The sequence below is a fragment of the Lissotriton vulgaris genome, chromosome 4_1 (assembly GCF_964263255.1).
Source record: "Lissotriton vulgaris chromosome 4_1, aLisVul1.2, whole genome shotgun sequence".
In the NCBI taxonomy this organism is placed as follows: Eukaryota; Metazoa; Chordata; class Amphibia; order Caudata; family Salamandridae; genus Lissotriton; species Lissotriton vulgaris.
In genome coordinates, this window is record NC_141691.1 from 1,575,735,884 (window position 1) to 1,575,880,062 (window position 144,179).

A 144,179-nucleotide genomic window follows, 5' to 3' on the forward strand; every position below is an offset into this window, starting at 1 on the left:
CGCAGGGCTTTACAACGTGATGCATCTCCCATATTCGTCACGTTGTTAATATACGCCGCACCTAAGCGCCTCTTTTGTGCTGCCGCTGCATCACAAAAGTCACACAACAATGGAGCAAAAGAGGCGCAAAGGGGTTCTGATTCAGCCCCTACAGACTCAAGTCTAGTCCTTCCTTTGCACACATGGCGATAAGAAGAAATAGTGGTGGTGGATTGATAGTCTGAGTATTTTAATGACTGGTTAATGTAGTAGGAAACTTTAGTGTTGTCGCTGATCTGCAATCACGATGGACTTTGTCACTTCGGGTGCTGCGGACTGCTGCCTGCCAATCCTAGGCAAACCTTTTTAGTACTTTGTTTAGTGAGTTACATAAGAAGTTTCCAATTCGACGGTCCGCCAATCAAGCAATACTAATAACATAGTAGACCACATGAGATTGGTCAATAATATATCCCGTGGAATAGTTGTCTATTTGCAATTTCGCCAAAATATTTTGTTAGTTATTTTGAAATGTTTGATTTGGTTGACAAATATCATCCATGTTTTCTGTTTTTCTTTCTTTCATGTTGTACATCAGCTCCCCCAAGGGGCAAGAGGAGGACACAGGAGGAGGAGGAAGGTGCTGTTCAGGATGCAGGCCAGGATTGGGCAGGCGAGGGCTCCTTTGCTGGCCCCAGTAAGTTTTAATTTTAATATAGAGTACTTATTTTTTCCGAGCGTTCCTCATTCGATTTTTTCTAAATCGTCTTTGATCTTCTTGTAGACTGGATCTAAATTCTTATCCTGTCTCAACTATGACTCCGTGTGGCATTACTAGATTATTCTTATTAGTCTGTCTGTGTAGCTAACTAAGATTGCACATTTGGCAATTCCATTGGACTCCCATTCTATTCAGCAATAGCTCTATGCACTCAGTGCAGTCCTCTGGGATTGTCCATAATGTCTTTTCAAGTCTTCTAAATGTTTATGCTTTGACAATTGCCAACATTAAAAAGGTGAATGACCACCAAGAAAGAATAAGAAACTACTTTACTTTTGGTTTGGATAGGAGGACAATCCATTCTACTACTGCTGCAGGGACAAATCTGCACAAACATAACTATGGACACTAAATAATGCATTGCTTAGCTTATCAATTATAATAGGTGCTGTTAGACTTTCCACATACCTCAGTGATAACAGACTTTGTAGTTGAACCCCCAATCTCCTTACTGACTAGATAGTGTGGCAGAGTCATTTAGCTCCCCATGTCACCGATGATTGATCCCCAATGATGTCAGAGGCACGGACTCATGCTTGCAAAAATTGCAAAACCTTTAGCTCATCCACTCTAGTCTGGAGGACCAAAAACCACAGAGTCTATTTAAGTTTAAAAGCTTTATTAAAAGTAAACACATTTATTAAAATCAAGTTTGTCATAAAAGTAAACATTCAACTGAAAATGGAAAAGTGCTTAGTGCTGACGATTAATTGGACACATTTCTTGTGGTCGAGCCGAGCTCTCACCTGGTTTGAACTTGATCCTGCTCGTGTTCTTAGAAGTCAAGCTTCTGTCTGTTAGGAGAAAAAGTGGTGCGTGTTAAAAATAAAAAGCAAGCATTCATCAGTTGTGCCAAAAAGTGCAGCAAGACAACAGCCTTCCCTGGAAAAAGGGAAATTTTTACTTTAGAGTAGACAGTCACAAATTATTAAATTGTATACTGTTTTTTTCACATTTCTTTCTTCCTCCTAGACCAAATATTATATAGTAGTGAGTGGTGTATTCTAACATTATTAAATGTACTTTGTAGGTGGAACATCTGGAGGCGGGGCCAGCGCGGAGGTGGTGGCGGCATTGGACGATGACAACTCTGGGGAGGAGGCGGTGGAAGTGCCGGACAATTCTGTGAGGGATAACACGGTGGTGGCGGGCAGAGGTAAGCTATAGATTCCTTACTTATTGAGATTGAAGACTGCAGAGTGTGCTTTCCGCACGGGTGTATTATAAATAAACCAGGTAGTAGCCTCCTCTAAATGTACTTCGACTTAGCTGTGAAGTTTTTGGCGAGAAGAATCCCAATCAGATCTGAGATGAACTTGATGGATGGGATGAACGAAAAGCGAAAGAAGGGTGTAAGTAAGTGTGGAAGGACGAGAAATGTAATGATGACTGGCAAAGAAGAATGATATGTGTTTGCTTGGTCCCCGAGGTGGCTGGGAAGGAAAGAATATGGTATGGTGCTTGGCTGGGTGAATGATGAAGCAAGGGTCGGTGGAAGGAGAACAGCCTGGGTGGGTGAAACAGAAACTGTATGTGTGCATATACTTTGAATGGATGGATGCCTGGATCATTCATGGTACTATCTGACTCTTAGATAGCATATGTGTATCTAGAGAGAGTAGACGGTCACTGGATGAACTCTTTGAAGAGCCTGTAACACCACACCCGCACGTCCGTTCCAGTGTAGGAAAGGCAAGGAAAAGAAGTTGTAATTTTGTCCAAATACTACCATGAATAGTAGCAGTAGTTTGTATTGCAACTGCAAGCACAGCATATATCCGGTTATTACGGTGGACACTCCCTACCTCTCTTAATAACTTTAGTTTAGTAGTAGTACGTCATTCATGTGTGGGTGTATCACTGTTCACTCAATAATAAGCAAAGCACCTAAAGTCATCCCATATGTCATCAAATACATCCCATGGAATTGATAGATAATCAGATTATTTAGCTTCTTCATTTTCCTTTTCTAATACTCATTTGCACTGTAGGGTGAAAGCTAAATTAATTAAGCAGTAGCCCTTTTAACAGAGTATTCTCAGTGGCACCCGTAATAGAAAAGTAAGAGCTTCACCCCCTGCATGTACTGGACCGGTACAGTAACGCAAGTCTGTCTCACTCACCATGGTGTGCGTCTGTTTTTCTCGGGTGCAAGTTCACTGCGCTGGCATTATGCCGGCTTGCATAAGATAACGTACCAATCTTCCAAAACAAGAGAGAAGAAGAAGAATAAGACTGGTGTACTGTCATAGTCGACTGTAATGGAAGTCCTTAGTGCTCGTAGAATTTGTTCCTTAAACTCCCACTAATGTTAGAGCAAGGATGAAGAAGTCGGAGGTTACATAGATACTGTCCTCAATAGTTATGTACTGTGCTTTCAATTTGCTACTTGTACTGTGACTCAACTTTCTGCTCAATCATTTTGTGTTAATCTTAAGGAGCATTGGTTACAGACTATGGGGCATAATATCAAGGGGGTTTATCTCCGCTTTTTTGGCTTTAAAAGCCAAGAAAGCAGAGATAACCTTATCTCCCTATTACCTAGCTGTCGCTAACACCAGTTAGCGACAGCTAGTAGGAGATAGGGACCATCTTAGGCCCCACTTTGCATGTCAGTGATATTTATCACCAATGACATGCAAAGTGGGCGTGCCAAGATGTTAGTGACTGAAAACAGTCGCTAACATCGCTATCTCCTATTACCAACATTTGGAGATATTCGCGCTAAGCGCGAATATCTCCAAAAGCTAACACCTGCCCTGAGCAGTTCTTAGCCATGTTATCCAATGGGAGGTGGATAACATGGCTAAGAGCATTAGCTCGGTAATGCATGAATATCGCTGACTTTTCAGCGATATTCATGCTTTGCGGGGATTTTTATCGCATTTGCGATAAACTTGGTAATACCAAGGTTTATTTGCGGTAAAAATCGCCGCAGCTCAGCGGTAAATTTTTGTCTCTAACCAAGCAATAGCGATAATTATCCCTATTGCTTGGTAATATGCCCCTATGTCTTTCTTTCTTCATATAGTTGCTCCTTCCAAATCCAAGAGACCATCAAGGAGGAGGGAGCTGGCTCGAATGGCCCGGCAACGGAGGCTGGATGCCACTGTCGCTGAATATCGGTGGCTGGTGGCCCTGAAGGAGGAGGAGACGCAGTCTGGTACTACAACAACATCCACTGGGACAGCTGCATCCTCCTCCGTGCGGGCTGCCAGCCAGCGCAGTGCTCCAGTGGTACGGAGTCGGGCTACCAAAGCCAAACGCCACCGCCGAGCAGCAAAGACAGCAGCTGCCCCCCACAGGATTTGCAAGGCACGCCGGCGCCGCTTATGCCTCAGACTGTCCTACCTGGAGCAGGAGGTCCTAAGCTATAAGAACTTGGTGGAGGGCCTCCGCTTCGAACATGCCACCCTCCGCAAGGAGCATGATGCCCTGGCTGCTAAAGTCAACAGCACCCTGCCGTAGTGTCCCTTGCCCCTTTTTTAGAGACTTTTGGGGGTTGGGAATTGGGAGTTGGGTTTTTTGGGTACTTTTGAAGGACAATCGTTGGGGTTAGGGAGGGTCTTGCGGGAGATTATTTGTTTAGGGCTATAAAAATATACTTTTTGAAACTTTATCTGACCATACCTGTTTTTTACTGCTTTTGAGTCTGGTGGGTGGGGGTTTAACAGTAAGTTTGTTTTCCTGAACAGTCCCAGGACTTTAGTAGTACTACCGTCAATCTCTCGTCTCTCCTAATACTCCATTATACTACCTCCAACCAAACGCTTATCTTACCTGTAATTTGTGTTTGAAAGTAGGGCTAGGCCCAGGGCTGGCTCCACGGGAAATGGCGATTAAGGTTGGCAATCCAGGGCGGATGAAATTTCCTCCTCATTGCGGTGGTACTAGTGGTGTGACACAGTGGCAGTTGCATGGCTATGGAAAAAAGAAAATGAAACCTGGTTTGTCCTTACTGTAGCATTACAACGGTACTATAGAGAATATAGCAGGTGACAGTACACTAGACTAGAACAGTGCCACAATGTAGCCTAACAAATGGTAAAGTATTGATAGTATAACTTGTACTTGTGTAGGATTTCTTTGACATTGGCTACTACTACAAGAAATAATACTGAAGCTGAGTAAGTCTAGAATATATCCTCGGATTCCTTCACCAGCCTGTTGCTATGACCTTATCCTCCCCAGCAAGTGTGTGGAATTATTGATGTCATTTAGTCACACATCAAGCAAAACCACACAGCCCGGGGGAAGAGGGTTAGGGTTTGTAAAATGGATGGGAATGGGGGTTTCTTTTTGGGTAGGTTTTGTTGAGAGAAAAAAAAAAGCACAGCATAGACAAACAATAATTGAACATAAAGACATTTTTGGGTACAAAGCTAACCATAAATCTTTTACGTGACATAAAGGAAGTGCATGCACTACTGAATGCATTGTTACTGAAAAGTAAGTAGTACTTTCGACAACCGTGAATGACAGAATGTGACAGTACAGGGCTACATTAAATTAGGTTTAAAAAATAGCCGAAGTAAAACCTATAGAATGGCTGTAGGGATCAATTTAGAAGCAGAGAGAGATCCAAGAAATGCAGTCACACTCATAGAAGAAAAGAATGGATACTGTGTCTGTCTGTATGTTGTTGTAGTTGTACTCCTGTTGAATTTGGTAAGTAAGTTGCATGCAGCAAACAACTCCTCTTATTAGCGGCACTCCTCCATTCCAGCTGATGCTTCGTCCATCAATGTTGGTGACCAGAAGACACCCTGTCCACTGCCTGCCTGGCGGATGCTGAATTGCGGCTCGCTAATGTGAAGCCTGACTCCATCCTTTTTTCCCCATTGCACAGACTGAAACCCGGCCTGTAATTATTGAACGAAAAACAGCACTGATAAATGAATATAAGTTATGTACGCTGTGTAGTGCAAAAAGTCACACTTTGATTTTCCTAATAGACAGTACAACATTTTTGAAAGTGCGTACTCTGTCTGAGTCACCTTTTGAAGGATAAATAAGTATGGGCAAATTAATTTAGCGGATCTTTCCCCTCAAGCTAGGTGTACTGTAAACTGTGTTTTAGAACAAAATTAGACCTTCTCAGCAGTGCTCCCACCCAGACCCTAACTAAAGCCAGTTGCAAAAATGTAGAAGACCCCCAATCAGATCTCAAAAAACGAGGCCTAGCAGAAAACTGGTGACAAAACGTACTTCGAAAGTAAAAGTAGGCCCAAATACCCCCTTACCCACCGTGGATTGTATTCAAACCACTTGCAAGCAAGCAAAAGTATCCATAGCCAGCATTGCTCCAAGACTCGAAAACTCCCCCACCCAAACACATGCAATAGAAATACTGCTAACCCTAATGAGCCCTAAGTTAAGAATAGTGGCAGAGGCTTTCTTTAACTATGCCAAATCCCACCTTTCCCACCATGGATTTTCTTCAAATGACTTGCAACCAAAATTACACATTCTCACGAGTGCTCTAAGACCCCAGAACTCAGTTGCCAAAATGTAGAACACCCCAAAACACATGCAATCCTGCTGCTAGGGCTAACCCTAACGAACCCTAAGTTACAAAAAGTGCCAAAAGGCTTTTCCTTAAGGATTTTGTCCCAACCACTTCTATCCGGTATTAGACCTTCCCAGGAATGCCCCAAGACCCGCCAACCCACCCGCCAAAAAGCACAACACCCCCAAACAGCCCAAAAGGAAAATCTCATACTTACAATACTTCTCGGCCTTCGGTCCAAACGCGCTGTGCAGCTAGGCCATAACTCCCGTTTTCCAGCACGGATTTCCTGAAAAGCAAATGCAATCAAGATTAGACTGTCCCAGCAGTGCTCCCAGACCCCAAAACTCACCCACAAACACCCGGAACCCCCCCAAAGAGCACCTCAAAGGCAAGCAAGTCAGCAAAAACACAAAGAAATTTCCGCCTCCGATTTGGTCCAAACCACTTTTATACGGTATTAGAGCTTCCCAGCAATGGCCCCAGAGCCGTCAACCCAAGAGAAAACGAGTAGAAGACCCCCAAACAGCCAAAAAGCAAAAGTACAAAAATTGGGACTTAAGTCATTTTTTTGCCAATTTCCCAAATCACTCCGCGCGCGCTCTGCAGCTAGGCCCTAACTACCCTCTGCCACCATGGATTTGCTTCACACCTCTTGCAAACTAAAGTATCCATAGCCAGCAGTGCTCCCAGACCCCGAAACCCACCCACAAACACCAGGAAGCCCCCCAAACAGGCCCCCGAAAACGCTACATTGAGCAAAATGTCAAAAATAGCAAAAAAACATTCAGATTGGATTTTGTCCCAACCACTTCTGTCCGGTATTAGACCTTCCCAGGAATGTCCCAAGACCCGCTAACCCACCCGCCAAAAAGCACAACACCCCCAAACAGCCCAAAAGGAAAATCTCATACTTACAATATTTCTCGGCCTTCGGTCCAAACGCGCTGTGCAGCTAGGCCATAACTCCCGTTTTCCAGCACGGATTTCCTGAAAAGCAAATGCAATCAAGATTAGACTGTCCCAGCAGTGCTCCCAGACCCCAAAACTCACCCACAAACACCCGGAACCCCCCAAAGAGCACCTCAAAGGCAAGCAAGTCAGCAAAAACACACAAAAATTCTGCCTCCGATTTGGTCCAAACCACTTTTATCCGGTATTGGAGCTTCCCAGCAATGGCCCCAGAGCCGCCAACTCACCCGCAAAGAAGTAGAACACCCCCACAAGTGCTGAGTCTTTCTTCATTGGGCGTAATCCAGCCCTCTGCTTTGATGGAAATAGGAGTCTGAAGGAGGAGGATAGAGGAGCATGTTCTTCTGAACTTGTGAACCTGAGGAATGCAGACTGCGACACCTTCAAATCACTAAGCAAACAAGTGAAGACAGTTCTGCTGATGGGCTTGTTTTTTGATTAGGTGATTAAAGTTTGAATTATATTAACTGTGCACAACAAAGAAAGACAGACACACAGGAATAAAAGTGAATAAGGACGAAAAAGAAAGTTATTGATTCATTGTCTCATTTTCAGGGCTCTGTGTCAGGGTCCAGGAATAAGAATAAGGCTTCGTCATCATACTCTGCGAATTCAGGCAGGGTGAGCTCAGTGTCACCTGACAGAGAAGAAATTCCCTCATCTACGTTGCTGTCCACCTCGTCTTCATCCGGCGTGCTTTCTCGTACTCTGTAATCTGGTGGTATGAGGTGCTGATTCATCTTGATCATTGTTAACCTCTCCACATTTTTGGGCGAGAGGCGGCTCCGTTTGGGAGTTACAATGCCACCAGCAGCACTGAAAACACGTTCAGAAGACACGCTTGCGAGTGGGCAAGACAAGTAGTTTAAAGCCAGGTTGGAGAGCTGGGGCCACAATTCTTTTTTCCCATGCCAATACGCCAATGGTTCAGCATTAACATAGACCTCTGTTGAGTCATTCAGATAGTCCTGCACCATCGACTCAAGGTCCTCCAAGGTTCCTCCACTTTGCTTAGCTTTTGCTGTGACCTTTTGAGAACCAAACCCAAGCCGATTTAGCCAATCCTCTTCAGCATCCAATGTTACTGTTGTGTCTGGTGCAGATGATCCGGTTGCCGGTGTCTTTAACGGCTGAGAGGTCACTTGTGCAACAGCCACAGGTGCAGAAGTGGATTGTTTTGACTGGGGATGGCCTGCTGATGCTGATGCTGATGTACTGCCTTTTCCATCAATTTTCTGCCGTTCTCTTTCAAACCTCTTGGCTGACAAGGCTAGCCAACGTTTGTACTTTGTAACATCTTCATCAGTAAAAGGAAAGAATGCTCGGCCTGCCAGCGCCCTTTTGTAGCGTGGATCCAGAATAGTTGCACAAATGTAATGCTGGTCTGAGTGGATCATTTTAAGACGTTCATCACCTTGTAGGCGCTCTAATAATTTCTCCGCCAAAACAAAATTTTCTTCATCTTTTTGAAACACAGAAGACACCTCCTTCAGTTGGTGCTCCAGCATGTACAACAATGGGATAGCTTTTCCCAAATTACAGTCCTCCTTGCTGACTGCACGCGTGAAGACCTCAAAAGGACGAAGCATGCGTGTCAGGCTTTTAACTATGTCCCATTGCGCCGCACCCTTCCTCAGGTCCTTCTGAGCTGTACCCTGTTTTAAGAAATAGTGATCGAGTACCGTATACTGCTCATACAGACGCTCAAGCATGTAGAAGGTTGAGTTCCAAAGTGTTGCCACCTCCTGGATGAGTGCTTTCACTGGCATTCGACGTTCATGTAGCTGGCTCATCAGATGCTTCCGGGCCTTAAAAGAATGTCTGAAATGGTTGCACATTTTTCAGCAGGTGTCCACTACCTCGTACGCTGGACTGTCTTTATCACTCAAGAATTTTTTGACAACCAGGTTTATACAGTGTGCCAAACACGGCACTCTGAAATACTGACCCAGCTCCAAGGCCTTAACTACATTGGCGCCATTTTCCGTGGAAACATAACCAATCTGGCGTTTTTTTGGGGACAGCCAGTCAAGGACCTTTGTGTTAAACTCATCCAAAATGTTTTGTGCTGTGTGACGTTTCTCCAAACCAAACATGGCTAGTGTTGCATGTTTCCGAGCAGCTTTAAAAACTTGGTCCGGGTCAACACCTGCGTTTAGCTTTGCTTTAACTCCTGAAAAAGAGACCCAGTGTGCAGTGATGCACATGTAATCAGTGCCTGCGCCACTGGTCCACATGTCTGTTGTCAGATGTATAGTGTGAACAGCACTCTTCTGCAAAGCTGCCCCAATCACCTTCCCATGGGGCACAGGGTCAGAGCTGATTTGCATAAAGCCATTATCTGACCCAGGGTGGTGTGGAGTGCAAAAAACGATGGATTTAGGCCCAGATCCTTGTACTGGGGTGAATGTAAGACATTGATCTACATTCTGTCCATCAAATTGTTTTTTGTAATTTTCTCCCTGAGTGTACTGGGGTAGCTCAGACGTGGGTCCCAGAGCCTCCACACCACTGGAGTCAAGCTAGCCGGGCTGATGAGAGGTGTTACCTCGAAACCGGTCCGGTCCTCGGATGCTTGATTCCGGTCTGGGAAAGATATGGCTGTTGTAGTTCGGACTGGACTGTTCCCATGGGGCACAGGGTCAGAGCTGATTTGCATAAAGCCATTATCTGACCCAGGGTGGTGTGGAGTGCAAAAAACGATGGATTTAGGCCCAGATCCTTGTACTGGGGTGAATGTAAGACATTGATCTACATTCTGTCCATCAAATTGTTTTTTGTAATTTTCTCCCTGAGTGTACTGGGGTAGCTCAGACGTGGGTCCCAGAGCCTCCACACCACTGGAGTCAAGCTAGCCGGGCTGATGAGAGGTGTTACCTCGAAACCGGTCCGGTCCTCGGATGCTTGATTCCGGTCTGGGAAAGATATGGCTGTTGTAGTTCGGACTGGACTGTTCCCATGGGGCACAGGGTCAGAGCTGATTTGCATAAAGCCATTATCTGACCCAGGGTGGTGTGGAGTGCAAAAAACGATGGATTTAGGCCCAGATCCTTGTACTGGGGTGAATGTAAGACATTGATCTACATTCTGTCCATCAAATTGTTTTTTGTAATTTTCTCCCTGAGTGTACTGGGGTAGCTCAGACGTGGGTCCCAGAGCCTCCGCACCACTGGAGTCAAGCTAGCCGGGCTGATGAGAGGTGTTACCTCGAAACCGGTCCGGTCCTCGGATGCTTGATTCCGGTCTGGGAAAGATATGGCTGTTGTAGTTCGGACTGGACTGTTCCCATGGGGCACAGGGTCAGAGCTGATTTGCATAAAGCCATTATCTGACCCAGGGTGGTGTGGAGTGCAAAAAACGATGGATTTAGGCCCAGATCCTTGTACTGGGGTGAATGTAAGACATTGATCTACATTCTGTCCATCAAATTGTTTTTTGTAATTTTCTCCCTGAGTGTACTGGGGTAGCTCAGACGTGGGTCCCAGAGCCTCCACACCACTGGAGTCAAGCTAGCCGGGCTGATGAGAGGTGTTACCTCGAAACCGGTCCGGTCCTCGGATGCTTGATTCCGGTCTGGGAAAGATATGGCTGTTGTAGTTCGGACTGGACTGTTCCCATGGGGCACAGGGTCAGAGCTGATTTGCATAAAGCCATTATCTGACCCAGGGTGGTGTGGAGTGCAAAAAACGATGGATTTAGGCCCAGATCCTTGTACTGGGGTGAATGTAAGACATTGATCTACATTCTGTCCATCAAATTGTTTTTTGTAATTTTCTCCCAATCACCTCCAGCACATCTTCATGTAGTGCTGGAACCGCAACTCTGGCAAAATAGAACCGGCTAGGAACCTTCCATTTAGGGCAGAGCGCTGCCACTAATTCTAGAAAACCAACACCTTCTACAAAAGAAAAAGGGAGAAGGTCCAGAGCTAGCATTTTAGCCAGCTTAGTGTTATACAGATGCGTCAGTGGGTGGTTGTGTTCATATTGCGCTTCTGTAAACAACATCTTTTTAATGTTGCCCTGGACCAAGAATTTACGGGATGATGATGATGATGATATCTTCGACCCAGTTACGCTCGCTGATGAACTTTTTTGCATTGGTGTCTCACTCTCTCCCACACTCTTAGTGTGGCTCACATGGGGTGTGCTGCTGACAGGGGTACTGGGTGTAAGTGAAGTGTTATACACGTCTTCTTCCTCCTCGGCATCATCAGATGAAACAGCATTACGTGCAATTCGGGCTTCCTTGATCGCCTGTAGGTGCGCAAACCATTTGACAGCGTGCTTTCTTTCAGGATGACCTCTCTGGCCTCTGGTACCATAGTTGGAACCAAACTTACCACGACTAACTGCCAACTTACAAATGCTACAAATGGCAAAGTTTTCCTTTTTTGGGCAAACACTAAAGAAGTCCCAAACTGCGGACTTGAAATATCTTTGGGGGCCGGAGGAGGCGGCGATACTGGTGGTGGTGGTCCTGCTGCTAATGCCAGATGAAGTGGAGGATGTGGATTGCCGAACTTCAGTACGTTTTGCACTTTCACCACCACTAATTGAGGTCGAGGTGGATGGAGGTCCCTTCTGGCGACTAAGAAATACGGAAGCGGTAGGTGTTGGTGTACTAGTTAACTCCAATGATTGTGGTGTTTCTTCCATTGCCTCCTCGTCGACAACATCATCACGCTCAGCAGCTTCTCGGGCTAGGGTCAAAATGTATTTTTGCTGCATGCCCGCTGGGGCTGCAGTGACCTTTATGATGACTGCGTCGTCGTCGTGAGAGTCTTCATCAGCAGGAGTATCCGCCACTTCTTGTTGAGCCTCATCACACTCCATAACTATGAGTCTTTCGACGACCTTCCTTTTACGCTTAAGTACCTTTGTCAGATCATGGTGTGCCTCACTCTCAGACGGCCGTGGTGGTTCCCAATTTTCATCCAGTTCATCAGATGGAGGTGGGCTTGAAGAAGATGTAGACACCCCCCTTGATCTTTTCCTTGCTAGGGATGTGGAAGACAATGAATGATCATCAGGAGGAGTGGCTTTCTCAAATGATACCTCGGCTTGATTGTCGATTTCCTGATGTGCCCCTACTTCGGGAGGAACAACTATTGTGGGCACTTGTGACCCTCCAAGCACCTCTGCTTGCGCATCTCCTTGCGCTGCCTCTCCTTCCACATGTACTTGGGCTTGTAATTGCACATGTGGTTGTTGTTGCGGCTGTGGTTGTTCAACACTTGTCAGATGAGTTACAACAACCTGTGTTGATTCAGGGACATTGCTGCTACTTTCTTGCGATGAGCCAACATCACTGGTCGATGGTGATTGAAGAAGTACACTGACTGCCTCTGCAGCACTCAAGGGCTAGGACTTAAGTTGGCGTGGTGGTGGTGGTGGCAGCACTGAGCCCAATGGAGCGGGGGTGCTGCTCCCAGCTTGGTCCCCAGCAGATCCCGCTGCTGCTGCAGGCGTACTTTTTTTTTTACTCCCAAAAAACGCGGCGGCCGGCACACCAGCCTCCTTGGTAACTTGCTTCTTCTGCTCCTTACTGGCAACTTTCTTGCTAGAGGAGTTACGGGGAACTTTTTTTTGGGGCCATCTTCTTCAGAGCAGGTCAGAACAGCAGGCCGCAGTTGCACGAGTTGCAGAGTTGTCTGTGGCCAGACGTGACGTCGCATGACGTTATGCTGCACACACACCGCTGCAGGACTTCTTCCTGGCACTGGTGGTTCTCTTGAGTCTTGTGTACCTAAAAGCAATGGAAGACAGAGGAACATCAGTTCAGTTATACACCCCCAAAAAATCGAAAAAACACAGAAAAATCAGCACAATCCCATGCCCTCTATGATGTTTAAATTCAAGACACCCCACAGAAAGACTAGGCCCTTGCAACACTCACTACCCCTGGTGAAAAGGCCACAACAACAGGCCAAAAAAACGAAAATCACAGAAAAATCAGCACAATCCCAAACCATCCAGGCCCTCCATGATGTTTAAATTCAAGACACCCCACAGAAAGACTAGGCCCATGCAACACTCACTACCCCTGGGCATAAAGGTTGAAAACCAGGCAAAATGGTTGCAGGCCTAACAACACTGCCTGCATTCAAAATGGCCACTTGCCTCCCAGGACATGGCCTGCCTGTACCAGCACTCAAAATGGCCCCCACCCACATGGCCTGTCCTCATGAACACCCCAAAAAATCGAAAAACACAGAAAAATCCGCACAATCCCAAACTATCCAGGCCCTCCATGATGTTTAAATTCAAGACACCCCACAGAAAGACTAGGCCCATGCAACACTCACTACCCCTGGTGAAAAGGCCACAACAACAGGCCAAAAAAAAAAATCACAGAAAAATCAGCACAATCCCAAGCCATCCAGCCCCTCCATGATGTTTAAATTCAAGACACCCCACGGAAAGACTAGGCCCATGCAACACTCACTACCCCTGGTGAAAAGGCCACAACAACAAGCCAAAAAAATGAAAATCACAGAAAAATCAGCACAATCCCAAACCATCCAGGCCCTCCATGATGTTTAAATTCAAGACACCCCACAGAAAGACTAGGCCCATGCAACACTACTACCCCTGGGCATAAAGGTTGAAAACTAGGCAAAATGGTTGCAGGCCTAACAACACTGCCTGCATTCAAAATGGCCACTTGCCTCCCAGCACATGGCCTGCCTGTACCAGCACTCAAAATGGCCCCCACCCACATGGCCTGTCCCCATGAACACCCCAAAAAATCGAAAAACACAGAAAAATCAGCACAATCCCAAACCATCCAGGCCCTCCATGATGTTTAAATTCAAGACACCCCACAGAAAGACTAGGCCCATGCAACACTCACTACCCCTGGTGAAAAGGCCACAACAACAGGCCAAAAAAACAAAAATCACAGATAAATCAGCACAATCCCAAGCCATCCAGGCCCCTCCATGATGTTTAAATTCAAGACAACCGACAGAAAGACTAGGCCCATGCAACACTCACTACCCCTGGTGAAAGGCCACAACAACAGGCCAAAAAAACGAAAATCAGCACAATCCCAAACCATCCAGGCCCTCCATGATGTTCAAATTCAAGACACCCCACAGAAAGACTAGGCCCATGCAACACTCACTACCCCTGGGCAAAAAGGTTGAAAACTAGGCAAAATGGTTGCAGGCCTAACAACACTGCCTGCATTCAAAATGGCCATTTGCCTCCCAGCACATGGCCTGCCTGTACCAGCACTCAAAATGGCCCCCACCCACATGGCCTGTCCCCATGAACACCCCAAAAAATCGAAAAACATAGAAAAATCAGCACAATCCCAAACCATCCAGGCCCTCCATGATGTTCAAATTCAAGACACCCCACAGAAAGACTAGGCCCATGCAACACTCACTACCCCTGGGCAAAAAGGTTGAAAACTAGGCAAAATGGTTGCAGGCCTAACAACACTGCCTGCATTCAAAATGGCCATTTGCCTCCCAGCACATGGCCTGCCTGTACCAGCACTCAAAATGGCCCCCACCCACATGGCCTGTCCCCATGAACACCCCAAAAAATCGAAAAACATAGAAAAATCAGCACAATCCCAAACCATCCAGGCCCTCCATGATGTTTAAATTCAAGACACCCCACAGAAAGACTAGGCCCATGCAACACTCACTACCCCTTGTGAAAAGGCCACAACAACAGGCCAAAAAAACGAAAATCACAGAAAAATCAGCACAATCCCAAGCCATCCAGCCCTTCCATGATGTTTAAATTCAAGACAACCCACAGACAGACTAGGCCCATGCAACACTCACTACCCCTTGTGAAAAGGCCACAACAACAGGCCAAAAAAACGAAAATCAACACAATCCCAAACCATCCAGGCCCTCCATGATGTTTACATTCAAGACACCCCACAGAAAGACTAGGCCCATGCAACACTCACTACCTCTGGGCATAAAGGTTGAAAACTAGGCAAAATGGTTGCAGGCCTAACAACACTGTCTGCATTCAAAATGGCCACTTGCCTCCCAGCACATGTCCTGCCTGTACCAGCACTCAAAATGGCCCCCACCCACATGGCCTGTCCCCATGAACACCCCAAAAAAATCGAAAAACACAGAAAAATCAGCACAATCCCAAACCATCCAGGCCCTCCATGATGTTTAAATTCAAGACACCCCACAGAAAAACTAGGCCCATGCAACACTCACTACCCCTGGTGAAAAGGCCACAACAACAGGCCAAAAAAACGAAAATCACAGAAAAATCAGCACAATCACAAACCATCCAGGCCCTCCATGATGTTTACATTCAAGACACCCCACAGAAAGACTAGGCCCATGCAACACTCACTACCCCTGGTGAAAAGGCCACAACAACAGGCCAAAAAAACAAAAATCACAGAAAAATCAGCACAATCCCAAACCATCCAGGCTCTCCATGATGTTTAAATTCAAGACACCCCACAGAAAGACTAGGCCCATGCAACACTCACTACCCCTGGTGAAAAGGCCACAACAACAGGCCAAAAAAACGAAAATCACAGAAAAACCAGCACAATCCCAAGCCATCCAGCCCCTCCATGATGTTTAAATTCAAAACACCCCACAGAAAGACTCGGTGCACCCACCACCGAGTACTCCTGGGCAAAAGGCCCCAAAACAGCCCAAAATTCGAAAATTCCAAAATTGTAGTTGCAGCAACTGTAATGCCCCAAACAAACTTACTTGTGAAATTTCTAATCCAAAAGTGATCCAAAGAAAGTCAAAAAAGCCTAAAATCCAAATATCCAGCAGCATCCACAAAAAGTAATCCTTCCAGCTCCAGATCCAAATGAAAAGTGACCAGGAGATGGAAAAAGCACTGGGAGGAGCCTGCTGGACAGGAACAGGAAGTTGAAGACTGTGGGGCACTTGCTTCCTCCCACCCCCCCTCCCCAAAATGGACTCCTCGCAAAAAAAGTGCAGGTAAATGTCAACCTGAGGAGTTATTCAGATAAAAATCATAATTTCCAGAAGGTTTATGCTGCTTGCTGGTGGATTTCTTGTGCAGAATTGCAAATTTTGTATTTTCGAGAGTGCGAGATTGTTGCTGCTCGCCGCATCTATAAGCTCGCAATTGCGATACGTGATCACGGCGTACTCGCGTTGACAAACTCTCGCTGTGCAAGTTGGCAAGCTGCGATGACGTGATCGCGCTCGCCAAATTCCCGCGGGATCCCGCAGCAAGATCCAAAATGGCGCAGCACTTGCAAAATATCGAGAAAAACAACTTGGCAAACGGTGAATGACGGTAAGTAAACGTTGCGCGCCGCAAAATTGTATCAACAAGAAAAAAAAATTCGCTGCGTGCGAATTTGCGGATTTTCGGTAAATACGCGAGCGTTCGCGGATTGCGAATTTACCGAAAATCCGCAAAATCCGCGAGCGTAATGGATTTTCCGCCCATGCTTATTACTAAGTTAGCTTCAACAGGAAGCACTAATAGATAAAATAAAGCAGGTGCTCGAGCACCTGTTTTATTTTATCTATTAGTGCTTCCTGATGAAGCTAATTTAGTAACTATTTTAGGATGGCGCTGGCAGCTTGCCGGTGCCATCCTAAAATAGTTACAGGATGATGGGCACTGGCAGGCAGCTCACTCAAGGGACCCCTGCGCTCTTCGATGTGATGGCAAAGTTAATCAGCCCCCCCAAAAATGTGAGTTATGTCGAGCCTGGGTAGGTGTGCGTTCTCCCCATATCTATCGTCGAAAATTAGCTTTGATGCTTGTTGGAGGCCTTTGCATTATTGACTTTCACAAGCTCAATCCCTGTGCAGTTCCTGTGACCACGAGCTTCTCTGATCCGTGCCTGTCCTTTTATGCACACAAAAGGCATGGAACTCGCATATAAGCCTCGCCCGTTTGGCCCTGCCCCTCACACTAGCGATGTGCACCGTTTTCCCGCCCGGCCTTTACCCACACAATCCGCAAAATCCGCAAATCCGCAAAAATTCGTGGATTTTGCGGATCGCGAATTCGCAAATTCGCAAATTCGTGAATTGCGAATTTGTAAAATTCATCCATGCTTATTCATTGGCACTGTAGGGTGAAAGTTAAATTAATTAAGCAGTAGCCCTTGTAACAGAGTATTCTCAGTGCCACCCGTAATAGAAAAGTAAGAGTATCACCACCTGCATGTACTGGACTGGTACAGTAACGCAAGTCTGTCTCACTCATTATGGCGGGTGTCTTTTTTCCTCGGGTGCAAGTTGACTGCGCTGGCATTATGCCGGCTTGCAGAAGTTAACGTACCAATTTTGCTAAACAAGAGAGAAGAAGAAGAATAAGACTGGTGTACTGTCATAGTCGACTCTAATGGAGTGAGTCCATAGTGCTCGTAGAATTGATTCTTAAACTCCCACTAATGTTAGAGCAAGGGTGAAGAAGTTGTAGGTTAGATAGATACTGGCCACAATAGTTATACGCTGCACTTGCAAGTTGCTAGTTCTACTGTGACACAACTTTCTGCTGAATCATTTTTTGTTAATCTTAAAGAGCATTGGTTACAGACTATGTCTTTCTTTCTTCATATAGATGCTCCTTCCAAACCAACCCGGAAGGAGCTGGCTAGACGGGCCCGGCAACGGAGGCTGGAGACCACTGTCGCTGAATATCGCTGGCTGGTGGCCCAGGAGGAGGGGGACACGCAGTCTACCACAACATCTACCGGGACAGCTGCATCCTCCTCCGCGCTCCCTGGGCCACCCACACGGCGCAGGTCTCCAGCGGTACGGAGCCGGGGTACCGCAGCCACCCGCCACTGCCGAGCAAAGAAATCAGCTTCCCCCCACAGCAGGTGCAAGAAACGCATGCACCGCCTTTCCCTGAGAGTTTCCTACCTCGAGCAGGAGCTGCTCAACCCGAAAAGCCTGCTTGAGACCCTCCGCAATGAGCATTCTGACCTGGCCCGGAAATTCAACAGCAGCAGCCAGCAGTAGGAGGAGACTGTCCCTTGCCCCTTTTTTAAAGACTTCTGGGGGGTGGGAATTGGGAGTTGGGTTTTTTCACTTTTTTGGACTTTTCACGGACATTCGTTGGGGTTAGGGAGTGGGGGTGGGTTGGGTCTTGTGGGAGATTATTTTTGTCAGGGATATAAATATACTTTAAACTTTATCTTAGCATACGTGTTTTTTTTACTGCTTTTGAGGCTGGTGGGTGGGGGTTTAACAGTAACATTTGTTTTGGTGACACTTAAGTGGCATCTTGATTCTAGTTGTGTAATTAATTGCCCAAATGTTTTCAAAACTAAGTGCCTCTCACAGAGTAAGTGAATTCAATAGTCCTAGGACTTTACTAGTACTAGCGTCAGTCTCTCGTTTCTCCTAATACTCCATTATACTTCCTCCCACCAAACGGTTATCTTACCTGTAATTTGTGTTTGGAAATAGGGCTAGGCACAGGGCTGGCTGCACGTCAAATGGCGATATGGCAATCCTGGGCGGATGAAATTTCATCATTGCGTTGGTACTAGTGGTGTTACACAGTGGCATTTGCAGCATCTGAAAAAAAAGAAAATGAAACCTTGTTTGTCCTTACCGTAGCATTAGAACGGTACAATAGAGAATATAGCAGGTGACAGTACACTAGAACAGTGCCACAATGTAGCTCAACAAATGGTAAAGTATTGAAAGTATAACTAGTACTTGCGCTGAATTTCTTTGACATTGGCTACTACTACAAGAAATAGTACTGAAGGTGAAGGACACAGCAGCGTAATAATTTGCCACTTCTAGGAGGAGGATGTTCTTGGTGACCTATCAAGTTGATGGCGGCATGGCACACATGGAAATCTGCTTTCATTTGCCAATAGTGACTGAGTATGAAGCTGAGTAAGTATAGAATATATCCTCGGATTCCTTCACCAGCCTGTTGCTATGATCTTATCCTCCCCAGCAAGTGTGTGGAATTATTGCTGTCATTTAGTCACACATCAATCAAAATCACACAGCCTGGGGGAAGAGGGTTAGGGTTTGTAAAATGGATGGGAATGGGGGATTTTGGGAAAGTTTTTTTGAGAGAAGAAAAAAAAAGCACAGCATGGACAAACAATAATTGAAGATAAAGAAATCTTTGGGCACAAAGCTAACCATAAATCTTTTAAGTGACATAAAGGAAGTGCATGCACTACTGCAGGCATTGTTACTGAAAAGTAAGTAGTACTTTCAACAACCGTGAATGACAGAATGCGACAGTACAGGGCTGCAGCGTTTTCACTTGCCTATCTCTGCACTCAGAGAAACACTTCTTACATTAATTTAGGTTTAAAAAATAGCCGGAGTAAAACCTATAGAATGGCTGTAGGGATCAATTTAGTAGCAGAGAGAGATCCAAGAAATGCAGAGTCACTCTCATAGAAGTTCACAGCATGAACATTACTTAAAAAATAATTAGAAAAGAATGATTAATGTATCTGTATGTTGTTGTAGTTGTCCTGTTGAATTTGGTAAGTAAGTTGCACACATCAAACCATTCCTCTTATTAGCGGCACTCCTCCATTCCAGCTGACGCTTCGTCCATCAATGTTGGTGACCAGAAGACACCCTGTCCACTGCCTGCCTGGCGGATGCTGAATTGCGGCTCACTAATGTGAAGCCTGACTTCATCCTTTTTTTCCCATTGCACAGACTGAAACCCGGCCTGTAATTATTGATGGAAAAACAGGAAGTGATATTAGAACACCACTGACGAATAGATATAAGGTGTACGCTGTGTAGTGCAAAAAGTCACACTTTGAGTTTCCTAATAGACAGTACAATATTTTTGAAAGTGCGTACTCTGTCTGAGTCTCCTTTTGAAGGATAAATAAGTATGGGCAAATTAATTTAGCGGATCTTTCCCCTCAAGCTAGGTGTACTGTAAACTGTGTTTTAGAATAAAATTATACCTTCCCAGCAGAGCTCCCACCCAGACCCTTACTAAAGCCAGTCGCAAAAATGTAGAAGACCCCCAATCAGATCTAAAAAAACGAGGCCTAGTAGAAAACTGGTGACAAAACGTACTTTGAAAGTAAAAGTAGGCCCAAATCCCCCCTTACCCACCGTGGATTGTATTCAAACCACTTGCAAGCAAGCAAAAGTATCCATACCCAGCATCGCTCCAAGACTCACAAACCCCCCCCACAAACAGCCCCCCACCCAAACACATGCAATACAAATACTGCTAACCCTAACAAGCCCTAAGTTAAGAATAGTGGCAAATGCTTTCTTTAACTATGCCAAATCCCCCCTTTCCCACCATGGGTTTTCTTCAAATCACTTGCAACCAAAATTACACATTCCCACGAGTGCTCTAAGACCCCAGAACTCAGTTGCAAAAATATAAAACACCCCGAAACACATGCAATCCTGCTGCTAGGGCTAACCCTAACGAACCCTAAGTTACAAAAAGTGCCAAAAGGCTTTTCCGCATGGATTTTCTCCAAACCAGTTTTATCCAGTATTAAACCTTCCCAGCAATGCCCCAAGACCCGCCAACTCACCCGCAAAGAAGTAGAACACCCCCACAAGTGCAGAGTCTTTCTTCATTGGGCGTAATCCAGCCCTCTGCTTTGAGGGAAATAGGAGTCTGGAGGAGGAGGATAGAGGAGCATGTTCTTGTGAACTTGTGAACCTGAGGAATGCAGACTGCAGCACCTTCAAATCAATAAGCAAATAAGTGAAGACAGTTCTGCTGATGGGCTTGTTTTTGTGATTAGGTGATTAAAGTTTTAATTATATTAACTGTGCAAAACAAAGATAGACAGACACACAGGAATAAAAGTGAATAAGGACGAAAAAGAAAGTTATTGATTCATTGGCTCATTTTCAGGGCTCGGTGTCAGGGAACAAGAGTTCGTCCTCATACTCTGCGAATTCAGGCAGGAGTAGGTCAGTGTCACCTAACAGAGAAGAAATTCCCTCCCCTAAGTTGCTGTCCTCCTCGTCTTCTTCCGGCGTGTATTCTCGTACTTTGTAATCTGGTGGTATGAGGTGCTGATTCATCTTGATCATTGTTAATCTCTCCCAATTTTTGGGCGAGAGGCGGGTCCGTTTGCAGGTTACAATGCCACCAGCAGCACTGAAAACACGGTCAGAAGACACGCTTGCGAGTGGGCAAGACAAGTAGTTTATAGCCAGGTTGGAGATCTGTGTCCACAATTCTTTTTTCCCATGCCAATACGCCAATGGGTCAGCATTAACATAGACCTCTGTTGAGTCATTCAGATAGTCCTGCACCATCGACTGAAGGTTCTCCAAGGTTCCTCCACTTTGCTTACTTTTTGCTGGGACCTTTTGAGAACCAAACCCAAGCTGAGTTAGCCAATCCTCTTCTTCACCCAATGTTACTGTTGTGTCTGGTGCAGATGATCCGGTTGCCGGTGTCTTTAACGGCTGAGATGTCACTTCTGCCAAAGCCACAGGTGCAGAAGTGGATTCTTTTGACTGGGGATGGCCTGCTGATGCTGATATACTGCCTTTTCCTTCAATTTTCTGCCGTTCTGTTTCAAACCTCATGGCTGACAAGGCTAGCCAACGTTTGTACTTTGTAACATCTTCATCACCAAAAGGAAAGAATGCACTGCCTGCAAGCGCCTTTTTGTAGCGTGGATCTAGAATAGTAGCACAAATGTAATGCTGTTCTGAGTGTATCATTTTAAGACGTTCATCGCCAAGTAGGCGCTCTAATAATTTCTCTGCCAAAACAAAAGCGTCTTTCTTTTCTTTATCTTTTTGAAACATAGAAGACACCGCCTTCAGTTGGTGCTCCAGTATGTGCAACAATGGAATAGCTTTTCCCAAAACACAGTCCTCCTTGCTGACCGCACGCGTGAAGACCTCAAAAGGACGAAGCATGTCTGTCAGGCTTTTAACTAGCTTCCATTGCACCGCATCTAGCCTCAGGTCCTTCTGAGCTGTACCCAGTGTTAAGAAATACTGATCGAGTACCGTAAACTGCTCATGCAGACGCTCAAGCATGTAGAAGGTTGAATTCCAACGTGTTGGCACCTCCTGGATGAGTGCTTTCACTGGCATTCGACGTTCATGTAGCAGGCCCATCAGATGCTTCCGGGCCTTAAAAGAATGGCTGAAATGGTTGCACATTCCACGCCAGGTGGCCACTAACTCGCACGCTGGACTGTCTTCTTCACTCAAGAATTTTTTAACAACCAGGTTTATACAGTGCGCCAAACACGGCACTCTGAAATACTGACCCAGCTCCAAGGCCTTAACTACATTGGCGCCATTTTCCGTGGAAACATAACCAATCTGGCGTTTTTTTGGGGACAGCCAGTCAAGGACCTTTGTGTTAAACTCATCCAAAATGTTTTGTGCTGTGTGACGTTTCTCCAAACCAAACATGGCTAGTGTTGCATGTTTCCGAGCAGCTTTAAAAACATGGTCCGGGTCAACACCTGCTTTTAGCTTTACTTTAACCCCTGAAAAAGAGACCCAGTGTGCAGTGATGCACATGTAATCAGCGCCTGCGGCACTGGTCCACATGTCTGTTGTCAGATGTATAGTGTGAACAGCACTCTTCTGCAAAGCTGCCCCAATCACCTCCAGCACATGGTCTCAGCACCAGGATACCCTTTCCGGTGACAGCTGCGCTTAACAAGCATTAAATACATTACATTACATGTAGTGCTGGAACCGCAACTCTGGCAAAATAGAACCGGCTAGGAACCTTCCATTTAGGGCAGAGCGCTGCCACTAATTCTAGAAAACCAACCCCTTCTACAAAAGAAAAAGGGAGAAGGTCCAGAGCTAGCATTTTAGCCAGCTTAGTGTTATACAGATGCGCCAGTGGGTGGTTGCGTTCATATGGCGCTTCTGAAAGCAACATGGTTCTAATGTTGGCCTGGACCATTTTACGGGATGATGATGATGACTTCTTCGACCCAGTTACGCTCGCTGATGAACTTTTTCGCATTGGTGTCTCACTCTCTCCCACACTCTTAGTGTGGCTCACAGGGGGTGTGCTGACAGGGGTACTGGGTGTAAGTGAAGTAGTGTTTGATGCTTCTTCCTCCTCGTCATCATCAGATGAAACATCAACGTTTTCTTGACTTGCAATTCGGGCTTCCTTGATCTCCTTTAGGTGCGCAAACCATTGGACAGCGTGCTGTCTCTTAAGATGACCTCTCTGGTCTCCGGTACCATAGTTGGTACCAAACTTACCACGACTAACTGCAAGCTTACAAATGCTACAAATGGCTATGTTTTCCCTTTTTAGGCAAACACTAAAGAAGTCCCAAACTGCGGACTTGAAATGTCTGTGGGGGCCGGAGGAGGCGATTCTGGTGGTGGTCATGCTGCTAATGCCAGATGAAGTGGAGGATGAGTATTGCCGAACTTCACTACGTTGTGCACTTTCACCACCACTAATTGAGGTCGAGGTGGATGGAGGTCCCTTCTTGCGAGGAAGAAATATGGAAGCGGTAGGTGGTGGTGTACTAGTTAACTCCAATGATTGTGGTGCTCCCATTGCCTCCTCGTCGACAACATCATCACGCTCAGCAGCTTTTCGGGCTAGGGTCAAAATGTCTGTTTGCTGCATGCCCGCTGAGGCTGGAGTTACGTCTATGATGACTGCGTCTTCGTCGTGAGAGTCTTCATCAGCAGGAGTATACGCCACTTCTTGTTTAGAGTCATCATCACACTCCATAACTATGAGAGTTTTGACGACCTTCCTTTTACGCTTAGCTACCTTTGTCAGATCATGGTGTGCCTCACTCTCAGACGGCTGTAGTGGTTCCCAATTGTCATCCATATCATCAGAAGGAAGGGGGCTTGAAGAAGATGTAGACACCACCCTTGATCTTTTCCTTGCTAGGGATGTGGAAGACGATGAATGATCATCAGGAGGAGTGGCTTCCTCAAATGATACCTTGGCTTGATTGTCGATTTCCTGATGTGCCCCTACTTCGGGAGGAACAACTATTGGGGGCACTTGCGCCTCTCCATGCACCTCTGCTTGCGCATCTCCTTGCGCTGCCTCTCCTTCCACATGTACTTCGGCTTGTACTTGCACATGTGGTTGTTGTTGCGGCTGTGGTTGTTCAACACTCGTCAGATGAGTTACAACAGCCTGTGTTGATTGAGGGACATTGCTGCTACTTTCTTGCGATGAGCCAACATCACTGGTCGATGGTGATTGAACAACTAGACTAAGTACCTCTGCAGCACTCAAGGGCTTGGACTTAAGTTGGCGTGGTGGTGGTGGCACTGAGCCCAATGGAGCGGGGGTGCTGCTCCCAGCTTGGTCCCCAGCAGATCCCGCTGCTGCTGCAGGCGTACTTTTTTTTTATTCCCAAAAAATGTGGCGGGCGGCACACCAGTCTCCTTGGTAACTTGCTTCTTCTGCTCCTTACTGGCAACTTTCTTGCTAGAGGAGCTACAGGAAACTTTTTTTGGGGCCATCTTCTTCAGAGGTCAGAACAGCAGGCCGCGGTTGCACGAGTTGCAGAGTTGTCTGTGGCCAGACGTGACGTCGCGTGACGTTATGCTGCACACACACACCGCTGCAGGACGTCTTCCTGGCAATGGTGGTTCTCCTGAGTCTTGTGCACCTAAAAGCAATGGAAGACAGAGGAACATAGGTTCAGTTATACACCCCAAAAACTCGAAAACCACATACAAATCAGCACAATCCCATGCCATCCAAGCCCTCAATGATGTTTAAATTCAAGACACCCCACAGAAAGACTAGGCCCATGCACCACTCACTACCCCTGGGCATAATGGATGAAAGCGAGGCAAAAAGGGTGCAGGCCTGAGAACACTGCCTGCATTCAAAATGGTCCCTTGCCTCCCAGCACATGGCCAGGGCCTGCCTGTACCAGCACTCAAAATGGCCCCCACCCACATGGCCAGTCCCCATGAACACCCCAAAAGATCGAAAACACAGAAAAATCAGCACAATCCCCTGCCAACCATGCCCTCAATCATGTTCAAATTCAAGACACCCCACACAAAGACTAGGCCCATGCACCCCTGAGTACCCCTGGGCATAATGGATGAAAGCATGGCAGACTGGGTGCAGGCCTATGGCAAAACAAAGCGCACTGCCTGGCTTCAAAATGGCCCCTAGACCCCCGCCACATGGGCAGGCCCGGCCTGCACCAGTCTTCAAAATGGCCACCACCCACATGGACAGGCCCATGAACACCCCAAAAAATCGAAAAAGCACACAAAAATCAACACAATCCCATGCCATCCATGCCCTCAATATGTTTAAATTCAAGACACCCCTCAGAAAGACTAGGCCCATGCACCACTCACTAGCCCTGGTCAAAAGGCTCCAACAACAGCCCAAAAATCGAAAAAAAACACAAAAATCACCACAATCCCATGCCATACATGCCCTCAATGATGTTTAAATTCAAGACACCCCACAGAAATACTGGGCCAATGCACCACTCACTAGCCCTGGTCAAAAGGCCCCAACAACAGCCCAAATATCGAAAAAAACACAAAAATCACCACAATCCCATGCCATACATGCCCTCAATGATGTTTAAATTCAAGACACCCCACAGAAAGACTAGGCCCATGCACCCCTGAGTACCCCTGGGCATAATGGATGAAAGCATGGCAGACTGAATGCAGGCCTATGGCAAAACAAAGCACACTGCCTGGCTTCAAAATGGCCCCTAGACGCCCACCACATGGACAGGCCCGGCCTGCACCAGTCCTCAAAATGGCCCCCACCCACATGGACAGGCCCATGAACACCCCAAAAATTAGAAAAAACACCCAAAAATCATCACAATCCCATGCCATCCATGCCCTCAATCATGTTCAAATTCAAGACACCCCGCAGAAAGACTAGGCCCATGCACCCCTGAGTACCCCTGGGCATAATTGATGAAAGCATGGCAGACTGGGTGCAGGCCTATGGCACAACAAAGCACACTGCCTGGCTTCAAAATGGCCCCTAGACCCCCACCACATGGACAGGCCCAGCCTGCACCAGTCCTCAAAATGGCCCCCACCCACATGGACAGGCCCATGAACACCCCAAAAAATCGAAAAAACACACAAAAATCACCACAATCTCATGCCATCCATGCCCTCAATGATGTTTAAATTTAAGACACCCCACAGAAAGACTAGATCCATGCACCACTCACTACCCCTGGGCAAAAGGCCCCAACAACAGCCCAAAAATCGAAAATTCCAAAACTGTAATGCCCCAAACAAACTTACTTGTGAAATTTCTAATCCAAAAGTGATCCAAAGAAAGTCAAAATGGCCTCAAATCCAAATATCCAGCAGCATCCACAAAAAGTAATCCTTGCAGGTCAAGATCCGAATGAAAGTGACCATCACATGAAGAAAGCACTGGGAGGAGCCGGCTGGACAGGAACAGGAAGTTGGAGACTGTGGGGCACTTCCTTCCTCCCCCCCCCAAAATGGACTCCTTGCAAAAAAAAGTGCAGGCAAATGTCAACCTGAGGAGTTATTCTGATAAAAATCATCATTTTCAGAAGGTTTATGCTGCTTGCTGGTGGATTTCTTGTGCAGAATTGCAAATTCTGTATTTCGCGAGTGCGAGATTGTTGCAGCCTGCCGCATCTACGTGTTCGCAATTGCGAACTCTCGCGATGCGTGCTGTGCAAGGTGGTAAGCCGTGATTACGTAATCCCGCAGCAAGATCCAAAATGGCGCAGCACTCGCAAAATATCGAGAAAAACAACTCAGCAAATGCTGAATGACTGTAAGTGAACACCGCGCGCCGCAATATTGTATCACCAAGCAAAAAAATCCGCCGCGTGCGAATTTGCGGATTTTCGGCAAATTCGCGAGAGTTTGCTATTGCGAATTTACCGAAAATCTGCAAAATCCGCGAACGGAACGGATTTTACGCCCATGCTTAATGATGTTCCATCCAAATCAGAGGAAAATATGTCAAATACAGGGATAGTTGGAAAATATACTGTCAAGCATATGTCCAGCACAGTGGGTGGAACCACTGGTTCTTAAAGATAGCCCAAAACAGGCCAAGGTATCTTGGGGCATATTATCAAGAAACAGCGATAAAATTATCGCCTCTTTAGTGGCAGAAAAGTGCTGCTAAAGTGGTGATAATGGGCTTGATAATATGCCCTTGTGAATTCCCAAAGAAGCCCATGTTCTGGTGTGAACATGGGCTTCTATGGGAATTCTCAAGGGCATATTATCAAGCCCATTATCGCCACTTTTCCTGCCGCTAAAGCGGCGATAATTTTATCGCCGTTTCTTGATAATATGCCCCTAGGACCCTTACTGAGTCAGAGTCTAATTTGTTTTTCAAATGGAAATTACAATCTTCCAATACTGGGAAGTTAGAATTTAGAAGAAGGGAAGATCTGGGGAGGAGGAGCAGAAATACCCCCATTCACAGGAAGAGAAGTGCTAAGACAAGGATAACTCACCCCTTGAGCATTGACAATGGTAACAGAATTGACACAAGACCTTTGTGAAAGGCAAATATTGCATGGGTACATTTATACTCACTTAGTGATGTCTTGAACAAGTTGTAATTTTACCAGATATATCATCAAATTGTACCATAGAACTCTTAGGAGTGAGTGAATGGTCTTTCACAGTGCTACTGTCAAAGATTGTTCTTCTTCTCGGTAGGAACTGCGTACTTATCTTGTTGGATTACTTTTGGGCACATATGCTGGACCTGTATAAAAGCCCATAGTCCCCCCTTTTTGGTTAAGCTGTAAAAGATTGTCATGTTAGAGAAGGAAGACATGCATAGCATTCACCCTCAGACAGTGGCAGAGGTGAGTTGGAAAAATTATATACTTGAGACACTCATGAAGATGACATTATACTGTATAGCAGCATTTATATAGTGCTTTGTACACCGGTTGAGTCAATAGAATTATTTCCTAATGGATATGGTTGGAAACGTGTGGGTTGTAATTTGTCCTATGTGGAGGTATTAGGTAATGTGTATGAGGTTACAACCAGTGCCTCGAACATAACATTGCAGACTGACAGCTATGTCTAAGCATTGTATTCTGTAGAGCCGAGAGAATTTACTATCAGGTGTGTATGTGGGCTCCCCTAATAATCTTCTGTCTGCATCACATATTTATGTTGATTGAAAGAGCCCAGCATTAGATGCTCTCTGGAATTCCGACATTTTTCAATTCTTTTTGTTTAGGGAATTGAGGTCCAGTGCTTACCCATTGGAGAAGAGAAGGAGGTTCCGCAAGTCTGCAATTCTATGAAGGGAGTGGATCAAATGAGGTACCTATCTAGAACACTGAGGTCTTGCATGATGAGATGTGTGAAAATTAATCTGAAGGAACATAGGTCCAAAACCACGGATGTGCAAAACACATTACTTTGAAAGTCATACTTCTAGTACCTGCTAGCCAGTGTAAGGAGTATAGGAGTGAGAAAATGTGAGTCCAATTGGGAGGAGTAAAGTAAAGTAAAGTAAGAATAGAGCTGCTCAGAGGCATAGACTCTTGGCGTAGAGGGCTCAATGGCAATTGTTCTTTTTGAGCAAACCTGGAACAATGTACTTCATTAGGAAATGTGATTTACATGTGAAATAAGGAAGAGATTGGTGTCCATAACTAGCCTTAGCCTCACTTCGGTTAATTGGCTTTCGTGGTAGGCCTACTTGTTGTGACCTCTTGCTGAAGGATGATGTTAGAGCCATTTTGCTGCATTTGATTATTTTGGCTTTTTAAGTATTTAGCTAGAATTGGTTCAATAGCATTGAGTGTTTGAACACTGTGTGTGTGTGTATATATATAAAAAAAATACTCATGTGTGGGTGGGCTTGACCCCCCAAATGCCCCGGGACCACCACCTCTCCGGGGGACTAATATTCTAATTTGGGGGTCCGTTATGGACCCCGAGCCCTGGGGACCACCACCCCCTGGCACTGTGTATTGGTTACGCGACCCCCCCTCATGGAGCCAGTGATGTCCCTGGGGACCGCCACCCACCAGGGCCGGCTCCTGAAGTGTCCCGGGGTGCCCACCCCCCGGGACACTGCTGTTTGCAATGACAAACGCAGCTCCCTGGTGCATACTGGAGGTACCTGGTGGGCTAGTTGGCCCCACGGACTCTCAGGATTGAAGAGGAATTATTTCCCCAACTTACAACGCGCCACAGGGCGTGTTTACACACATTTCACCTCAGGCCCTGCCCTTCCTTCACCACTGTGCTAATGTGCCCCCTGGTGAGTTGTAAGTTGGGGAATTAATTCCACTTGAATACTGAGGGCCCACCAGGTACCTCCAGTATGCGCCAGGGAGCTGCATTGCAGAGAGGTGTTCAGAGGCCATGCCCCTTTTTACACCTCTCTGCAACACAGCTCCGTGGTGCTTAATGGACATACCAATACAAAAAGGACTGTCAATGGTCTGTAAAACTAAAGGGGGCAAACAAAACTGTGACAGACTCTGTGTCTACCTGTAAAGTGTGTACAACAAAAAGGAAATGAATCCCATCAGCACACCCATATGGCAGAGCTTCATCATTTGGGATAGAACCAAAGATGGTCCAGTTAAGGAACCACACACCTGTTGGAATTATGTGCTTCTCTAAACCCAAGGAACCACCAGTGATGGATCGTACCAAAAGTCAAATCAGTTTGAAATGGTGTGGGATGTTAAATTGCAGTGAGAAAAAATGTGTGCAAAAAGAATCAAAAAGGGAGATGTAAAATTGGCTACCATGATGTAAGGAAAGTTTTATTAGGGAAAATCATGGTGTCAAAATTAAAATGAGTGTGAGACAGTTTGAAATAATAACTGTCTATTAAGGATGGTGTTTGGTCAACATGTTTCAGCCATTGTAGGAAAGTTAAGCCTACCCGGCTTTTGTCAGGACCTCTTGAACACTACTGCAATTAAGCTTGACCTAAGCTTTAGTGAAAAAAGCAAAAGTGAACACAAATTAATGGTACAAAACATCCTACCGTACATTGGATTTTCCAGACGGGGGATGTCTGTTTCATAAAGTATTTAGGATTTTTTCTTAAAAAGGAAGATACACAACAAGGGACAACAAATAGGTAGAACACAGACACACATTTTTATTGTTTTTGCGACATATGTTTTTTTATGCCAATAGGCCATTCTCCAAAACGATAGAAATATGTTTTTTTATTTATTTTTACTCACCCAAAAATGCTTGGGAGAAAGCCTCACCTCTTCCTGGCCACTGCTCAAGGTTGGAGGCCCGCTATAATTCGTGAAATAAAATAGTGGGTGTCTGGTTAGATCACATCCATACTAATGATTCACTGACACAAAGTGCTAAAAACCTAGGCATTGTTTCTGAGTACATGCCAGACAGCAACTGCAAGGGCTGCTGTGAGAATGAGACACAGTTAGTAACAGATCTCTGATTCTAACAGTATATCAATGTAAGAGCAGTGAAAAAAAGCTCTTCAAGGCTGGCTGATAGTGAACCTAGTTCATTTAGTAACAATAATAAATAAGGAGCACATCAAACTCCGCTTTGTAATAATAATCCAACAGACTGTATGCTGATATCCAGAGCGCTCTCCTAAGAAATGAAAATAGAGAAACGCTTCGCTGTGTAAAGCTGGAAGATGAGCGCTCTCCTAAGTATGAAGTAGAAAACCGCTTCGCTTTAGAGAGCTGCATGAGCTTGGCTGGCGTCGCTTCCTCACCTGTCCGTCAGTACCCCTGGACTGATCCTGAGCCGAGGGGGAGGTACCGACTGGATCAGGGAGGAAGTTAATATGTGTTACATGAGCCAATGAGGATGCGCCATAGCTGTAGGACCAGAGTGGAAACTGCAGTATCAGCCAATGGAATCGTTTTTACTAAAACAGGAAATGGAAACTGCATTATCAGGCAATGGAATTGTTTTTACTTGACTGGAACAGGGAGAAAGTTAACATGTGTTACATGGGCCAATGAGGATGCTCCATAGCTGTAGGACCAGAGTGGAAACTGCAGTATCAGCCAAGGAAATCATTTTTACTAGAAAAGGAAGTGGCTACTTCTCAAAGGAAGTACGCCACGGCACTTGGACCAGCCCACAGACAGGGTAGCTGTAGGACTGTAGTGGAAACTGCAGTATTAGCCAATTATAAAATATTTATGAGTAGTTTTGTAGGAATACCTGCACACACTGAAAGGGGTCACCAATGGTGGTGGGTACAAACCCAAGTCCTTTATTAAGAATCAAGAGAAAAACCAAATTACACAAGCACCCTCTTCAAAGTCCATTTATCTACGAACATAACTGTAGGATAGTGGTATTATTTCCAAGGTTATTACACCAACATCTCTGAGGAGAAACACTACCGCCAATTTCTTTGTATAAATTCCTTTATTAAGAACTTGTTCCTCAAGGTCACTGAGGGTACGAGAGCTAATATTCACTATGAGACTCTGTAGTGTAGTTCCTATTTTCCCAATAGGCCCTGCGCATTGGAATAACATAAACAGTAGTATCGACGTAGAAGTGCGGATCTTCCAGGCCTCCACTGACTATGCTAAACTTAATTGGGTTTGTTACCAACTAGCTCAGAGGTCACTGGAAACTTTCTTGACTGAATAGGAAGTGATCAGCTTCCCTGGCACAGTCAAGAAGGGATTCAGTTTTCCAACAACCGTGCAACATGACAACTTTGCTCCTCAGATAAGAGTCAATCTCTAGGGTCGTGTGAAACAATAGACAGTTATTTTACTCAGTCAGTGGTTGTGCAGTTTACTTTCACAATATGTAGAGAATAGAGAGACTGGCGTTTTCAATAAAAGGTAACATTTATTGAACAGTCTTTCTTCTCGTACAAGAGAAATGAATTGCCACAATTGCAAGACTTGTTATTATAAAAAGTACGTACAGTAAGATAAGTATTGCGAAATAATGCTGTAAAAGCATTGATATGGTTTCTTAGCCATACAATGATTTAAAAGGAATAAAACATATATACATTCATATATACATTAGGCTAAAATACTCAACTGGTGCTTCTAACTACGCCTACCCCAGTGTACCTGACCTAAGCCTAATACTTGGGAGGGGAGTAAGTAAGTAGCTTTAGTTTAAGTTGGTTTTGCCAAGGTTTGCTTCAAGAATTCTCTCTAAGGGTTTAGTCAACACCATACCTCTGGAATAGAATGATGGAGGTCTGGTATCTCCTTCAGGGGGTCGATATCCCAGTCACCCGCAAGGGTAGACTAGAAACGCCGGAGCTGGATTTCTCTGCAGGAGAAAGACAGCGGCTCTTCTCAGCGCGTCGAGGAGGAGGAGGGGCAGCGTCCGCGGGCAGCTTGCATCTGCTGGGCTCTTTGCAGGGGACAGCTGTTCAGCTCCTAAGTTCACCACACCATCGTTCGCTAGTTAGCAGTGATAGCAGTAGCGATAGCAGCTATGGTATCATCAGCATGACAGCTTCTTCAGCAGCAGCGAGATAGCTGGCAGCATCAGCGAAACAGCAACGAGACAGCAGCGTTTGCTTAAGGCAACGTTGGTAATATTTATACCTGAAAGGTGCCTTGTTTGACGTGAGTTTTTGGACATAAGACGTCAATAAAGATGTCACTAGGAAGTGATCGTCTATCAGTGCTCATTAGAGTTCTATTACTAATCAAAACACAGCAAGCGGGGATTTCCAGGTTTGCTGAGTTTTTATCTTGTTGAAGAACTCGGAGTGTTAATCTAGGAATCTCAGATAGTAACTTCTGCTATGTCATTGCACTAATTGGTTGCAAAGGAAGTGGCAGAGAAAGCTATTCTGAAATGTGGCTCTGTTCGTGTGAGGCCAGAGACGAGTTCTTGAACATTGCACTTGAACGGTTATGCCAATATAGGGAATAAATGGATTTATAGCCGAATAGGGGCATAAGGTCACAGTATCGATCAGGGTCCTAGATTAGAACGCTACAACTCTCCCTTCTGTGCTGGGTCATGCTTGTTGTTGTTGTTGTTGCTGCAGGTAGCCCTTCCTGCTTCGGGTGTTGGGAAAAGATGGTTCATCTTCCCAATGAACCTGGGGCTGGCCTCTCCTTCTGCCTCTGCTCCGTCCACGGCCCTGTCCTGAACCAGCCTGGTCAATAAACCATTGCGGTGGAGGCTGAAAATTGGGCATTGGTTGCGGTAATTGTGGCTGATGATATCCCCAAGCAGCCAGAGGCCACCAGGGACCTTGTTGGTAAAATTACCTCCTTGTCTCGCCCCACTACGATTGGGCCTATTGAAATGACCTCTTCCCTGGACATACCTGGTGGGCTAGTTGGACCCAAGGGACCCTCAGGATTTAAGGGGACTTTAACCCCCAACTTAAAACAGCCACAGGGTGTTTTTGCACACATGTCACCGCAGGCCCCCCCTTCACCAGTGTGCAAAAGCGCCCTGTGGCACATTTTAAGAGGTAGATTTAATCCCCCTGCCCTATTATGTACTAGGGTCTTACAGAAGAGGTCATGCTAATCACAGGGGTACCCCAACACATAGTGTTCCCTAGTGTATGTAGGTGTTTTCACTGTCTTTTAGCATAGCACTGGCTCTAGGCCTGGTTAGTCAGATTCAGTTACCACCAGTACCCGTCTGAAATAGTTGTGAGCACAAGAGGACTTTCTGCTCCTCTGTTGGTTCTTTCTGCACATCTCTTCTTCTTCCTGCATTTTTCTTCGTCTTTGTGGACTTCTGTTGCTTCTTTCTGCATTTCTTTTTTTTCTTTCTGTGCGTTGTTTCTTCTTTCATCACATGTCCTACCTATGTAGGCATAGTTAGGAACTAGCATCTAAAAAACCTTTGAAATTCTCTGAAAAAACCATAGGTTTCAGGCACGTTATAGTTAGAAATTAGCACTTAAAAAACCTTAGAAATTCACTGAAAAAAACAGGTTTTAGGCACGTTATTGTTAGAAATGAGCATTTAAAAAACCTTAGAAAGTCACTGAAAAAACCATAGGTTTCAGTGGCGTTATAGTTAGTTGAACATTTCACTCGTACAAAACCATTGAAATTACCCAGTTATAGTTAGTTCAGCTAACTATAACTTGCGCGCCCGCTATGCACTGCTGATGACGTCACATATTTCATCACTCATGACATGGTCAGTGACATCACTCATGACATCTCAAATTACAACACTGATGACATCACTGATGACATCATCCTTGTGATAGAGTGGCAGACCTCATGTCACCCTAATATAACCTTCGATACACTCACACACTCAAAAATACAAACTAACATTTTCAAAACAATGGACATACCAATACCAGTTACAACACATCTATTCAGTAATTCCAAGATTTACACACACATGTGTTCAATAGTGAACATTATGAAGGATTATATACTAATCCAACATCAGGTATGAAAATTAACCTAGATAAAAAATTTCAGAGATGGTCAAGCATGAATTTAATTATACGGAGGAATGCAAAAACTTAACAAGACAATTTCCAATAACTGCAACCATGTATTGTTTGCCAAAGATTCAATAAAATCCTAACAACCCTCCGGGACGTCTTATCATTTCTGCAAAGGGATCACTATTTGAAACAGTGGCCAACTATGTAGATAATTTTCTAGAGCCCTTTGCTTTAAACTTGATTTCTTACATCAGAGATACTAGTGACCTATTGGGACATCTGAATGGAACACTGTGGCAGGAATCATGTAGATTAATCACCATGTACGTGACTCTATACAAATATTGAACACAAGATTGGCATCACTGCGTGTGAGTACTTCTGAAGGACAGAAACATCCATTATGCACAACATAATGTGATGTTGCTTGAAATGATCCGGTTGTGTCTGACTGAGAACGTGTTCCTCTTTGGTGAAAAAATCTCCAGGCAGGTAAAAGGCAAGGCGATGGGCTTTTCCTTTAGTCCAAGCTATGCCTGTTTAACGATGGGCTTGTGGGAGCAAAAATGGGCCTGAAGATTGGATAATGATAGATTTGTCAACAAAAGAATATTGTGGCTCTGATTCACTGATGATCTGATGATCATCAGGGCTGGATTCAATGAGGACTTCATAGAATATTTTAACATATTAAACTACACAACAGCTAATTTCAAATTTACCTATAACATCTGCCAAACTAGGGTAACATTCCTCGACACAGAAATTTACATCCGGGAAAACCAAATGCATAACACCTTACACAGAAAGGAAGCAGCAACAAATGCAACACTGCATGCGGAGAGCTTTCACCAGCAATCGTTAATCCAAAATATTCTGTATGGGGAATTTTTTTGCATACGAAGTATATGCTCGGAAAAATCAGAATGGGTAAAACACAGCAATTGTATGGCACAAAGATTCAGATGAAGGGGATACCCCGCAAACCTAATCTCTAGAGGTTGAAGCAATAGTGGTTAAAAAGAAAGGAATGAACTCCTAAAAATAAAAACAATAACACAGAAGGAAGAATCAGAAACCATCCGATTCATTACAACCTACTCAAAAGAGTCGAAAACAATAAAATAAATATTAAAGAAAAATTGGAAGGTTCTCCAACTAGACCGCACTGTTTCTAAAATCATGGGAAAAGCTTTCCAACATAACCTTCAGAAGATCAAACAATTTAAAGGATCTGTTGATTCATAGCTATTTTCAAAAGAAGAAGAATAAACTGATGCAATGGGTAAAAACAAGAGAATAGCCAGCATTGCAAAGTATGCCAGATTGCTAAAAATGTTCAAGAAGTTTAATTAGTAAATGGAAGAATTTGGAAAATTGAAGAACTGATCACTTGTAAAAGCCAGTACGTGATATATGGGATCAAATGCCCGTGTCTGTTGAAATATGTCAGCAGTACGATCTGCGCATTTTAAAAATCTGGAACATGTTAGGGCTTCAATAAATAAAGATCGGGCGAATGCAGTAGCAAAACATATGGAAACCCACCACGAAGGTGACTGAAAAAATTGAAATTTGTTGCCTTAGAAACTGTGAATCGGTTAGAGAGAGGCGGGGATCGCAAAAGGCGACTGCGGCAGAAAGAATGCAGATACATTCTGGACTTCAGGTCCTTTACCTTACATGGATAGAACCAAAGTGTAGAACTTTATGTTCACTTATGAGAAGACCTTAATACGGAACTGCTTTGTTTCTCGTAAATATTTGTAAATATTTTAACAGAAATGACTAACATGGTGCTGGCAGACAGGGAGAACCTGTGGTCCAGCTTGATGATGGGGATATGCTCAACATGGTGTACATTTTGTATCGATAGGGATGACAAAGGTAACCAATTGTTTGTCAATTGAAAAATGAGGTCATCGACCAACCATGTGAAGGCTAAATGTGAAGGGATCACGTGAGTAGTATAAGATTAGTTGGACCGTTACAGACTCACCCACTGGAGGGTTATATGTGGTTTAACTTATAATTTTGCAATGTTGAAGGAATAACTATGAACGGATACTGATTGATGTTCCATGATATTGATTTGAGTTCACATAGGTTTATAATGAAGTAATACACCCGCAGGTCTGCAAAAGTATCTTCAATTGAGCAACGTAGTTAACAGTGTATTCTTTTCTGATTTGGTTTAAGTTTATTTTTATTTTATGTTAATTCGATTTTTAACTATTTCTTCATGATTTATTTGTGGAAACTACAACTCTCGTAATGCTAAACTTGTGTAAACAGGAAATGAGGTAATTACTAATAATGCATGAATGGTTGGAGAGACAAGGGGGCGTTACTGTGACCGAAACGCGTTGGTCTTGTGTTCTCAGGGATTGCTTTTGTACTGTGAAATTTGTGGAAGTAAAAGGAATATTCAAAGTCCCTTGGAGTGAGACCCAATTCTATTTCCGATGGGAGAAGAATGGTGAATGGATTTCGCCTGGGCTCAGCCTAGTGGCTATGCACCGCCGTAGAGCTCAGTAACAAGCCAGCAGGGGTGAGCTACCTGTAGGGAGATATATATATATACTAGACTAGCAGCCCGTCCAGACGTTGTCCGGGTATGAATTGCTGCCGGCCAGTAGTATATTGTTTTGTAGGATTTCGTTTTGATAGCATTTCTTATCTGTGACAGGCCTGTGAAACGCTCCGATTCACAGTGCACTGCTGATGCACTTAGAGTGCGCATTCAGTAGTATGTGAACTCGAGTTTCCCTACTTTATTTTTCCTTGCAATATTATATAGCACGAACTCGACAACATGGCATGAGCACAATTTACATTACAGAAGAGCATTCATTTGCGGTACGCACGGGGAGACAAAGTGATTTGCCTGGAGTCACAGGATGTTGAGCTGATGCCGAGATTCGAACATAGCTCCCCAGCTCTAAAGTTCGCAATTCTAGAACTTGTGGTGGGAGGTGTGTCTAAAAGTGTATGTCGGTGCTGGCCATCAATGAGAGAGACCAGTGCATTTTTCAAATGGGTGGTGAAAAAATATGAGTATGTTGCTGGAGATGTGGGCCGCCGTGCCACCAATGTACTCACCGGGGGAGGGGAAACACCCTTTATTCCGCAAATTTCTTTCCGCATACCATCACTCCAATACTTTCATTACGAAAGTACCATGACTCCGCAATGCCATTATAACGCATGGCATTACATTTTATATGCTTTACCACGCATACATTTACAACGAAATTCGTAGTAAATGCATGAATGGTAAATGCATGTTTTTTTTAAATATTGGGATAAGGTAAGTATGAGTATAGGGGTATATGTTTTGGGGTACTGAGGTATATGTTTTGGGGTGTTTGGGTATTTTAAGGGTTCAGATATAGTTTTGGGTTATGGGGTGCAGGGGTAGTTTTAGGGTTTAGGGATAGGTATGGGTTTTGGGGTACGGGGTATTTTTAGTGTTCAGGGCTAGGTTTGGGTTTTAGGGAATAGGGGTATTTTTAGCGTTCAGGGCTAGGTTTGGGTTTTGGGGTATAGAGGTATTTTTAGGGTTCAGGGGACGGTTTGGGTTTTGGGGTACAGGGGTATTTTAAGGGTTCAGGGCTAGGTTTGGGTTTTGGGGTACAGGGGTATTTTTAGGGTTCAGGGCTAGGTTTGGGTTTTGGGGTACAGGGGTATTAGGGTTCAGGGGTAGGTTTGGGTTTTGAGATACACGGGTATTTTAAGGGTTCAGAGCTAGGTTTGGGGTTTTGGGATACAGGGGTATTTTAGGGTTCAGGGGTAGGTTTGGGTTTTGGGGTACAGGGGGTATTTTTAGGGTTCAGGGCTAGGTTTGGGTTTTGAGGTACAGGGGTATTTATAGGGTTCAGAGCTAGGTTTGGGTTTTGGGGTGCAGGGGTATTTAAAGGGTTCTGGGCTAGGTGTGGGTTTTGGGGTACAGGGTATATTTATAGGGTTAAGATGGGTTAGTGTTTAAAGGAGTTGGGGTATTTTAAGGAGTAAGGGTGGGTTATGATTATGGGGTGCAGGGGTATTTAAAGGGAGCAGGGTGGACACCCGGAGCTGGAATGTACAGAACCTGGGAAGAACAAATATGAAAGATTGGGCACAACGCTCGCTTTTTTTTCCCGTAATCCTGCGCCCCGCACACGGCCATGCCCCCGCCCACAGCACACGATATGAGACATGGCATGAAGGGCGGAATGTACCACACGCCCCCAGCGTTTGTCACGCCCCCAGCACCCGTCCACAGCACAACGCAGACACGCCCACAAGGGACTACTTTGCTGGCACGGTTCTTTTACCTTGTAAATGTATATGGTGGGCATCTGCATAGTCTATGTCCTTCTGCTGCAACTGCCCTTTCCAACACTGTATTGGGTGTTGTGATTGGTGCTGTGGTTCCTGAGATTACCCGCCTCAAAGGTTTGGGCTCTCTCTTTATTATATTAGGATAGAAGATATATATATGATTTCTTTGATTTGACAAACTGCCCATATTATTGTGCTTAAATTCACAGTATTTGCCTTTATTAATGCAGAGATTGTGACCACAAAATATATCTACCAGTGATTTTGCATTGCATTATTCTCTGTAAAAAAACGATACTGACTCATGCAATATCTCTGCCATGTCATTCTACCTCGAGTATTTTTTCTATGTTCATTACCAGCCCGACCAGGTGACGTTGTCTAAATTAATTACTGGCACTTTAAATGAGCGAATGTTGTCATGTGAGCAAGGCTCCTCGGAGCCGAAACGTCATGCGGCTGAATTTGCACAAATAAAAACTTCAGCACTTACTTGGTCCGTGTCCGTGCAGTTTCTATAACGGTGGAGGATTTTATCACTGGTTGGAGACGCGGTGTACCGGATATATATATATATATATATATATATATATATATATATATATATATATATATATATATATGAGGAGCCACGATGTTCGGGGTTCACAAGCAGGAGCATTGTTTTAAAGGGCAAGCATCGTCTCCTGTACTCCCGCATTACCACTCGGCAGGAACTTTCACACCCCTGCACCAGCCATCTGGAGCTGCAACTTTGCATTCTGGCCCGTGTAGTTCATCATCACCATTGGGAATCTACACAGGTGAGCCAACAATCAACAGGGGGCGGAGCGGTTGAGCTACGTTAACAAGCAGGAAACAGAACTTACCATTTGCTTGCTGCTACTATTCCTGGACACTTGGGCGCTGATGAAGGCAAGGAATTTGCCGAAATGCATTCGCTAGAAACTCGAATAAAGTGCTCCAAAAGGTTTCCCCCTTGTGTGGCCTCCGCTCTTTGACAAAAGGAGGTGTTTGGACATTTGACCGCGTCAGCCAGAGAGCGCTTTGGAGGCCCCCGCTTTGTTTAAGGGCACGGACTTACACTGGCTCTACTGCTGTCATGGCAGTTTCGTTTTTCCAAGGTGTTGAAAAGTCTGTAGCCCGCCCTGCACACCGGGAGGAGATACGGCGGTTTTGAGGTTATTAACCTCACATTGGGCAGTGTGCCTTGTCACATTAGCCCCCTCTTAAAGATTTGCTGGTCTCGGGGGCTGAAGCGGCAAGGGGACCTGAGGACCCACGATGTTCGGGGTTCACAAGCAGGAACATTGTATTAAAGGGCAAGCATCGTCTCCTGTACTCCCGCATTACCACTCGGCAGGAACTTTCACCCCCCTGCACCAGCCATCGGGAGCCGCAACATTGCATTCTGGCCCGTGTAGTTCATCACCACCATCGGGAATCTACACAGGTGAGCCAGCAATCAACAGGGGGTGGAGCGGTTGAGCTACGTTAACAAGCAGGAAACAGTACTTACCATTTGCTTGCTGCTACTATTCCTGGACACTTGGGCGCTGATGAAGGCAAGGAATTTGCCGAAATGCATTCGCTAGAAACTCGAATAAAGTGCTCCAAAAGGTTTCCCCCTCGTGTGGCCTCCGCTCTTTGACAAAAGGAGGTGTTTGGATATATATATATATTTATATATATATATATATATATATATATATATATATATATTACCTACTGGCGGTCGCCAGTAGGTATATATAGTTAGGACCTAGTTACCATAGGAAATTCCGAACATTCTATTGGGAATAACTTTGGCGCCGATTGAGGGATCCTCCTGCAATTTTCCATAAATGTGCCTCGCTGCACTCCGATCCGGGGGATTCGTCAAGCGGGGGCAGAGAAAAAAGGGGGAATCCCAAAACGTGTTTTCCCCATGTTAATTTCCATAGGGACATTCTGACAAGGCTACAGCTCGAACAGCTGAACGGAATTACACCAGATTTGGCAAAATGGTAGGGCCTGGTATGCAGATGTGCCTTTGCTATGTTTGGTGAAAATCCCTCCAGTAGTTCTTGAGAAAAATGAATTTGAAATTTTTCAAAAGGCATTTTCTATGAGACCTTTAGACACGGCTACAGCCCGAATGGCTGAACGGAATTACACCAAACTTGGCAAAATGGTAGGGACAGGTATGCAGTAGTGCCTTTTCTATATTTGGTGAAAATCCCTCCAGTAGCTGTTGAGAAAATTGAATTTGAGCAAATTACATATCTATATGGGCTCACCGCACGCGCACCGTACGCGTACGGTACGCGCACCGTACGCGTAAGGTACGCGTACATGCGCGTACCCTTACGTGCGCGAGCGAGTTTCTGATTGGCTGGCAGTCGACTGTCAACATTCCAAACTGTCCAAACCAGGAAGTGTTGGCCACCATCTTGTTTTTCAGGAGAACTGAGGCACGCGATTTGGTGGTCCTCTGGGACCCCCTGAGAAGGGCTAGGGGGTCAGGGGGTCTCAACCCTGCTCCCTTTTCGTGTTTTCCACTCTTGTTTTGTGCTCTCTTGTGCCTCACTTCTCCTGAGAAACAAGATGGCTGCTCAGGTGGTCCCAGAAGGATAATAACAAATATAAACGTTATCCGCTAATAGAATTAGCATTTACAAAACCTTTGAAATTTATTGAAAAAAAAATATTTGTTTCATGCCTGATATAGTTAGGAATTAGCATTTAAAAAACCTTGCAAATTCACTGGAAAAAACATAGGTTTCAAGCCTTATATAGTTAAGAATTAGCATTTATAAAACCTTGCAAATTCACTTAAAAAACCATAGGTTTCAGGCCTTATATAGTTAAGAATTAGCATTTAAAAAACCTTGCAAATTCACTTAAAAAACATAGGTTTCAGGCCTTATTTAGTTATGAATTAGAATTTTAAAAACCTTGCAAATTCACTTAAAAAACATAGGTTTCAGGCCTTATATAGTTAGGAATTAGCATTTTAAAAACCTTGCAAATTCACTTAAAAAACCATAGTGATGTCAAATGAGATGTCATCAGTGATGTCATCAGTGATGTCATCTGAGATGTCACTGACCATGTCATGAATGATGTAATATGTGACATCATCAGCAGTGGATTGCGGGTGCGCAAAATATAGTTAGTACAACTAACTATATAGGAGCAATTTCAATGGTTTTTTAAATGCTAATTCCTAACTATATAAGGCCTGAAACCTATGTTTTTTTAAGTGAATATATGTATATATATATATATACATATATATATGTATATATATATGTATATATATATATATATATATCCCTAACAAAGTATGTAGAGGCGGACAAAGTGCAACGGGGACTGAGAATACTCTTGGCTCCAAGCTTCGACAACCCCAATCCTGCAATGTTAAGAGAATGGGGTGAGAGTAATTTGTTAGCGTCTATGAACTTGGTACATATATTAATTAAATATGAGGAAATTGATCGCCAAGCGTTGCTAATAGAGATTGAAACAATAAATAAGGAGCTAAGCAAATCAGATACAAAGGAGGTTATTCCAACAAAACGGAATGAAATCAATGAGCGATTAAAAAGACATGAAGATAAAATAAAAGCAAGGAAAGTTCATAAATTTGCTCGAGACCAGGCAGATTATGAGCTTGGTCAAATTTATACATTTGCACGCAAGTATGACAATGCATGAAAATTAAAAACAAGTGGTATGAGCAAACCAAACATCGTGAGTTGTGCACAAACACGTGAAACTAAGATAAATGCTGCTGGAACTGACAATGAATCCATGACCAGCGAATCGAGTTTGGAGGGTTCAAGCTCGGATAGAGCATTAAATAAAGTGATCCTGAGTTTGGGCAAGGAGGTTGATTTTTTAGTGGGGGCACGGAGGCAAACATTGAGGACCAGAAACGAAAAGAAAACAACAGAAAAAGGCGAAACACAATTAGAAGAACACGGTGCCGGAGGCGGAAATGCAAAGTCAAAAGGGAAGCGAAGAAATCATTGGCGCAAACAATAGATTCTGATGAACAAACCATCATAAATCTATCAACCATAACTCTAACCAAGGCAGAGGAACAACATTGGGCCTTAGGACTTAATTACTGTCCTGAAACCAACTTCGATTATGCTACCACAAGAGTGGATATATTTTACTTCATACGCAAATTAAAGTTAAAGAAATTCTTTATGATTAAAACAGGATTGGAAAAGAAAAAGAATCCTGTGGACATGAACCATCAGTCAAAACTACAGGCCTCTGATGTACAAACATTACTAACCATGCATGATCTAAGTAACAATCAACAAGGGGAAATGATAAACTCTACTCAACAAAGAATACGTGCCATTGACTTGCTTCAAAAAGGTGCAGGTGAAAGTCCTTACAAGCCCAAATCAACATTTCTGCCATTAATGCCTAAGGACGCTGTGGATATTTTTCACGAGTGCGTCACAGAAGAAATAAAAACACTCCACCGCCAAGTCTATTACAAGAAAATCAAGATGAACTTTAACAAATCACAATATCAAAACCTAATGAAAAAATTGGTCAATGACATGGAGGTTATTGTGAAAATATCAGACAAGGGCGGGAACAATGTTCTTTGGCCTAGGAAACAATACGTACAGGAAGCCATGCGACAACTAAACAATGTGGGGTGTTATGAGAAATCCACAATGAGAGACTATAATAAAGTAAAAGACTCTTTAAAAAAAAGAACTACAACATTGGAAACAAGAAGGACTGATATCAGCAGATGAATAACACTTCATGTACAAAGAGTACCCAGTTCTACCCTTTCTTTATTTATTACCTACAATTCACAAAAGAATCTCTTAAAGAAACTACAAAACATTGTATGGACAGACAACATGATTCTTATGACCCTCGATATAGAATCGCTCTATACCAGTATGGAACATTCCTGTGGTATTAATGCAGTCAAATATTTTTTGATCTCTAGGCCTTGTGAATACCTTATTCACAACAAGATGTTGATATCCCTGATTATGTGGTGTCTAGAAAATAACAACTTTTCATTTGGTAAGGATGTTTATAGGCAAATACAGGGTGTTGCGATGGGGGCCTGCTTCTCCCCTAGCTACGCCTGTTTACACGTGGGCTATTAGGAGGAGCAGGTCCTCAGAGCACAATATAAGGAAACGTTTGACAACAAGATTATGCATTGGTTGCATTACATTGATGATGTTTTTATTGTTTGGAATGGAGATATTGAGACTGCAGAGGATTTTATTAAGACAATTAACGACAACTGTTTTAATTTACACTTTACGTCTCATATCAGTCCAGTCAAGATTGAATTTTTAGATATTTGCATTTACATTAAGGACAGTAAGTTAGTCACCACTGCCTATAGAAAACCTACAGCAGGGAATGCAACACTCCATGCAACCAGTGCACACCCCAAACACCTAATTGGTAGCATCCCATATGGAGAAATTTTAAGATTGAAACGTATCTGCAGTACACCAAAATAAGGCTCTATCAAGATTGAATTGAAGAGGTTATACAAATAAAGTACTAGCTGAGGCAGTGTTGAAAGCCAGTAAAAGATCTAGGGCATCACTTCTTCCACAGGAGATAGAAGAGAAAGAGTCAGACACTGTATCTGAAGACCCACCAAGGCTTATCACAACATTCAGTCGTCAAGAGAGAAAAATCAGGGCAATAATTAACAAGAATAGGCCTACTATCTTGACAGACAACGTCCTCAGCAGTAGACTTCCGATTAAACCTACCATTACATTCAGAAAACCCCAATCCATGGGGGCCCAACTTTCAAGAAACAGTCCTGATTTAGAGAACGTGGAATCTTGGTTAAAACCGAGAAAAGGTTTTTACAAATGTACAACTTGTCGTGCGTGCAAATTTGGAGTAAATACAACTAAATACAGTACTCCATTTAGAAAAAATGAGTTAGACATTAAGGGCAATTACAATTGCCGCACTGATCACGCGGTCTATGTTCTCACGTGTACTTGCGGGCTTAGGTATGTGGGAAGTACCAAGCTCCAGGTGCATGTGAGGATATTGCAACATTATTAACAGCGATCCGGCTTATCCGGTCGCACAACATTTTAAAGCGGCCCATAACAAGGACATTAATGGCCTGTCTTACTTTGTCATTGATTCTGTTCCAGTTCCACGTAAAGGGGGCAATAGAGAAAGAGCATTAAGACAGCAGGAAACAAAGTATATCTTAGAACTGGATAGTAAACTTCCAAATGGTCTTAATAATACAGAGGACATGCATCCTTTTTTATACACTGTATCGGTTTATTTTACCATGGACCTTTTTGAGATTCCTTTTCTCCTAGCATATATTAGATTAGGTTGCTAGATCTTTTACATCAATATGATCGCTGTAATAATGGTCCATTGACCATGTCCAGGAGGTGCTACCCCCACAGGCTTGTGGGGCCAATGCTCACTTTCTAATTGAGAATTTACCTGCTGCTAGAGGGGGAATACTACGGTATTCTTCCATTTTGCCTCACTTTTAAATAGATTTTGAATTTTTTGTTGATTGGTACACCCATCACACAATTCTTATGTGATTGCCTAAATTTGGTAGTCTCTTGGATTTATTATCCATAGGATTTTTGCACTAGGCACTTTATATTTGTAAATAACGCACAGAATTAATTTCATGATAATAATGGAAACACGCACTTTTGTGTGGTTTAGTGAGAATGTATGAATTGATTAATAACCAAAGAATTTGCCTTCATCCGAATCAGAAGCATTAAGGCAGTTATATATATTCATGAGGGTTTCCCTGGACAGATACAGTACCTCAAACTATGATCAAATCAGTCTGTGGATATTTTCGCATTTAGGCGGTAATTTGCACATATTTTTGCGTAACTTGCACATGACATATTATGCGTAATTTGCACTTGGAATGTCCTTTGTGATCAAGTGGTCCTGTACAACAACGTATGTATATTGTAATTATCATTTCGCATTTAGGCGGTTATTTGCGTAATTTGCACAGAATATGTTCTTTGTGAGCCATTGGTACTGTATTACAATGCGTATATATTGCAATCAAGAGTACACACTTTGGGTCTAATTAATTATGCTTTTTAAAAAAAAAACATGGATATATTGTTTGACATGTTTTTATGTAGGACAATCCTGTATATGTTTTTTTAATAATCACAAGCAGGAATAACATCATGTGCAGATTGAAAAGTGACTATTGATGCATATAAGAACTCACAAAAGAAAGCCAAAAATGCAGTATTTCTTCACTGTCTATTAACACGTGGTGTAGCAATGAAAAAGAATGTATAAAAACAGTATGGCATACCACTGTCCCACTATGTGATCAAGGGCACTCGATGACCGAAACGCGTCATGCGAGGAGTGAGATATAAGGATTAAAATATATCTGCCACTGGAAGCTGTCTCGTGGTATGTTTGTTTTCCAAGTTCACTGAAAGGAAGTGCTGGAAGGTGTTGTGTGTATATATATATATATATATATATATATATATATATATATATATATATATATATATATACATATATATATATATATATATATATATATATATATATATATATTCTTTTTTTTTTGGGGGTGGTGATAGAGAGAAATTACTCCGTACTCTTGAGTCCAAATACATCATTGGGCTAAAGACAATGGCTCCCTGGAGACTTAACAATAACGAGGAAATGTGGGTACATCTGTAAACATAATTGGGTACGGAACAACACCTGCAAGTACCTCATCCCACATTCAGGCTCCTGACTAGGCTACATTTTCTGAGTCTCACCGACAATTCTACAAGACTTTGATTGCCCATTCAGGGCTTAACAAAAATGCTCATAATCAATAGTTTTACTTTTGCCCATCCAGGGCGGAAGTCTAAGATGATAAAGTCAAGGTTACAATGCAAAAATGGACATATGTCCAAATAATATGTGGCTGTGAATACCGTAGCCTGTAAAGTAGAATAATGCTTGAAAAAACTCTCAGCATGCAGGCATCTTGATAAAAAAGAGTAACTTGTTGCCCGAATGTTTTTAAATTGCACTGAGCACTTTATCATAACACAACGCCATGGTGATTAAATTAATGGTTTTGCGAATTTGCACACTAAAAGATGGCCGCTGCTATTTTTCTAATGAAATGTAAACCGTCATTTATGTTTATGATGTTAATGTGGAAGGTGGCTTTAAATGGCGTTGTGCAGTATTCCACAGGTGAACACTGACGAAGCCTTCTGGCGAAACGCGTCTGTTGTGGGGGTAGGGGCTCGAAATAAAAATTCACAAACCCACGGTATTGTGTGCTGGTCGTTTGTCTAGCCGAGTTGGAGTGGACTGTTTTTGAATATATATATATATATATATATATATATATATATATATATATATATATATATATATATATATATATATATATATATTCCGTTTCACAAAACGCTGCAAAAAGCATAACATGCACTCTTTCTCCAGTCTCAAACACCACTTTTTCAGACCAAACGATCGTATTTCGTATTCTTCATATTTTTATTCCAGCATAACACCAGTGCATGGAACCAACCCAACGCGTTTCACCGAACACTCGGCTCGATCACGGGTGAATTGACAGCATTTCAATCATACATATCTCTATTATCGAAACGGAAGTAATAAACAATTTCTAAATATACCCATCCAGGTTATTTGAATTATCAATGAATTGTCCTTTACAGTCATAAATGAAAGAGTTCAAGGTAGTGAATCCCAAGTGGGAATTCCAGCACACTTCAATTTGATACCCAAGTGGGTTAATTGTCTCTGTATGCATTGCTCATTAATACATTCCATCTTCCTCAGCGATTAATACCTGTATAAAAAGAAACAAGCTCTTCAATTCTCTATTCACTACACATCCTTAATGATTCGAATAAAAACAGTGCATCATTAATAATAATGCATACGGAGACAATCAACCCACTTGGGTATCAAATTGAAGTTTGCCGGAATTCCCACTTGGGATTCACTACCTTGAACTCTTTCACGAATCATAGTCCTGCGTTTATGTTCACATCAGGAAGTGATGTGTGAAACTTTATTTAACTATGTTTTTGAGGAACACAATTCACCCGTGATCAAGCCGAGTGTTCGGTGAAACGCGTTGGGTTGGTTCCATGCACTGTTGTTATGCTGGAATAAAAATATGAAGAATACGAAATACGATTGTTTGGTCTGAAAAAGTGGTGTTTGAGACTGGAGAAAGAGTGCATTTTACGCTTTTTGCAGCGTTTCGTGAAACGGAGTACTATTGGCAGGAAACCCTCTGACCCTGCTGTGCACCGCAATCAATGTGTCCCTGTTTCGTTGGAGGAAGTAAAACGGATATATATATATATATATATATATATATATATATATATATATATATATATATATATATATATATATATATATATATATATATATATATATATATATATATATATATATATATATATACAGGGTTCAGTTCAGCTTTATTCGATTTTTTGTTTAAAATCATAAAAGCATACATTTAAAAGCACTCATGACAAAAGTTACATACACAAGACAGAATGACAAGAAAATAAAACATTGATCTATGTGACATGAATTAGTTCCTCTGTTTCATAGCAGAATTCATTATTTTCTATACCCATGGCCAATGTGCATTGTACCGGAGTGATTGAAGGTGGAAAAGCCATGGCCACAGAGTGCACTGTTATTTCTGCCCTCCGAGTGTGCTGACTCTGCCCTTGGTTTTGGATGAGCGCCATAAACCATGCTTGGGTAAAAGTCTCATAGGTCCCAGACGGATATGGGGCCAACACCTTCACGGGGGTACACAGTTCGCAGGTAGGGAACGACTAAGCAACTTCTAAATTTTATTAAGACAAGATCACCATCAATATCTTTTTTTAGGTGGCCTAACCAGCCCACCCTTCTAACCGACATGATGGTACCGTCCAAACCTAGGGGCAGGGGCCGGTTTTTAGTTAACCAGTGTGTGGCTTTGTTGAATAAGTCTTGTTCCCGCTCAGTTTTTCCACGTTTGAGTGCTGGGACTCCCGTAAGAACACACACAAATGGTGCAGCCTCCGGAGGTAGCTGTATGTGTGTTGTATTGTTAGGCTCTACTCTTGTAGCAGTATATTGTGAGGAGCCGGATTTGGGGTTAACTTTAGGGGCATTAGGGGGTGGACGGGTAGGGACTGGGAGGTGAGTTTGATTATTAGTGCTTGAGTCAGGTGGGTTGGAACAGATTCTTGTAACAGGATTATCAGTATGAATTTGGTTGGCCTTTATACATTTCTCTATTCCCAACAACCTATCCTCTAGGGTGGAAATTTTGACGATCAAGGGTGAAATGAGTGAGCTGACCAATTCTTTGATGTGGGACAAGAGGTCCGAATTGAGGGATGATACCACTTGGTCTCTTTTTTCTTCCAGTTTTGATAAAGGGTTAGAAGCAGTGAGTGGGGAGCTAAAACACAGTTTTTGTTGTTTTGATTTGTTCCCTGTGGGGTTGACCCCATCCCACTTCCTTCCGGATGAGGGCTGGGGAAGAACTGTGTTTGGTGTATTGACAATGGGTTGGGGAAGATATACCACAGGGCTAAGGATTGGGGTTGACAAACTGGTTCTTTTAGCGGGGCAAGGGGAGGGAGTTTTAGTTTCATTTCTGGAAACCACAGTGGCATACCTTGTTTTGCAGAGTGAATTTAACTCGTCCAACAGCGAGAGTTGTTGCGGTATACCATTCCTTGTGTCAGACGGTTGATTGGAGGATATGCGGGTCTTAGCAAGGTCATTCTTTAAGGCGGTGGGCGGAGATGGCCTACATAGAACCTTTGACCCTGAATGCAAGCCTCTCTGACAAATGGAATTATTGGTCAATCCCTTATGTAGTAGTAGAAACAAGCTTTATTTCGATATATTGCACATATCTTAAAAAGCATTACAATACAATAAGAACAATAAGATAAAAAGACTCAATACAATGATAAAACATTTCATTTCATTATTTACAGGAAGGCGATTTGGGCATTAATACAGATAGGGGGAGAATTTTAGGGCAAGATTGATAACCTCAAAGATCGGGTCCGCCATGCCCAACCCAAAAATTTGGCAAGGCAACAAGCAAACAGGGGGCAGGGGTCAGATCTTAAGATACGTAGGGCCTCAAGATGGGATCTAGTGCCGAGGCTCCTACACAGAGGCTTCAACCAGATGCGGCGCGGGACTATATAAGCTGGGCACTCAAAAAGTAGGTGGGGGACTGACTCGGGCCTGTTCGCACAAAAGGGGCAAAATGGTGTTGCTTGCGAAAGTGCCTTCCAACTGACAATCAATTTCCCCGCTGGCAGTAACCCCAACCTAAATTTAAAATATAGTGCCCTATCCCAAGATTTAGTAATCAAGTCCAGATATGGTTCACAATAGGGGACCTCCTTAGTCATCAGAAATTCAACAGTGGTTCTACAAAGTTTGGAGTTGCAATTTCTGCTGTCCATCACCTATAACCAATAAAGCTTCTTTAGGGTCTGCATTGGCGGGGCAGTTCTATTAACCCATGCATCCTCGAGGCCCAGTTCAGTAAGAAGACACTTAACTTCCTTTAGCCAGCGGATTTTGTACCAACCAGATGTTAAAAGCAGTTCCCTTAAACCTTCAGCATAGCTGGACAATTCTGGTACCCTCCAAATTCGTGTCCAGAGGAGGAGGGGGCGCAACCTCGCCTGATCATTTATCGGGCGAGTACCTGTATCTAGAAAAATTGGGAGAGCAGGTGTACTATGCGGCAGGCCCATGAGGTCTTTGTGGAATTTGCTTTCCGATCTGGTCAAAAGATCTACGTTCTGGGCACCCCATAATTCAGACCCATAAAGGGCTGCACTCACCCCCCTTGCCCTGTAGATGTCTAATACAGGGCCAATGGGTTTAAGTGAAGAGGCCCGTTGTTCTTTCAAGAGTGCCCCTACCACCTTCATGCGAACCAGCAGTGCCTTTTGTATGTGGGGTTTCCAGCTCATTGAATCACAAAGACGGATGCCTAAATAGTCAAACTCTTTTACCCTCTCAAGTTGAACAGAGTCCAGGGATGGGGGAATGACAGTTTTCTGCGGGGGGTTCAGGGCCAGGAACTTGGTTTTACCCACATTAATTGCAAGACCCCTAGCATCACAAAAGTTCTTGAAGTTAGTAAGTAAACATTGCAGACCTGCTGGCGTTTTTGAGATCAGGAGGGTGTCATCTGCGAACAGGAGAGTGGGGATTTTTCTACCAGCCAGGGAGGGTGCGTCAGCTGGAAGTTTAAGAAGATGCTCCACCACTCCGTTACCGTATAAAGAGAACATAGTGGGGGCTAGCACACAACCCTGGCGAACTCCCCTATTCACAGGAATACGTGATGTTTTTTTACCCTGATCACCCCACCTGATCTGCTCAAAGTTGTCCTCATGTAGTTTTATGAGCATTTTAAGTAGGTACGGGGGGATACCCATTGCGTCCAAAACGCGCCACAGTTGTTCCAGTGGGACTAGGTCAAAGGCAGTTCGTAAGTCTATGAAGGCAAGGTACAGACTGCCCTTACCCAGAACAACCACTTTCCAGTAGATCATTAATAACTGGAATGTCTGTTCGATGGTTCCAGTGCCCGATCTGAACCCAGCCTGATAGTCCGAGAGTATCTGTTCTTCCTCAATCCACTGTAGAATCCTCCCTAGGACTACCTTTCCCGCTACCTTCTGTGTGGAGTCTAGCAGGCTGATTGGGCGATAATTTGCAGGGTCGTCCCGGCTCCCTTTTTTGAAAATTGGGACGACCTCCGCTCCCTTCCATGAGTCCGGCAGGCGCCCACCCATCAAAGCAGCATTCAAGAGTATGGCAATAAGACTACTCCACTCTTCTATGTTAACCCTAAGTAGGTCACCTGGAATGCCGTCGGGTCCCGCGGCCTTGTTCGGGACCAGGCACTTAATGGCCCCCTCTACTTCTTTGGTATAGAAGAGATCGGCCTCATTGTGATCCAAGCTTTCGATGTGCAAGTGTTCACTGGACGGGTGAGCCATTGGGCTGACTGAGGGACCCCCAATTAGGGAGTAGAGCTGGGAAAAGTGAGCAAACCACACCTCCCCAGTTATGTTGCATGTCATTAGGGAGTCTTCAGGTTTGTTCTTCACTCTCAACAGTTCCCAAAAACCCTTCGAATCTTTCCTGGAGCTAGCCGCCTTTAGATCAGTCCAGAATTGGGTTTCATACTCGAGCCTAGCCGTGGCTAGTGTCTTCCGGTAGCTTTTCCTAGCGAGTTTAATAAGGTTGGTGTCCTTGGATTTCACTGCTCTGATGAGTTCACCTTTTGCAGAGCGACAGGCAGGGGAAAACCAACTTGCTCCGCCTTTGGGAGCACTTCCTTTCTTAAACCTCCCACCTGCTGGATTGATAATAAACAATTCTCGTAAAACTTTAGTTGTCTCTGTGAAAAGACACGGGACATCCAGTTTACTAGGGCTCGGGGATTCTAGCCGCGCTTTCGCATTGATCATTATGGATTTTACTAGAGTCATCTTCCCTTCGTCCATAGCAATTTTTCTCCATTTAAGCCACCTTCCACAGTTCAAAGGGCATACTTCATGCGTTGATTTCCATGAGTGGGGGGGTGGATTTGGGGTCATGCCCCTCCAAGGGGAGGACAAAGACAAAGCTAATTGATTGTGGTCACTGTCAGTGGTTGGTAAGACCTCCATGTCAAGCAAGTGTGCCCAGAGCCTGTGATTCAAGAGCATATAATCGATCCGGGAGGTATGACCAACCCTATTATATGTGTGTGCCCCATTGGAATCAGACTTGGATCTACCGTTGGTTGCCTTTAAACCAAATTCCATGCAGAGGGCGTTAAGATTTATAGCCCCCTGGGTCCATTTTTTAATAGGTTTAAGTGTGAGCAGAGGAATGCCTCTCCTAGCGTCTTCCTCCCAAGTGTCTAAAGTGTCCTCACTGGCAAGTGGTTCGAAGGAACAATTAAAGTCCCCAGCTAATAGAACAAGAGAGTCGGCGTTACAGGTTACACGTTCTTCCTCTATACCTGTGAGTGGCAACATAGAGACACCGCCCCTTGCCCCCCTTAAATAGATGTTAAATACTTCCAACATTTTCCCCCCGGGCCTTTAACTGATAGTCTCTGTAGGTCAGGGGATTTTGTGGGCATGTGCCTAATGGATAGGCCCAGAGAAATGCTAACCCAGATTAAAAGGCCACCTGATGGGCGCCCTTTGCTGCCAGATGGTTGTGATGCAGGGACAAAGTAGGTAGTATAACCCACCTTGTGTCGGGGTTCTAAGCACCAGGTTTCCTGCAAAATACAAATCCCGAAGGATTCAACAAGAGTATTCCAATCGGGGATATTAAAGTTACGAGCAAGACCTGCTACATTCCAACTCAGAACCCTTAGTGCAGTACTCCCAGTAACCCTCACTCCCCGTGTAGGGACATGTACAAGGGGATCAGAATCAAGGCCGGGGCTCCTTACCGCGGGCACCAACGGTAGATCCACAATGACTTTTCCCGCTTTAGAGTGTAAGCCCTCCACCCTTATGATTTTGCCTTCCGGGAGTGCGGGATCAAGAACTGACTTAATTCTATGAGTAGATGCAGAAACGGGTGACAGTGATGATAAAGTGAACTGGGGCAGAATGGCCAGAGCCTGGGCTTCCTTATGCTTGAGATTACTCGGCATCCCCAGATCAACTCCAACATCCAATATTAATTGGTCAGAGTGATGAGTTGTAAGAAGGGGAAAATCTGAAGCACTAGACAGTGGCCTAACGGGCTTCTTTGCTAATCCCCTGGTAGGGCTGCTCCCATTTAAGTTGCTCTCTAGGCTAGAAGGAACTATTGGCGATGGAGGCAATTTATCCTTAATGTCAGATGGTAGACCCAGAGGCAGGGAAAGTCAGTCTACCTCTTCTAGACAACCAAACCTATTAACAGTTGGTACTCCATGCCACCATCTGTTTGGGCCTTGCCAGCCCTCTCTCACCCCTCCTCGGGCCGGGTAGCGAGGCAATGACCAATCCCCCCCATGGTTTGGAATAGGGCGAGGGGGATAGAAGAATGTTAGTAGTCTGACTACAATTGGTGAGTTCTCCCCCCCCAGTATGCCATGAACATATGTGTTGGGCTGTCTGTGGATCCTCGAATGAAACTACAATACAGTCACCTGGAATAGATTTGCGTGAAGGTCCTATCCAGGGAACTCTATGCACCATTAATACTTTACTTCTCAGGTAACTAGGGATCTGCCTGTTTGTGTTAAGCCAGTGGATAACCTTATTTTTCAGGGACCAGAGGTTTTCTTGATTATGACTCCCCAATTCAGGAACACCAGCTAATACCGTCACATATGGCCTTGCATCTGGGGGAAGATCTATGTATCCCCCATGAAAGTTTTTAGCGTTTTGTGGGCCCTGTGAGGTGGTTCGATGGGACTTAATATCGTTCACCCTTGGGGCAGCATCTTCTTTATGTGGTTTGGTTGGTTGTTGCGAGGGGTGCATGGGTGGCTTAAAAGGGGGATGAGGGGCTTTATGTTCATAGCCCTTCGTGCGTGGTTTGGGGATTGGTCTACTAAGGGGCAGTGCTGGTAAAGTGGTGGTAGAAATTAATGTAATTGCATCCGCTTCTGGGGGTGCAGTCCTTTTGTTGTCTTGGAGGCTAAGGCTTGCTAGGGTTAAAATACTTTTTTCCACCTCTAGCAGGCGATTTTCTATGCGGGAGAGTCTTAGATCCAGGGGAGTTAAGAGCTTTTTTAGGGTTGTCCAAACTATTTTTAGAAATTCCTCATCTCTTCCCTCTATCTCACATGTTTGCGCCCCATTATCCTCTTGTATGGTAACTATATTATTAGGGTCCAGGTTTGGGCAGTTCTCATCAACACTCGGGTGCTCCTGCTCTGGGGCTACAGTTCTTTCTACTTCTCTTTGCTTGAATAACTTAGTATTATTAGGACAATGTGCCCTAGCACCTTTGGCCTTCTTCCGTGAATAGGCAGATCTTACAGTGCGATTTCTTTTATGTACTGTACCCTTGGTGTAAGAGCCCTGGGGGTTATCATACTCCTCAATAATGTGTGGCGAAATCGAAGTAGGGGCAATATCAGTGTGGGTGCCCAAATCCGAGTTACTAATCCCTTATGAGACATTGCTGGAGGTTAAGCTATAACACAACCGCAAGAAATTGTCCCTTGCCGAAATGTCAGGGAGAGAAAGTTTTAGAGTGTTTACCTTGGCAGTTATGATGATGTCAGGGGGGTGGCCCCATCCCGTCCTCCTCCGGCCTCTGAGGGCCACAGAGGGCCCGCCCTTTTCCCGGGCTTAGCCCGGCGCAGACCCGCGTGCGATCCCGCGACGGGGGGCAGTTCTCCCTCTTATGCGCCTCCTGGTGCTGGAAGTATGGGCGTCGCCAGCTTCCGCCGCTGTGCAGGCTGGGACTTGTGGTCTGTGGCCCTGGCCCCCCTCCGCTCGGTGGCCGCTCAGACGTGTTGGTGCGGCAGCGGGAGGGAGACGAGCAGACAGGCAGGACTGGCGAGCAAGGAAACCAAAAGCAGGGTCCCTCGGGGAAAGTACAGCAGACCCCCTTTCTTTCTATTTGCCCCCCGCTCCACAGGGGCAGCTCTCTCTCTAATGAGCCTCCTGGCACTGGAAGAATGGGCATCATCGTCTTCCGCCGCTGTGCAGGCTGGGACTTGTGGTCTGTGGCCCTGGTCCCCCTCCGCTCGGCGGCCGCTCAGGCGTGTTGGTGCGGCAGCGGGAGGGAGTCAAGCAGACAGGCAGGACTGGCGAGCAAGGAAACCAAATGCAGCGTCCCTCGGGGAAAGTACAGCGGACCCCCTTTCTTTCTATTTGCCCCCCGCTCCACACGGGGCAGTTCTCCCTCTTATGCGCCTTCTGGCGCTGGAAGTATGGGCGTCGTCGACTTCCGCCGCTGTGCAGGCTGGGACTTGTGGTCTGTGGCCCTGGTCCCCCTCCGCTCGGCGGCCGCTCAGGCGTGTTGGTGCGGCAGCGGGAGGGAGACGAGCAGACAGGCAGGACTGGCGAGCAAGGAAACCAAATGCAGCATCCTTCGGGGAAAGTACAGCGGACCCCCTTTCTTTCTATTTGCCCCCCGCTCCACAGGGGCAGCTCTCCCTCTTATGCGCCTCCTGGTGCTGGAAGTATGGGTGTCGTCGGCTACCGCCGCTGTGCAGGCTGGGGCTTGTGGTCTGTGGCCCTGGTCCCCCTCCGCTCGGCGGCCGCTCAGGTGTGTTGGTGCGGCAGCGGGAGGGAGACGAGCAGACAGGCAGGACTGGCGAGCAAGGAAACCAAATGCAGCGTCCCTCGGGGAAAGTACAGCGGACCCCCTTTCTTTCTATATATATATCTCAAAGTCCACAACCCTGCAGTACACGGATCCAAACGAACACCAGCACAAACAGGTACAAACCACAGCGATGGATGAAAAAAAGTGCTTTATTCCAGACCGGGCAGCAGCATGACGCGTTTCGTCCGGGGAACCCGGACTTGATCACATGACATACCCAGAGACATGGGTGATTTAAATACTGTGCACATCTTTCGTGGCTCCACCTACTAACCCTCATAGAAATTGAGAACATACTTATTTAGTTTAACCACAGTCTGTTTTCATGCATAAATGTCTAACCCAAGAATACTCACTTAAAATGATAAAAGACATTATAATTCTGGCAATGAATCTTACTGCTACTTCAGAAACATTTCAACATTTATAACAGTTACAACAATAGAGGGTAAGAGCGTTTAAATAAGAGGTGATAGTCAGATGTTATATACAGTATTTTAAAAAGACCCACACAATGTGTAAGAGTGCTTAAAGATTTGTGCATACTCATAAAAGTGTTTAGAGAGCAGATTTACCAAGAATGTAATCGGTAATAGCAGCATGAGTGTATAATGTGCAAAGTGGCAAGTGCTATGAAGTGCAAAGTGACTTCAAACCGGCTAATTCATGTATTATACAAGTGGCAGCAAAACAGTTTATTGGATAAAGTGCAAACAGAGATATCCAATAACAGACCCAAACAGGGAAATCAATTACAAAAAATACTTCCACAGAGATAGTAAAAAAATCCATTGATCACATATATTTGATAACTTATTTCTGAAAAACACAATTTTACCATTTCATATTTGATCATTAATAACCCCTTGCGAAAGTCAAATTTATCCTCAGCGCACAAAAACTCAGTAAAACCATAAAATCGGTAAAACCAAATTTAAAAATTCCGCTAAAAACAACATGATGTTAAAAGCCATGATCTAAAAGCTAATTAATGTCAGTTGCAAATATGAGGAAGTTCTTCATTCTAGACCTTCATAATTGATCCAAAAATAAAAAGATTCTAAAAAAGAGAAGTTTCCAAAATAAATATGCAAATATATTTACAGAAAATTATGAAGGTCCTCACCCATGTTGAGGCCATTCGGGATTTTACTATTAAGCAGTACTATGTAATATATATATACAGAGACTGCCTTACTGTCCGTCGCTGACGGTCTTCGTATGCTACAGGATAAAGGGTTTTCCGTTATCCTGGTGCTTCTAGATCTGTCAGCGGCGTTTGACACTGTCTCACATGAGATCATGACCTCCAGACTAATTGACATCGGTCTGGAAGGCAAGGCGCTGGCCTGGCTAAGGAGTTTTTTTACCAACCGCACTCAGAGAGTCATACTGGGTCCATACCAGTCAGAGGAGGTTGAGATCTCAAAGGGGGTGCCACAGGGCTCCTGTTTGAGCCCAACGCTTTTTAACATCTATGTGGCACCCCTAGCTAAAATCATGAGATCTCATGGATTCATCCCTGTATCGTATGCAGACGATACTCAACTCCTCTTCCCCTTTAAAACCATGACCCCTGAGGTGCGTAACTCCTTTGCACAGGGACTGAAAGAGGTGGCACATTGGATGGCAGCAAATTTCCTTCAGTGTAACGTCTCTAAGACTGAGGTTATGCTCTTTGGGGAAGCCAAACGACTCTGGACTCCTGACTATGGCCTCAAGACCTAGGCCCAGTCCCCGTACCTAGAGTCGTTGTGAAAGATCTAGGAGTGAAGTTGGATCAGGAGCTTGCCCTTAAACATCATGCCAATCAAGTTGTAAGCTCCTGCTTCCATGTTATTGGCCTTCTCCGACGGGTATTTCCCATGTTACCTGATACAACAAGGAAAACACTAGTACAGTCGCTAGTGTTAAGCAGACTGGATTATTGCAACGGTCTGTTGCTGGCCGCCAATGAGGATGTCATGGCCAGACTACAAGTCGTGCAAAATACAGCTGCACGGCTTGTTTTCAATGCCCCAGCCCGTACTCCCTCTATGCCACTTCTAAACAAACTCCACTGGCTTACTGTAAAACAGAGGGTGTTGTTTAAAACATGCTGCACCATTCACAAATGCCTCATATGCAAAGGTCCCGACTACCTGACCAAAAAGTTCATTCCCTATACCCCCTTGAGGTCTCTGAGATCTGGAGAGCAACAATTGTTATGTGTCCCCAGGTTCTGGAAATCTAGACAAGGGGGAAGGGCTTTGTCAGTAGCTGGGCCAAAGCTCAGGAATGATCTTCCCTATGACATCAGAGTGTGTAAGGAACATTTTCCTTTTAGGAAAAAATTAAAAACGTTCTTGTTCAATTACTAGCTCTGTTAGGGCATTTGTTATACACTGGTCAGGGCTTTTGTTCACAGATGCTGCCAAAGGCGCGGAGATACTCCTTAGGGAGTCGAGTTCCTAGCGCGTTACAAGTCTGTAAATAAATAAATAAATAAATAAATAAATAAATATATATATGTGTATATATATATATATATATATATATATATATATATATATATATATATATATATATATATATATATATATATTACCTACTGGCGGTCGCCAGTAGGTATATATAGTTAGGATTTTTTCCCTATGGGATTTCTGAAAATTCTATGCCTAATAACTTTTGCGTTTGTGGACGGAATTGGCTGAAATTTTCAGGAAAATGGCACATTTTGTTTCTGAGCAGCCCTTGAAAATTTGGGGGGGTTTTGTGGAGGGGGGGCCGAGAAAAAAGGGGGGTCCCAAAACGCCTTTTTCCCATGTTAAGTTCCATAGGGCGGTTGGACTCACTTTTAGCCCGAACGGCTGAATGGATTTTCACGAAACTTGGCAAAATTGTAGGGACTGTTAGCCTGATGTGCCTTTGCTAGGTCTCAATATATGTGCTTCAGTGGATTTTGAGAAATTAACGTTTAAATCAAGATATATATCTGTAACAGCGCTCCGGGCAGCTATCCGGTTAGCGAACCTTTCGCGTAACGGAACTTTGCGATGAGAAGCTGATTGGCCCTCCGGTGTCTGTCAACATTCTAAACAGTCCGGAGCGGCCGCCATCTTGTCTCTCGGTAGGATCGAGAGACAAGAGGAGGCCAAAACAAAGGGGGAAATTACCATAAGGGGGCATAGTAGATCCTCGTTGACCCCCTAGGTTTTATGTGGAGGTTTTAAAAGGGCCTAGGAGGGTCCAAAAAAAAAAATTTTTTTTTGCGTGGTAAGCGCCAAGTTCGCGAACCGGATAGCTTTCTGGGCAGCGAACTTTATGGATAAAAGAATGAAAGACTTTTCTAATACTGTATGTTAATTGTTTGTTGTTTTTCTTGTTTTTTTTTGTTTTCTTTTTTTTAAAGTGTTTTTTTTATTTTGATTCTTTTTCATAATTTATTAAACTTTCTAACATTTCAGTGTCTGAAATGTCATTATTTTCTTGAAATATTGTTTGCAATCTGTGAGGTTGCAAAATGTCCTCATTTGCAAGGAGGAGATCTACTGCTTGGACACATTGCAGCAGTTCATTATCCAAGCTTTCATCCATAAATTCCATGTCAATTGGTTCAATTAATTCCTGGCTGCTCTCTTCCAGGTCCATCTCAAAAGAAACTTGCTGCTCGCCTTCCATTTTGCCTGAAATTTGGATTAAAAAAATATATATTAGTAGAGATAGGGCACTGTTGGGATTAATTTTAGATAGGCAGTTTTTATCAGTGAATTTATCTTTTGGCAGTGTATAGTATGAGAGTGGAAATAGGACTATAAAAAAGTGTATGTGATTTAACCAAGACAAGCCTTACTCCATTGATAACTATAACAGAGAAGTCTATCTAAATACATTACTACTACAGAGGGATAGTGTATATCTAGCAGAAAAAGTCTACTATATTAAGTCATAGTGCACAATATATTAAATTATAACTTACCTTCACAAAGAAGTTGAAGTTTTTTGAAGCTATTGAAATAGGAGGTACAACAAGAAGTAGTAGTCAAAATGGCTGTGTTTCCTTCTCTCCCTTTATATATATACAGGTATATAACCAATTAAATGTCAGGTAATAAAAGTAGAAAATGAAAGTAACATTTTCATTGGTTGTCAATTCCAACAATTCAGATGTGTTTTGTGAAGTAATTTACCTCATGGTACTTGGAGAGGTCTACAGGCTAAATGGCTAAATGGAATTTCAATGAAATTTGTGAGAATGGAAGGGATTGTTATGTAGTATGAGCTAATCTATATTTGGTGAGAGTGTCTCTAGTCGTTTTTCTGTAAATTACTTTCCCGCCTTTTTTTAGGACCGCTTTCCGGGAAGCTGCCCGGTTAGCGAACCTTAAGCGTCACGGGAGTCCACCATTTTGTGTTTCGTTCGCATTAAGATACAAGATGGAGGGCAAATAATGTTTAGAATGGGTAGAAGGGGTCATGGTAGACTTATCTTGACCCCCTAGGTTTTCTGAGCGTGGCTGAGGAGGCTTATATGTGCGGAAAAAAAAACTTTTTTTAAAAAAATTCCGCGAGGTTAGCTTTCGGTTAGCGAACCGGGTAGCGCTCCGGGGAGCGAATTTTGTGGAAAATTAGTGAAAAAAGTTAGAGAAAAATAATAATTGTGAGTGATCAGATGTAGGGTAGCTCTGAGAAGAGCTTTTGGGTTTATGGTACATTTAGGTACTTATAAGTAGGTACCAATGCACAGTCTTAAATTCAGAATGAAAATTCTGTTGCCCTCATCTGAGAAGTGAACTCCATCTCCTCTGTAGATATCTTGCATGTAGTTACGCAAGTTATTGTTGTACAGAGAGCCCATTCCATGGTCTCTCATGTAAGCTGAAACAGATTTGTTTACATGCTTCCTCGCTTTCTCAATTTGTGGACAAAATTGGTTGGACCACCTCCATTTCTGTCTTTGGCATATATTGGAATATACCAAGGCAGTTTGAGGAAAAAGTGCCATTAATTGCTCAAAGGTGTCCTTTAAAAGCATTTCCAGACCTACCCCTGTCAAAGTGCCCAAATCATTACCTCCACAGTGCACTATTAACAGGTCAGGTTTAGGCAAATGCATAAAGGTTTTCACCAATGGTATCAATTGGTGACATTTTAATCCTCTTTGGCCCAACCACTTAATTTCCACATCTTGTAAATTGAGGTTAGGTAAATTTCTGCTTTCAGCATACCTTTGAGCCCAGTGGATGTAACTATGTCCAACAATCCAGACCTTAAACATGGTGGGAGAAGGTTGTTCTGCAGTCAGATGAAGTGTGGTAATGAAAGGGCAGTTGAAACAGTAGGAGTTTCTAAAGAAAAAAAACTGTGGATTTACAATGCTAATGATTCATTAGCAGTGATTGGTGCATTTCCATTTCTGAAAACAGAAAGTTAGGGTGCATGGATGTGTTCTTTGAAAGATGTAATTTGAATGGTCAAGGAAGAAACATTTAATGAAAGATTGCACTGGATACGCAGGTGCACTGAGAGTTCAGAGTTCAATTGAAACATTGTTGTGTGAATTTGCAAACATGAGAGGTCTTCCAGGAGGTGGTTGCTATGGAAACAAGGCAGACAGGGCAGAGGGGGGAAGGGTTTTGATTTGAAAAAAGTGAGGGAAGAGGTATGATTGGCTAATATGAGAGATATGTGATAAAAACCAATGAAATTCACCGAAAAAACCATAGGTTATAGACCATATATAGTTAGAAATTTGCATTTAAAAAACCATTGAAATTCAATGAAAAAACCATAGGTTATAGACCATATATAGTTAGGGATTTGCATTTACAAAACCATATTTTACTCGCACAAAACCATTGAAATTCCATATATAGTTAGTTGCACTAACTATATATCGCGCACCCGCAATCCACTGCTGATGATGTCACATATTACATCATTCATGACATGGTCAGTGACATCACTGATGACATCACTGATGACATCTCAAATGACATCACTGATGACATCACTGATGACAACATCCAGTGACTGTATGTTTCTGTAAAGTTAAAATATGTCTTACATATTGAAGAATGAGTGGATGTATAAGTGTCTGGATGAAGGATTTAGTAGGTGCATGACTGACTGTATGAGTGAGTGATTAAATGTGTCTCACTGAGTGCATGGGTTAGTGACTAAACTGTCTTAATTTGTGCATCATTATGTCTGTTGTTCTGTAAACTGTTGCATGTGTTGATAAGTAGCTATATGAGTAACTATATGGGTTATTGATTGGTTGCCCAAGTATTTGTATGGGAGACTGAGTGTGTGTGTGGGTGGCTGGGAGGTGTATGACTCTGTGCATAGATGTGTGAGCAGTTGATTCACTAGATGTATGGTTTCAAAAGTGCATGTGGAAACAGCTGTATGGGCGGTTGACTGTGTGCATGAGTGTATTGGTGAGTGAATGGATATCTCAGTGCTACATGTCAAAGTAAGTACATATGTAAAACACAGTACATGTGAGAGTTGACATATATAAATAACTGTGCATAAGAGCCAGTGAATGTGTGAGTGGCTGTATGGATCATTGTGAACTTGTATCAGGGATTGTATAAGAGAGTAAATATGTGTTAGTATATGTTTGAATAAGTAAAGTTTGTATAACTGTATATTTGAGGAAATGGAGGTGTGATTGATTCTTTGCATGACTGACTAGGTGTGTGAGTAACTCCATGGATGAGTGACAGTCTGTGAGTGTCTGTTTACACTGATTGTATCTAAGGTTATATTAGAGTCTGAAGAGGTTCATCGTATTATCACATGAATGATGTCATGAGTGATGTCGCCAGTGATGTCATTTGAGATGTCATCAGTGATGTCATCAGTGATGTCATTTGAGATGTCATCAGTGATGTCATCAGTGATGTCACTGACCATGTCATGAATGATGTAATATGTGACATCATCAGCAGTGGATTGCGGGTGCGCGATATATAGTTAGTGCAACTAACTATATATGGAATTTCAATGGTTTTGTGCGAGTAAAATATGGTTTTGTAAATGCAAATCCCTAACTATATATGGTCTATAACCTATGGTTTTTTCATTGAATATATATATATATATATATATACTATAGACGCTCCAGTTTACACCATGAAAACGAGTCACTCTACAAGCGGGTGCTTCTACCACGATGGTGTCCGCGGTCATATGTCAGCTCCGTATTCCTATTATTGCCCATCCGGGATCAGGAAACAGCACTCACGAGTACAGCAGTGTATTTAGCAGGGGGGTTTATTTAGAACAGACGTGTTTCGGGAGAACACTCCCTTCGTCGGTATTCACATCAGAGTGATCGATTGTGGCACCATTATCTATGTTTGTCAAAACTCTCAAAACAAACAAAGGACTATACCACAAACGCGGAATTGAGCGATATCTTTGAATGTACATTTTAGACAAGAGCTAAATAGAACTGCTGACATTTCAGTTACACCGGAAATAAAGCCGTGTATCGGCACAGTTGTTATCTTGACAATAGACCACTCGTTATACACATTCCAAAAACATAATGTGGCCAAGATAACAGTTTTGCGTTGTAAAGCACAACTCAAATCACAGACAGAAAATCACAAAATAAATGCGAGAACGTCTGGCAAATCTTGCCGTGGATCGGCAATTGCAGCCCATTACCAATTGGTCTATTGTCAAGATAACAACTGTGCCGATACACGGCTTTATTTCCGCAAGTGGTGGGAGGGAACTTCGCTGCAGGGCTACATCGTGGTACAGAGGGTACCTAGAGGACTGAGAATTTTTACCGTCCCGGCGTATGAAAACCCAGACCCCCTCTTGCTGGAAACATGGGCTGCCCACATAGCCAATTCATGCAAAGGAATGTTGGAAATTTTGATCCAATTTGCGTGGAGTGACCGTGATAAAGTGATAAAAGAAATTGAAGAATTGGAAGGGCTAATCTCACAAAATACTGATAAAGAGGAACAAGAACTCTTAAGGGCTAATATGAAGAAAAGACTTCAAAAATATGAAACAAAAATAAAACAAAGAAAACAAGAAAAGTTTGACCGTGATGAGTGGGACTACGCGATGGGAAAGGTCCTGACGTTTTCGAAAAAATATGATCAGCCATGCAAGGAGGTCGTAAGGAAAAGCAAAATTACTAAACCAACTGTGGAAACCAGAGTGGAAACGTCGGACTCTGATGTTAATACCAGTGAATTATCTGGAGACGAAACAACCAGTTTAGCGACTGCCCCTGATTCGTCGACTCCTTTTCAACAGGAGTTCAAGGTCATCCAAGAGAGCTGGCTAAGAGACGGCAAGAACAAACCCCCAGAAGAGGGAGGCAAACCCGACGTGGAGGCTGGAAAGGGAAGAGGCAGAGGCAACAGCCAAACCAAAACAACCACGAGGGTAACCAGGAGCCAGAGGAGAGGAAGACGGTAAGGGCATCCGAACAACTTACCATCGTGAATTTGTCCGAAAGACAATTAACACCAGCAGAAGAGTCCGTTTTAAAACTAGAACTCACATTTTGTCCGAACAAAAATATGGAATATACGCAGACACGGATTGATCTGTACAAGTTTGTTCGGAAGGTCAAACTACATAAGTTTCATAAAACCAAACCTACAGCTAAAGAAGTTAAGCAACTGAGACAGAATCGAAAGGACACGGACCTCCTAACAGTGAATGATCTAACAGCCTGCGAAGTCCTACAAAATTTGAGGTGAGAGGGCGACATGGAAATTAACACTGAGGACAACACACTTACTCAGAGATTGGCAAATGTCAACATTGATCAGGTTGCACCCAAGAGTGATTTCAAGTTGGCTTCTAAATTTGTCCCCCAGCTAGCAGTGGATCCGATTGATATCTTTTCTGATGCGGTCACCAGGGACCTGATGGCCATGAGAATTACACAGAATGCGCAGAAGATACAATTCAATACCACCAAGCAACAAAAACTAGCTATCAAATCATTAATGGAGGACAAGACTATCGTATGCAAACCCTCTGACAAGGAAGGCAACATTGTCATCATGTCAAGGCCCAAATATGTTGCAGAAGCCATGCGCCAACTGCAGGACGTCTCCTGTTATGCCCCAATAAAAAAACAAGAATATTTGGCAAGCATCAGCGACCTGCATGTCTTGCTTAAGAAATGGTACGATAAACAGATGTTGGATCTGGAGGAATACCTTTTCCTAAAAACTACTAACCCGATTCTACCTTGTTTTTATCACCTACCCAAGGTACATAAAGACATAAACGATCCTCCAGGGAGACCTATAATCTCCTCTATAGGAGGACTGACAGAGAATCTCTCGAAATTTCTAGATCACCATTTGTTTAGTTTTGTTTTGTCTTTGGGCCCGATTCACAGAATGAACTTAAGACATTAGGTATTCACAGAATGCACTTACTACAATCTGGTATTCACAGAATGCACTTACTACTTTCGGGATTCACAGAATGAATTTACTACTTTCGGGATTCACAGAATGAACTCACTACTTTTCGGGATTCACAGAATGAACTTACTACTTTTCGGGATTCACAGAAGAGACTTACGACTACTAACTTTACGTCCGCCGCCGGGCCGTAATTTCCGCCACCGGGCCGGATATTACAGCACTTTGGCGGACTTTACCGCACATCTGCGCAAAATCCGATTACGGGCCGTAAATTACGATTACGGGCCGTATATTACGATTACGGGCCGTAAATTACGAATGCGGGCCGTTTGTCATGTTAGCCAAGAGGAAACCCCTGGCCAAGGTCCACCCATCCCCCAACATGGATCAGCTGACACACAGCAGCCAATCCCAGCCAACAGCTCCATTTTGCCATGGTGTATGCTGCTACTGCCTACCATCCCCCACCACGCTCCAGCTGAAGCTAATTAACACTAATTGACCAGTACCACAAAACACATAAAAGCAGCACACAGTGAAGGGACAGGTTTGGACACAGAGAGACTGTTCCTACAATGCTTCCAGTGCCAGTGATCATGGAGCAGAGACGGAAAAAAAATGTCACTGCAGAGGAGACCACCATGCTAGTGGAATACATTGTAAGGCACCACAATCGCCTACATGGGCTACCACCATATTGCACCAGTGGGGCACAGAAGCAAGAACTATGGCAGCAGATAGCCACTGCTGTCTCAGCCCTGGGGGTGGAGAGGCGAACTATACAGGACATTAAAAAAAAGTGGCAGGACGAAAAGCAGAGGGTCAAGGAAAAATATTCCACGATAGAACTGCGCAGAATCCTCCCTGCTGCATGCCCTGGACCCCGCATCCAGCTCAACCGACTGGAGGAGGATATCCTGACAACAATACACCCCCACTTGGTCCATGGGCTGCCTGTCAGTGACGTCTGCCACGTGGTACCAGGTAAGTGGAATGAAAAGAAAATGTGCATGAAGAGATTGTCTGTGTTACACTGCTATAGTGATCATGGAAATAGTCCTAAGTGCATATAAGTATATGGTTAGTCAGAGACTCATGTGTCACCCACTACGTAGCACCACAAGTCCCAGAATGCTTTGCATCAGAAAAGGCTAATACCCCCCCACCCAATTAAAAACATGTGCACAGTACTGATGCCATACATACACAACCCAGCTAATTCAATAACTGCACATATTGACAGAAAATGTGCAATGACAAATGGAAATTTAAAAGTAAGTTTAATAAATAAATAAGCTAAAGACAAAAATTAGCAGGGAAGCGCCAGTACCAATGTGACATGTGACCAATTCAAGTCTTGCGCAATCACTGATGTGTCGTGTACATATGGTTGTGCACTTTGGTGCAGGGATAGACAGATGGGTGTTGAATCTGATGGTGTGTAGGGGGGCTTTGCTGAAGTTGTGTCACAAGAGCTTTGCAACTCCAACAATATCCATGCACTGCCCATACCTAACGTGCTGTACCACTCCTGACATCTGCCTCAAGCAGGCGTATGGTTGCGTCACAGCAGCCTCTGATAGGTGATACTGTGAAATAATGTAGATCAGTGTATCCCAAACTGTGCTTCGCAGAACCCCAGGGGTCCGTAACACATTTCCATGGGGTCCATAGGCAACATTTTTAAAAGCACAGAAATTTTCTTGTATAATTAGCAGCTTACCAGCAACAATAAACGTGTCAAGAGAATGCCAGTCATCAATGTACCTGCTGGAGCATGAGGAGAATGTTGTTCTGTGGCAGCTGTAATGTAACTAATGTAGCACAGAGTATAAATGTGCCTACTGCAAAGAACGTATAAAATGCATCTTGAAAAGCAGTATTGTATGTACCTAGGATTGTGGTTACTGCTTTTGTCACAGAGATTCTATTGTTACTGTGCACTTCATGAGTGACAATCGTAATCTAGCAGAGGGACCTATAAACTGTCATCAAAGAGCTGCTTGCAAATTGCATGGTACCAGTTTGTAACTTAAACATCTCCCAGTTATTAATTATCCTGATGCTGCTAAGAAGAAATTATTGGGTAGAAAAACATTTTGTATGCTAAAGTCAATGCTAGCCACTGTGTCATGTTCTGAATCCTGAGTTTCTGCTTTTCCAGACCAAGCACTCTTAAAACATTTCATATACACACATTTACATGTACGATTCTATGTCTCTATATGTGTGTGATGTAAAGTGCTCTGACATTCTACATTGGTATGAAAGATGCTATAAAACAAATGAAATACATTTGACAGAGGGCCTATTACTTCTACATAAAACACTAAGGGCCAGATGTACGATCGGTTTTCAAAAGCGCAAACAGGTTCGCTACCCCGTTTGCGCATGCAAAAACCTATGGGGCCATGTACATAGCCGATTTAGCAAGTTCCAATTTGTTTGCAACTCTCTAAATAGGTTTAGCAACTTGCGATTTGGAAGCAGCATTCCCTTCCAAATAGCGAGTCTCAAAAACATGTACAAATGTTTGTGGTCGCAAAACAGTCACAATTACCACCTACTTCAAGTAGATGGTAATGCATTTGCTAATAGAAAGGGGTCTCCAGGGGACCCCTTCCCCTTAGCAAAAGCAAGCAAAATAATATTTTAAGGGCAGGCAGTGGTCCCAGGGACCTCTGCCTGCCCTTAGAAAATGTAAAGAGAACTTTACTGTTACTTGATTGATTTTACAAAATGCATTGTAAACAGGCAGCATTTTCTTTTCTAAACTGCTTTATTGAAAAGTTGGCCCGACATGGTGGCCTGCAGAGCCCAGCAGGCCACCATACTTGGGAGGGTTGGCATTCCCAATGGGCTTGCAAATTGCGAGCGGCTCAATTATATAAATGAACCTCGCAATTTGCGACCCCATTGGGAATCCCAGACAGTGTCAAACACACTGTTGTACATTTCATTTAGTGACTCGCAAATTACCACTCGAAAAGTGTAGCAAATTGCGAGGCGCTAAATTAAATAGTCGCACATCTTGACCCAAAATACTTAGTACTTTGAGTATTTGTTTTGTGTGCACACGTGTGTATTTTTCTCAAATTACTGTTAAAATGATGGAAATGTAACTCATACTAATTGCATGGGGGTCCCCGGCTTCCAGTGGTAACTCAATGGGGGTCCTCAGGAGTCAAAAGTGTGGGAACCACTGATGTAGATTACACTGACTCACTTGGACGCGGCATATTCCGAAGGAGTGCACACCCTGCCTACCTCCAAGCTGACGCTGCGCAGGGCCTCACAACATGACGATTCACCATAGTAGCGTCACGGTGCAAATACTCCTAAATGTGTTGTCTGTTGTACACCACTGTTGTGTCACAGGAGTGATGCAACCACAGTGTAAATCTATTTTCCCCAGGGGCTTGTAAACCTGCCACTAAAGTCTCAAGTCAAGTCAAGTCAAAGAATTTATATAGCGCACTACATACCCAGAGGGTCTCAAGGCGCTTAGGGAGGGGAGGAGGATTACTTGTCAAATATCCACATTTTAAGTTGCTTTCTGAATGCTAGGTGGTTCTGGGTAAGGCGAAGGTAAGTGGGGAGTGAGTTCCATGTTTTAGCAGCCAGGTGTGAGAAGGATCTGCCTCCCATGGTGGTCTTGTTGATGCGAGGTACAGTGGCGAAGGCTTGGCTGGAAGAACGTAGTTGGCGGGAGGGGGTGTAGAAGGACAGTCGTGAGTTGAGGCATTCTGGTCCGATGTCGTAGAGTGATTTGTGTGCGTGGGTTAGCAGTCGGAAAGTGATCCTCTTATTGACGGGTAGCCAGTGGAGGTCTTTCAGGTGGCCAGAGATGTGTTCGTTGCGCGGGATGTCTAATATGATCCTGCCTGAGGCGTTTTGGATTCGTTGGAGTTTCTTCTGGAGTTTAGCGGTAGTACCTGCGTAGAGGGTGTTTCCGTAGTCCAGTCGGCTCGTGACAAGAGCATGGGTGACTGTTTTTCTGGTTTCTGTGGGGATCCAGCGAAATGTTTTTTTGAGCATGCGGAGAATGTTGAAGCAGGATGAGGATACGGCGTTGACTTGTCTGTTCATTGAGAGTGAAGAATCCAGGATAACGCCTAGGTTCCGTGCGTGGTCTGTCGGGATGGGTGCTTTTCCAAGGGCTTCCGGCCACCAAGAGTCGTCCCATGCAGAGGGGGATGTACCTAAGATGAGGACTTCTGTTTTATCTGAGTTCAGTTTCAGACGGCTGTGTTTCATCCATTCGGCAACTTCTTTCATTCCTTCGTGTAGGTTAGTTTTGGCGGTGCTGGGGTCATTGGTGAGAGAAAGGATCAGTTGAGTGTCAAAACAGTACATCACCCTGTGCCGGCCTAAATCACAAAGCAGATGGTGAGAGTATCCTCTGATGTGAACATGTCCAACACCTATCCTGTTGTCCAATTTCCAATCTGCCACGCCATTACATCCCCAACACACCACTGCTCCTACCTGCCCCGTCTGTGGCAGTTCCACGCAATACTGTTATCACACAGAAGATATGGGCAAATCCCCGAAACGTTACACAAGCACATTTCCCATTTGTCTACTTTTCTCTCTTCTCACCCATTGACACATCCAGCCAGAGCACCGACAACTTCAGTAGCAGAGGTCACCGCATCGCATAGGAGGAATCGGCAATGTACCGATGAAGGCATGTCAACCACACTAACTGGTAAGTCAAAGTGGACAGGAGATGGTCAAAAAGCATACATCGTCAGTAGACAACAGAGGGACAAATAGTGCCCAGCTATGTAAGACAACCATTTATGCTACATTTGCTGCATGACAATTGGAGATGTCAATGGACATTCACCTTTTACATATGACATTTGTGAACAGCGAAATACAAATTATAACATGTCTTGCCTCATCATACCTTTGTAAATGTGGTACACAACATGTATTACATCAACAGACCCAGAACGGGGAAAGCAATCCTGTAATCGAGAGCCACAACAAGTCAGAAGGGTGTATACACCATATTGTAATAGTGTTTGTAGACATAATCAAGAAGTAGCATTTGCACCGATACGGAAATGAAGACCAAACGGGGCGATACCAGTCTCTGTAGTATTGACAATGCATACACTGTCCAACTTCAAATCTTACATACATACTTTGTTCAGCACAGTCCACAGAGCTGATCATGTACTGCGTACATTGGATGGATAAATTTCGGACATCAACAAAACACGATAGTGGACTTTACCTCTGGAGTCGTAGGTATGTCATTGTGCTATAGGTAGCATCAAGGTAGTGGGCCCAATCTAAGTTATATGTGGGATCACACATTACATAATGTATGACACACTGCTGCAACGGTGGTGACCATGACTGCTTGTGCCCGTCCTGTGCCAGGAATCCAATGCATCACATGAGGCAGCAGGAATGTAAAGTTGCCAAACAAACTTATCATTCTAGGTACAATGCCGTCCTCCCATAACCCCAGACGCCCACTGACTCCTGCTACTAGGTTGGACTTCACATCTGCCCAGGGACCACAGACTGATCCGGTGCTGGGCCACGGTAAGTCAAGCTTGCTGAATGCCTATGAACTGTGCCTTTCACCTCCACCATATGTGTTGTACAACACTGTTATCCTGCATCACAATATGCTCACATGGGGCATTTGAACACATGGCCGATCAGACCCTGGTGGCAAATGAGATGCTGACACAAAATGTATGCCAAGTGTGTGCACAATGGACATACAATAGAACAATGTGTCATGAGAAACCTCCACAACACAACAGGCTTGCAAGTCAATGATATGCTAAATCCCTAGGAAAATTAACATGCTCAAATCAATATGAAATTGGCATGGCTGAGGCACACACTGGTGCCAGTTGTGTACCTGTGAGATGGGTGTAGGGGCTGCTGAGGTGATTCTTCATGCAGTTACACCTGCAAAATTATTTTGCTGAAGAGCAACAGGATAATCCAGTGCAGGTGCGAAGATTCAAAGCTTCTCACCTCCTCTGCAATGTGTGATCAAATCCAAATGTTGTCTTCTGCTTGCCTCCCTTCTACCATATCCACATGTATTGGTGAGTGTATGAAATATGAGGTTTGGATGTCTGCTGCACACACAAGACACTATCTGTTGTCATGTGAGTAGTACCATGAGGTTGGAAATGGAGCATGGGAACAGAGAACACTCAAAGGATGGGCATTAGTAATCTGCGTTCTCTCATTCAATAATGAGCTGTGTGACCTCATGGGTAGGGAAGCACATATGGGCAACATCAGGCCCCTGACAATTGCACATCTCCCACATGAACTCCTTTCTGACTTGTCAACACACAACATTACACCCATGAAAATAGTCAGTCACAATGGTAAGGGTGAAATCAGTAACCTTCTCATACAAGTCCGTCAGTTGATGTGTCATCTAATTGATGTCAGTGCCGCATGGCTGTAAGGTTGCAAATGCTGCTTGTGAGCAGGTGCCCACTTGTTAAGTCAATGAGCTATGCATGCTGCACAGCGTCCTTGATTATCCACAAATGGCTAATGAGAATGTCATTTGTTCTCATAGCTACAATCTATTGTACGAAAATATGGACATGTATTTCTCATCACAGGTGCTGACAGGATGAGACCACTGCAGCGGACACCATCCCGGGGGATGCATGACATCCTGGCTGCAGCTGTGAAACTGTCACGCACCTGTCCCTCAGGTAAATTGGGCATGAGGAGTGTCAACAGCTCAGATTACAAAGCCATTACATAGATCAAGATCCCCTTCTACATGGAATCAACAGTTGTTGATTACTAAGTGAAATACAGACCAGGAGTGACACATATGCATGTCTGTCATTTGGTGAGGTAGATTGTTGATAATGTTGTTTCTACCCTCTACAGCTATGTCTACAACTACTATGGTGAGACAGGTGCAGCAGGATAGACTAGGAGGGAACGCAAAGGGACAGAGAGTTGTGGCTGGACCTGGTGAGTTTGCTAGTATCATGTAGATCTCCGTGTAACACCTCAGGGCTATGGTGTGAGCGGCCATTTGTGGTGGTACCCAAACCAGATCACATGATCCTCATCTGCTGATGCAAGGTGCAGTAAATACAACCCTGGTGTTGCTGCACATGTAATACCTGGTCAATCACCAAAACAGTTGCAACCTCTGTGTTTCAGATGATGCTGTGAAAGAGGCTGACAGACCGACAACCAGTACTGGCAGACGGGAAATCCGAGGGGAGAATCCCCTGATCCTCCAGGCAGCAATGTCGGCTGCAACACATGCCCAAGAGGAGGAGGATCAAGAGCAAGAGGACGTTGCCTTTGAGGAGGATGATGAGTACCATTTGTTAGACTCCGGGGATGACAATACTGACGTCCCCGCCTCACATCTTCTGACAAGCAAAGCCCGTCTGCCTCCTCTCAGACTATCAATACCACAGCAAATATCAACACAGACACGGCTACCACACATCCACTCAAAGACATCACTCACTCACAGCCCTCACGACCGGGACCGACATGGTGGTTCCCCTACCCACTCTTCCCTACGCAGTGAATCCCTGCCATTCTCTCCACCATCTGTGGGAAGTGCCAGCCCTGTTGTGGACCAGGTATCCCCTGGGAACCCTTCTCCTGCCCACAGACTTCTACCTGCCAGCCTCCCTGTTTTTGGACCTGCTCATCTCATCCCTGGCAGACACCAGCAGAGGGGGCCTGCACATGACTATGGTGGCCAGTGGGAGCAGGACTTCTTCCAACAGCAGGCAGATATGAGGCAGGACATTCAGGCCATAGAGGCTACCCTGTCTGACATTTCTGGGTTCCTGCAGGACATGGCCCAATTCCCTCAGGTGGTGGACAGGGTGGGCCAAGCTTTGGACAGGATGGATAGCACTTGGCAGGAAATGTCTAGAAATACAAGAGACCTGATATCCATCCAAAGGGAAGAGAGTGCAAGACACCATGCCTTGGCCATGAAGATGATGGAGGGCATGGTGAGAGTGGTCCAAAGTCTACCTTCACAGCCAACGCAGGGAGGGGGACAATCATGTCGGCCTGTAGGACAGCACATCCCCACATCTGTAACACAAACTGCACAGCACCACAGCCAAGGTACACAAACACACCCGCACCCTGAACAGTCACTCCCACCACCCCCACTACCTGCCCAACCACCACCAACCGCTGCACAGTAACTCCCACCACCCCCACTACCTGCCCAACCACCACCAACCACTGCACAGTCACTCCCACCACCCCCACTATCTGCCCAACCACCACCAACCGCTGCACAGTCACTCCCACCACCCCCACTACCTGCCCAACCACCACCAACCGCTGCACAGTCACTCCCACCACCCCCACTACCTGCCCAACCACCACCAACCGCTGCACAGTCACTCCCACCACCCCCACTACCTGCCCAACCACCACCAACCACTGCACAGTCACTCCCACCACCCCCACTACCTGCCCAACCACCACCAACCGCTGCACAGTCACTCCCACCACCCCCACTACCTGCCCAACCACCACCAACCGCTGCACAGTCACTCCCACCACCCCCACCACCTGCCCAACCACCACCAACCTCTGCACAGTCACTTCAACCACCTCATCAACCAGCCCTTGTCCAGCCACAGACACCTAATGTGCAGACACCATTGGCACCTGCACCTCTTGATCAGCCTGGACAACACCCACAGACACGAAGGCGACGACCTCACCCCTCACCGCGTTCCTCCCCCCCACGATTGCGGCAACGCAAACATGACCGCCATTAAAATGGCTTATTTGTTTTGGGCTCCTTAGGAGTATTTTGACAATAAATATCTACTACTGTAATATTCTGTTGTGTAGTATGTCTCTTCTGACGATGTAGGCATGTGTGTGTGTGTGTGAGACAGGTACAAGTGTAACACATCATGGCAACACGTTGTAGTATGCATAGCATATGACTTACTAAATATGTGTCTATATTTGGCAATAGACATTCAAAATGAAGTCAAACTAGTCAGACAAAGTATAATACTGCCAAGTCATTTATGTAGGAACACAAAGAAACCGTCGGTTTGGAAGGGAGAAAGGAAAACAAATGATGATCTTAATGCAGAAGGAGAAGGGAACTTGGATTTGGGTGGGCCAAAACAAATATAATACGTCAGGTAGCGTCATGGGAACCAGTCTATTCACAAGGGGAGAAATAAATCATCGGCCAAAACAATGTCTCAGTCCAACAGTCAAGTGTCTTTCTGGTCATCATCCAGGAGCACAATGTCTAGCTCCTCAGGGTCGGACACATCCACACGTCTGGCTGATGCAGGAACAGGCACCACACGGGAACGTGGCACACGAGGCGTATGGGGGGAACCAGTGTGGGCCAACGGAGAGGGGGACACATTGACGGTGGTATGGGAAGGCACTTGGGAGATGAAAGAGGTAATGGCTGTGGTCAGGGACTGGAGTTGGATGCCGATGTTGTCCATAGATCGGACTAGGTGCGCTTGCATCGAGCGTATCTCCAGACACACCTGTAGCAAGATGCGAGCGGACATGTCTGGTTGACCCTCGACCATCCAACTCAAGTCCCCTGGCACAGCCACAGGAGGAACAGCACCGGCACTGGGGGGGTGGGGTGGGGGGGGACACAGAAGGGACGTGGTGCCTCCGGTCCGGAGCCGATGGGTTTGGCTTGGCGGCCAAGAGTAGGGAGACCGGTATCAGGGGATTGAGCAGGAGCCCCCGATGGCATGGGGACACTAGAGGTACGGTGGGGCAGATGGCAGGCCCAGATGGAATGTTGGCCTTCCCCGGGACACCTCTTTGTGACCCACTGGTGATGTATGTGTGGGTGAGGGGCCATCCCCCACATCATGGTCCGAGGTGTCCGGTCCGTCACCCCCCTCCTTCATTGTCCACAGCCTCCACCTGGGACATAGTACCGGTGTAGTGTTCGTCTTTATCCCGGGTGGGTGAAACCCTCTGGCCTGCAGATGTTGATGCCCCCCCTCCTCCTCCTCCTCTTCCTCCTCCTCCTCCCCTTCATCGCTAGTGGAAAGAGGGTTTAGCCGTCGTCGAACAGATGGTCTAATCCTCCGGACTTCTTCCTGCGGATCTCCTGTCTCTTCAACCGTGCCTGCAGAAGTATAAGCAAAATCTTGATGTGGTGGTTGTTCCATGCATGACGCTACACATAAATAGAATAGCCTAGGTCCAAATTTGTTTATCTCTGATCACACTGTACAGTTATCAGGGGGCGATTTACAACTTCTGGCGCATCTCCGCTAATCAGCAGAGGTGTGTCTGATGAGTTGTAACGCATCAGCCCACCCGTGCGTCACCCCTGTTGGACCACATGTACTAAGCGGCACACTGTGGCGCTTGGGTGGGCAGATGTGTGATGCATCCCCGGTGGAAGAGCCGGGCTTTGCTGGAGTGGCGTGGCAATTGCGGAGCCGCCTCCAGCAAGGCTTGGGGGTGCACGATCGCTAACATGCTGCGGCAATCCTAACACCTGCTTCAAGCAGGTGCGTAGATTTGACTTCGCTTGGCCCTAATAGTGACTGAGTGTTATCTTGTAGTTTCACTCAGCCACTTTTAGGATGCAATCCTGCACCGTATGCGTCACGTTGTAATAATCCAGAAGCATGGCGCTTTGTGTGCTCCGCCGCTGCGTCACTAAAGTGACCCAATGGCAGGGCAAAGAGGCGCAAGTGCCTTGTTGATCTGCCCATCAGTCCTTATGGACTAAGTGGTGGTTGGGAGCACACTGCCTCACAGTCCCAGCACAGTTTGCCCCTTTGCATCCGGGTATATGCTGTGTACAGTACTAACTAACTCCTGATTCATCTGTGTTTGCTGGGAATGCTGCCAAGTTATTCTGAGGTCACAGTAACACTCACAGGCACACAGCAAACCAAGATGATTTACTTTGCTCTCTCTGAAACTGCAGCTCTCTACTGATGAAGCGCTCATTCCAGGAAAAACGTGTCTAGGGATATACAGCAAAGTCAGCAGCAAATTTGGTGTATCACTCCAGATTATTCCAAAGTCAGTTTGGAATGTGTACTGCATTTACCAGGATGCAAAGGGACAAACCATGCTGGGACTGTGAGGCAGTGTGCTCCCAACCCCCATTCTGTCCATGCACTTACATTACATGTATGCACACTGTCATATACTGATTTGAGTTTAACATGGACATCTCATGTGTATTATTGTGGCTTGCGCAACTGAATTATCCAAACCTCAACCTTGGCATTGTTGTGATCTGTGTGTCGTGTCACTGCTGCATGTACCAGTTCAACTACAAGTCCACCAGAGGGGAACATGAAGAGTCCAGATATAAAAGATATTGGCCATTGATATTGATTTGCAGCTATTTAACATCTGGACAAGTGTCATCTGCTTTGTAGCATTGTATGGGACAAGACAAATGTGGGTCACACATCCACGTGGGGTCTGGAGTACTCCTCTAGCTACATTGTGTGTCTAGCCTTTTGATGTCCCCACACATCTTCAGACAATCCAGTGCCACATAGTGACTTACTTGACTGACACGGTAGTGCAGTACACCGCTGAACAGTGGTGGGCAGTTGTGTCAGCTATCTGTGCATGTAAAATGTCATACAGGCCACTGAGGGTGAGACGTCTGTCAGTGGTCACACCTTGCAGACCTATGAGAACTTGTGAGCGATGCAAGGATCTCAATATCTGTCTTGACTCCAAGGCACATGATGATCTGTCTCAATTGTAACACAACGCTACAGGTGCAATGCTAATCACAACATCCAATCCCCCATGGCCTGCCATGTGCAAATTGGACCGTCTCTGTACCATCGCTCATCCAATGCACACATCCGTTATGATAGACTTGGTACAATTGTAGTGGTGCTGGCAGAGCAGAATTCAATATGGATGTATGAGTGTGGCTCATTTACCCAGTAGTCATGAGAACATTACAACTCCCAAAGTGCACTCTGGCCTGTATAGTCCATATGCCACAGTGTGCCTATCAAAACTTGGTGACTGCTGCTTGGACATGGAATTGGCTAATGGAGGCATGGGACACACAATGGTACAGCACTGTTTCACTCACATCATACTCCCAGACTCATATTGCATATGATGAACTTACTAGGTCTATGCTGCTCGTGCTCCTCCAGCTGAGCATGGAGGGTTGGCCACGCTGCTCGCAGGACCCTCCTGTACAGTGGTGAGAGGCGAGGACGATGTACATGGTGCTGGGTGGACAGGCCAGCCAGCTCCGTAGCCTTGTGACGGGCCCACCGCTTCAGGTCCTCCCAGCGCTTGCGGCACGCCCTAGCCCCCTGGTGGACACTCCCACTGCACTGCAGCGCTCGGCGATGTTGGCCCATAGCCTGCCCCGGGCTGCAGTGCTCAGCTGGTGCTCAGGGTCCCCATATAGCTGAGGGAATTTCTCCAGCACCCCCTCCACCAAGATGTCCAATTCCCTTTCTGAGAAAGGGGGGGGGCTCTCTCCTCATATTCCTCAGACATTATGGGGAAATTGGTAAGATGAGAGCAGCAGGAAGCCTGTGGATCTGATCAGTGAAAGAGGATGACTCTGAATGACCACAAAATGGCTGCCAAGTACTTCCTGTAAAGTATTTCCTGTCTCCCACTTGATGTATCACCTTGCCTGTATGCAATGATGTGGTCTAGTTTATTTTCGTAATTTATGGCCCGATTTCGTAGTTTCCGGTTCCGGAGCGTCGTTTACGCGCACGCACACTACGATACGCAACCGGAAACTACGATTTGGCGCCGTAACTTGCGAAAATGACCCGGAACACATTATTTCATACAGGAAATGTTATACAGGTAGTGGGAGACAGGAAAAACATCACAGGAAGTATTTTGCAGCCATTTTTTATTTATCCTGGGCCATCCCCAATCAGTAAACAAATCCACTGCCATCCTGTTGTTCTGATGTAGGGGAAAGTGAAAGGACAATGCAGGTGTTATGCATGATTATGTAGCAAAAGGGGGAACAGTTCATTTAATGTCATTTATGCACTGACAGGGGGTAGGGGGCTGACAACATCCATCCGACTTTCCTATTCTCATACTTTGCATTATGGGACATGTAGTTCATATTGAGTACTCAGTATCAGAGTTGAATGAAGTGTCATGTAACATTGGTGTGGAGAAGTGTGGATATGTCAGATACATATGGGGGCCGCTGTGTGCCCCAATTACGCCACAGTAGCTTAAGTTTATTGGCGCAGCAGCGCTACGCCAACTCCATGCTGTGGGGTATCTTCAACGTGACGCATCTGTGAAATGTGTCATATTGTATGGCCCTGCACCGCAGTTGTGCGATCCTGCACTGGGGGGGGGGGGGGGCGGCCTTCCAGCACACATACGCCACCAAACAGTGGGAGCGTGAAAAGTCCAAAATTACACTCTGTCATTTTCGTAGCCATGCTGCGTCCCAACCCTGCACCTGCTTGTAGGAGACCTGAGAATTGATGCTGCATGTTGGGCATCGGCTCGCCGCTTGCCTTGCTGGAGCCGCGTTGCGCTTGCAACCCAACTCCAGTGGTGCTTCACCTTTATGACAGCATAGGCTTCACACTTCTGTCTATACTTGGTCCACAGCGCACAGCTTTGTACATGCGACACAGCTATGATGGCGCAAGGGATGTCTGCAGTGAGGCACAATTACTTGGCCATCCCTGCTGATATGCAGAGATGCAACTCTTATTGTAAATCTGACCCATGGTGCATGATTCTAACATGACATCATCACTCACATTCTGGGCCCATAATTTGTGGGGGAGTCAATTCTCTAGTGGTCTTAGGCCTGAGTATGCAACCTTTTGTGATTTGGTGACCCATCCTTATGAGGTCCAGGTATGTCTCTCAGGACATGTATTGTTTGTCATCAGCGTGAATAGTTTGTTTAAGGGATGTCCACTAGGCTGATCGCTGACATGGGCACATGACCTGAGGCACAATCCACCTTTTGACTTCTGTCAGCAGCTGTGATTTGCATGCAGTTAGTGTGGTTTGGGAAGTCGTCTCAGGGTGGGATTTATGGACACTGTTGTGTCTGTCCACATTTCATCATTGACAACAGACAGCAAACCACATGTTGTCCGTGGCACTACAGGTTGCTCATGCAAAATATGTGGCAACTAGCAGATCACGGACTTGCATGCCCTGACGTCGGTCATGTGCAATAGCCCGGTTTCCCACATTCAGAGCTAGTCGAGGGTCGAGAGGCATGTGTAAGCCATGCATTAGAGCAATGTTGTGCAAAACACAACAGGCTAGTATGATCTTGCACACAACTACTGGGGAGTACAGAAGCACACCTCCTGTACGGTCGAGACATCTGAATCGCGACTTCAACAGACCAAAAGTGCGCTCGATGATGGCTCGAGTACGTATGTGTGCCCTATTGTACCTACGCTGAGGTACAGTGTTAGCACGCCTGTAAGGGGTGAGGAGATGTGGAGAGAGTGCATACCCAGCGTCACCTGAGGAGGGAAGAATGGGCAGTTGTTAACATTTCACACTTTGACTTTGACAGGACATGATCTATACATTCATACATGCAGTGTCTGTTGGGCCATGTTTCTTATTGTACAATCGTTACTATTGGGGGGCATTCATATATTTACTTGACGCATATCACTCATTTTCAGTGCTTGGTACTTACCCAGTAGCCACATGTTACCAAATTCTCCAGCAGCCATACGCTGAGCAAGAGGTGACATGCGGAATATGAAGCTGTCATGTGTACTGCCTGGGAACGCTGCATGCACATTGATGAACCTTCCACTGGCATCACAGACTGCTTGAACATTGATGGAATACCATCTGTGTCTGTTGCAGAAGATGTGTGCAATGTGGCGGGGTGGCTGAAGGGCCACATGGGTGCAATCTATTGCACCCAGCACACGTGGAAATTGTTCAAGGAGATAAAAATCTCTTGCTGCCCTTTGTCTCATGTCCAGTGTATATGGCATTTTGATGTAGTTGGGGGCTCTCTCAGTGATGCATCTCAGTACCTGATGCAGGCACCGCGACTGGCTCGCCTGGGAAATGCCCACATGGTCACTAGTGACCCTAGGGAAGGAGCCAGTAGCAAAGAAGTGGAGGGCAGAAAGGATCTTGAGGTATGCGGGTATAGCATGTGAGCAGCAGGTCACAGAGTCAAGTTCCTGCTCCCACTCACATACCATTTCCAGGATTACTTCAGGTGGGAAACGGTACCTGGCCCTTACATCCTGGCTGGACATTCCAAATAGGTTGATCCTCTGCCTGTAGATCCTCTGTGCTCTCCTCCTCCTCCTCAAGTAGTTTTGCCGCATGGCAAGGGGTAGTGCTACAAATACGTTCAGTGACATCCTGAAAAGGGATTGTTTGTGTCTGCTCAGCATTCATACATGCTGCAGGGCTGGGATTGGCTGCTGTGTGTCAGCTGATCCATGTTGGGGGATGGGTGGACCTTGGCCAGGTGTTTCCTCTTGACTAACATGACAAACGGGCCGCAATCGCATTTTACGGCCCGTAATCGCAATTTACGGCCCGTAATCGTACTTTACGGCCCGTAATCGTAATTTACGGCCCGTAATCGGATTTTGCGCAAATATGCGGTAAAGTCCGCCAAAGTGCCGTAATATCCGGCCCGGTGGCGGAAATTACGGCCCAACGGCGGACGTAAAGTTAGTAGTCGTAAGTCTCTTCTGTGAATCCCGAAAAGTAGTAAGTTCATTCTGTGAATCCCGAAAAGTAGTAAGGTCTTTCTGTGAATCCCGAAAGTAGTAAATTCATTCTGTGAATCCCGAAAGTAGTAAGTGCATTCTGTGAATACCAGATAGTAGTAAGTGCATTCTGTGAATACCAAATGTCTTAAGTTCATTCTGTGAATCGGGCCCTATGCGATCATACATCAGAGATACCACGGATTTCATTGAAAAGGTGGAACTCCTGGACTGGCAACCATCATATATACTAATTACCCTGGACATTACAAGTTTATATACTTGTATAGATCACACACAGGGCCTACATGCAGTGGAGTATTTCCTAAATAAGAGAGAACTTAAATATGCAATGCATAACAGGATGTTATTGGAATTAATTGCATTTTGCTTGCATAACAATATTTTTCTCTTTCAGGACACTATGTATCGCCAACTGTCTGGTACGGCCATGGGCTCCTGCTTCGCCCCCAGCTATGCGAATTTATTCGTAGGCTGGTGGGAGGAGCAGGTAGCCTGGGCCCCCAGGCTTGCCACTTGGAACAACAAAGTGGTGGCATGGAGCAGATACATAGATGATCTGTTCCTAGTATGGGACGGATCAATTGATGAAGCCAATCAGTATATTAGATACTCAACGACAATGAGCATCACTTGAGATTTACTGGTGAAATTAGCAAGGAAAAGGTCAATTATTTGGACCTAGAAGTGAATATCAGTGATAGACGCATTTGCACACAACCTTTCCGCAAACCCACTGCTGGAAACAGCGTTTTACACGCGTCCAGCGGCCATCCCCTGAAATTGATTAATAATATTCCGTACGGGGAATTTTTGCGGCTAAAACGCAATTGCAGTCAGAATGTGTGGAGAGATTTGTAATGAGAGGGTACAATCCCCATCTTCTCCAAGAGACCCTTAATAAGGTTAGGAAAATACCTCGCGCTAGTCTTTTTGCCAAGAAACCAGACACTACCACAGAAGGAAAATTCTGCATGATAACACCCTATGCTGCGGATTCCTTTAAATTATGAACAATTCTGTCCAAACACTGGCATATTTTGAAATCTGACCAAATTGTTGGGCCCGACATTCCCAGCAACCCATTAATAACGTTCAGGAAGGCACGATCTTTGCGTGACCAAATAGTTCACAGCTATTTACCACCTATTCACAAACCATTAGGCACATTAAAGGACACCAAAGGCTTCTTCCCTTGTGGAAAATGCAAAGACTGTGCAGCAAGTAAAAGGACATTAACATATGAGGTCCCTGGCTGTAAGGTTGGGAAGAAAATAAATAAATTTATGTCATGTCACACCGACTATGCAGTCTATTGCCTAATATGCCCCTGCATGTTGAGATACGTTGGGAGTACCATCAATTCCGTCAAGTTAAGAATATTGGAACACATGCGGGCCATTGTAAATAAGGACTTTGCATACCCAGTGGCCCGTCACTTTTCCTTAAAGCATAACAGTGACAGAAACCTTCTAAGGTACTTCTGTTTGGACCAGGTAGGAGAGAATCCGAGAGGGGGCAATAGATTGCTCACACTTAGGAGACTTGAGTCCCGATATATTATAGATCTGGAGACTAAGGCGCCCAAAGGTCTAAATATGGGAGAAGAATTGGCCTCTCAGCTGGGTTGATAAAATGGAGTACAGTATTATGTGAGAAAAAAGTATAACATGATGTTTTGAAATGTATTATAGTCTGGAGTGTTTATGATGAAAGATGCTACCTCAAGCGATATTTGCTTTTATGAATTGTTTTGATTTGTTACACCTTCATTGTGGCAGTCCTAATGGGCTGCAATTGCCGATCCACGGCAAGATTTGCCAGACGTTCTCGCATTTATTTTGTGATTTTCTGTCTGTGATTTGAGTTGTGCTTTACAACGCAAAACTGTTATCTTGGCCACATTATGTTTTTGGAATGTGTATAACGAGTGGTCTATTGTCAAGATAACAACTGTGCCGATACACAGCTTTATTTCCGGTGTAACTGAAATGTCAGCAGTTCTATTTAGCTCATGTCTAAAATGTACATTCAAAGATGGCGCTCAATTCCGCGTTTGTGGTAAAGTCCTTTGTTTGTTTTGAGAGTTTTGACAAACATAGATAATGGTGCCACATTCTATCACTCTGATGTGAATACCGACAAAGGGAGTGTTCTCCCGAAACGCGTCTGTTTTAAATAAGCCCCCCCTGCTAAATACACTGCTGTACTCGTGAGTGCTGTTTCCTGATCCCGGCTGGGCAATATTAGGAATACGGAGCTGACATATATATATATATATACAAACACACAACTGGACCCTTTTTACCAATGCATTCGAAGCAATCATGGGGAACTGTATTTTACAGGTATTTTTGAAGCACAGCAATGCTTTGAAATCAAAATGGAAAAGAAGAATAAACAATTAAAAAGAAGCACTAAACTGGGTCTACCTCGTCTCATTGCAAATCTTTTGGAGAGAAGTTGTGGAGTAGATGAGCCTTGCAGCATATTTCGTTGGACAACTTTCCCCAGCGACATAGACCCCCTCCTCGCAAGTGGCTCCTGTGGAAGGAAGGAAAGTTACGGGTGCCGGTTCTCCGTGAATAGCTTTGCGGAGTAAGGCGCCATTTTCGAAACGCGCCGGAGACGGAAACCCACACACCCCCCTTCCGCGGTGGAAGTATTGCTACGGTCCAGTGACAGAGGCGTTTGCTTGCAGCGGTCGAGCGCAGCTCGGAGGAGCGAGTGTAAGGCGGCAGGAGTGCACGACAAACTTGAACAGGTACCGAGCAAGTCCGGGAGAGTCCTGCCGCCCCGCCCACCTCCAGCCCATTGGCCGCCCCACTCCTGCCTCCCAGCTGACCCGCCCTCCCGGCGCCTGATTTATGACGTCCCCAGAGCGACCGCGCAGCGGACGCGCGCAGCGGGAGCGCCGACTGAGCGCTGAAGGTGCGCCAAAGGTGAGCCCGTGTGGGCCCGTCTGCGCCTGGCCCGCGCCCAGTGCCAGGACCCCTGGCCCCCGCAGTCACCAGCCCACCTGCCGGACCTACGACGCCACCGAACTCAACGCACTCCACGCCGGCCGAACCCCGGGTTGCTACCGAGCCACACCGAGACACACCCACGGACCCTTCTGCTGCCACTCCTGCAAGTTCACCTGCATTCGGACCAGCACTATTCCAGCACCGACCAAGACCAAGACGAGCAACAGCTGCAGCCACCTGAAGTGCATCCGGCTCAACACCCACTCCGTCCACAGACACACCGTCGAGCTCTGGAACCTGCTCGACACAACCTCAACAGACGTCGCCTTCCTCACCGAAACCTGGATGAACGCCTCTTCAGCGCCCGACATCGCCATCGCCATCCCAGACGGCTACAAGATCATCCGAAGGGACCGCATCAACCACACCGGAGGAGGCATCGCCATCATCCACAGGAACACCATCCGCATCACGACCAACACCGACGACACCCCCGCACCCGCCGAGCACCTGCACTTCCAGGTCCACATCAACCCCAAGACCACCCTCAGAGGCACCAAGGACCAAGATCACAGCCGACCAGCTCGCAACTTCCCTGAGCAAGAACCCGCCCACCAGCGCAACGAACCCCAGCCAAGCAGCCACCAACCTCACAAAGTGGATCAGCGACTGCGCAGACGACCTCGCCCCCCTGAGGACCCTGCCTAGCAGACCCGGCAGCAAGAAAGCCCCATGGTTCACCGACGAACTCAAGAGCTCCAAGAAGAACTGCCGAGCCCTCGAGAGAACCTGGCGCAGAGACCCTACACCGCACAACATTACTGCCCTCAAGCTCGCCACCCGAAGACACCACCAACTTATCCACGCCACTAAGAAAACAGCATTCAATGAACGACTGGACAACAATGCACACAACAGCAAGGAACTCTTCAACATCGTTAAAGAGCTCTCCAACCCCAACGCCGGAAACAACAACATCACCCAATCTCAAGACCTCTGCAACTCCCTCGCCTCCTACTTCCATAACAAGATCGCGGACATACACAACAGCTTCAGCACTCAACCGACGCACGCCACAACCGAACCACCGCCCCCCACCACCACCCTCCGTGCCTGGAACCCGATCAGCACCGAAGACACCATCCGCACGATGAACTCCATCCACTCCGGATCTCCGACCGACCCCTGTCCTCACCACGTCTTCAACAAGGCCGACGCTGTCATCGCACCCCACCTGCGGGACATCATCAACACCTCCTTCGACACCGCTACCTTCCCGGAGAGCTGGAAGCACGCCGAACTCAGCGCTCTACTAAAGAAGCCATCAGCCGACCCCACCGACCTCAAGTACTACCGGCCCATCTCGCTGCTCCCGTTCCCTGCAAAAGTCATCGAGAAGACCGTCAACAAGCAGCTGGCCGCCTTCTTCGAGACGAACGGATCCCTCGACCTCTCGCAGTCTGGCTTCCGGGCCAACCACAGCACCGAGACCGCCCTGATCGCAGCCACCGATGACATCCGAGCTCTGCTCGACAACAGAGAAACAGCAGCCCTCAACTTCCTAGACCTCTCCGCGGCCTTCGACACTGTATGCCACCGTACACTAGTGCAGCGACTCAGCAACTTCGGAATTCAGGAGAAGGCACTGGAGTGGATCATCTCCTTCCTCGACGGAAGGACACAGAGAGTTTGCCTCCCCCGTTCAGATCTGAAGCCACTGAAGTCATCTGCGGCGTTCCTCAAGGCTCCTCGATCAGTCCAACCCTCTTCAACGTCTACATGAGCCCCCTCGCAGACATCGCACGCCAGCACAACCTCAACATCATCTCCTACGCCGACGACACCCAGCTGATCCTCTCCCTCACCAACGACCCCGCCACCGCCAGAGCCAACCTCCACGAAGGGATGAAAGAGGTAGCCGAAGGGATGAAGAACAGCCGCCTGAAACTGAACTCGGACAAGATGGAAGTCCTCATCCTGGGATCCTCACCCTCCGCCTGGGACGACTCCTGGTGGCCCCCCGCCCTAGGCAGCGCACCCAAACCAACAGACCACGCACGCAACCTGGGCTTCATCCTGGACTCCTCCCTCTCCATGACCAGACAAGTCAACGCCGTCTCCTCGTCGTGCTTCAACATCCTGCGCATGCTACGTAAGATCTTCCGGTGGATCCCCACCGAGACCAGGAAGATGGTCACCCAGGCCCTCGTCACCAGCCGTCTGGACTACGGCAACTCCCTCTACGCCGGAACCACCGCCAAACTCCAGAAGAGACTCCAGCGGATCCAGAACGCCTCAGCACGGCTCATCCTGGACATCCCCCGTCGCAGCCACATCTCCGGACACCTGAGAGACCTGCACTGGCTCCCGGTAAACAAGAGAATCACCTTCCGTCTCCTCACCCACGCACACAAAGCCCTACACAACTAAGGCCCAGGATACCTCAACAGCCGCCTCAACTTCTACGCTCCCAAACGTCAGCTTCGATCGACCGGCCACGCCCTCGCCGCCGTCCCCGGCATCCGAAGAGCGACGGTCCTTCTCCTACCTCGCCGCCAAGACATGAAACTCCCTCCCAACCCACCTCCGCCTGACCCAGGACCACCTCGCCTTCAGGAAGCAACTCAAGACCTGGCTGTTCGAGCAGTAGCGGACCCTCCTCCCCTAGCGCCTTGAGACCCTCTGGGTGAGTAGTGCGCTATATAAATGCTTTTGATTGATTGATTGATTGATAGGTCGGGAGGTGGGAGGTGTGCACGAAAGTAACCCCAGGGAGCCGATAAAATTGTGGCTCAACTAGTCGGAGGCAGTGGGTGAAAACAATAACAATACAAGTTGAATATTCAAACGACCATGTCAGCGGCAACAGTGAGGAACCGAGAGAGCGCAGCGGAAGAATTGTTCTCTATTGAGGCAACACAACCAAAGGCAAAGGAAACTAATATCGGCAATAAAAGCGCAGCCGAAGGGACAGGACTAAAAAACAAGTACAAGGCGCTCGAGAAGCTTATGCGCACGGAAATGGTAAAATGGTGGGAGGCAAAATCACTTCGACGATATATAGAAGTCAATCGCATACCCAGGGGGTTAAGAATAATGATTGCCCCATCATATGACACGCCAAATCCTACATTAATGGCAGAATGGGCCGAATGCAATTTAGACTCATCCCGGAAGTTGGTGGAACTATTAGTAAAACTCCCCGAAAAAGACTGGGAAGAGATCCTCCCCAATATTGATATCCTGCACAATGAAATACAGGTGATGAGAAACCCGCAAACGTCGAAAGTCAAATTCGATGAGGAAATGGAACAAAGATTGAAGAAGGAAGAAGACAAGATAAAAAGTCGTAAAGCGTACAAATTCAGGAGAGATAAGGAGGACTACGAAAATGGTAGAATATTCACGTTCTCCAGAGAATATGACACCATGCGAAAAAATACTGGCAAACCAAGCAATCAAAATACCCGCCAAAGGCCGCAACCCACGAAGGAACCAGAGCCCGAGACATCATCTCTGTCGGGATCTAGTGTATACACGGAAAGTGGGTCAGAAGGAGGAGATTATACTGCTGATTCTGTGAAACCAACCATGGGAGAAGAGTTGGAATACATACGTCGTAGTCGGCGGGAAACACTACGCTCAGCAGGAACAAAGCAGCAGGCAAAAAACGACGTACAAGGAGCAGGCGGGAGAGGAGTGCCGCCCAGAAGAAACGCAACGAAACGAGGAGGATGGGGCCGGGGGGCATGGAAAAACAAACAACAACAGTAAATGAAAGAATCCTAAATGAAAACTTAAACGCCAATACCATCATCAATTTGGCGAATATAGATCTCACAATGGCAGAAAAGCAGTTATTGTCTTTAGGTCTCTCATATTGCCCTGAAAGTAACTTTCAGTACACGAAAACAAGGGCCGACGTCTTCCGATTTATAAGGAAACTTAAGTTGCAGAAATTCCGCAAATTACAGTCAACAAACAAATTAAAAACGAAATTGAGTGTGGAAGAACCGGGACAAAAAATAAACTTGGCAGCCAGTGACTATGAACTAATAACAGCAGTACAAAGTATAATCAATGTACCAACTAATTCGCAAAGTGACATGGAGTCACAACAAGGAGAGGTATCTTCACCAGCATTTCCAATCCTCAACACGCAACAAGTGAGGGGTCTGGCTAACACCCTTTTAAGAAGAAATCAAAATTTGTGCTGATAGTGACGAAAGACTCAATTGATGGATTTAATGATGTAGTGGTGGCCCAAGTAAAGAAATTAAAAACAAAAATCCAAATGACAAAAAGAAAGTGATCTAAGGAAGAAATTCAATATGACCAATTGTTGGACAAACTAAAGAAAGAGAATAACGTGGTAATAAGAAACTCCGATAAGGGGGGAAACATAGTATTATGGCCCCTTTCGCAATATTTAAACGAAGCTCAGCGATATACAATATTACCACCACAGCTTTCCCATCAATTATAAACATATGCAGGACGATTTGTGTAGTAAGTTGCTAGCATGGAAAAGTCTTGGTCTTCTAAATATGGAAGAATTCAAATATCTAAAGAAAGAATATCCAAAAACGGCAGTGATTTATTTCATACCAAAGATTCATAATGACAAAGAAAGAACATCAGGTCGGCCGATTATCGCAGCATGTGACGGCCCACTAGAAAATTTGTCTAAGTACATTGACTTCTTTCTGCAAGAACACGTGTGTAAGTTGGAATCATATGTTAGAGACACTGGAGATTTCTTATCTAAAATTGGCAGAGTAAGATGGGAAAATGGTTAATATTTAATAACTCTAGATGTTTCATCTCTATACACGTGTATTAGAAATGCAGATGGATTAAGAGCAGTGGAATACTTTCTTGCAAAACGACCAATGGAATTTACAATGCATAACAAAATGCTCATGGACATGTTAATATTCTGTTTGGTTCAGGGGGTTGCACTGGGGGCCAGCTTCTCCCCCAGTTATGCCTGTTTATTTATGGGCTGGTGGGAGGAGCTGGTCCTTAGAAGGCAGTACAGTGACACCTATAAGGACAAGATTGTATCCTGGTTAAGGTACATTGATGATTTGATAATAGTGTGGAAGGGCACCTTAGAGGAAGCTGAGACATTCATTGAATGCATCAACAACAATCAAGTGAATTTAAACTTCACATCTCATATCAGTAATTGTTAGGTCTCCTTCTTGGATGTGCTAGTCAATATAGACAGCAATGAAATCAACACCACATTATTCAGACAGGAAACAGCAGGGAATACTCTGCTGCATGCAACTAGTGCACACCCCACCCACCTTATTCACAGCATCCCGTATGGGGAGATGCTGAGGCTGCGTGGAATATGCAGTGATGAGGGAGAATTACAGAAACATCAACAGGAAAGTAAGATCAGATTTCTGGACAGGGGCTATAGTGCCAAAACAATAGATGCAGCGATCATCAAGTCGAGATTGAAGTCCAGGGAAGAGCTTCTGGGGACAGTAGATACCATTGTGGTTGAAAACAAGGGAAGGATAGAAACACCTGATGATACACCCAGATTAATTATGACATACAATCGACAACACAGGGTATTGCGCAAAATAGTACAACGCAATCGGCACTTAGTTAAAGATGACCCTGTTATTGGCGAATATCTCCCAGAGTATCCGGCAATAACCTATAGAAAGGCGACCTCCATGGCAGATGTTTTGGTAAAAAGTAGCCCTGAATACAGGGAAAATACAGGATGGTCATTAGCTCGGAAGGGATTTTACAAATGCCCTAGTTGCGAGGCATGCACATATGGAGTAAATAAAACATCTTATATGACAGCCTTTAGCCTAAAACCTCAGACCATAAAATATCACTTAACATGCAAAAGTAAGTATGTGGTCTACATACTAGAATGCATTTGCAACATAAGATATGTAGGTAGCACAAAGCTACCAGGTCACAACAGAATCCTGCAGCATATTAGGGCGATAAATAACAATGATCCCAACTACCCTGTAGCAAGGCACTTTCAAGAGGCACACGGAGGAAAACCTAAAGATTTAAGATACTATTTGATTGATTCTGTCCCAATACAGAGAAGAGGTGGAATGTTACGCCGGCTAGAAACACATTACCCCCTTTCATGCTGATGATGGCCCCCATCCGTCATGCATCACGGTGCTCGTGTGCTCATGACGGCTGGGGGCCGTCATAAAGCCATTGATTCTTTAAAAGCCTAGCACACGAGCAAAATCGGCCCAGCATGGAAGGGGTTAAATACTAATATTAGATACTAAACAGCCTAAAGGTTTGAATATGAGTGAGGATCTGTATACGTTTCTGGAGTAATAGCCTAAAGTAAAACTATATTAGTTCACATGGGAATTGCACAAAGGAAACTGTAAGATAATGTGGTTATATGTTGATGAAATAATGTTCTTAGTATCATGAAATGTCTTTATGTAAATATTTTAACAGTTTTTGTACAATCTTTAAGAATATTTTAGAGAGGGTATTTTTTTATATATAAAATAGTTTTTTTACAAAACAACTATTTATGGAATTTTAACAACTAAATGAATTGATTAGTATTTTGATAGAATACAGGTTTTATCAATTGTGGGAATAATTCTATGTAAGTTAAGCCTATGGGAATACCGTCTCTATGACAAATATTCTGTTATGTACATTTTGCCTTTGGTTGATGAAATGCTTCAGATATATGTTATGGAACCAAGTATCACTCAGGGTGTCATTTGTTGGGCACGATTTACATTAGTTCATGGTTATTAATTAATTATTTTTTAACGCAGTTGAGGTATTAGTTGGTTTAGGGTTCTGGGGATGCACAGTAGTATTATGTTTATTAGACAATGCAACTCCACTCCAATACACTCCACACAATGCCATTCCACTTGAACAAATACAATACCTACTCCTCCTTTCTCTTTTCAACTATACAACATCAAAGCACGAGTCCCTCAAGACTCTATCATCTCACCCATGCTTTTCAACATCCATATGAAAGTATTAACAGATATGATCAATGGTTTTGACTTTACCGGCTAAAACTACGCAGATGAGATGCAGATACTTTTGAAACTGAAAAACCCAAAGGACACTGGAGCATCAAAAATCTTAAATTGCTTCCAGGGCATTGACCAATGAATGACATGAAGCCCTCTCAAATTGAATGCCTCCAAAACCAAAATACATTATTTCGGCTTTTGAGGAAATACTGCGGTGTCTAGGTACCGAAAATCAAGATTTCTCGCAATGAAAACACAGCAATACATCTTCTCGCACCAAGGACTCCCTCAAAAGGTTCAAGCTACCATTTCTCTTGCCCAATCAAAATTGGATTATGCTAATAGTCTGCATCATGGCTCACCTCTGTCAGCTATGATAAGATTACATAGAATTCAGAACGCTGCTGCAATACTACTCCTGCATGTAAAGTTACAAGCACACGTCTCTACTGCCTGGAGGGCCCTAACTGGTTGCCAGAAGATCAAGCTTCAAGCTGCTTTGTATCACAAACAAAGCAATACATGGCAAAAGGGCACTCTTCATCAGGCAGTAAATCCAACAAATACAAGAAAGGCACATATGCTCAAGAAAGGCTTCCAGACCTCAATGCTCCCACACAAAAAAAGGCATACGTAGAACATGTTTCTCTATTCAAGCAGCCAATCTTTGGTATTTAGTACCCACACACATAAGACACGCTGAGACCATCTTTGCTTCAGAATTTTAGTCAAGAGCTGGCTCTTTCCCACATGACAACTGTACTCAAACCACATTAGTGTACCACAATAGTATACTCGACTGTAATCAACTATGCTTTTCACAATATAGACATGAAGTTATGGTCATTTCTATATGTGTCCCTATACATTTAACTATGCTTTCTGGTTCAACCAGATACATTCATATGAGACAAATGCATATTACACCACAAGATACATATATTTATCACACAATGTCATAATTACTTCCTCTATGTACATATAGGCACATATATACAAGAGTTTATACTTGCTACTAAAACTTTGAGAAATTGCATGAAATATTTGCATACCTCATAACAATCTAAATGTGCACATCAGACCATGTTAATATTCCTGCTTATGTGCACGTATGGATATTTATTAGACCTAGGTGGTAAATTATGTTCCGCTCGCGGAATCTGGGTAATTTCGCATTCCGTGGAGAGCGTGGAATTGCCAAAAATTCCACGATCTGCGGCTTCACAGAAGTTTTTGCTTGTTCGCGCTTTCAAAATGCATGTTCGCGAGATATTTCTCCACGAGCATGCAAACAGCGTTCGCGAACAGGAAAAAAGCATTGTGAATGGGTGGAACAAGCAATTCCGCATGTTCGCAGAACTTATGCGTGCTCGCAGGGATTTTTTACTGTTTTGCCGAGCTTTGCGGAGCGCAACTATGCAAATTCCGCCCACCCCGCCCACCCCTAGTATTTATATAGAGTGCTTTTCTCCAGCCAATACAACTGTACCTCATGTGCATATGTATATGTGTATGTGTAAGATAACCTCACTTTATTTTTAGCATAAAAACACTCCTTTCAACATTTTCCCTGTCCCTCCTCTCATTTGTTCACCCAAAACCTTCCTGACTACTATAAACCCCAAAACATCCTTCTCAAACTTCCCTCTCCTTTTTTAGCCACGTCACCCAATTAACACATATGTACATACAACCACTATTTACAACCGGAATAAACGACTCCCTCTTTCAAATCGATTCCCATCATTCTATCCCTACTCTAAACTCTACTAAACACATAAGCAATGAAGAGCACAAACATAACACAGCTAATGCACAAAGAAGAGAAAAATACATTTAGTAACTTGTATCCTCCTATCTTGGATTCCAGAGTAGCATTCTCAGGGTTAGTAAGCATGTCATAAATACAATTTATGATTACAATTACTATACTCCAAAACTGCTGTGGTAGTGCTGAGTGATAATGTGGTTATTAAAGAGAACAACGGTCCTTAGGATTAAAGGCATAAACAATGGTCCCTAGGTACCTTTTGGGTTCCCTTGTTTTGTTAAAAAGAGTGATAATGTGGTGGCGCTGAGTGATGCTGTGGTGATGCTGTGGTGGTGCTGAGTGATGATGTGGTGGCGCTGAGTGGTGCTGTGATGGTGCTGAGTGGTGCTGTGGTGGTGCTGAGTGAGGCTGTGGTGTTGCTGAGTGGTGCTGTGGTGGTGCTGAGTGATAATGTGGTGGTGCTGAGTGATGCTGTGGTGGTGCTGAGTGATGCTATGGTGGCGCTGAGTGGTGCTGTAGTGGTGCTGAGTGATAATGTGGTGGCGCTGAGTGATGCTGTGGTGGCGCTGAGTGGTGCTGTGGTGGTGCTGAGTGATAATGTGGTGGTGCTGAGTGATGCTGTGGTGGTGCTGAGTGGTGCTGTGATGGTGCTGAGTGGTGCTGTGGTGGTGCTGAGTGATAATGTGGTGGTGCAGAGTGATGCTGGGGTAACGCTGAGTGATGATGTGGTGATGCAGAGGGCAGAAAGGCACAAAAAGCAGTCTAACAAAGGGCAAAATGGGCAGAAAAACAAGGGAAAAACGAGTCTAACAGAGGGCAGAAGGGCACACAAAACCAGTCTAACAGAGGACAGAAGGGCAGAAAAACAAGGGAAGAACGTGTCTAACAGAGGGCAGAAGGGCAGAAAAAAACGAGTCTAACAGGGGGCATAAAGACACAAAAACGAGTCTAACAGAGGGCAGAAGGGCACAAAAAACGAGTCTAACAGAGGGCAGAAGGGGAGAAAAACAAGGGAATAACAGAGGGCAGAAGGGCACAAAAAACGAGTTTACCAGAGGGCAGAAGGGCAGAAAAACAAGGGAAAAATGAGTCTAACAGAGGGCAGAAGGGCACAAAAAACGAGTCTAACAGGGGGCAGATGGGCAGAAAAACAAGGGAATAGCTAGTCTAACAGAGGGCAGAAGGGCACAAAAACAAGGGAAAAAACGAGTTTAACAGAGGGCAGAAGGGCACAAAAAACGAGTCTAATGGGGCAGAATGAATCCCGCCCTGCATGTTTGTCCACGAAGATGCCACTGTTTTGTGCAATACCTCTACTCAACTGGAGTACTTTCTACTGTCTAATCAGAAAGTGCTCCCTCGTTGGCTAAATGTATAGGGGCAGATTTACAATAACTGGTGCATCCCCAGGAATGCACCAGTTATTGTGCGCCGCAGTTCCACCACCCATGGTCCGCCGCATTTACAATGCGGCGCACCATGTGGCAAAAACGGCACAGATGTGTCACGCATCTGTGCGTAAAAGCAGCGCATTGCTGGAGCTGCGTCTCAAGCGCGACGCAGCTCCAGCAATGCTCTCGGGGGCCCTATCATCCCAATGCTGCGTCAAGCCTTGCGCCTGCTTCAAGCAGGTGCAGGGTTTGGATGCAGCATTGGCCTAAAAGTGACTGAGTGAAATCTTGTAGATTTCACTCAACCACTTTTAGGAGGCGTTCCTGTGCAGGAATGCCCTCCCCTGCGCCGGAACGCCTCCTGATGGCGCAGGGCTTTACAACGTGACGCATCTCTCAGATGCGTCACGTTGTTAATACCCAGCACCATGGCGCATCTTTTGTGCTGCCAAGGGGTCACAAAAGTGATGCAACTGCAGCACAAAAGAGGCGCAAGCGGCTTGTAAATCTGCCCCATAGTGCTTTTACTACACTGTAGCTGCGTAAAGGGCCAGAAGATATGTCTCCAGTGACCATGTGTGCCTGTGCCTGTGTTACAGGCACACATTGTCACTGGAGACACATCTTCTGGCCCTTTACGCAGCTGCAGTGTAGTAAAAGTACTATACATTTACCCAATGAGGCAGCACTTACTGGATTAGCCAGTAGAAAGTACTCCAGGGCAAAATGCAAAGAAATCTGAGATTTCGAATGAAAATTCGCAAATTTGCAGATTTTTTTGCGATTTGGCAGGGAAATCTGCGAATTCGCGGAACGCGAATTCGCAAATGTCGCCAATGCTTAATTTAAATACACCCAGACTATCATGTGATAGGCTTTCACCTGACTAGTGATGAACATAGTAAACAGACTTTGGATGTCAAACCGGTTCACCACTGGGCACTGGCAATGTATAACACAACGAATTAACATGTTTCAAAAGGCTAAATAGATAGTTAAAAAGCATTTCGTATATATATATATATATATATATATATATATATATATATATATATATATATATATATATATATATATATATATATATATATATATATAATATATATATATTACCTACTGGCGGGCGCCAGTAGGTAGTTATAGTTATGACCTATTTCCATAGGAAATCCACAACATTCTATTTAGAATAACTTTGACGCCGGTGGACGAATCTTCGTGAATTTCTCTAAGAAAATGGCCTGCTTAGTTCCACTCCTTCCCTGGAAGTTTGGGGGTGATTCATCAAGTGGGGGCTGAGAAAAAACGGGGGTCCCAAAACGTGTTTTCCGCATGCAATTTTCCATAGGGACCTTTAGCCAGGGCTACAGCCTGAACGACTGAACAGAATTACACGAAATTTGGCAGAGAGGTAGAGTTCTGTTCACAGATTGTGTTTTTTGTTAAATGGTGTAAATCTGTTCAGTAGTTTCTGGGAAAATTGCAAGTAAAATCATAGCGATATCTAGAGACAGAGTTCAGCACGCGTACGTATGAGCGCGAGCTGCATGCTGATTGGCTGTGAACTATCTGTCAACACTCAAAACCAGGAAGTGTTGGCAGCCATCTTGTGCCTCGGTAGAACCGAGTCACAAGAAAACAGTAAAACAAAGTTGAGAAATAAGGGAAGGGGGCAGGCTAGAAACATTCTGAACCTCTAGGCTTGCTCAGGGGGTCGTACATGTATGTTTAGGATCTTTTTTTTATATAAAGTAAAATCGCGGTGTATGCGTATGGAAATCCGTACAATTACGAGCAGGAGCTGGATGTTGATTGGCTGTGAATACTCCAAACCAGGAAGAGTTGGCAGCTATTTTATTTGTCACGAGAGCCGAGTCACAAGAAAACAGTAAAACAAAGTTGAGAAATAAGGAAAGGGGGAAGGGTAGAAACATTCAGAACCTATATTGTTGGTCAGGGGGTGGTACATGGATCTTTAGGCTCTATTGTTATTTTTTTAAATAAAAAATCGCGGGGTACTCGTCCAGTACTCGTACGCGTTGGAAAAGGTGGGAAAAAAACCGAGAAGCCTGTTTTATTCATTATGTCCCGGGGGGCAAATTACAGGGTCAAATATTTTGCATAATGGGGGCTTGTAAGGTGCTTCAAGCACAGGGGAACAGCACTGCTGTGGTTTTATTTTAAAGTATGCGGGGGTTACGGTCCTACTCCCAGCAGTCTCAGGGAGCGGCACCCCACGGTTCTTTTAAAAAAAAAAAACTATCCCCATACACATCGCGGGGAACGCCACATTTTAAGGGCAGTAATATGTAAAGTTATCTTCCAGCTACTGGTCTCTGCACTGTCTGGGTTTTTTTATTAATGTTGGGAGGGTGGGCTTGATAATACGTCCTTGTTAATTCCCATAGAAGCCCATGTCCTGGTGTTAACATGGGTTTCTATGGGAAGTAACAAGGCCGTATTATCGTGGTCATTATCGCCGTTTTATCCGCAGTTTCCTGCCAATAAAACAGCGATATTTTTTACACCGGTCTTTGATAATATGCGCCTAAGTTTACTTGTCAAAAAAAGAGCAATGGGCCATATTATCAACAAAAGGCGATACATTACTACCGCTTTTATGGCCAGTAATTGCCGATAAAGCGGTGATAATGGTCTTTATAATATGCCCTTGTGAATTGCCATAGCAGCCCAAGTTAATACCAGAACCTGGGAATTTACAAGGACCTATTATCAAGCCCATTATCGCCGCTTTATTGGAAGTTACTGGCGATAAAAGCATCAGTAATGTTTTGCCTTTTGTTGATAATATGCCCCTTCATTTCTATGATTGTATGTAAAACTTTCCTTTTTTTGTGTAGCAGTTGTACTCTGTACGTATGCGCAACCTCGTTTCGAAGCACAGGCATTTTTCTTTTTCATCAAGTTAAAAAAACAAACCTTTCTTTATTTTAGGTATTAAATTTGCCGCTTTGTTTTCCGGGTCGTGTGTGTCATCCGCTGCTGTACTTTTGTAATATATAAGTAATTGTATTTTATCTAGATTTATTTGGAACCTAGTTCCGAGGCGCCGAACATTGATCACGTACTCCGTCCAGCGCCATTTTAGTATTTTCTCACCGTTGTTTGTATTATATCTAGGCTGTGGGGTTTTAGGTTTAAACCTATAATAACTGATAAAACCCCACTGAAAGAAAAATAGCCCTCGCCGATGAAAACATATAAACACTGAAAAAACACCTGGACAACCACAAACTAAATGCCATTCAAAGAAAGGAAAAAGAGAGTGAAAGTCATTTTTTTCTTCCTGAAGGGGTCAATACAATGTAACTTTGTTATACAAGCTAGTAGTAAGAAAGACTGGCTAACATTATTCTGCTTGAGTTTTGCTCTTTAGGGATGCCACTAAAATATTGTTTCTTCTTCCTTTTACTTTTTTCAGTTTTGTGGCCTTTGGTCTAAAGATGCAGGGTTTAGTTTCATGTTTTAGGTCTAGTTTAATTATTTTATAAACTATAGAGAATCAGGAAATATCAAACTCATGTTTGATATTTTGGCTGCATTTGATTCTTTCACTGATAGGTAAAATGGCTGGTTTCAAAAAATCTTTCCTAATATGTGTCATCACATTTACCCACTGAGAATGGGTAAAAACCCTTACTACATCAGACCATAGTTTCTAGTGGGCCAGTATTGATAGTAGGTGAATTGCCAACACCTCAGGCTTTAAACATTCATTGCAAGGTATAGTGACAAGTATATATATATATTACCAAGCATCTGGGATAGTGGTGAAAACATGACACCAGTCTTTTGGAAAACATGGAACGCAGTGTCACTTGTAATGCTCTGCAAAAAAGGTTCTTTCCAAATTCAACAAAGATTGGAGTGATATTGTTTGTATTTGCAGTGATTCAGCTACGTATATAAAATAGTTGTGTGATGACCTGTCAAAATTGATACCCAAGCTGAAGTGATTCCCTGTAGGAGATCCTTGCCACTTGTTAGATGGTATGCTGAAAGCATCTTTACAATCTTCAGAGTTAATGAGGGATGCTATTGCCTTTTTAGTCCATTCTGGTGCACTGTTTTCTTATGCACAGGAACTAAAACACAAATATTTATCATTTCGTGCTTTATGTGGCATCAAAGAAAGAGTCATACCAACTGTGTCCCTTAGCTGATGGTTCTCAGCACAAGGGGCTATGAATGCTGAGAGGGCCTTTTCACAGAAGTTTACATGAGAAGGAAAGAGCGAGCGCACATGACCCAAAGGCTCACTGAAGAAGTATTGTATGGTGTACTACAATAAGATTAATTTGCAACAATCTAAGTGGACCTCATATACACTATAAGTACACTGTCTATATACCATGTTCTTTCAGTGCAGAAAGCAAGCAATAATAAAAGCAAAACGTTCCATAAACACTGGAAAAACACTTTTTCTGTTGTTTTTAGTGGCGCGAAAATGTGTAACCACTGAGAACAACTGTTTTTTAAGATATTGAAAACACTGAAAAAACCCCACCAGAATTTACCAAAAATAGAAACTGAAAACAGGAAAGCCTAATTATATCTGTTACTTTCATTTTATCGTCCTCATATTTTCTTTGTGATCAACGAGATTTCGAGGCACGGACACCACGTTGTTTGTCCTTAAACTCTGATGTTATCAGACTTGGTCACACGTATACCTAATTTGAAGGACGTAAGTCACAGGCATTACAACGCGTGTTCATCAACACAAAGACATTATTAAGATTATGCGTGGTAAATGGATAGTACTTGTAAAAGCATGCATGGTAAAACTATGGGGCATATTAGATTATCGCCGCTTTTATCGGCAGGAAAACTGCTGATAAAACGGTGATAAAGGGCTTGATAATAGGCCCTTGTGAATTCCGATAACAGCCCAAGTTAACACCAGAACCTGGGCTGCTATGGGAATTTCCAAGGCCCCATTATCAAGCCCATTATTGCTGCTTTATCGGCAGTTTCCTGCTGATAAAAGCGGCGATAATGTATTGCCTTTTGTTGATAATATGTCCCTTCGTCCCGTGCCCTGCATCACATTTTGCGATGCAGGGCTCAGAATACGAAATTCATTTTATTAATTTAATTGTTTACTTACCTGCAATCATCCAGATTCCGCTGTTTATAACCCCCCACCCTGCCGCTCTCCTGCCCCACCTGCCTACCCCACCACAACTCCCTCCACGGGCCGCGGCTAAGTCAGTTACTTGTACTTACCTTAAGCATAATAAATAATAAAATAATTATATATTATAAAATTATAACCTGTGGAAGATACAAAAAAGCATAGTTACAATATATATTTTACAACACAAAATAATTTGTAAAACATTTCTTTTGCCGTTTTTGCTGTTCTCAGAATATATTGAACTTCACTACAAACAGTGAGTTCAATAGTACTCATCACATAACAGCGGGCAAAAAAAAGACAATCCATAAGGATATCTTAAAAAAACCAGTCAACATTCTCAATAACAATATAAAAAATAGAAATAAAACATATCTTAAATGTTTTTTTCTAAGAGCAATTTCTTACGTAAATATGACACATCTGAAACAATCATAAAATAACAAAACATTATGATTAATTTTCTTACACTGTAAATAATAATACTTACAAATATATGCTGACAAACTACACAGCAAAAACTCCTTAATGGTTTCACACACTTTTCCTTACGGCCAAATAGTATGCATCAAGTCCTTTGTTTGGAAGTTGTTCAATAGTAATTCTGAACGTCCGCCTCCCAGCCTTCTAATCCAAAACCACCAACATCATCTACTGGTCCCCCAGGACTCATCCATCAGTCCGACGCTGTTCAACATCTATATGGCCACCCTAACACAAGTAGCCCACCATCACAACTTCAACAACATCTCCTACACAAATAACACCTACCTCATCCTCTTCCTCACCAAGAAGCCACATACCACCAAAAGCAACCGTCACCAACTAAATAAAGAGCAGCACTGTAAACACAAACTGGCACAAGATGAAGGTACTGATCCTCAGACCCACCCACTCAGCCTCAGACAACTCCTGCTACCTGACTGCACTGTGAACAGTACTAACACCTACCAACCATGTCCACAACATGGGATTCAACTTCAACTCCTCCCTCTCCATGTGTAACAAAGTCTACACCGTCTCCTCGTACTGCTACAACACCCTCCACATGCTCCGCAACATTTATAAGTGGATCCTAACCAAAAGAAGAAGAACAGTGACACAGACCCTCATCAGCAGCAGACTACACTGTGGCAAAACACTCTACACATGAATTGCAGGCAAACACCTACAACAACTACAAAAAATCCAAAAGACCTCCACCTGAGTGATCATCAATGTCCCCGGCTGCACCCATATCATCCACCACCTGATATACCTACACTGTTATGTTATGTTATGTTATGTTATTTTTATTTGTACCGCGCACAGCTGCCCCAGCAAAGGGGCATCCTGGCGCTTTGAGAAGGTAAACACAACACAGCATTAAAAGCGGGCAGAAAGGAGAAGAGACACAACAGATGAGCTAAACAAATAAAAAGGTCTTGATAGCCCGTCTAAACTGAAGGATCTCATCGATGGCCCGGATTTGTGAAGGAAGAGAATTCCACCAGCTCGCTGCCAGGACTCGAAAGGAGCGGCCAGCAATTCTGCTCAAATTAAAACGCCGGACCACTGCTAAGTTCTGGCCTAGCGATCTAAGAGTGCGAGAGGGGACATAGGGGATCAGCAGTTTCTCCAAGATTTGTGGGGAAGTACCCTTGAGGATTTTAAATGCAAGGCAGAGAACCTTGAATCTAATCCTCTGCTTCACAGGGAGCCAGTGGAGAGAGCGCAGGGCATTGGACACCGAGCACCGCCTAGGCAGACCTGTCACCAGTCGGGCCGCAGCGTTTTGAACCCGCTGGAGCCGCAGAAATTCTGACTGGTTAACCCCCGCCAGTAGGGAGCTGGCATAGTCCAGCCTGGACAGCACTGATGCTGGGACCACCAGCTGTCTTGTGGGTGCATCAAAGAATTTGAGGATGGGTCGAAGTCCTCTGATGATGCCATAGCAAGAAGCCGCCACCTTCACTGCCTCAATATCAACAAAAGGATCACCTTGAAGCTCCTTACCCTCACTTACAAAATACTCTATAACACCAGACTAATCTACCTTAACAGCAGTAATCCTAAATGGCAAATTTTGATCTTAAAATTTTGCCTTTAAAAATATTAGGTAAGAATTTGGTAAATCTTTGGGCAAACGTTACTGAAAAACTAATTGAGTATCATTACAATGTATCCAACCTTTCAGACATTTTAAATAAACAATGTAATGTCCAGATGTGGTAGAAGGTCCATCATTAAAAATATTAGCAACAGCTACAAAAGTTCTTCCTGATATTGAACATTGACCAGCTACAAAAACGGTTATTAAAGTTTTCAATTTTCTTCCATCAGCTCTACAACGTTGCAGCATTAAAATAACATACTGTCCATATCTTTGTATAAGTAATGTTGATGACATTTCTGATTTATATTGGCTACACTCCATGTTTTGACTTGCTCCTCTAATTAGATTGTTAAAAGACACTGATTCACAGTCAGGTAAAGTCAAATATATGAATCTCTCAGTGTCTATGTCAGTGCTACATGTAAACAAACAATTTTGACAGTCATGTTGCCATTTATAAGAAAGGCCAAAAAGGTTTTAAATATCTATACCTTCATCTTCCAGTACACCAAGCATAAACATTAAACATTGCTGCCAATCTTGCTGAATATTCTGCGCAAATTGAGTACAACCAGAACATATGTCCAAAATATTTCGAATATCAGAAACACTTTGTATTTTACTTTTATCACTAGTACATTTCTAATAAACAGAATTCAACAATGAACAGAATCTTTGTCCCGATTTACTACAATTTGCTGTTGCAAACTTTCAAGAAAAACACAACATTAACAACGACATTAGCATAGCAGTTGGCAGCACATTTATTTTCAAACCGATAACCAACATTCTCTTCAACAGTGTCCTTTTTCTTTTTGCTTGCAAGCGCAACTTCATCTTGTTTTTTTTCTTTCTCTAGAGTTTCACAACAGATATTCTCAAATCTTATTTTTCTACCTACCACACGCTTTTTAACTACTGGATATTGACCTAAATTGGGTGCATATTCTCTTCTAAAACTATTATACTCTTTCACACAATTTGCATCTGCACAAACCTTTGGATCATCAAAATCAATCAAGTACAATCCAGATAAAGTTCTGACTTGAGACAAAGCAGCATATGCCATACCTTCTTTAAACACGGTACTTCCAATATTCACTAAAGCACAATCTACACTTAAACCTTGAGATTTATGAATGGTCACCGCATATGCCAAACAAACAGGAAACTGTTTTCTGAAGACATACAAATCTTTTACAAGCAAAAACTGAGCTGAACAATGACTAACTTGTTGTACTTCAGCAATTTCATCAAATTTGATTTTCAAAAATTCAATCCCACCTCTATTTACATAATTAACAATATCAACAATTTTACCCAGTGCTCCATTTACTAAACCTTTTTCCACATTCAAATTACATCTCAAAATTACCCTACAATTTACACATGCATATAAATTCTTTTCTAAACCAGCAGTTTTACTTATCGATTTCTCCAAACAATCCAATTTCCTCTTTAACTTTTCACTCAAACTAATACTGATTTCTTCATGTTCTACTTTATCAATTGCTTCCAATTTTGTAATTTCTTCATTTTCCAACTTTAATATTTCTTCATTTAATATAGAACATTCACGCAGTGTTGGCATTAAGCAGATTACAGATTTGTTTTCTGCAATTCTCATGCATATTTTCTCTGGGACAATATTTGCATTTGGAAACAAATTGAAAAGTAATCGTCTCTGTAAAGTTTGTTTGCCATGTTTGGTCATTTTTCCAATTCTTATATCTTGAAGAATAGTTCCATAATCAGCATCATTTGCCTGTCGCATATTTGTAGTAAGTTCCTTATACTGAAAATTTGACCAAATGTTTACATTGCCAATACTCCCCAAAGACTTTCTAGTATCTTCATGCAGCAGTGTTTTAAACACTGGCTGTCCTTTTACAGGAGTAAGTTGTAGAAGATCTCCAAAAACTAGGACGTGTTTTCCTCCGAATAATACGTCATACTCTGCTTTAAGAATTTGCTGCATTCTTAAATGCACAAAGGCAAGCATTAAGTTTGAGACCATGCTTACCTCATCAATAATGAGAAGCTTCATTTTCCTCAACACTCTTGAAACTTCACAAGAATCTTCTCCAGATAGCTTGTGGTATTCTAATTTGTTGTCATGCTCTACTGGTAGCATTAATAAACGATGTAAAGTAATTGCTTTAGTATTGTGAGCTGCTAATCCAGTTGGAGCAGTGACAACACAAGACAAATGCGACTTAGTTATTTTCTGTAGAAAAGTTGTGTTTACTTTATTTAAAAAACGTTTTCCTGTTCCAGCTTGTCCACTCACATACATACGGATAGGTTCAAATGATGAGCAAGAGCATTCTTTCTTCTCATGAAGTAATCCATGGTCAATCTGTTCTATCACTTGCTCATATATTTCTTTCTGCTCAAGATTTAGTTGTTCTTCCAAGTTTCCTAAGTTTGTTACATTTTCTTGACATTGATACATTGCTGTTTCCACCTTTTCCATAGCAGTTGCTGCTTCATTTAGAACAATTGGTTCCCCTAATGGGTTCTGACTCAATGGAGCAGAAGTTTGCCTGTCTTGAGAACTGTCTCTAGCAATCTCAGCTGCAATTGTAGCTTCTTGCTCAATTTCTTCATTCAACATTTTCACATAATTAGCAAAAACTGGACATTCTATATTATCTTTAGTTGCATTGATGGAGTCTTCATAGCTCTCAAAATCTCCAAGTAATTCCAATTCTGAACGCCATGGCTTGAAAAGTTGCAAAAGCGCTAAATAGTAAAATTCCCTTTTGTCAGGTGTTTCGCAACTCTGTTTACGGTGATTAATCAAATGTCCTTTTCTTTGTTTCACAAGACATCCTTTCGGAACCAATCACGGCATATATACCATTATTAATGTTTTCAGTAATATTCTGTTTAAAAATATAGTTTTGCAGCACTTCATAGAGACAAATGTTCTTAAGATGATGACTTCTATTTGGATAATATGTATCCAACATATTTGTTTTCACAATATCTGTACTGTTTGGCTCTTTTTCAGCTAAATATTCAATTTCTTGTACAGATTTAAGAACTTGGTTTCGTGTTGCAGCAAGACCTAGACTCACCCAAATGATTCTTCTAGATTTAGAGTACAGACTTGCAGATGATAAGTGATCCGAGCATTCATACGCTCCAATTTCTCGATGAGAAAACATCTTCAAACTGTAACTGTATAATTTCTTACTTAGACTCTTCTCATGGGAAATCTCTTCCCACATTTCCTTCAATTCCGTCTTTTCTGACTTTGTTATGTACGATGTCACATATCGAGCAACAACAATGGAATTGTCTGCAACATATTGAATATCCATATTAGCAAGCCACATGGACAAAATGACTGGGTTGTAGTCATTTATGTATTTTGACTCTTAATTTCTTCTTAAGTTGTAGGTATTTTTAGGAGACTTTCTCGTGATAGTATGTCTCAAAGATGACATAAATCTGTTCACTCTTCCTTTCGATATTACAGGTCGAGGAAATGCAAACGGCATTTGCTGTAGAATTTGTCCTTAGATTTGTACTTTCGACAACAGTATTTCCCAGAACGATGACTTTGGAATCGTAAGACTTTTTGTCCTAAGTCCTTATCTTGTGTACTTTTGGGTACTTCACATGTAGCATATTCTTCATTAAAAGACACCACAGTATCATCTGAGTTTGTTCCAAATTTGGGAGCATCTTTGATCCATAATAGCATATGTATGTGAGGAGCACCTCTTGCTTGATACTCCTTTCTCCAGAACCTCTCCAAGAGGAGGATTTTTTTTATTGGTGATAAAAGACATCATAGCTTCGAATCTATGATTGAAATACCTGCATACATTAACAAGATCTAAAGAGCACAATTCTCCAGGTGTCTTGTATTCGATATTTAGTACATTTGGATTTGCCTCTCGAAAAAATTGAAGTAAATCATCCCAAGCATATTCAGCACAGCTTAGAGTAAGGAACCATGTAGGAATTCCTAAGTTCCTTAGCATACATTCGAGTACTACGTCACGACGGTACCAGTACTCATTAGTACCACGCTGACATGCCATCAGATTAACCAGCTGAGATTCCAAAACATTATCTTTCTGCTGTACTTTATCCATAAATTCCTTTGCCGAAACATTTTGCAGATATATACCTGTTTTCAATATATGGTTTACTGCATAAGAAAGTCCAGACAAATCACTCTCAAACAAAAGATGAAACAAATACGGAATACATTGTCGAAATCTTGGATCTTCTGCATATAACCTTGATGTCTGGTATTCAGAGGCAGGAATCTGCACAAGTCGTTCATCATATCGTCCTCCTTTTCCTGTAGGAAACAACTGTGGGAAACAACAAGCTTCCAAGCTTTTTTCCCATACACTAATGGGACTTCCTTTTGCTTCTTTCATTTGAAATAACTCTATAGCATTTACCATCATTTCTTTGGAATGCAATGGATGAACACTGTAATGTTCGTAGATTTCTTCAGTTCTGGACACATCCACTTTTTCAATTTGTCCAGATGGCAAATCACTATCTTCTTGTAGAGTTAATTCTTCATCTCCCACATACACATTTTTGTAATATTGATTATTTTTTTACCAGATACAACATTGCCTTTTTCACTTTCCTAACATCCACTAATTCTTGCCAGATTTTCTTACTCTTAGTAGGAACGTCATTAACAAGAGTAACTAAAGGTTCATCCTCTACATTTTTTACACCAATAGTTTCAATATTTTTCTTTAAAACTAAAGGCAAATATACAACTCTTCCCTTTCCTGTCTTAGGCTCCATACGGATAATAGCCTGAAATGGATGCACACATTGAAAAAGAATATACTCATAGGTATTTACATCCATCAGTTCCGAAGGAATATTTACCAACTCAAGATTATTATGCACAGCTCTAGCAGGCATTTTGTTCTCATCTAATTTGTTATAACAATATTTACAAAAACGCTCATCAGAACCCAAATCAAAACAATTCTCTACCAACAAATAAGTTGCAAAATCCTTCCACTCATTATTATTTTCTTTTTCACTTTTTAAATATAGATCAACAGTCCTGGACTGATTTTTATAATAAATTTGTCGACAACAGATACAAGAAAAATGTGGCCTTTCACCTGAAATCACCTTAAACTGTATAATTTCTTGCTCAAAACTTTCTACACTGCAATGTCCCACATTCTCTTCCACATTTTCTTCTATTAATCTCTCACTTTCTCCACTGTCTTCCTGAGGACCAAAGTAACTAATCTGAATTTCATCACAAACATTTGTTACATCTGATACAGATCCATGCAAAAGAGCACTGTTCAACTTTTTAAACATTAGTGCTGGACTTTTTGCGTAATACAATGTTCTGACTAATTTCCTCATCTGAGTATGATGAACTGCTAACATACTGAAATGGTGGAAAGCACTTTGACATACTTTTTTGGAAAGAAAAGCCAGAGAATGACCTTGCAAACCAGTATTTGCATAAAAAATCAATAGATTCTTGCCGCACACTGCAAATACTACTACAATTCCAAGTGTACACTGGAGCTTTAGGACGTCTCTCTAAAACTTCACCAGCTATCACCTCTTCAGCATTTCTAGAAATAATTTTCTCTTTCTCAATAGGACAACCATTTCTAACCTCATAAGCACGACCACTGGTGTCAACTGCATGCTATAAATCATTACTCTGAAGATAACTTTCTTCATTAAAAAAAGGCTCAGAACTTGAACTATGTTTCCATTCACCCAAACAAACCTCACAAAAATTACTTCTGTTAATTAGTCTTCTCCACTTACTTTTGGACTTCATTAAATGGATTCGCTTATCTAGTAATCTAACTCTATTGATTACTAAAATAAACAATTTTCTTTTCAATTCCAAAGTTTTCTCAACTACATTTTCTATAGCTTTCTTCTTCTTATAAAATACTGTTTTTTTCTTACATACCTTAACTTCTTTAATTAAATTTGTTACAACTCTATTAAAAAACATTTGTTTCCTAATTTCTATAAATCGATTTTTTCTCCTTTTACTATACACAGTTTTGTCTGCACTTGATTTTCCACTATTCTTCTCTTTATTAGTATTTTGTATGGCTGAGATACCCGCCACCCCCTCTCAACACAATCCCCAAAGAAGGGAAACCGGAAACAGTTCTTGAAGTTTTTGGAAGTGGGAGGGAGTGACCCTCCCGGCCGTATTTATTAAAACAAAAAATTAAAAACATTTAAACATTAATGTACAATTTCATACCACATTGCGATGTTTGGCTAACCTTAACAGATTCTCTAATACAGAGGTTCTCCTAGCCGAACGAACATCCTACAAAACATTTACTTGAAATATTGAAATTGTACATCCTAACGTTTAAGGGCCAACGGCAAGGTCGTAACCGGTGTCAAGATCCCTAACCAGACATACCCCCCCCCACTTGGAGGGGCGACAGCACTGAGGCGTACTCAAGTGCAACTACTACCAATTTCCCTTGACTTGACGGGGGCACTTATCAACTCGACGCCAGTTAAAGGTCGTTCGAAGACTCGTGTGAGGTATCTAGAAGGTATCGTAGACCTCCCCCCAACCCCACACAACTTACCGCATCTGCCGTCGCAGATGTCACTGGCCCCGGGAAATTCCCCAGGAGGGGGCTGTAACCCCTCCTACACAGGAAGGGGCCTTGACCGCCTTTCCTCTTCTTTCGGCGACCCATCCTTAGAAGGGACCGCCTCCCCGTTGAGGGGCCAAAGGCCACCTCCCCCGAGCGCTCCCATCCGTGTTGGGTGACGCCCACTCATAGGGATCTTCCAATTAGTGCTCACCGATCATGACCTTACCGCCCGACCAAAAATAAATACGACAAATGATAACTAAACGAAACTACATTGGCCACTATGACCGAAAAAACCTGTTTATAAATGGACCTTACAACCGAAGTTCTTTAATCACAAACTTGTAAAATTAGACCAATCTTTATTACACATTCAATATCAACACAACACTACGATAACCTGAAAACGAAATAGAATCATTGATCAAATTTATTAAAACAACTAGCTGTCCTCAGGGGCTGGTGGGTGGGTCAAAATTGGCTCTTCGTTCCGTCTCGAGCTCACGTGCAGCGAGGGGGTGCAGCTTCAGAGCACAGGAACAAGAGGCTGTCTTCTGGTCTTGCGTCCCTTTTTATCCATCTTCAGGGTGGGCGTAAACCCGCCCCTGCCTGCCCCGAGGGCGTGGCCAGCCGCGTCAGTGTCTAGGCCAGCCCACTCTAGGGCGGGAAAAAGCGCGCCCCGGCTACGCCGCTTCGGGCATACCAGCCGAGACGCGCCTCCCGCCCAAAATGGCTTCCCGGGGGGATCGAGGCACTCTGCCATACGTTCGGGGGGACCGAGTGGTCGCCCCTTTCCATATGGCTGAGATACCCGCCACCCCCTCTCAACACAATCCCCAAAGAAGGGAAACCGGAAACAGTTCTTGAAGTTTTTGGAAGTGGGAGGGAGTGACCCTCCCGGCCGTATTTATTAAAACAAAAAATTAAAAACATTTAAACATTAATGTACAATTTCATACCACATTGCGATGTTTGGCTAACCTTAACAGATTCTCTAATACAGAGGTTCTCCTAGCCGAACTAACATCCTACAAAACATTTACTTGAAATATTGAAATTGTACATCCTAACGTTTAAGGGCCAACGGCAAGGTCGTAACCGGTGTCATGATCCCTAACCAGACATACCCCCCCCACTTGGAGGGGCGACAGCACTGAGGCGTACTCAAGTGCAACTACTACCAATTTCCCTTGACTTGACGGGGGCACTTATCAACTCGACGCCAGTTAAAGGTCGTTCGAAGACTCGTGTGAGGTATCTAGAAGGTATCGTAGACCTCCCCCCAACCCCACACAACTTACCGCATCTGCCGTCGCAGATGTCACTGGCCCCGGGAAATTCCCCAGGAGGGGGCTGTAACCCCTCCTACACAGGAAGGGGCCTTGACCGCCTTTCCTCTTCTTTCGGCGACCCATCCTTAGAAGGGACCGCCTCCCCGTTGAGGGGCCAAAGGCCACCTCCCCCGAGCGCTCCCATCCGTGTTGGGTGACGCCCACTCATAGGGATCTTCCAATTAGTGCTCACCGATCATGACCTTACCGCCACAGGCCGGATAGTTGACCGGCTATCCGGACCCCCCACACAACTCCTACCTAAAGGTCATGTTTCAACGATTTTAACCATGCTAAGAAGTCTCCTAAGAGTAACTCATTCCCCCCCCGCGACAAATGCACACCATCCCCCAAATACATACTGTCATCATTAATACAACTATGAGAAATAGAATGCAATGTCCTGGAACGGAACAACCTACTCACTTTATTGTTAAGCTTCCTAACAGACTGGTTCAAAGCAGGAATAGAGATAGCCCCCCGCCACACTTTTCGCGGAATCAAATGGGACCATGCAATCGTGCACCCCGGAACTCTCCTCGCCAACCAACTTACAGTGGAAAGCATTGCCTCCAGGAGTAGTCGTCTACCGATGGTGACCAAATCATTGCCCCCAACATGTACTATAACTATAGACGGCGGTGACCTTGTCCGCCCTAACAAACCCTCGAAAAATGTTTGAAACTGGTCAATACAGAGACCGCCCCTTCCGTAGAAGGACATCCTGTACCCGTATTCCCCAGCTACGTGAATCATGTCACCTGCTTCGAATACGTCTGCGGCACGCCTCACGTATGAGTGGCCCACGACCCACACCTCCTTTTTCACAGCCGGTGATGTCTGACCGCTGGCCCGGTGTAGGGTCGACTGCATAGTCCGCCCCGCCTCGTAAGCTTGCGTGACTGAAAACCAAACAAAAAACAAGAAGCGTGAGTACATTATTACAGCTTCACAACATGTGCAACCGCACGTATCTTTTATAACAATTGGAGGACCAACGCCCCACTCGTTTCACTTGCTCAACATTAAGACCCCTGGCCGTAGCTTCCGTAGCAGCCCCTATCCGAAAGGAATGGGTCCCAAATTCGCCCGGGTTCAAGCCCGCAGCGGCAATTGACATCGCAAGCACCCGCTGAAACTGAAATTTCGTCAGTGGGGTGGCGTCAGCGTGTCTTAACAAAGTCCCCCCCCATGATGCCACCCTTCGTGCTAGGTAATCCTCTAAACACTTTACCGGACATATGGAGGACCCAGGAATCCTGCGTATGATGACGCAGTCACCCATCCCATCTTGATCAGTCTTGGATTTTACAAAGGAGACAGTCATTGTTTCACCCCTGATCTGAACGTGTTCCTGGCACAATCCCCCTGCCACATCCAGTTTGTTCCTTGCAACTAGTTCGCTTACCCGCATTGCTCCGTGAAATGCTAGCGTAAAAGCGGCTCGGAACAGCACCGCCTCAAACTGAGATGAACATGTGGCCGGGAGTGTAGCCAACAACTGGGACAATCTATCCAAACCTATCGGGCGCCTTTCATCTACTCTGCGACCCTCAAGGCGTTGCCACCCACGCAGCGCTTTCTGTACAACGAAAGACGCTGTTGGGTCCTGGATAGCGTGTGCTCTGGCAACAAAGGAAATGGCCGCACGATGCCTCTGGGCCGTAGCCACCGATTTCCCAGCCCTACGTAAGGACATCAGGAAATTCACTACCCCTTCCTCGTAACCCCAAAGTCGCTCTCTATCACTCCCCAAAAAGGCTAAATAGGCCCGAAACGCCCCTTCGTATGCCTTCCTCGTCCTTGGTGCTAGACTCTCTCCCACGAGGTGACGAAGTTCGGGGCACCGAGAGACCAGAGAGCTTCGGGAAAGGGTGCCGGCTCTGGGTCCGCTGAGGGGAGGAAACCCGAAAAAGCCTGCATTTGAAAACGAGACAGTGCGTCAGCCGCTTGATTCATCACCCCCGGCACATGCTTTGCTCTGAATAGCACGTTCAATTGCATACATAGTAAAACAATTTCTTTAAGCAGTCTTAAAATCAGTTTACAACGTGCTGCCTGACTATTGATGCACTCGACCACGGTCATATTGTCCGACCAAAATATGACAGAGTGATCCTTGAACCCATCGGGCCATGTTCTCAAGGCCACCAGGATGGGAAACAGTTCCAGGAAAGCAATATTACTCGTCAGACCATTCTCATGCCACCATGTCGGCCATTTCTGTGCCGACCATTTTGTGCCGAAGATGGCGCCAAAACCTATGCTTCCTGCTGAATCTGTCCATAGCCCCAGCTCTTCAGAGGACACGGCTGGTTTATTCCAGACGATTCGACCATTAAAGTCCGCCAGAAATGTTAACCAAATACGCATGTCCTGGCGGACCTCGGCCGATAGTCTCGTGCGATGATGGCACTCCTTTAGGCCGACCATCGCTTGGGCAATTGAACAGGAAAAGGGGCGGGCCATTGGTATCACCCTTAGGGCAAAATTCAACTGTCCCACCAACTGCTGTAATTGTCGCAGCGTAACTTTAGATGCATTTATACACATTTGCAGTGCAGCCCTGAACTTCAACGCTTTGTCCGCTGGCAAACGGAAACAACCCTCACTGGAGTCCAACTCGATCCCCAAAAACTCGAGGCAAGTCGTAGGACCCACTGTTTTACCCGGCGCCAATGGCACACCAAACTGGTTCATTAACACACAAAATTCGGCCAAGGCCCGGCCACATTCAAGATCCCCGGCTGCCCCAAGAAACAGAAAATCATCAAGGTAGTGCATTACATATTGGAAACCCGTTTTCTTTGTGAAGACCCATTGTAGAAAACTACTGAATTTCTCGAAATAGGCACAGGATATAGAGCACCCCATCGGCATACACCTATCCATGTAATAGCAACCCTGAAACATGAATCCCAGGAGACGCTGGTCGTCTGGGTGTACCGGGAGCAATCGGAACGCTGACTCGATATCCGACTTCGCCATCAGCGCCCCAGGCCCCAGGCGATTCAAAATGGCTACGGCCTCATCGAAGGATGCGTACCGCACCGAACACACTTCTGGATCGATTGCATCGTTTACAGAAAGACCTCGTGGGGCTGACAAATTATGAATCAGTCGGAACTCACCTGGGTCTTTCTTGGGGACTACCCCTAAGGGAGAACAAACAAAATTCTGAACCGGGGGTACACTAAACGGGCCGGCGACCCGACCTCGGACAACCTCTTTACGGATCTTATCCTGTACTACGGGCGTATGCTGCAGGACGGAGAGTTGATTTTTGCACTTCTCCACACCCTGAAAGTCCCCTACCGGGATGCGGAAACCATACGAAAAACCGTTCCGCAGCACCCCAGCAGAAGTACGATCCGGGTATTCACTGAGCCAGGGAATCATTGCCAGGGTATCAATCGGAGTTGGTAAAGGCGCCCCTCGGACTACATTAGACTTGTTTGGCGCCTCCTCTCCCCCCATTATCACCCGTTCTGGCTCTGCACGTGGACTCAGGATGGGACGACCCGCAACCACTACATTCATGTTTGAATTTACACGATCCCTGGGGTCTAGTACATTTACCTCTGTTGTAATTAAAGCAGAAACCCCTTTTTCCAGTATTGCCGGCAGGTATCGAGTAATCGTCGGTACCCGTACCTGATCGAAAGGGCGTCCCTGCATATTGCCGGGAGGATTCGCCAACATTACTTCCTACCAACGGCATTTTTAACATTCCTGTCTCCTTCATTTTATCCCAAGTCAAAGAATCATAACAATCCCAGGTTAAGCTTTTATTATGCTCCTTTGCCTTTCTGAAAAGATTATCGTAACAAAACCAATGGTTACCCTGGTGCGATGTCGAGTACCCCATGATTCGCGATTGATAGATTGGAAACTCGGAAAGCAACTCAGGCCTACGTTCCCCCAAGATTGACGTAAAAATTCCCCAAGCATTGCCCCAATTGCCAATATTCTCATTCACTTTAAAGGCGGCCATTTTTGCGCGCCAAACACTCGGATGCATGAGATCCTTCTGACTCTTAACATGCTCCACCTCATAATGATCAACAAGCAATGAGAAAATGTTCACATACTCCCCCGCCCAAATCTTTTCCTTAATTGCCAAAGGAACATGTTGACCCAACCTTTCTCTACGAGAGGGTGTTGACTCATCCCTTGCAATCGGCAATGGCCGCTTACCTGCACCGGACGCTGCCTCTGTGGTCGCAATCGTCCCTGGTGTCTTGTCCACTACTGCAGCCGGCACGGACACCTTGGCTGCCTCCCGTTTCTCACGCAATTGCTTTATCAGCGCCTGCGCGTCGACAGCCGTGGCGCCCTCGTTACCTTTACCCAACCACGCTGCCAATTGTGCTGCCAGCTCGGGCGGCATATCGTCCTCGGACACGGGGGTGACCACAACGGGAATCGGATTCCCCTCCTCCGGCACGGGAGTTGGTGCCTCGAGCGGGGCACTGGGACCCGGGATGTCTTCTCCCGTTGCCCCCCTCCTGGGCCTCTTGTTTTTCCCTCCCGGGGCTGCTCCCGCCAAAGGACGTTTTGCTCCCCCTTCCTCGTTCTTATCCACCCGCTTCTTTAGTTCGGACATCTCCTTCATGAGAACACGCAGCATCTGTTCAGTAGTCATGCGTTTTCCCACCTTCTTCGGCATTCTCCAACAGAGTAACTGAAAAACAAACAAGAACGATTAAAACGCTCAAAATTGGCTCTTCGTTCCGTCTCGAGCTCACGGGCAGCGAGGAGGTGCAGCTTCAGAGCACAGGAACAAGAGGATGTCTTCTGGTCTTGCGTCCCTTTTTATCCATCTTCAGGGCGGGCGTAAACCCGCCCCTGCCTGCCCCGAGGGCGTGGCCGGCCGCGTCAGTGTCTAGGCCAGCCCACTCTAGGGCGGGAAAAAGCGCGCCCCGGCTACGCCACTTCGGGCATACCAGCCGAGACGCGCCTCCCACCCAAAATGGCTTCCCGGGGGGATCGAGGCACTCTGCCATACGTTCGGGGGGACCGAGTGGTCGCCCCTTTCCAATAGTGAATAGCAGCTTCTCTGTAAAATCTATAATTACCTTCGAGCAGTGACAACAGATTCCTTACAACAGTCTGACAAACAGATCCACAACCTTATTTTGCCACTTTTGAGTCACTTTTAACATGGGTAAAGTGACGCAAGGAGCTTGTAAATCTATGTTTCACTTTTCAAGAAAAAATCTCAACTTCAGACTCTGCAAGACAGTTTTAATGTTGTTTTCTCTCTCTCTCACTCTCTGTGACATCATTTCTCTTCCTTTCTTAACCCCTTCCATGCTCATGACGAGCTGAGCTCGTCATGAGGCACAGCGGAGCTGTGCTTATGACGAGTTGAGCTCGTCATGAACAATAGTATTCAAAGAAGGTCAGCACAGGAGGGGAAAAGTCACAGCAGCCAAGGTGTTAAACTTATAGACACTACTGTCCACTTGCACATGTAGAAGAACAGCCCAACTGAAGTTGTGAATTCCACTGGCTGAAGTCTTTGGCCGCAGTGTTTAGTTTATACAACGGTAAGCACAGAGGCCTAGATCTACAAAGCCTTCATACCATTTCATGAGAAATAAGTCAACAATCCCATCATGCCACTTTTGTGTCAGTAACGCAGTAGGCAATTCCATATAGACACCACTTGAACGCGACATTATAACAAGTGAAATGTAGGAGGCACAGTGCACACGTAAAACCATAGAGTTACCTTGACTTGTAAAGGTTCAGCTCATTTACTCACATCTACATAATTCTTAACTCTAATTTTCTTTTTTGTTTTCCAGATTACCAATCGGACATCTTATGAAGTCCTTTTAACAATTTGCTTATAATATTGTTTGTTAATAAACTTTTTTCTCTACTTGTTTGCAATATAGCTATATTTAAGTATAAAAGTTAATTTAAAAAAAGTACATACTTCTTTTATTTTGTGGGGGTGGGGGATGTATGACGGTCCACAATAGAAATAATGTTGAAATAGTATAGTAAGCTATTCAAGACTAGGATTGAAAACTAATGACTTCTATTTCCTCTGAATAGACTACAACTTAGAAAAGAAATAAAAATATGAAACAATGTGTACCACATTTACAAACCTCTTGCAACATTTTCCCATGCAAACGTTCCCCCCTACATAATTAAATGTTTGGACCTCAATCATAACCCTAAAACCATGGAAACAATCACCCCACAAAGATTTCTATATTGTATGAGGAGCTGCGTGGCCCTCCGCCTACTGCCCTGGAGTCCACGACGCCCAGACCAGGTTGCTGCAGTGTTTTGGGGGAAACAGCCATTACAACGCGGTCATAACCACGCATGATCGTCACCACAAAGCCATTTGCATGCCTTTCGGGCCATATTATGAACAAAACGAGATAGATTATTGCCATTTTATTGCCACTTTCCTGCTGATAAAAGCAGGGATAATATATCGCCTTTTGTTGATATCATGTTTTGTTGATAATATGGCCCGAAATTCATTTTTTTAATGTCATTGTTTACTTACCTGCAATCATCCAGATTCCATTGTTTATCACCCTTCACCCTGCCCCTCCCCCGCCCCCCTGCCTGCCCCATCGCAAGTCCCTCCACGGGCCGCGGCTGAAAGACGCGGTTGTGATCTAGTCATTTACCACAGAGTTGTTTGGAATCCTTGGTGAGGCGCGCGCTGACTAACAAGTGCGCACTTCACCGAAGACGTTCCGGAGTTCAGACCTGTTTTCAATTGCTCTTTAGACATTCGTGAAGAGAAAGTGGAAATATTTCTGTGAGAGTTAAAGAACGTTGCTTGACAAGTTAGTGAGTAAGTAAACTTACCTGACATTACAGACAATATTGAATGTACTAAGTTGATGTATTTTCTCTAACTTAAAACAAGAAACAATACAATTCGTGTTAAGGAAGGTCTTAAGGGAAAAGAACACACTGCGTTAGGAATAGTAGGAAGACTTTTGAATTAAGAAGGAACATCAATGAAAAACATAAGATATTGAAGGATTGAGAGAATAGATAACGAGCAACTGCATAAAGAAAAGTTCGTAGAAGAACACAAGGAAATTAATAACATAAAAATTACGTTACGTGATTATAGTTGTATAATTTTGCAAAGGGCTAAAACTCTACTAATAGAATGCTATTAGATAATAGCATTTATACAGTATTTTTTGTAGGCCTAAATAGGTGAAAACGGTAGTTTTGCATTATATATTACAAAAAGTGATAAGATTAACTGTTTATATTTTTATACAAGGAGCAAGAACATAAAGGAAAAATTATGGAAAGAGAACAGCCTCATACCCAGGAGATTTTGGATATTACTTTGAGTATAATTGAAGAACTAATCATAGCTGTCACAGGCAATGAGAGTGAAGAAGGAGAAATTAGTGCTGCAGACATGAATTGTGATTTTGAAGACGAAAGCTCTGATGGAAATTTTCTGAAAGTTTTAAATTATGTTGAAATTTTAGTACAAATTAAATCAGAAACTGCTGATGAGGAAATTGATCTGAATGACATATCTGATGAAGTTGCATTGGAATGTGTGATAAATTATGAGATGTTACAAGAATACATTTATTGTTGAAAAATAATAAAGGTTTGAGCACTATCTACTAATATATTTATTGTACTAAAAGTGAAGCAGTTATAGATTCAGTTATATATTCTCTAAATGTTGATATTGATTTAAAATATGCAAAGTGGGTTTGAGGGTATGGATTGCTTAAAATCTGTATGGAGTATACATGCAGTCTTGTATGCAGCTGCAAACGTGTGTTTTATGCCTTCAATTGCCCAGTCTGTATCCTTAGACTTCCTGCATACACTGTGACACTGCTGTTTTAGTATTGTAGTGAGCCAGTCAGCAGTATGTTCTTTTTCATTGTACCGTGATAAAACTGAAGCTGTAATAAATTTAGTGAGGAACTTTTTTTGCAGAAGTGTGATGATCCAGTCAGTATTTATATACTCGTGGATTAAAATAGGCCTTAGTGCATAGGCTGTTTCAAACCTTTATAGACTGTGCATGCACTGTTCTATGCACCAGCAAACTTATGTTTTATACTTTCAATTCCTCAATGTGTATCCTAATACTTCTAGCAAACATGCTCACACTACTGTTTCAATATTGTAGTGAGCCATTCAGCAGTATGTGTTTATCTGTATACTGTGGTACAACTGAGGCTGTTATAAATTCTATCAGCTTCTTTTCTTGCAGTCTTGTAATCATCCACTCACTATCTAAGTACTCATGCATTAAAATAGGCTTTAGGGCATAGACTGCTTCAAAACCCTTATAGACGATGTATGCAGTCTTCTATGTACTTGCAAATTTGTGTTTTATACGTTCAGAGCAAACACTCTGTCACTGTTGTTTTAGTTTTGTAGTGAAATTCATCCATATGTAGTAATTCTATCACTACATTAAAACACTAATGGGCACATATACAATAACTGGCATATCCCCAGGAATATGTCTGTTATTGTGCTCTGTGACACCACCACCATGGATGCTCCATATTTACAATGTGATGTACCATGGGACAAAAATGGCACATATATGTGATGTGTCTGTGCTGTAAAGGTGGTGCATTGTTTGAGTTATGTTGCAAGTGCAACACATCTCCAGCAATGCTCTGGGGGCCCTATTCTCAGACTGTTGTGTCAATCCTTAGACATGCTTCAGGGTAGTGCAGGGTTTTGACACAGCATGAGCCCAAAAGTGACAAAGTGAAATCTTGTAGATTTCAGTGAACCACTTTTAGGAGGTGTTCCTGTGCCGGAACGCCCCCCTCCCTGCCCCCCATGTAGGAATGTCTCCTTCTGGTACAGGGATTTACAATGTGATGCACCTTCCAGATACATCACATTCTAAATACCACATACCATGGCGCATCTTTTGCACCACCGCTTCATCAGAAAAGTGATGCGATGGCGGTGTAAAAGAGGAACAAGGGTGTTGTAAATCTGCCTCTAACAAACACTTACAAATTCACCCAGGCAGTTTCACTAGCAGTGTATTCTTTTTTAATTTACTTTTGTTATTATTTTACATTAAAAATATGAAATGCAACTTTAAAAATAAAATAAATATAAGTATTTATAATAAAAATGTAGAAAATTACTATTAAAAGAAAGAAATATCATAATTAGTACATTTTAAAATTATCATTTGAATTTCAGTGAATTTCTAAGGTTTTTTAAATGCTAATTCCTAACTATAACGTGGCTGAAACCTATGATTTTTTCAGTTAATATATATACATACATATATATTTGAAATAAAGAGGGTATTAAATGATGTTTTACGTTATATATTTTAACTAAATATTTATTGTTAACATTAAATTAAATGGGTATATATTTTTAAAAGATCAAATTGAAATAACTTATTCATGTAACATTGTTTTGTACATGTTTTATTTTACGTTCCTACCTCCTTTATTTTCAATGGGTGGGTGCTTAATTTGTAAAAATAAAAAGTGGCAGGGTTCTCATCAGGAGGCCACTGCTGCTTGCACCACCCATTGCCTCTGCCAGCGCTGACTGTGACAGTATCAACACAACTACTAACACTCTGCCTTCTACAAGTGTGACAATTCAGACTCTTCCATGACCCCAACGCTATAGGAATGGGATGGGTGGCAGGTATTAGACATATTAAATCTATCTTGAATTAATAAACAACAGTTGTTGTGCTCATTTGAAAAGTAGACAACCAGAGCCACAATGTGGCAAACTGTCATAAGTGCTGGCATTAAAAATAAAGGGCTCGTGCTGAGCACTGGAAAAAACACTGGCTCAAATTAGGCACTGTTACCGGGCATGTAAAATTTTAAAGTACATTTCCATCTTTTTTACTGCACAGCACCCTGCCTAAGGATGACTTATATGTAATAAAACGACTATGTTTGGACCTAGCAAAGCTTATACGTGAAAACTTGGAAACATAATCCCCTTATTTTCACTCTAGCTATTGCCATAGTTTTCTAAAGTTTAAGGTGTTTACAAAGAGTCTAAGGAGTACTTCTTAAAATGTATTACATTTTTCGAGAAATACTCGACTTTAAAATTTTTGTACTTGTGGAGAATTTCCACATAAGGGAATCATATAGAATTGTGCATTTGTACATACTTACTGACATCTTAGATGCCCACTTACACCCTGAAGCTGTGTAATCAGGTTATTTTGGGGATATTTTAAGGATTCCCTTACCTCAAATAACCAGAATCCACGGACCCTCGTGGCGAGCTTCCCTTCCGATTTCCAAAGCTCGGACCTCAAGGATCGCCTGCTGCCTGCCTGGGGGCTCCGCTGACTCGACTTGCTTCAGCCTTGTGGAGCCCGACGCCCATCAGCCGGCCGGCAAGAACTTAGCGACTGGAGGCCAGTGCTCACCCGATGAATCATGCTTGGGCCCGACGCAACACTGCGGGAGTCGCCACAACGTTCGTCTGCCCCTCCGTGTTGGCCCGGAAGTCCCGAGGTCCCGAGGTCCCGAGGACGTCTCTGTACCGCTGGAAGGCTCCAACTGCTCCAATCTGTGTGGAACAAGGTAAGGGTGGCCCCCTGCCCCCCGCTCCCGCTACAACAAGACTGTGCCACCGGACTGTGTTTGCGGCGGCCCGCCCGACCTTCCACCTTGCCCAGTATTCCGTGATCAAAACCAGGGAAAGGGATTGAGGTGCCACTTCTTGGTTACTTGGTATGATCTAACTATGCCCGGTCCTTACCCGACCCCTCTCCGGTCTCCGTTCCTCATCCTGCTCCTTCCCTTGCTGCACTGCTGCCTGCCTCCGAGTGCTCTCCTCCCGACAATCATCACGGCTGCCACCGAGGCCCAGGGGAGCTGAATGTCGGCGTCTCGAGCCGATCACCTTGACGACCACTTCTCGGGCAGCCAGCAGGCAGAGCGGGTGCGAGGCGCAATCACACCAACAATTGTGCGCTTCCATTACATTGTGCGCTTCGATTATAATCTAATATCAGGCTAAGAGAAAGAATGGGAAAAACATTATCACTCATATCAGCCAGGAGAAAGTAGGGAAAAACACTTACTCTAATTCACTGGTGTTGCTGTTAAACCCAACCAGATAAAAAATGGCAGCTCCTAAACAGCGCCCATAGAAAATGGACTGCGCTTTTAAGACAAGCAAGGAGGCAAACAGCTTCAACAGAAAGAAGCCCGCACAAACCCAGACTGTATCAACAGAAAGAGGACTGCAAATCACTTCCTACTGCAACAGAAAGAGAACTACTCCTTCTTCTATGTTTGTGGCGGCCATCTTGTAGTGGCACTAACCCAACCTGCAGAATCAGAAAGAGATAGGCAAAATCACTAATCACTATCAACTGTACCAGGATAAGGACCACTCGTTTCCTTTCCTCAATCAGAAAGTGGACTGCTCACTCATTTTTAAACCTTTGGGGCAGCTATTAACGCATAACAACCTAGTCAGCCCGTTATCCCCCTTCAAGCACCACTCTCCTATTGATGATGGCCACAATGTCGGCTGCTCACTGATCCAGTTCTCAACGAGCATGCCCATCCCAAGCCATCATGGTTGGCCCTGGTCTAACTGCCTACGGGTCAAACGCTAACACCCTGGTCTACCCCCCAAACTTCCCAAAAAACTACCACAAAAGCCTTAAAACACCTCACCATGAAAAACCATCCCGAACCACTGATCGCGGACTTTCGTTTCTGTGCGGACATAGGCACCATCACCAATGACCTGGTTTTTTATTCCAGAAGAATCCCCACTTGGTGCAACACCCTCTCACTATTCCTTAATGTTCACTCATCCAGGATCATTCCCTACGGCACTAAGCTCACAATAGTGCCATCAACAACTTTTCGAGCTGACCTCACCATCACCCTCTACAAAAGCGGCATTGTACTGATCCAAGCCTCAACTAAAAACCTTGACAAATTCGCAGAGCTTTTTACCACTCTCCAAAACCATGTGCACGACACTGGGATGCCGAACAACACCTGGCCTGACCGTACTCCAACCACCTTGCCCAATATAGAACACCCTAATCCCATCACTACGCCTACAATCCTCCCTAACGCTATGGACCAGAGACCACCCCTCAACGTGAGTCCACCCAACCACGCTTCCCACTCGGAATCCACGGCTCCCATCACAGCACACCTTAACCCTATCAGGCTACTTTCAACCGCCCCGAGTGAATCAAACACTGACCCTTTGGTCCCCTCCCTCCTTGCTCCCTTTTCGATCTCCAAGACCACTATGTCACCAGCGACCTGGTCTATGGCAGGTCAAACCAGCCCCGCTAGTACTCAAGCCACCCCTTCTATGACTCCAAACACAGCCCGCCCTAGCCATCAAGCCCCGCCCCCCTCAGTGACTCCTGCTGTAGCAGGTCAGGCCAGCACTGCTAACATTCAAACCACCTCTTCCACGACTTCTAGTACAGTCCACCCGTACCCTCCAACACCCCCCTCCGCAGACATCCACTCCTTGCACTCCAGAGCTTCCAAAATAATTCAGAACCTCCATTCCTCCATCCTCAATCTTACAAACCTCCTCCACCTCGCCAAACTCTCCTTCGCAAACCTCATGCCTCAGCCGGCCTCTTTTCCAATCCCAGAGCTCCCCAAACGCCCACTACTGACAACCTCAAGGCATCTTCGCCCTCTCAAGCACACTAGCTGCATATCTGAGGAGGAAACCTTTGACCTCGCCCTCTCCTACAACCTCTCCCTCACCACAACAAATCCACTAGATCTCACTGAAAAGGAAACCCAGGATTTTCTTCTGGACCATAATACAGCCCCTACTTCTCTTTGTCTACCTGACGTGAGTGCCGCACACCCCATCCGCACAGTATTTATCGACCCACACAGATCAGCCCCCCTCAGTAATACGAGGGTGCTCAGAAGCAACCTTGCTCCAGTTCCCCTGTCCGTCCCGACCCCCGCCACCACTCCTCTCCCTGCTCTGACGGGTCTCTTAATCAACTGCCGTTCTGCAGTGAAGCATGCGGCCAATGTAGCTGCACTCATTCTGAACAACAACACCGACATAGCCATTCTAACAGTCATGGCTTAATGAAGCTTCATCCCCATGCCTCGACCTCTTAATCCCCCCCAACTTCAACATAGCCAGGCTCGACAGACCACATAACAAAAAAGGAGGCGGAATTGCCTGCATCCATCGCTCTTACCTCCTTGTCACTGAGCTTTTAACGGATACCACTGATTCCTGCGAATATCTAGCCCTCTCAGTCTACAGTAGCACCATCCACTTATGTAACCTACACATCTTTTACCACCCCCCAGGCACTAAAGAACCTTTCACTGACTACCTCATGGAAGTTATTACGGCTAAGAACTCCCCAAACACCAAGGACATTTTACTCGGCGACTTCAACCTGCACTGGAATTACCTTAAGGATCCCCATGTCAACGCCATTAAAGACCTCTTGGCCAATCTAGCCCTGACCCAAGCTTGCCCTCTTCCAACCCACTCGAAAGGAGCCACTCTTGACTGGATCATCTCCAAGGAGACCACCGTCAAGCTCACATCGATTGACACCTGCGACTGGTCTGACCACCATGCCATCGCCTTTCTGCTACCTAGCACCCGCAAGACAAGGACGCCACAACAGGTACTCCCAAAACGCTGGGTCAGAGACACCAAAAACCTAGACATCAACAAACTTGAGATCTTCTGCAAAACCGACCTACACCCCCCCCACATCACCTCGGTCAGTGACCTCAATGATCACTACTCTGCTACAATGTCAAGCATCTTGGATGACCTAGCCCCTCTTAAACTAAAAGGAACTCAAGTCAGAGATAGAAACCCATGGTTTACTGGTTCCCTCAACGACGAGAAAAGATCCTTCCGGCAACATGAAAGAATCTGGAGACAGCACCCCTCGGCAGATCACCTAAAACTTCTTTGCCAGGCCAGAAATACCTACAACAAGAACATCAACAACTCAAAAAAAGAATTCTTCAGAGCGGAACTAGGAAATGCCCAGAACAGACCTCGCAAACTCTTTGAGATGGTCAAACTCCAATCGAACAAACTGTCCAAAACAGCGAAAGAAAACCCCAAGTCCCTCATCTCCGCTGAGGATTTCTCCTAATTTTTCGCAAACAAAATCAAAACCTTAGATACTGAACTCAAGGCCGCCTCCCTCCCCCTCGGAACTTTGACCCTCCGCCTCCTCCCCCTTTGCCGCCATGGTCCTTACCGAAGAATTTAGCACACTGGTCTGAATTTGCACCCTATGATGAAGTTGCTGTCGTGAAAATCCTTTCCTCCCTGAACCCCAACAACCACTTCAATGACCCGCTCCCTTCAAACTGTCTCGCGACCATTGCCAAAGCCATCATTCCGAGCTGGACTGCAATAATCAACGCCTCCCTACGACAGGGATCAATACCGACCTCACTGAAAGCAGGCCAAGTCCTTCCCATTCTGAAAAAGCTGTCACTGGACCCAGCCTCCCCAGACAACTTTAGACCAATTTCCAACATTCCGCTCCTGGCTAAAGTGCTTGAAAAGTGTGTACAAATACAGCTAAGTCACCACATCAACAACTTCCATCTACTCGATGACTACCAATCAGGCTTCCGACCGGGGCACAGCACCGAAACCACCATGCTCCACATTGTTTATGACGCTCTTCAGGCCCTTGACCAAGACAAAACCTGTCTCCTGATCCTCCTTGATCTATCATCGGCCTTCGACACGGTCAACCATGAGATGCTACTCGAACACCTCAAATTTAGGATGGGATTAGATGGCACAGTCCTCGACTGGTTTAGTTCCTACCTCCAAAACCGATCTCAGAGATTCCTAATCAATGGCGAACTGTCCGCTCCCTCCGTGGCCACGGTGGGAGTCCATCAGGGATCAACATTGTCCCCCACCCTTTTCAATCTCTATCTGGAACCCCTTGCCGAAGTCCTGTGCACTGAAAATATCTCCTTCCATATGTACGCTGATGACACTCAGATCTGCATAAAAATCTCATCTCTTGCAGAGATCCTTACCCTGAATGAGGCCCTGAAGCTGACCGTCAGATGGATCTCCAATCAACTCAAACTCAATGCTAAGAAAACTGAGTTCCTTCTAATCTCCCCGCCCAAGAGCAACCCTGAGATCCAGACATGGATTAAAGCTATCACAGCCTTAAACTGTTCCCCGACCATTGTGAATTCGGCCAAATCTCTGGGAATTACCTTGGATTATAATCTAAATATGCGAGATCACATCAACGCAATGGCGAAATCTGCCAGATTCCACCTGAGCTACCTATGGAAATTAAAATCCTTTCTAGACGCTCCTGACCTAAAACTCGCAGTCCAATCATTAGTTATCTCTCAACTGGAATACGGTTGCTCCACCCTCTCTGGCTTACCCAAGATCTCGCTGGCACCCTTAAAAGCCTGCCTCAACGCAGCCGCCAGACTACTTACAGGCTCAAATTTTTTTTATCACATCACTCCTCACTTGAAAGCGTTAAACTGGCTCCCCTTCGAGGCTAGGATTCACCTCAAGCTGGCATGCATCACGCACAAGGCCCTACACTCTAACTCCCCTGCGTATCTTGCACAGAAGCTTGTGTTATCCAGAGGAAACAGAAACTCACGATCGGCCAAGGCCCTCCTACTCCGGCCTGCACGCTTTAGGAAAACAAAAACCTACATTTGGCTTTCGCTGGGATTGCACCAAGAATGTGGAACTCCCTCCCTCCCGACATCAAAAAAATCCCCTCCTTAGCACGCTTCAAAAAAGAGACCAAGTCCTTCCTCATGGGTAAATTCCTTAGCTAAACTCGTTCCCACAGCCACCTGAGAGACTATTGCCTTATCCTGCGACCTTGTACATTACTCTTGTGATTAGTGTAATATTTTTGTCCTGCTGTATAGCTTATCCTATCCCTCAATGTACAGTACCTGTATGATATCCCGCCTACCTACGACCCCTTGACTCTGTATGCCCTCAGATGTACTAATCTCCTGTGTTTTTTTTGTTATGACCTGCCTTGACCTTGTATTACTTCTATGAATCTGTAAAGTGCTCTGATACCCTCACGGGTCATGTTCCCGCTCTATAAAACCTTAAAATAAATAAATAAATAAATGAAGCACCCCTTTCACGCCCCTAACAATAAAATTGAAGAGGTAGAAAAATCTGTCACACTGGAGCATTTTACGCCAAAGTGGGTATTTTTAAAACCATAAAAGTCCGAAATCCGTCAATCAAGATGTGGAATTTACAATTGCGCATTGTTATTTTGTGCACAGCATTATTTATGAGATACGCAAAATGGTTTGTCAAACTCACGGGGTAAAGGTGGATGGGATTTACAAAAGTATTGATTGAAATGACATTGGATCCAGTTAAGTATGCACAATTGGTGGCATGGGATTGCCAGCTAAAAATAAAAAAAAGCTTTAGCACAGCATGGATTTGTGGAAGAGCAATTATGAGAGGAGATTGATGGGCTCACGGGTCACTCATGGTGCAGGTAAACTTTCTCTTGATTTGACGGAAAACAGTTGCTGTCTACACAAGCATCCACATCACAAGACTTGTTTTTATATATTTATGCTCCTCACATATCCTATGTTTAGAATAATAAAAGTGTGATGTTTACACTTGAGATGCAAAAGAGCTTTCCCCATCTGGAAAAATGTTTTTGTTTCCAGCTGCACAGTCCACAATCACACAGTGGTAAAACTGTTTTACTGGAGCAGCACTTGTCTCTGCAAGCTGACATTTTATCGAGTAAAGCTATTCAGCGATCCAAAAGTGTGTAGCATCATAGTCAGCACAGCAGGAGCCTTCCATGATTTCACAGGACTGTTTTTTGTGGTTGAGCTTGATGCCAGTCCCCAGAGACAAACAGCAGTTGTCAGGGGACTTGTTGAAAGTTATGGTCATTGGTGTTTCATAATTATCATGAATAAACACAATTAGTTCCGCATTCTGCTGTTTTCTTCCTAAGGCATCTGTAAACATTCTGCGCATTTCGAGCAAATAGCTTTTGGCAATCATTAAACTTGCCCCCAGAGCAGACTGACTCTCTGAAGATCTTTCACACACTCTCTCTAAAAGGAACCCGCAGGAGGAGGGAGGCCCTCCTGACAGAGGCAGAGGCCTCTGTGGAGATAAATAAGGACTGGAGATCTGATAACCCCGTCTCTTTCAAGGTCATATGTATAACACAGTGTAGGATAACGATGGGAAGTTGTGGCAATGCCTTTTCCTGCTTTGATTTAATGAATGACATTTACTAAAGTGTTAAGCATACTCCAGGAAAGTCAAACAGATAGATAAACTGTACTTTTTTGTTAATTAGTTCAGATGACTTTTAATGATTCTTCTCTTGTTTCTTTTCAATGGTCTCCTTGTGGTGTTTGCTTTCCTTCTTGCCGACATGAAGATAGTAGACGTTATTATTGGATACCAAGGGACAATTAATCAATTGATATTTTCAAATTGTGAATGTTTAATAGAGGGGAAAAATCGTTTTAACTGTTATACTAAATCACTGAACATATCTGCCTTTCTCTGCATTGCCCCTGTGCGACCTGAACCTCAACTACTTTTCATAATAGGGCATGAGCAGACTATTTAAAGTATCTGTGAACAGGGCTGGCATGGCTTGGCGGTCCGGGGTGGACTAAAAATGATGGATTGGGATGTGGCCCGAAGTGATCGCCATTGGCTGAGTTTATTCAAGTATTCAGTCCATCGCCTCGTTGTTCCAGTTGATGCCCTAAGTGTGACGGATGTCAAGACGTGGGTTCTGTGCTCACTCTGCCAGTGGAATCAAGCTATACCTGGCTGATGAGATCATATCAGGGCAAAACCGGCCCTAGGTTTCTTATATTTTAGCTCAGGGAGGACCTGGCTTGGAAATTTGTGCTGGAGTGTTACCATGAGGAGCAGGGTGATGACTGATTTCCATATGGCTGTGTCAAAACTGGAGTCGCATGGTGGGTGAAAATAATGCATTGGGATGCGGCTCAAGTGATTGCCAGTGGCTGAATTTAATTCAAGCATTTCATCCATCACCTTGTTGTTGTTATAGATTTACCAATGTGCATCTCCCTTTTCACCCATCAAAACAGGCATGCAAAGTGTGCAAGCTGCTTTAGCTGTGAGCCAGTAGGCTTATCTGGCTTGTTGTAGGAGAGGTCTCACAATGTTTATTATTACCTCTTGAAAGGAGGCAAATTTACAGTTTTATGTAGTGCTTCTTGATGCCAATTGAGTCTACCTTTACTCACTTGAAGCTTGTGCAGTAAAGGGAATTTAAGCAAATACTGAGGGCCCCATTAGGATGGCGGGCAGATTGCCCCCGCTGGGCCGGCGGTAGTCACCGCCAGCCCGGCGGGGGCAATCTGCCCGCCATCCCTGTAGAAGAGACCCCCCACCATAATATTATGGCTGGGCGGTCTGCGGTGGATGGAAAGACCGTCTGCCACTTTTCCTTCCTGTCGACATGTCGACCTGGCGGAAAAGGGTTCAATATGGTGGCTGTGTCTTTCCACCACGGAAAGGCATGCGGAGTCTGCTTGGGGGGCCTGTTGCGGGCCCCCATGGACTCCAGGCCGGTGGGGGGTGCACAGCCTTTCAAAGTACAACGTGGCAGGCACCGCGCTCTGCCTGTCACGTTGTGCTTTGAAAAACACAACATGTATTTTTAGCATTGCGCCGCCGCCCTCCGCAATGTTAAAAATACGGGATGCGCCCGCCACTGTGGCGGGCGCATCCTAATTGCCCCCACAGGACCCTCGCCTTATTGTGGTTGGTCCCTTTCACCGTGAGGATGGCGGGCGGACAAAGTCCGCCCGCCATCCTAATGATGCGCTGAGTCTCTATTCAACAGGACTTTGATCCACCTCTTTCTATTTTAGAGAGTGATCCTACCTATTTATCATTTACCTAGAGGACTAGCATTCTGAAGTGGCATTCTGAAGTGGCCACAAGGAAACCTTACAGAACTTTATGAACTCCAAAATAAATAGATGGGGAAATATTTTCACAAATGTAAATGTCTACGACGAGATTTTGCATTTGTGCATACTGCGATTTGCAAAATCATTCAGTATGCAAACACAAAATTCCTTTATAAATGTACGAAACTCATTTAAGAGTCAAAAATGTTTTTCTGGCTCGTAAAATTCGTTTTGTTACCTATTCTGAAATAAAATATGTAAGGCACATGAAAGGGGCGTTCCTTTCAAATTATGATTTGTTATGGAACGTGTCTGTGGTTTGGGACCACAATTCCTTTTGCTTTGCGTAGGTTCAAATGAACTATTTAGCCTTAATACACCTCTATATTCTGTCTGGACTTGGTTTTAGCAAGTCCTACTGTTTTAGTTACTTTCAAACAGAATTTGTTCTGGCTAGGCTTGAATCTTAGACTAAGGTGTTGGAAGAAAGAGGCATGAGGTGGGATCTAGGCTAGGCAGTATTGCTCTTTGGTAACCCTGGCATTTGGTATGGCCAGCAGGAGGCCCAAAAGGACAACCATGGCTTCCCGCACTTATTTAAATTCACAAGTAAACAACTGCTTGTGACATCAATCTATCAGGCTTATAGAGGCTCAGCCTATATGAGGACCCCATATTAGTATGTTTTTTACAGGACTAACTAGGGACCTCCTTGGGCAAGGCATGAGGTGGGCCCTCGACTGCCATCTTCATTACTATAGGTGGAGGTCAGCCTTTTTGTATGTCAGATGGTGTAGACATTAGGATGGACCAAGAATCTCAGTTGGACGTATGGGTGTCTCCATTATACTGATGGATAATAGTGTTACTTTTTTTCCGTACTTAAAATGGAAAAATAGAAGTGTTGGTACTCTGTACCAGAGTACCTGCTTGTTTCTGAGAAGTGCAGGTCCTCTCCAATTAAAAGTATTACGTCACTCTTGAAAAGTGCTGGTACTCTCCCTCTCAAGATTAAAAAGTGATCATACTCAGTACCGGAAAGTACTGGCCCATTTAAAGCACTGCTTTTTTGCTGAAAAGGCTGAGAGGTAGAATGTGAGCATGTACAAGGAGAATGAGGGTAATGTGCGAGCCAATACGGATCCCTCAGCAAGAGCCAAGAATTAGAATATTTATAGTCTCATATTTTCAATAAATCAGTAAAATCAAAAATCTGGAACAACCTTTTGAGTATATTGGTCTTATTTAAATATAAATCTGCTTCACTCCTCTGTTTATAAGAGCACAACATTTAGAAAAGTTCTATTTTCATTCACTCGCATGATGGCTGTAAATTTGTTCTCAGAATAAACCAACTATACGGATTAACTTACACAATGCATGTGAAATTTGCATTTCTGTGAATTTTTTGTTCACTTGTTTGTGTCTGACACTTCAGGGACACCTTTAGGCAAAATGCCTATTTACAGGTACATAAAAAAGAAAGGAATATATATGTATCAAATTGCAATGATAACAGTGCCTCAATGACTGAACTTCGTAAAACAAGTGCGAAGAAGGAAAGACAGGATGAGAATAAATAAACTAAGGGCCTGATTACGATGGTGGTGAAACCGCCACCCAAAGCCTGTCGGTGGGCGGGATCACCACCACCGCCCACCATAGGCAGGTTTTACGCCCGCCACCTTACAATGGCGGGTTTGTCTTTGGCGGTCGGGAATACCGAATGCCACGGTTCCGACCGGCTCAAGGAGTCCATCAGACTGTCGGAGGGGAACCATATTCCTACAATGCCAGGCACCGCCGTAGTTATTATGATGTCCCTTTCCAGCAGGCGAAAGGGACTTTGGGGACCCGTACCAGGCCTCCCTTGCCCCCAGCACCCCAGATTTGGGCACTGTGGGTGCCTATGGTACCCCCTACATATCCCTGCACCGGGTATTGCGGGGATATGGTACATGTCCCGTTTTTGCATTGAGGAGGGTGCTCTAGCTAGCAGCACCTGCTGCATGTAAAATATAGCTATTGCGAGCACTGTAGTGGTGGTCACATTGTAATTACACCTGTGGGACCGCCACCTTGTAGATGGGTGGTCCCACTCCCCAAAACGATAGTGGGTAGACTAAAGTTCGGCCGCCATTGTAATCAGCCCCTATATGATGCAGAATGCTACTCACAGTATTTTTCTCAGAAAAGGAAAGGGTAAACAGAATTGGTCGATATGAATCCTGATAAACAATGTTTTGTATTTTTTCTACCAGATTACGATGTGTTGTGAAGTAAACAATAGTCATCTGAACACCAAAAAGCAGCTTTATGTTTTTGTGTTTGTGTGTGTTTTACAGTAATACTATTTTCCGTGAGCGTTAACACTGTGTAGTCTATGAGAGAAGAGAAAGTCCTGGATAAGATGAAAACACTATAGAATAGTAAGAGTGTGGCAAATGTGACACACACACTGAAAAAGGCAAGCCAGACAAGAAAACTAAGAAGTTCAAGCACCCTTCTCCTAATTCCGCCTAAAGCCCACAAACAAAAATGCTGACACACTCTTTTTCTAGCAATGCCTCTAAAACCTGGAATTCCATCAAAGTACACTTCAGGACGAACACCTCCTTCCTGAGTTTCAAGAGACAGCTAAAGGATCTCCTCCTCCACCAACATCTCCACTAGCAGGACACCCATGACACAGAAGTCCTAGTCCACTCCACTTTTATTTTTCTTCCTAACTCGTGCTTATACTCTGATATGTTTTGATTAAATTCAGCTGTAATGAATCTATGAGTGATCTGTTTTAACATGTATCAATGTAAAGTTCTCTGATACCCTTAAGTCTTGCCAGTGTTATATAAAACTCTTAAATAAATAAATACTCTCAGGTAATCACTGGCAGTTGGGACGAGAATGCTCCCTGCATGATGTTCAGTTCAGTTCAGTTCAATTTAGTAAGTTTGATTTTATGCCGAAATGGCAAAAATGAACCTTTATTTAAACTGAAAATACAGATAAACCTGTTATACAATTTACACACATTCAAACATTTTAAAAAAGAAACCATATATCGCTTACCAATTCACACCTTCTCACCCCTTAAACCTCCCTGCGATTGGCTAAAAATAACCCAACAGTCACGTCTAGTTCTTATTAACCCTTCAAAAGAGTACATATATTCACTAATAAATAAAAATAAAAAAAACATCATTACTATTGTTGTATCTGGGTTGCTCTTGGCAACAGGGTTCCTCCGTGAGCTAATTGTCACAGGTGTAATGCATTCCTCTGTGGAATAACTGGATTCATGGCTAAGGGTGTATTCCTTAGAAGAAGGCTGGGCAGCAAGGACGGACCTTCAAGGTGCCTGGTGACTGGGGTGTTTCTCTGAGTGTATACTCAATAAAGTATACTTATCGTGCTTCCTGTGTCTGCTCTACGTTATTACACTGGTGACGATCTAGAGGAACCCCGTGTCTGTGAGGGAGAGAACACCTCAACACCACAAGGTGAAGACTGTGCACTGGACAAATTTGGAGTGGAGTTTCTGTCCTCATCACACCGTGATAGTTTTACGAGGCAAGCTTGTTGGTATACATATTTTCGAGTGAACTGTGAGTACCCTGCATGCATACGCTGAGCTGGTGTGCAATGCCCGTTCTCATCGCACTGTGACAGGTTTACTGGCAAACTTTGGGTGTTCAGTGAGTATGCTGGGTGTTTTCATGCATGTCTTTGAGCTCTATAGCTATTTACTTGCCCAAACGTTTGGTCTTCTATCCAAAGTAAAACTCTTCTTGCTTTGCACGTACTCGAGACCAACAGGTATGTAATTTGTTAACTTTTAAATTGTGGAGTTCTCCACCCTCATGACTGGAACACTTGCGACCCCAGCGGGATTCAAGCAACGAGAGCCCTCATGCTCAAACTACATGCTCTCTGATGCAAGCAAATTGTGCCTACTTAAAGTAAAACCCACGTTCGAGTTTCACATCGGCGGCGACTTTAGGAGGTTGGCAGCAATTGATCCAATGAAAGTTCCGTTTCATTACGTTGTTGGCAACCATACTGGAAAAATTATGCGACAGATTTGCGCAAATTGGCTTCTTTGTGTAAGTTTTCAGGTACCTTTTCAGAAAGAAATACAGATCAATTCACGCTTGGATACAATATTGAAAAGGTCAGGGATGAACTTTGGTTAAAGGATGACCCATCTTTGGAGGATTTGTTGGAAATCGCAAAGAAAATCGAACACTCTTTGAAATGCGTTAAGGTTATCAAGAAGGACTCCAAAGTGGATGTTCATCTTGTTAAAGACGGAGTGAACAAGGTTTCTGATAGCAATGAAAAATTTGAAGATGGAAGGAAATGTTTCAGATGTGGTAGTGCCACTCATTTGGCTTTCTATAAAGAGTGTCCTGATTTTAAGGTGGTGTGTATGGGCTGTGGAAAAGTCGGTAATTTTTTCAGTGAATGCAGGTGTAAAAGTGTCAGGGGTAACATAAAGTTTAAGGAAGTGGATGACTGTCAGGCAAAGATGTGGATTTTGAGCATGGTCAAATAGTTTTGCAGGTGGCTGCAATGGCGTACAAGGCCCTTTGATGACATATTAGTCAACGGTAAACCCAGCAAAGTGTTGTTTGATTCTGGTGCAAACATCACATTGGTGTTGTTTGTGGTTTGTGAAAAGCACTTGGTAAATGAGGTGAATCTGTGCAAAGCTGTCATTTGGCCACTAGCATACCGTGGAAAACACCTTGAACTGAGAGGGTATTTTATGGGCACAATTGAGTACAGCAGCAGAGGGATTTCTGGGAAAGTGTATGTGTCTATGCACAATGATAGTATACTGAGCTGGTTTCATCAGGGAGATCTTGGTGTGATGCGTGACCCTAACAGTGATCCTCTTATTATTGTGAAGAGTGTGGTGCGGTCTCTTTCTCAAGCGGAAGGTTGGGCTGACTCGTTAGAGTCTGTTTAGAATTTGGGTTCTCAATTTCCCTCTGTTTTCAGGACTGAGATGGGATGTTTCAATGATTACAAGCACAAAATTAAATTGAGGAGTGGTGTGCAACCCACGTGCAGCAAAGTCTAAGATGGTATGAAGCTGGAACTGGAGAAATTGTTTAGTGAAGGTGTAATTGAGGAGGTTGATGTGACAGATTGATTGGCTCAGGTTGTGATAGCTAAAAAGATTAATGGTGACCTGTGTCTGTGTGTGGATTTGCTTGAAATTAATAAGGGGGTGGTGGTTGACAAGTATCCCATACGGAACATTACAGAGATGTTGGCATCGCTGGGGGTGCTGAGGTGTTCTCAACGATCAATTTGAAATCTGCGTGTCATCAGATTGAACTGGAGCAATCTCGGGATTTAACAGCCTTCGTTACTTCGTTTGGTACATACCTGTTTAGGAGAATGTTGTTTGGGCTGGTGTCTGCGGCCTCTGTTTTTTAGAGAGTCATGGAGAAGGTTTTGAAAGATGTGGATGGTGCCAAGACGATATGTTGATTTAATGGCCATGATACTGCCATCCACAAAGAGAGAGTGGGGAGGGTGCTTGAGAGGCTGGAACGGGTGAACTTGGCTATTGAGAGAGAGAATTATAAGGTTAGGCAGTCGTTTAATAAGTATTTAGGACATTAAGTGTCCAAAGATGGGGTTAAGCCAAAATCAAGTTTGCTCAAAACTATAAAAGAATTGGTCTCTCTGTCTAGCAAGGATGAATAAATGAAATGTGTGGGCATGGCGGAGCACTATAGCAAATTCATTGCTAACTTTGCATCCAAGTGCTCTGGGATGAGAATTTTGTTAAGAAAATGTGTTTTGTTTCGGTGGGACAAGGAAGAATTTGTGGAATTGAAAGGGTTCAATCCCAAGTTGAGGTGTACTATTATCACTGATGCCAGCATTAAGGACCTAGGTGCTGTGCTACTGCCGGTTAATGGGTCAGATACCAGGACCATTATGTTATTGTCCAAAAGCCTGTGTGGTCCTGAAAAGAGATACTCTGTCATTGAGAGGGAGGCTTTGGCTATTCATTGGGCATTGAAAAAGATTAAGCCATTTTTGTCGGGGGCAGAGTATTATGTGAAGACGGACAATAAGCCGCTGAAGTAGATATTTTTGAACTTGGGCTTTGATGTAGTTTCTGGGAGGAGAACCTGCTGGGTAGTGGCGTTACAGGAATTCAATTTTGTGGTTGAGTACATCCCAGGATATAGAAATGTGATTGCTGATGCTTTGTCGAGGTTGGTCCCTGAGCATGACACAGCTGTGAAACTTGATGAGGAAGAAATAGAGGAAGAGGTTTGTGTTTGTGTTGTAAAGGGTTCTGCTATTTCTGAGGAGGAGTGGCAGAAGGCTGTGAAGGATGATGCAGGGTTTCAAGAAATTATTGAAAGGTTGAGATTGGGGTGGAGTAAGAAGGATTGTGTTGTTGATGAGTCCCAGAAATTCTGAATTGTCAGGGATGAATTACATGAGAAGGGTGGATTGTTATTTCTTGGGTCCAGGCTTGTTCCCCCGGTTGTGTTGCATAATGTTTTGCTTGAGTTAGCCCATGAGAGTCACTTGGGAATTTTTAAAACCACGGATAGGTTTAGATATATGTATTGGTGGCCTGGTAAGGATTTGGAGTCTGAAAGGTTGGTTCATGAATGTGTAAGTTGTTTGATAAGTGATAAGATTCTGAAACCTAGAGTTCAACCCATGGTGATAAGGCGTTGCTAAAGGGCGCCTGGCAGGAGGTGGCTTTGGACATTGTGGGTCCCATTCAGGATCGGTGAGGGTCTTACTATGTGTTAGTCCTGATGAATTTGTTTTCACGTTGCCCAGAGATTCTTGTCACTAAGGGCATTGAGACTCGTCATGTTATTTCCTTTTTACTAGATTTGTTAGGACATGAGGGCATTCCTGGGAAGTTGCTGACCGACAAAGGGGTGGAGTTAGTGTCGAATGAGATGGAAGAATTTTTATCTGAAAGTGGTGTGGTGCTTTCTAAGTGTCTGTTATATCATCCAGAGACAAGCAGTGTTGTTGAGCGCTTCAAACTAGTTTTGAAAGAAACTATCAGAATTGCCAAAGAGGCTGGCTTGAACTGGATGGTAGAGGTTCCCAAGAAAGTGTCTACGTATCGTCTAACACCTCACTCAGTACTTGGCAGGTCTCGCTTTAAACCTTTTAGGAAGAGGAAGGCAAATTCCCTAGTAACGCATCTTTGGGATTTGAGTAAATGTGGTGACAGCGCTGGCAACACCTCCGTTGAAATGAAAAAAAAAGCATGTGTGCCAGGAAGGAACTTTTTGACAATGGGAATTGCATCAAGTGTATTGTGGTGAATGTTGATAATTGGGTATGAATCAGGTTACCTGGTGGGCAAGCAAAGTTTTCTAAACCCATTCAGGTGGTGTAATCATTAAAGAACCAGGTGAAAACATCAGACAGCCGAGTGTTGTGGAATCTCAATTGGATGGTTGTTTGGAGTGGTGGTGCTACTGAAAGTGTGATGGGGTTGGTTCTGGTGTGTGGTGGTGGAATTGTAATGGACATGACCACGGATGTATGCAGCAAATTCATGGGTTCCCCTGGGATGACGAATAATGATAGGATGGTGGTTCCCCCAATTACTTGAACAATTTTGTACATTCAGTCTCTGGAATGTGTTCATGATGTTTTGTTTGTTTTTCTGTGATTGTTATTTTGTTAATGATTTTTTTTTGCTCATTATAAAGGGAGGGAGGTGTGTGGTATCTGGGTTGCTCTTGGCAACAAGGTTCCTCCGCGAGCTCATTGTCACGGGTGTCATGCATTCCTCTGTGGAATCACTGGATTCCCGGCTAAGGGTGGATTCCACAGAGGATCGTTGGGCAGCAAGGAAAGACCTTCCAGGTGCCTGGTGGCTGGTGTGTTTCTCTGAGTGTATACTCAATAAAGTATACTTATCCTGCTTCCTGTGTCTCCTCTACCTTATTACAACTATATTCCTTACATAGTGCAAAAATGCAACCACCAATAAGCTTACAGAGTTCTACCAGAGAAAATGTTAGAAAATATATATTTAGGCTATACAACACATTCATAATCAAGCAGCATTTTGACCTAACTCCAATATCCAAATACTCACATATTCATATCTGTACATGAATATGAGTTCATGCGTATAAAGTGCATTATTGATCAATAGACATTAACAACTTAACAACTGGCAGTAATATATCCCATCTTTCTTGTTGAAAAGCTGAGCGAAAAAACAGTAAGTGACTCAGTGACCACATTCCATTTATACAGAATGGACAGTTTCTAATGAACTCTGTTGAATATATTGGTTCATTTATAGAATTCACCCACACTATAGAGTATTGCATCCGACCCAATTTTAGCTTCATTGTCCATCTTCTGGTACCCCTTGCCTTTATATCCTTTAAATATTGCTGCACTTTACCTACACTCACTGATTCCAACATGTCTGCAAGTTGGGGGTCAATGTCTGTAGACCACTTAGTCACTTAACAAGGCTGTTTCTTTTATTAAACATTTATTAATTTCTTTCTATCAGTTTTAGAAGAAGAACTTTTCCCTTGGCTCCTCTTTGAATCCACACACTTAGGGACAGATTACGAGTTCGTCAGACTTGTGGGGCAGAGCGGTTGTCACGTTCTCAACCAGGTAGGGAAAAAAAATTCCTACATGTCCCAGAATGCCTGGATAGTGGTCTATTCTCTATGTTCTTCACCCTCTTCCATTTCCTGTATTTCCTATATATGCTCCTCCCTGTAGTGAGGCCGGTGCTTGTCACCAGTGTTATTTTGTGAAGCCCTAGTTTCTGGGAGAAGATCACGAGCAACGGTGTTTCATTGCCCCCACAGTGGGTTCCGAGGACTGCCTGGAAGACCCGTTGACCAATTGAGGATAAAAAGCTAGAGTATTGGAGATTACTCTGTTGTTTTTGTTCACGAGCGAGCAGGAGCGTTTCTGTGAACTCTGACCTGGTACGCGGCAATAGAAGCCCGGCGTGGGTCGCGCTGGTGAGCTGCAAACTGCGGCAAGTGTGAGAATCCTTGTTTTTGTTTGTTTGTCGGGATTACCTATGGGCTCCCGCTTTGACTCTCCGATGATACGCTAGTGAAGCAACTAGCGTACTTAAGGGATATTACTTTTCTTTGGCCTGCTATTTTTCTGAGTGACTAAGAAGATCATATTGTATTGTTTTGTATTTCTTACGGAGCCGTTGAGTGGCTCGGATTCATCTCGCTTAGTCTCTTGGCATTTAGAATATTGTGGAGTACTCTGTTGCGGAGGACATTCTTTCAGTTCATGCACTAAGGAAAGAAAGAATCCCAGGAAGAAGTCTACAGATAAGTAGATATCTACTTAACATTATTTTTTCATCGTTTCTATGGCAAAGACAATCTAGATTCTGAACTTTCAATATCAGAACTACTTTTCTTTTCTTTACTTTATTTTTTCCTTTTTGTGCCTTTATTACGCAGGATGTTTGTGGCAGCTGACAGAGTGAGTTGGTTATCATCACATTGAAATAGTATACCTTGCCAGTAAGGGTAGGGGGAGGACTCATATCTGTTTATTGTGTCTCTTATACAGGAAACAGGATGCAGACTTAGAGTGTGGTCTACAACCCTATCAACTCTTGCTGTAGATGGTTTCTGGCTGTCACAGTGTTATGTTTTGTTTCTCCTATTTTACCCCTTCCCCTTTTTGAGATCATGTCTGTGGAGCGTGTATTCACTGCTCACAGGTAGTGCCGCATATAGGGAAAGGGTAAATTAGCATCATCATCGCTTCTGCTGTACCCGGCTTTTCAAGGTTAGTCAACCAGACTCTGAATGTGACAGTGGTCCTCTTACAACTAGGGTGGTCGGACCTCCCTGGGACCATGACAACCTCCAGGGATCAGAGATCCCTGGCTGTAACGTAGCAGTCTTGAGTTCACAATATCCTTGGCGGGAACACCACTGTCCCGCCAAGCATATTATGAGTTTCCTCTCTGCCGCAGTTTTCATGGTGGTCCCACCGCCATGAAAACCGTGGCAGAGAGGAAAGAAAGGGGGTCACGCCGGGCTCTCTTGTGCCTCTGAGGAAGCATGCACGGGGGCTGTTCATGCACCCCAGTACCTACATGACATGGACTACAGCAGTTCATGCCGTGCAGGGGCTGATTTTGACGCTCCCAATGTTTCATAGGCACCTCCGTGGGAACACCAAGAACTGCCTACCAGACCAGGAGAAAACTCCTGATCTGGAGGGCGGGTCAACCACTGGTTTCCCACAGTGCCAAACTTGTAATCAGGCCCTAAGTAGCTTTCCTTTGAGTTGCCACCTATGGCCCTAAACACTCCTTCTCTAACTAAAACTACAGAATATGCCTTACTGAAGCATTTACTGCTTCTGTAAATCTATCCCAATAATTTAGAAGTCTCTGATAGTATTTAAATTTAGTATTTATAAGTCCTAATTCTAAGCGTAGGTAAGGGTTAAATGACCCCCTGGGTATGCTCAGATACGACTTCCTAATATTCATTTCAATTGCTTTCAAGCACTGTGTATCACTATCTACCATCATTTTCGTCCTGTAGAGCAATACATTTGTGATTTTCAGTTTGGATGTCTCTCTCAACACTTCCACCGAGTTGTGTCCCAGTTTCCTGTCCAACCTACATTTCCCTTACGGGACCAAACTCCTCCAATTGGAAAACATGCTACTGCTGAACTGGGATCCCAACATCATAATCATCCACACAGCGGGCCAGTGCTCAGTGGTGTCATATGGTCACATTACAGCAGAGGTCTACAAATGTTTTTGATCAAAGCCCTCCAAAGTAATATGCATAAAGTCAGCACGACCCACCAAAACGTTATTGCAAGGATTGGGGAGCAGGAGGGGCGAGGCTGTGCCTTTAAGCAGAGCTTAAAAGTTCATTTAACGGATACTGTTTCTGTATGGCACAATCCCCAAAAAGTTGAGGTGCATTATAGGGCAAATTCGTAAGGAAAAAAAAAACTAAATTGGTTAAAAAAATCTGTGCTCTCCATAATTTAGGTGTTGTCAGCCCCTCACATTTCTGGGCAGTTTATCTCCTTTGCCTCTTTCACCTCTTCCCCACCATGCCTGATCATTGCTCCAATCTGAAAATAGTCTCTCTGGGGCATATTATCAAGGGGGTTTATCTCCGCTTTTTTGCCTTTAAAAGCCAAGAAAGCGGAGATAATTTTATCTCCCTATTACCTAGCTGTCGCTAACACCAGTTAGCGACAGCTAGTAGGAGATAGCAACCATCTTGGGCCCCGCTTTGCATGTCGGTGATATTTATTACTAATGACATGCAAAGTGGGCGTGCCAAGAAGTTAGCGACTGGAAACAGTCGCTAACATCGCTATCTCCTATTACCAACTTTTGGAGATATTCGCGATAAGCGCGAATATCTCCAAAAGCTAACACCTGCCCCTGAGCAGTTCTTAGCCATGTTATCCAATGATAGGTGGATAACATGGCCAAGAGCATTAGCTCGGTAATGCATGAATATCGCTGACTTTTCAGCGTATTCATGCATTTCGGTTGATTTTTATCGCTTAGGAGATAAACCTTGATAATAGCAAGGTTCCTAAGCGATAAAAATCGACGCAGTTCTGCGATAAAAATATCGCTGCTAAACCAACATCGCGATAATTATCACTAATTGTTGGTAATATGCCCCTCTGTGCCTTTTTTGGAACTTTATAAAGAGAAGACTCGGACCAAGGGCATTTGAACACTTTACATTAGCAAAAGGTTCATCCTCCATATTATAAAGGCCAGTGACTGTGAGTGTGGGATTGTAACTCCCTTATATATTTTGTATAACAATGATTTGAACAGTAAAGATAGGCATATCATTAATATTTCTTTGTCAATTTCTGTATGCCACTGCCATACAGTGTGTTTATCCTGGCGATAAAAAGGGGTCCCCCAGCCCCGGGGATTGCCTGGGGCTTCTTTAAATCATGTACTGGAGGCTCTCAGGACCCCCCAGCCCCCCGGACCACCACCCCGGGGCTTATTAAAATTGGGTGGGGGGCTCTCAGGCTCCCCCAGCCCTGGGGACCGCCACCCCGGGGCTACTTAAAATAGGGTATGGTGGGGGCTATGAGGCCCCCCAGCCCAGGGACTGTCACCCCCGGAGTTCTAACAAATGTGGGGGGGGGCCCTCCTCCTGGAGCCTTGTACAAGCCCTCGGGACCACCACCCCCCAGGGCCGGCTCCTGCAGTGTCCAGGGGTGCCCACTAATGGGACACTGCACCCGCAATCCACTTCTGATGATGTCACATACATCATTCATGACATGGTCAGTGACATCACTGATGACATCACTGATGACATCCCAAATTACATCACTGATGATATCACTGATGACATCATCCAAGTGACAATCAGATACACCTCATCATACACTAGTATAACCTTTCATCACTCACTATAAAATATAAACTATTATTTTTGAAACCATTGCCAAATCAACACAAGTTTTTAGAAACCCACTCAGTGATTTGTAGATCTACACACACATCTAAACACTTACCTATACATTTACTCATACATGCTGACAAAGATCAATAGAACAATATTAAATATACTTTACATCTATATCAACATTACAAAACAGCACATATCCTACTCACTTATGCAGTCATCCTACTCACTTATGCAAATAATTCATCATACTTACATTTACTCAGCTACACACTTATACAAACATAACTTTTATTATTGATATAGAAAGTAACTCATACTTAGTGTGTCATAAAATTACTATTATAAGTATACAGTTTTCCATCCATTTAGTCAGACAACCACTAATTCTTATATATACTTATTTATATACACCAACTGTCACATAAGTGCCTTTTACATTTCAACATTGTTAGACATGTACCATTGAGAAATATACTTACTCATCAACACACCCATAGAGAGATTCACTCCCCAAACAACTGTTCCCACATGCAATCTTAACATCATATGCCTACTAAATCAACTATTAACACATCTTTGAACAGTCACACACCTCCCACTCAACCGCATTCACTCTCCCATACAAACCTCACTTAACTAATTAAAAACTAAAAAAAAGAGTTTCACATAAATAGTAACCAACTTATGCAGTTGTTTACACAACAAGAGACAGAGTGATACAGATATTCGCACAGTTTAATCACTATCCCATATATTTAGTGAGATACTTTAAATTAGGCACTTAGACAGTCAATCACATCCGACTAAATGCTCCACTCAGACACTTATACATCCACTCAGTCTTAAATGCAGATTCATATATATAAATAAATGTAAAAGCAAACCGCATTCACTGGATGATGTCATCAGTGATGCCATCAGTGATGTCACTGACCAGTTCATGAATGATGTAATATGTGATATCATCAGTAGTGGATTGCGGGTGCGAGTTATAGTTAGTACAACTAACTATAATGGAGGAATTTCAATGGTTTTGAGGGGCGCTAGAGGGCGCACAAGCTGAATGGCCGCACTTCAGTGAGGGTCCAGCAGCCTGGCACTAACATCCTTCGTTTATCCTGTTGATCCTGCTCCCACCCGTCCGAAACTCCCCACGAAGGAACAGCGAGCGCCACTGGACACTCGGTGCAAGTTTGGCGGCTCTACCTCCTTGGGTGACGGAGTTAGAGACATTCGAATATCCAGCCCAGGGAGCGCCCTGCCGCAGTGAAACCCTGAGGCGGCTCGGGGAACTACGAGACTCCGAGGCTCACCACGAGGCGTGCAGGCCTGCAGAGCGGAGGCGGGCGGCGTTCCTCGTCTTATTTGCGGAGGCGGGCCTTGCCTGACACCGGGAAGCATACCGGTAAGAGACACTAGGCAAATACGGATTGCTGCGACTGGGGGGGGCTATCGGACGACGATGGCAGTGCTTCCGCCTTTGAAAAACTCTGAGTTCGTTGCTGCGGCTGGCGCATTACCATAGCACCGTAACGGCCGAACTGCTGCCTTCACGCAGTATGTCCCATGCCCTGGACTGGGGGATAATATCGCAGTGAGCTACAGCCACGGACTCCGCTACAGACACGACAACAAGGCAAGATTGTGCACGTGTGGGCTTCCCATTGGCCGAGCTTCTGCAGTGGGCCTGTGGGAGCTGCCGGCTGCCCTGTGCTGTGGCGCTGACCGCGGCGACATTGACTCAAGCGCTCAGAGCCCTGTTGCATACGCCAGCTCATGCGCCACGCTTTACTTCCCTGTGAATTTCCCCTACAGACGCCACCAAGACTTTCCTTGCCGACCTGGGGCACAGAAGAAGCGGCGCAACTACTGAATAGCGCAACATCGACAGAAGGGGGCCATTTTAACCTCGCACTGCACCAGGTGGGATCAGCATATCACTGGGACAGAACGCTTTTATCTCCTTGGTGCCATGGGGAAACCAGACAACAAACAGCCCAAGCTGCAGTTTGAGCCCGCAGTGCAAAAGAAGGTGACAAGGAACACTGTAGACAGCGGGCAACCTCAAAGTCCGTCTGCGGAGGTATCCACATCAGCCCACACAGTACCGGACATTGCCACGATGCTGCATGAGATGCGCCAGGGCTTTGCCACTGTTGTCGTTAAAGTTGATAGACTATCCACCAGAATGGACGGCATAGTCCAGAAGATGGATATCCATGAAGAGCGCATTACAGAAGTGGAGCGCCGAATGTCCGAGAATGACGACACCACGGCGGCGCATACCTCGAGACTCTCAAGGATGGACAATGTGCTACGGGTGATTGCCGCCAAAAATGAGGAGTTGGAAGCGTGAAGTCGTCGAAATAACATCCGCGTCACGGGCATACCAGAGTCGACCAACACGGGGAAGATGGAGCTCTACATTGAGAAGATACTTATAGCGGCAGTGGGGACGGAGGCCTTCTCGAACCAATTCATTGTGGAGCGCGCTCATCGCTCACTTGGACCTCAACCCAAGCCTGGAGCCCCGCCGAGACCCATAATTGCGCGCCTGCTCAACTATAGAGATCGTGATGCAGCACTACGAGCGGCCCGGGCGAACCAGAACCTCACGCACGATGGTGTGTCATTCTCTATTTATCCCGACTTTACCCCAGTGGTACAAGAGCAGCGGCGGAAATTCCTTGCTGTTAAGAGGAAGCTTAGGGGCTTGAACATCGACTATGCCCTTTTATACCCCGCCAAATTGCGAGTGACCCATCAGGGCACACAACATTTCTTTCTCAACCCACAACAAGTCGAGGATTATCTTAAAACTCTGCCTAAACAGGGAAGACGACCTGCGGATGCTGAGGGCCAACACGACTCGAGTTCTGAATAGGTGACCGATGGCCCTGTGCTGCTGAGATTCTGC